The following is a 144179-nucleotide window of genomic DNA, read 5'->3' as shown; positions in this document are numbered from 1 at the left end:
ATAATTGCCCATGTAGTCTTTAAATGCCATTTCTCTGTAAGCTCCCCAGCAACTGTGAAAATATTTGTGCTGAATAGATATCTTCCCTCTGATCCCTTTCCCTTGGTGATTGTGTGACACTAAGGAACACCCCATAGCTGGGAGCAGTGACCATTAGACATCCTGCCTGGAAGGTTCAGTAATTCATCCCTACTGCACATATGATACACAAACATGTATGTACACACATATTTAAAGATTACAGAATTCTTGACATAATGAATTATCAGCTGTATTCTGAGCAATTATGACTTGGACAATGATGCCTTTTCTGTAGAAGTTTAAAATGGGAGTCAAGGATATAGTATTTATGGGGGCCAGTTAAAGAGAGTTGGTATTTACCTTCATAGTTGGAAATGATGTTGGTGCCCAAATTCCATAATCTTTTTGAAAGTTCTGAGGAGACAGAAATGTAAAATCAGTTATGTAGCAATGGTACTCTTTCTTTTTTATTATTTTTTATATTAGTTATTAGACTGTGAATAATCTATTATTTTTCTTTTTATGGGGTTTCTGCATCTTTTTTTTTTTTTTTTTCCCTATAAATGTATTCTTTTGGAACACAAACGGGAAAGTGTTGATTTTATTAAAATAAAATTACATACCTGTATTTATACTGAGGGGAAATTATATCAGAAACAGGTTATTATACTGGCTGGTCAGTCAGACCTCTATGGTCCATAAGTATTTGTGATGGCTCACAGCAGCCCTGAGAAAGGAGGTCACTTTGTACCAGTGATCATTAGGGAGGATTTGAAACACAGGCTACTAAGTACATTTTTCTCACCTGCCCTGCTGGTGTGGACACTGCAGTTGGGTCAAATTAAAATTCAGTTGCTTTGGAGACGGAGAGACTGAAATGTTGTTATCCACACAGGGAACAGAAAGGACCAAGGAGCTATACGTCATATGCCCCGAACAGTCCAAGCTATCTTCCATCTGGCTAATGGAAGTGAGACAGGAAAGGACAAGGAAAGGTGTTTCTCTTTAGAAAGAAAAGGTGAATACAGTGAGCATCTTCCAAAGAAGCACGGGATTTGAAGAAGGCTTTAGTGTGGCAGTGGCAGAGGATTACTGCAGCCTTAATGAAGGTAGTGACTGGAGGCAGCCGCACCTGCACAAGTTTGTGCTGTGAGACACCAGTTAAAAATAAATTTACTATCTTCTCTATATTATTGCTAGAGATCATTAAAAATATTCTAGCAATTACTTCAGTCTAAAATCTGGAAAGGATTTTTTAAATTACCTTTATTATCTGTAGTGTCAGGCTGTCCATTAAATTTCTTCTTACTATGTTATTAATTAATTTTATAATTACTGTCATTACCACATCCCATTTTCATGTAAAAAAAAAAAAAAAAAAAAAAAGAATCATAAAACCTTGTCTTTTATACCATTTAAATGGGGAATTAATACTCACAAGACTGTTTTTCTATTTCCTGGGAAAATATTTACTTTTGTTATCTGTTTTTCTCAAAAAAAAGTTCCTTGGCCGTTCACCAAGAAATGATGTCAGTAAGGTGCAACACCAAGGAGAGTGTTATTGCCAGCAACCTTCTCCCACTGCAGCAGCTAAAAACTGTGCTCCTTCCCAGCAACCCCTCTTAGCCATTACTATTAGCTAAGATTGCTACGTGCACTAAACTAAAATGTTCATTGTATTTTTCAATGCAAGCATTTCTTTCCTGGTCCTGTGTGGTTGCCAACCTGTCTGCTCTCCCAGGCACTATGGGACTCTGACAATTTCTAATGATGACAAAGTAATTCAGTACTGTCTGTGTTTATTCTTCCAGGAATAAGCTGCTCTAGCAGAAGCATATTTCCAATGTGTGTGACCTTTGCTCTCCTTAATAATTCTTTCTGACAAAATGAAGAGACTGCGGCATTTCTTAATGGGAGCTCTATTAACTGTTGTATCTTTCTGATTATTAAGGAATTGAAAAAAAAAAATCGTATTTATTTAAACCAGCCTTAAATGCATTCCTTACATAAAGCTGCCAAGCAAATCAGAGAAGCCCAACGAGTCTAATCCATTTAAGAGGCAATATCTAAAAGCTGGAGCTGATTTCACGTGGAGTTGTGGGTGTGAGCTTCTCTTGGCAGAGGCACAATCACTAGTACAAGGCTGATACCTCTAGAAGTATTGGCTTCAATCTGTAGGACCACCATGCCTACACAAGAAGGGGAAAAAATTTCTTAACATTATGTTTGTATTTCTGAACCTCCAGGGCAGAGCAGTTCATTATTGATGTAGAATAGAATAGCCCCAGGACAGTTCTGCCTTGCTATGGTCTTCTAGAAGTTAAGAGCATCCAAGAACAACTGAAGAACCAAGTATTAACTAATATTAATTTCACGATAAAGCTGAATGAAAATGTAGACCAAAAATGTTACACTACTGAGTGGTACATGTTAGCAAATAATGACTTTTTAAGAAAGACCACCCATCCCTTATTAAGACACACACTGGTTAGGCTTTCACATGTCCACCTTTGCCACAGTAGGACAAGAATGCAGATGCTGTCACCACTGCTTAGGGCAGCTTCCCTGATCTGCAGAGTGGAGGTTCAGTCCCATTCCCCAGAGGCTTCTGTCATCATCCTAAAAGGTTTTGTTTTAAATGTCTATACTAAAAACTGAAATACAGAAAAAATATATTATTTTTCTTATTTCTACATTTTCTAATTCAGTGAGTGTGTCCTTCCACTATTTTTAATGGAGCATAGGCTGAAAGGGCTCTCATCTGTTTGTTCACCCAAGCAGCAGCATTCATTCTTTGGGCATGAATACAGCCTCGTGCAATAAAGCAAGGTAATTCTTTTGCTCTGCATCAAAGAGGACGTTCATATGTATTCAGATTCATATTTATTTATTTATTCAGGAAAATGACTGGTAGAATTAACTGACATGATCAAATGAAGATCTGGAGCTTGCAAAGCAGTCCTTAGCTAAGAAGAGCCCACATTTATGTTTAAACTGCAGGTTATAAATGCTTCTTCAAGCAATATTTTTTAAAAAGTGCTACTGAAAATATTGACCTGAGCACATTTCTGACTTTTAGGGAAGCCTTGGCTGAGAGCCCAAAATGCCTGCCTGTTTCCTTAAAACATTATGAAAAGACTTCAATGTGAAAAGCAGCTTTAATTTTGAAGGCGGATGTATTGAGTTGTGAGCAGAACTTCCTCGTGTAGATTTATCACTAATTACTATCCAAGTATTAGGTTATGGAACAAAAAAAGTGGGGAAAAAACATACAAACCCTGTTTAAAGAAACATGGGTTAATAGTAAAAATAATGTCTACGCTTTGGTTACACAAGCAAGTTATTTTAATTGTTGCTATTGGAAGAGAAGCATCAGCATACTACATCTTAAATCATCTAGAAAAATGTATTCCTTGGCTTTTTTCATTGAATGAAATGTTTTACAAAACAGAGAAAATGGTTCTACTTCCTTATATGTTTTTAGTATGTCTTCAGGGCTTTGCTATTTATTTTGCAAGGTCACAATAACTGTGTGTAATTCATTTCACTGCATATTTGAGATATGGGCCAGCAGCTATCAATTAAAGTGACTGATTGAGTAAAGTGCATAGTACTTTTGCCTGTTGTAGGCTACAGTCATTGGTATTTCAAAACCATTTCCTTTTACATCAGTTCTCTGCTTGGCTAGTTTGCCTAAGTTTAGCTTTAGAGGTGGTGGACTTGGAACGAATTCAAAAATGTTAAAACAAGTTAATGTTAAAAATGTTAAAAAGTAACAGTTGAGTAAGAATTATTATAGAACAAATAATGAAAACAACTAAAAACTAAAATTTCACACTGTGATTTTCTCTAATTGCCAACTAGCATGGGCTAAGAGGATTTCTCAGCGATCTCAGTGATCTCCAGGCTCTTAATATCTGATTATTGTCTTGATGGCTGCACATTGAAAAATGGGTTTAGTTCTTTGGCCAAGTTGTGTGTACACTGGAGAACTACTGAGCTGATTTTTAATGGAGGAAGACAGAGAAGATCATGTAGTCTTCATGCTGCAAGTTTTGTACATTCTGTCTTGCTGTGATTGCCATCACAGATTTATTCAGATTGCTACCCTGTTACATTTTCCCAACCAAAGCTGCATGCTGGTTACTCTGTTTGGGTTCATTAGCTCAGAATTATAACTAACAGAGGATAAGGAGTTGGTCTGGAGACACTGACTTGTTTGGGCTTTTCCAGAAAAGCAGTCTCAGCACAATTTTGTACTGCACATTTGGCAGATGTGGTCATTGCCTACACTGTAGCAAGTTCCCCTTTCACATCCTCTGATGCAGATGGTATGAATCATCCTTAGAAGACCCGTTTCCGTGTCTCTTCCCCGTCTCTGCCAGCAGCCTCCCCCACTCCTTATAGTATCTTTCAAGGTCATAAAATTCTGTGGAGTATGTATATGTGTTTAGATGTATAGGGAATGCATCGTGGTCATGTGTTAATGCTACCATCCTGTGTTTTGACTGGGATAACAGCAGCTAGAGCCAACAGGTGTGTTAAGCTGGTCCTGGACTTGATGTCCTAAGAGATGTTGCCTATATTAATGACCAATCGTTGAGTTGCTGCAGATTGTTAAACCTTAGGGACCATATGTCCTTTTCATGCTGATAGCACTGGATTGTATATCACACTCAAACTAGCTATTTGAGGTAGCATTGTCCTGATCACAGATGCAATAGGTCTGTTCCAGAGTCACAGCCTCCTTGTATGCATCTGTTCAGACACTTTATTTTGATGCATGTGCCTTTGAATAGGTGAAACAATAGACCACATTTGAAGTATATACATATATATTTCTGTGTGTGTGTGTGTGTGATAAAATAGATTTACATTTTAGCTACACCAGGCTGTAGTCAATACCTGGCGACTCCTTTTCTGCCACTGTAGTGGGGAACCAGCAAAGGGACTAAGCTGGATGAACTGAGAAGCTATACTGGTGTAGATCCATTAGCTTCTTAAATAACAGCCTCACACCAGTCCTGCCTTCTCCTGAGAAATTCAGCCCAGCGAGGATGTTTGAAAAGTGCATCCAGTGTAAATCTAATTTTGGAACTTCTGTGGTTTAACCTCTGCTAGCCAGTGTAATAACTAACTGTGCTATCATTTATGCTGAACACTTAATTAAAAGCAATTTCATTATTTACTCGAACGGTTTGGACCATGAAGGAGGTGATGTGCCAGCATTCCTGCAGTTCAAGCTGCTTGGAAGCTGCTGGCCCCATCTTCCAGTTCCACAAAGCAGACTGATCAGCAAGGTGGTAGAGGAAAATCCCCTCATCTGGCTTGTGAAGTTCATGGGTAAAAGATTGCCAAACATCCTGAATATGTAAAGGAACAGAAGAGATGGCAGGAAACATCAAGGAACAGCCAGATGCTGCAAATTCCATATTTTGGTGTGAGTATAATACACAAAGAAAGAAGCCAACTGACAGGAATAGAGAGATGGAAGGGAGATGAAAGGGAGCCAACAAAAAGTACAGGGCAATAAAACCATACCAAAAGCAGGACTAGCTTGTTCCAAAAGATAAACAGTCTGCTCAAAAGCAGAGCTACAAAAATGCCAGAAGGTATAGAAAGTATCTGTGTGTAGCTAGAGGTATTAATCCCTGCATCATAGAGTCAAAAGGGATTTTGAAGTCTGCATCAGTTTTGTATAGAGCCTTGTAGAATCTGCTCAGTACATGGCTAAATAAGTATTCACATGTCATTAAAAAATAATTTTACTCTCTTTGATAGTCTCTGCCCTGTATTGCTATATGAATGTAGAACAGCTGACACTGTGATCTTTTGGAAGAGTGTTTCTTTGACAGTTCCTAATGGCATGTGTGTTGTGCATTTAGATATTTTCATGATTCAAAAACATTTTCGCTATGACGTTGGATTTATAGATTGGCAGATAAGTACATAGCAAAATAAGTTTTAAAAAAAAAGAACATCCAGAATAACCTGCAGACTTTAAAATAATGCAACTTATCAAACAAAAATATTTATTTTAAATGTGTCACAAGAGAAAGCTGCTGAGAAATTATTTTTCAAATTTTGTTCTTCTATTAACTCAGAGAACTGAATTTCTCTGGAAAATCTGTACACCTTTCACATGGTTTTCTGGAATGTGGGTCTACTCTTTATTTTCAAAAAAAAAAAAAAAAAAGTACTAATAACGTTGAGCTCTCACAGCTTATTTCAATGAGAGATAGGAATACCCTGCACCTCTGAAACTCAAGATAAAGCTGATGACAACACTATTAGCACCTGTGGGAAGCAATAGCTATGGCTTTGCAGACCAAATCAATTAGTGGTGAGGACCTAACACTGTGGTCTACACATCTCAGGGGTCTTAAAATTAACTTCAGCCTAGTCCCATAGGCTGAGTGCTGATTAGCTCACATGCTAGAGCATGTGAGGTGTCCTCCTGGAGCTGCATGCTGTGTTATCTGTCTGTAAAAGGAACCGAAGCTGGGCACTGCAAGACCAGTGAACACGGAGAACCAGCACATGGTAGGTGATGGGTTCAGAAAACCTGCTTCAAAAGCACAGTTTTTCTCAACTGACATATTCTTGGAGATGCAATTAATATTGACGACAAGTTGTCTTGAAGGTAAAACTGAGATTGTCAAACTTTTCAGAACTTGAAATGAGCTTGCCTTGGACCTTCCGGTTTGTGTTTAGATGTGGCAGCCTGGCCTCTAATCTTCACTCCTCAATCTCTTGTGTCCCAGCAGCTCCAGCAAGAATTGATACTCAGTACCTTGCAAAACCTGTCGCTGTGCTTGGGGAGAAGATGATGCAGTACTGTAATACCCTTAACATTTCATAAATGGTTACAGCAGACTGTGCTAGGGAATCGGCATATGTTTATAATGCTTTTCCTTAGTATAACATTTAAACTGAGAGTTGCTACAGAAAACACTGCAGGACTGGTGATTGTGCAGTATTCTGGTGAATTTGTGTAGAGGGATCAAACGAGGGAAAGATATCCATGTTTTGCTATAAACTGCGCTTGCTGAGCAGAACAACGTTCCAGAGACACAGCAGCAAAGGCTGCATTCTTCCCCTCACTAGAAGCACCATTAGTGTGGGATTAGAGCAAGGGAAAATCTACACAATCAGTCGAATATTCCCATATAAAGCCAAAAAAAATAGTCTTTTTACAACAGAGGAAGATTTCCTGACAAGCATGATTCTGTCATCTCGAACTAGTTTTATGTGATAAGATTCATGCCATAGAGATGAAAAAGAGTGATAAAAGCAGTTGCTCACTAAGACAGCCAGTAGTGGAATTGTGAACCAAGGCAGAGAATGACTTCTGCCATCGCCCTCACTGCTCCCTGTGGCCTTCAGTCAAGCATGGCCCAGCCAGGCCAGAGTATCTGCAAGAGACGTCGGTAAGAACCAGACCCAGGCAAGCTGAGAAACTTTGTGGGTTACAGCGTAGTGTTGGCCGTCTTAGCACGTAAGTGTTCTTTGTTGGCCTGGGAACGGTAAATCACTACTCAGCTCCACATTTGTTCCTCAGCACTTTCCAAGGCTAGCCTGAAGCCTATCAGCAGTTTCCAGAAAGCCTCCTAAATGAGGCCTAGCCTCTGCCCCAGCTGAGGCAAACACAAGCTGGAGTTCTTCTAAGAACAGCAGAGGTGTTCGAACAGCAACGCAGAGGAGACTTGCAAACAATAAAACCCCTGTGCCAAGGCGCTGCAGTCTCTGATCTGTAGCAGTTCCTCTTTGCAGCAAGACTCACAGAAGAGCAGCTTTTGGTCCATGTAGACTTGCAGTCCTATATAGTTTTGTTCCCTGGTTGCACCTAGAAATAATGCGCAAGGTGAAAAGTACCCCTGCTGTGGTGTAACCTCCATAACCCAACAATTGATAAGCTAACAATGAACAGAAAAACAGAGAAATAAATTGTGTAGCTAAACACCTTCCTTACACAAGCAGCTGGGTAAAGGATCAACTTCCCAAATCTGCAATGGATCCTGCATTTTACATGGGTTAATTGGGAAGAGGCTTGCTGGCACACATGCCATGCCATACACTGGCTACATGTGGACACCCAAGCTATTAAAGGGAATTTTCAAGCAGAAAAATCAACCACTTCAAGCTGTTGGGGCTGGTTACATTTTGAGTACATGCTGCTTTAAAATGTGAACTGTACAAGAGAGATTTATTGTCAGAGGAAACTCAGACTCCACATTTCTTTCATTAAGTAACTTATTTTGTCATTAGTTGTAGCTAACAAAACAAGTGAGCATCAAGTTAAGTGACTTCTGAGCCAAAAAATTGCACTTTGGTACTTTTTCTCTTTTTTTTTCTTTCCTTTTTTTTTTTTTTTTTTTTTTTTAAAGTCTGGAAACATCCAGTGAAAAACAACTATTTGTCAGTCCAGCATCTTCTGAAGAAGACCACTTTCCTGAGTATGCCAAATCGTCTAACACAGTGAGGGTCTGTTGCATCCTAAAAGAACAGAATGTCTTGTTCATTTATATACAGTAAACACGTGTTTCATCCAAACGCAATTGTGAAATAGTTTTGAAATCCTTCTTTCATTGCAGTTTTGAGACTGCTGGCTAGCAAGAGTCCCAGAAGGTTGTATTGTCTCTTGTTTACATGGGAGGATCAAATTTAAAAAAAAAAAAAAAAAAAAAAAAAGTTCCAGAAAGATCATTTTTCTTTTTTTTCCTGAGCACTTTATTTCTGTTGAAGTACCATTTCTAAGATTAAGCCTCAGACACCTTCTGGATCCGCCCAATATAATCTCATGCTTTGAAGGAAGACAGCTAGTTTGGCATGCATACTGATAGTCTGTCTTTATCACCACAGTCTAGATAAAATTTAGAAGCTGGAAACAGTTCTGTCTAGCAGTCATAATTCTGTCTGCATTTATCTGGCACCATGTTCCCTTGCTCTTTCTTTTGATTCATTCTGCATTTTCTTCTCCAAATATTTTCTTTGACTGAATACCTATAGTATGAATGCCTGGCATGCTGAGTAATTCTAATTCTGGTCACTCATGGGAGTAGGTGTTGAGGCTGTCCAATACTTTTCAGAATCAAGTCCAAAAGACAGAACTGGTACAGATTGTAAAACCATCATAGCAACAGCAATCCAATCCTCTATGAAAAGCTGTCTTGAAGAAAACTCCCTGCTAAAATATATGTATGGCAGGGAGAAAGGTTCAACGTTTTCCTTGGACAGATACTGCAGAGCAGTCCAGATAAAGCAAGACCAAAAGGGAAAAAAATAATAACAATATCAGAGCTGAATGGACTCGGTATTAAGCTTTTACTTTGAAACCAGAGTTTCATTTTGAAATAGCTATAAGTGTAACAAGCTTGGTGGTCTCTCCTTGGTCCCTGGTGGTTAGGGGAATCCACAGCACAAAACCACCACACGGCATCTGACACAATTGGCAGTCATGGTGTAAGAGAGGCCCCGGACCGATCCTTCACAGCTGCAGTGCATCTTCACTGTGACAGAACAGCAAAGAAAGATGTGTGCTCTGATCAAACGGACTTTGTGTGTGGAAAACCAGCTCAGTCCACACCAAGTAAATGCAATGGCTAACCCAACGTCAGTTCAAACAGCTCTCACAGTCTCTATCATTACCATTCCTCAATGAACTGCCTTGGTGAGTGTCTGTATGTTTTCAGAAATTCCATAATAACCTATGGAGAGTGATAAATACAGCAAATGTACTGGCCTCTCACAGGAACTGCTCAGGCGGAGGCTGAGTCTCATGCACCCTTCAAACAGTATTACAACATGAGTAGAGCTAAACTGGGACGGAGGCAGGAAAGGACAACAGCAAAAGTAGATGCAGCCAGGAGCTGCATTCTTCATCTTCACGACTGATACTTTGCATTTTTTGTAATGGGTTTCACTGGAGAGCTTAAAGAGATCTGTTAATGAATTACTTGAGTCACAAAATGTCCTTGTGGCATAGAAGGATTAAATTGATCTACAAGTGAGTAAACTTAGAGGCTGGGAGAAAGCCCAGGAGCCAGCCAAATGTGCAGCCCATCAGGGAGCAGTGGGGGAACCAGGAGGTGTGGGATAGCTCCCAGCCCACAATGCCCACTGCAGGGCACACACACTGCCGGGCCACCAGTAGAAGGCTTCCCTCTTCCTTTCCACACCTCTTCTTCTCACCTGTTCCCCTCAGGTCATGTGAAGTTCCAGCTTTTTGTTTTGATTAGTTGTAAAACAGAATAAGTTAAGCTTACTACCATTGGGTGTAGTGAAAGTAGCACAAAACCTTAAGTTATCCGTCAATGGCCCCTTAAATATGTGGATGGTATGGGAGAAAATCTAACCCAGTCTAGCTCAATGGCCACACCAAAGAGTTATCAAAGTCAGCAATCATCAAAATCTAATAGTGGAATACTGGTTATCAGGAAAAATAAACACCATTTTATGATTTGCCTTTATCACAAGAATATGTCTTATAAAGTAGGCACCAAACATCATTTGTTTCTACTTAAATTGTACTCTGTGTGCTTCCTTTTTCTGAATAAAATGTCCATTAAATATTTATGGAATTGTATGAGTCAGAGGAAGCTTACACAGGATTCATGTGCAGTGTGCAGTAAAGCACTATTGTTTTAAAGTCACCAGCTTGGGAAGGCTATCAGCCCTTTAAGAATGACCTGCAAAGCCACAAAGAAAAAAAAAAAAAAAGAAAAAAAAATTTAGCCATGACTTGCCCTCTGTAACTGCTCAGAGTAATTGCACAACTGAAGTTTTTTATTCTATGAGCAACCAGGAACCACAGAAATGTTGGTGAAAGCAATAGCTTAATGCTACTCAATTATGTTGTATGCATAGTCATTGAAGGATCAGTTCTGAAAATTTTTCTAATCATTCAAGGCAACTGGGAGCCAAGGAACTGGGAGCCAAGGGAATGAAAAAGAAACAGACAGATTTTTTCAGCACTTAATCTGAATGCGCAGGTCCTCACAGTAGAAGAGCAATTTAAACATCTGTTACTCTGTGCTACAGTTTCCATCTTAAGAAATCAGCATCATAAATTTCTTCAGGAATGGAGTCTGTGTTGTCACTCAGTAGTTGGTTCAAGCTGTAGATAATCAGTCTAAATCAGTGCTGTAAGCATCACTTAGTTCTAATTCAGATAGAAATAATGCAGCTCAAGTATAATTTGATTTACAGCTGACAGTCACCTTGGAAAGTGCTTTCTAGAAGATGGCATTTCAGAAAGTCCTTGAGGGAGTACTGGGGATAAACATATGCTGAGAGTATTGCAAGGGAATTCCTAGTGGTAAGAGGTAGTAAGGTCAAAGCAAAAAATGGTGGGGTTTTGTTGGTTGGTTGTTTTTTGGGTTGTTTGTTTTGTTTAGTTTTGTAGAAAGACTCTCAATTCAGAGGCTGCACATGGAGAAACCAGTATGACATGACCATGTAGTAACTTCCTAGCAGTTTAGTTGCATGAATCTGACCCTATTACTAAGAAAAATGTAGTTTTAAGACAATGGCTACTATTTACATCTTCTCCATAGTCAAGAAGCCAAGTGGCCAGAGGGACAGCTGCTTCACTGTCACCCCTCTGGAGTCTGATGAAGCTGCTGTCTGCATACTTTTTTTTTTTTAAGTCTGTGTTAAATATCCAGCTTCACTTGAAATGACCTTTCACAGATGACCTTAAGGTCCTAAATTTGAAAAGATTACCAAAGGGGAAAAAAAAAAAAAAAACACAAACAAAAAAAAAACTGATAATTGTTTAAAATCTCTCTTGCTTTATCTTTCAGACAATACCCCTGTGCTAACATTGTTTATCTGCTCTGCTGAACCACGGACTCACCAGCAATGCGGCAATTCAGCAGCAAGTCATTTCTGCCTTCCTTAAAGGTGTTTTTTTTTTGAGCTTAGCAGGACAGAAACAGAGCCTCATTCTACTTCAGGAGCAGACCAGAAAAGGGCACATACATCAGATGCAGGCTCGTTTTGACTGACACCATTAACATTGTGCAGATCTAGGCAGTTTGTCTCCCCTGTTGGGAGTATTACAGATGTACCACTGGCTGATTTCTAACAGCTACTTTAGCTTAGCTCTCTGGTTAATTGTAGCACATGATCAAAACATGGGGGGGAGGGGGAAGGAGGTAAAACTAAATCAAGAGCACACCACAATGTGACAGCAAACCTTGGACATACCTTACCTTCTCAGTACCATGTGGGAATACCTTAACTATGAAGGGTATCTGACACAAGTTTTGTATGTTGAAGCCAGAGATGGGTGACCTAGGAGGTATTGAAATGAAGGATGCATTATATCGATTCTGATTGCTCATGTCTACCCAACAAAATCTCTGCTTATGCCTTAATTTTAACACTTTTAATTTCTGATCATATGCAAAAGAAAGTACTGAGCAGGCAGTCCTTGCAAGTCCCATTCTATAGAGCTATCCCAGCTGGGAACCAGCATTACCATGCCCACATTCACCCGAGCCCAAATCTCCCCAAGTGACCCCTGGGACAAACTTACACTATCCTGTTATATATAGAAATGTTAATTCCTTCCCTTTTAAGCTTATTTATTTATGTATTTATTTTTAAATAACCAACCAGCCTGTCCAGTCCCCATGGGGATGTAACTCAGGGGCAGTTACATCTCACCACTGAATAGTTTTTTGGGTGCTGGAACCAGGGGGACAGCAGCCAGGATGGGGGCTGTGATTGCTCCATGTGCTCTGCCTCGGGTCATGGGAGGTGATCAAGGAGCAGAGGGAAGGAGGCGGGCTTTGGCTTGATCTAGTATCTTGGTATCTTGCCTGTGTTAGAGAATCAATCAAAACTCATATAAAGGAGCTGAGGAGATGGAGGATTGTGTTTCTTGATTCTTGATGCTTGTGTTTCTTGGGTTCAATACCTACAAATACTCTGTTTGTTGATTTGTTATAGAAGCCTCCAAATTCTCAAGCTGTTTAAGGTTTTGCATGTTTTCCTCTTACTCATGTTGCCTTTTCTGTCTGATGTTCTGTTTTTCAGTATTTCTGTTACAGTGTTCCAGACATCGCCCAGAAATTGTAGTGTCTCACTCAGGAGTTATGTAAGAGTTGCACTAGATATTCCTGATATTTCCCACTGTTTACAAAGCAGACTTGGTTTCTCTTAATGTTTTCCAGTATACAACTGTCAGTTTACAAATGAGCACTGGCTGAGTCATTCGCGCCAAGCCATCTTCGTTCCACTCATTGTTTCCTTGTCCCAAATAACAGGGAGCACATGGCAAGAACAACAAATAATACCAGAAAGGGTGGATAATCTCCTCTTGTAGAAGGGTGTTGTTTCGACTTGATGTAAAAGGTTATGAGGGTTTTGCAATGCTAATGATGAATCTTCTAATTTAGAAGTGTTGATGCTGGATTTTTTTTTTCTTTTTGCTGTTTATTTTTCTTGAAATTTCCAATGCTTTATTACTAGGGGTTAAATCTTTCACCACGGTAAACTAACATGGGCTTCCCTAACTTTATACTGAATTACACGTGCTGAGGCTCTGTATCTGCAGCTTTGTAATTCAAAGGGGTGCCAGCACTTAGCAGAGTTTAAAACTGGCAAAAAGCTATTTTGGTTTTGCTTCCTGCTTCCTAAACTCAAAGTGTGATAAAGCCTACTCACACATTAGAACATTATTTTTCTAAATCTTATGGTTGTAGTTGGATAAGCAGGCAATCAATATGACTGGATATTGAGCAGTGAAGTCCCATCACTGCAGCATCAATGTTGATAGCAAGCACGGTAACCCATAAGGGTTAGTAGAACTCTGGACTTTATAAACATTTTTATATGAGACTCATAAGGCTTGAAAAATCTGTGTGAGCTCCTCATCAGTGCTCGATGAAAACCCTCCATGCAAAACACATCCTATATCAGCAGGAAAGGTTTTGAAACATAGCAGTATTACCCCTCCCATGGCCTCTGGTACTATCCAGAGGCTCCTGGATGGATGTGAGCCCCATGTCCATCCATAACATCTCACAGGGCTGATGGGAGGCTGCTCAGTGAGACACAAAGCCATGTTTTGCAGCAGCAGGGGCAGGGAGTGCAGGAAGAGCAGCTGGGAGGAACGAGGTGAGGGGCTGAGAAGGGGCTGCCAGTGGGTGGGGGCTGCTGGGCAGGTGGATGTGGCTGCGGTCACCCCGGGTGAGGATGACTCCCACAGGGTTACATCCCTCAGCACATCCCTTGCCAGTCCTGGCACAGCCCTTTTATAATGCATGTGCTTGGAAAAGGGGCCAGGTGACACACAGGGGAAGAAATGCAGGTTATGTGGAGTATTCACTTTGTGTCAGTATTTCCTAGCACATGCTATAAAGGCAAGTGGATCTGTTTCTCACATATCACAGCTCTCCCTCTAAAAGTTTGAAGTGATGAACAATAATATTCTTATGTAATGCTTTCACAGGCTGTGAAAGAAGCTTCAGTCCAAAAAGTCAGCGTGTTAATCTGCTTTCAGGGAGCTCTCCTCTCAATTCTTGTGCATCTCTAATAGGCATGGTGATGATGCAGTACCAAAAACACTACTCTGCCCTTTTGGTGATGGATGTTAACAGTCATAAATAATCACTGAGTCCATGATAAGTAAGAGAAGCTTATTCCTTTGCAGTCCCAATAATGTGTCACACCATGATCCATCACTGTGTCTCATGAAAATGAATTGGTCTTTTATCTTTTCATTCCTGCACATTAACAGCCATTTGCATTTTCCTATGATGAATTTTATAAAATGTTCAGTGACAGATTCTTTACAGAAATGGCTTCAGATTTTCCAAGGCACAATGGAGGAGGACAGATGTCACACAGAGGGCTTCACTCGCTCTGTGATGCCTTCTGGCTTGCAGAGAACTGAAAATGTTTTTATTCTAAAGGCTCTGCTTTGAAAGGGCCGTTTCACCTCCTGAGTTACTAGTGAAATAACTACGCTTATGCCAAATTGAGACACACTAAAAAGTGACAGGGAACAGCTGTGTTTGACATTATGGCTTCCACTTACAAAAGGGTTTCCTTCTCAATGCTTAGGAATTTGCATGGAATAAACAAAGTTGTGATTTCGCATGTTTGAGAGCTCCAACATCCTTGTCTGATACACATTTTCTCACAGTCTGCTCAGAGCCTGCACCTAGATCCTAGATAGTAATGTATATAGCAATTCATGTTATTCTCTCAATATTTGTTTCTAAGTTGTGGCCAAACACTTGAACATAAATGAAAACAGTCCAGGCTCACTGAACATTCACTCCACCTGACTGCTCTGTTTAGTTAGCATTTGGTTTTGTTTTGGTTCATTTCAAGAACCTTTGGATGACTTAATATGTGTTTTATTATTATTATTATTATTATTATTATTATTATTATTATTATTATTATTATTATTATTTAATCAGAAGAAATAAAACAGCTCCAGATTAGATTTGCACAAATGTAACAGTATTAATGAAGTGTTTCCTTCTACCGTGACAAAAGTGAGCTCGGCGTCAAGCTCAGCACTTTCCAAGTCATACAAAACTGCCGTAGGGAGGGAAAGGAACCTGCACTCCGAGCCCTGTGCCATTAACAGTATTGCATTAGGAGCCCTTTGCATAACCAAATAGTGCTTTGGGTCACTTCAGTGTCATATTCAGTTGACTAACTTCACTTTTCCTTACACACACACTTCATTCTCTTCTCTTTTGTATCTAAGCAGGACTGTTAAATGGAACATTTTATCACAGAAATGATTTGCAAAAGACCTTTAGTGTTTTGTTATCTATTTTACATATCCCTCACCTCATTACTGACCATTTTTATGCTGCTTCAAATTATTTCCCCTCACACGTGTCCAGAACTTCCTATGAACTTTTGGTTTCTGAGCCCATCAGTGACACACTCGACTGAAACACCCTGGACACTTCCATCCCATAGAATCAGCCTTAGTGTGCTGCACACAGTTTCTGGAAGGTGATAAAATTGCATTACATAATCTTTTCTCACAATTCATGTTGTAATTTTCTTTGAGGTCCAGCCTTCACTCCAGCACTGCCACCTTGTAACAATCCATTTTTCCATTATTCCCAAACAGAAGCAATAGCAACGTTTGAGTGTAGTGTTAGGTAATATATCAGGCAATGAAAAATTGGGCCTGTGTCAATCACTTCTGTCTCAGTGTTAGCAGTATGTCTACACTTTCATGGCTTCACCTAACACCAGATTGTTTGTACTGAGATATGGTCAGAGTGTCTGTTAGAGATCCACTAGGACTTCAGCTGAAATGATGGTAGCTCTGCCCTGCTCTCAGGTATTTTGGCCTCCACAGTTGTGGAAGCCAGCCAGGAGAAAAGGGCAGCCAAGATACCTTAGCTGTGTCATGGGTAGCTCTGATACAGGATCAGAAGAGGAGGCAGGAATTGCTTTCATGTTTTCTGACCTGCATTCCAGCTGTTGGGTGTTGTCGATGGAAGGAAGACACAGACACACAATATGAGTGAACAAAGAACTTCAACTTTAATGGATAGCTCAGTCGCCTTTTATCTAGTTCGAACATAATCAACTCATACATATTGCAAAAACTAAGCTCAGGATTGGCTAACATTTCCCGCTCTTTTCAGGTAGTTCCTCCTTCTTTTAGCCACCGTCCCACCTTAGGGACTTTCCCAATCGCTCAAGGGCATCGTGTCCTTGAGCCTGATTGGCTCTCAGCCAGCTGCGTACGTGCCCAAACTCATGTGAGTTGAGTACAGTACTTCACTAGCCCATTGCCTCCTAACTGCCCAACATCCACATGTCCTATTTCACTTAACCATTCCTCCACAGTTGGGAAGATGGGAGTAGTGAGCCAGCATTGGGTACCAGTTCCTTAGGAGCAGTCAGGATCTCTAATTCACTTGGATTAAATGGGGGCTTGGATTATGTGACTGTCGTGCAGCGATTACTTGCTGCAGTTTATCATCCATAACTGAATTTGTGATTTCATGTTGAATGGCTTTCAACTTACTTTTCTCCTTAACACTTATGAACTCATTCACTGATGATTACCAGTGTTTCCTGTCTCCTTGCTAGCTTTGGAGAAGATGAAGTAGTTCAGTCTAATGAAGCAGAGACTTTTAGCTGGAAAAATTATGCTACTCTTTTTGCATTGGGTTACTCTTCCCTTTAACTGCTTTCTTAAAGATGGTCTGTAGAGTGAGAAGCGTTAACCCCAGATCTGGCAGAGAAGGCAGCACATACAACCTATGTCTTTGTTAGAAAAAACCTCATTGAAGATTAGAAATCAAAGCTGAACATCTAGTCAGCCTAGTGGGCAGACCCCACCTCTACGCTATTCAGTGTATTGAGCCCATGTGGAGTGCTCTATTTGATATATAAAAAATGGAAGCCTTTTTCAAGTTCTGAACCTGGTCTGTAAATCTGCAGCTGAGCATCTCTCTTTTACAAATGGGGGAAATTTTGCCTGAAAGTTGTTGGATTCGCTTCATAATCAAGTTGTTTTCATTTAAGATATCTTTGTGTGTTGAAAACCTTGTCCCAAAGTTATTTCATTGTGTTCTCCCTGGTCAAATGCTATTCACAATAGAACGGATGTCATGACCCAGTAATCCTATTTAATGAAATTCAGTGTCTTTTGACTAGTTAGCAAAGGGAGGTACCATTCAAACAATTATCAGACCTTAGCATTCAACTTGTGACTAATATCAAATCAGAAATGACTCTTGCTGTTCTCCTTCTGTTCACCTTGAGTGAACGTTAAATTAATTAATAGCTCTAGACATCATCAAAGTCCTGAGAATCTGCACACACACTGTAATAGAAGCAAAAAAACATTTCTGATGGGTACATTTAATTCACCTCATAAAGCATTCTGCTAATTTCCTTATCTCTTGAACTATTTCAGGCTGATAGTGTTGCACATTGTTAGAAAAGTCTCCAAGCATTTTCGGACAGGGAAGATTATTAACCTCTGTGCACTGACAGCAGAACAAAATGGGTACTTCAACGCAGCCTGCCTTAAACACACTGAAAAGTCAAAAGAAAAGGCATCCTGCACTTCCCTTTCTCAAGGATCATCTACAGCTTCTGTGTGTTTCCAAACAGCTGCAACATTTGTCCAAGGAAGATCCAGTAATCTGTTTAGTGTCTGCATATTTGTCTGAAGAGTGTTTAACAGCCTTTTGAGATGATCAGCACTTTTTAAAAGTAGTTTGCTATGGGCTGAGTCCATTTCCATGTCTGACACTGCAGAGACTTCAAACACACCTTTAGTGTATTTTAAACATAAATAAACAGTGAGCATATATACAGATATTCATGAATACCCTGAAATCTGTTATCACCACTGTGATAAAAGGCCAGAGATGCTTCTCAGTAGTGGCTGGAGGAAAAGGAGAGGAAAAGAGTACTTAGTGCTAACCTGACTTTTCACTGAAATAAGCAATAAAGCTTCTTTGAGTTTCAATGCACAGAGGTCACAGGTTAGCAATCTTGAAAATTTTCTTCCCTGAAGTCTATAAATATCTGGAAATGCCACTGAACTGTTCTTTGCTGGCTTATGATGCCGTATAACTGCCTTTTGTGTTTACATGGAGAATTTCAGTACAAACTTCATGGCTGTTTGCTTCTTCACAGCTGAGACCCTCTGAGGAGAAGCCAACCATCTGTGTAGCTGGTGCTCCCTGACAAAGCTGAACATGATCCACTGCTCCTGGTGTCACACACAGTCCGGATCACACCCCTTGCACAAGCGTGGGGGAGAGGCTGAGAAAGCCAAGTGACAGCAGAGGTGAACCAGAGGGCTGAGGGAAGGGCAGACCTTCATTTACAGTGTGGGGCTGGAGTGGCACACCTGTGACACGTGGCTCTGCAAAATTCCTGGGGGTTTCGGGATACACCAAGGTGAAGCAGAAAGCCTCATAGCAAATATGGATTCTTAGCTTCCTGGAATTACTTGTTTGTGTTTTTTTTTGTTGTTGTTGTTGTTTTTCTTTTTTTTGTTTGTTTGTTTTTATTTTTTTCTAGAATGCCCAACCGAAATACCATGAGAAGCGATGACGTGTGAAACCGCAAAAGGTAGCTGCAACGGCTGAGCTCTGTGGTTATTAATTGTGGGGGTAAGAGCAGGGAAGAAAAATCTCAGTGCAGTGAAATGTTATTTTAAAGGCTAAATAAATCCAAATGTGAATGAACTAAACATTTAAAGGAGGCCTTCAGACAAATTAGTGCCTTGTGCCCTATGGGTTATGTAAATGCCATCTAGATTTTACAACTGTAACCGACTTTACCATTTCGTGCTACTGCATGAATAGAGCACATGTTGAAATTGATGAAATAATGGTTTGTGTACATAAGTAAACCACCCTGGAACAACTAAAACTTGCAATTAATGAAGATATTAAAGGCAGACATGACAACATTCAAAACAAACCAATAAATAATTTATATTTTTAATTACTATAGTTATTTATAATTATAGTTATTTATGGTTATCAAGTATTAGTAATGGTTTGCTACAAGCTCCAAACCACTTACTATTAAGCCAGTCTGTATCTCTGTTTTAACTGCTTTAAGCAAAGGCAGCCCCACAGGCAGAGGAAAGTATCTCAACTATGTGACCAGCTGGCAAACATTTTTTTCCTTCTTTTGAGGAGAAAAGTAGAACATCATTAATTAAAAATATTTAAAATACCATTCAGCATTTGTTTGGGTCGGTTGTTATAACAGCATAGTGTGGCTGGTGAATCTCTGGAGTAAATAAACAGTTTGCTTCTGTAGAGATGCATTTCTGCACTGCTCTTCTCCTCTTCCTACTCTCTGGACTGCACTGACAGATGTAATCAGGTATTTAATTGTGTTCTTTCAAAAGTGAACAGAAAGGGTATTCAACAATCAGTGAAGACAATTTCAAAGGAAAATACTTACTTTCTTGTGAAGAAAATGATTGTCTCTCTTTGGGACTGTGTTATTAAGAATAAATGGCTGTAAACGTGGGTTGCAGATGATTTACGTTATATCCTGGGATTTTGGGGATGAGTCATATTACTGTACCAGACAATGGACAAATAAAAAAATCTGCTTCTGTTATTAGGAGAAAAAAAATATATAGTGGAATAAAAGCATTCTTCGGTACACTGATAAAAGCAAATGCATATTCAAAAGAATTGTAGAAATGTGTGTTTATATCACTAAAACACAAAAAGCTTTCATGTCTAGGACTTTCATATTTATGTAGCAACTATATAATGTATGTATCCATTATGTTTCCATTTTACATATATTTATACGTACTTAAAAATGTATATTTTGAAAAACTAAGTCCTAACATATCGTCTGGAATATCTGCTATCTCTGGATCTCTTCTGGACAGAAAGAAGGCAAACCCTAGAAATCCACTCACTTTGGATCTGGCTTCTGACAGTCCTTGATGAATAACAGGTAACAGTGTCATTTTTAAGAGGCCTTCAGCAGAGATAAAAACTTGTGCATGAACTGCCATGTTTCTGTGCTATATCAGAGAATGTAAGAGACAGGTTTGGGCTGAAAATAATGACCCCCTTGCCATGTGCTGATATCAAGGAATATTAAGTACCTTCTTCCAGCTCACTGAGCCCTCACAGATTTAAGGCAGAACAGCATTGCTGTCTACAGCAGGGTAATGCACAGGACAGCCTGTTGCTGGAGGAAGTCTAAGAGAAAGCCAGGCTGAGGAAAAATGCTGAGCTACATTCAACACAATATCATTGCTCATTTCTCTGCTCATTAAAACAGATTTTAGGAAAGGAAAGTAAACTTAAGTCCACACTGTGTGAAGTATATATTTGAGAAGAAGTTGAAACAGGTGAGTATTTATTAGAAAGTGCAGCAGTTGAGGGAGTAGCATTATCTAGCCTGAGACAATTCTCGGCTGGCGTGGCCAAAGCAAGCAGCCACACACACATATACATACACAAAAAAAAAGAAAAAAAAAAAAAAAAGAATTGCATTTTGAATAGGAAATTGGAGGGGGGGAAAAAAAAAAGATTGCTTTGTAAATGGGGTCCTTCTTAGCGTGATACTACTTGAGTGAGTTTTCAGAATGAGTCTGAAAAGTGCCATGCCATTAGAAGTGATATAGATTTATGGTCAATCGACAACCATACTTTGCTCAGGATAAAGAAAAACAGTGTAGAACTGTACTGCATCATCCACCAGGCTGTTTAAACTCCTTTTACTGAAGGAAGCCCATCATAATGTTACTGAATGCTTTTTCAATGTTCTGTAATTAGTTTCCAGAAATAAATTAGCTAACAGTGGATGAATCACAGGCTTTTTTCTGCACACTCCAGTGTGATAAACCCTCAGAGATACTTGAACCTGGAAAAGTCACAATTCAGTGCAGTTACAGCCTTGCCAGCCCTGTACAACTTTCTCATAATCAGGTCCTGGCTTCCATTCCTTCTTCATGCTGTCTCCAAAGAAATCCACTCCCCTTGGCACGATACCTTGTCTTGCTTTTTTAGGCGTGACGTGGAAGTATAGCAGGGTGCACAGCTGAACTCTGCTTTCACCTCCCTTTGAAGTTAAAAGAATGGCAGAATGTACATGTTAGAGTATTTCTCTTATTTCATTCCCCAGAACAGTGCTTCCTGGGAGCTTTCCAAAACCAATCAGTTCCTACTTTGGAATTCAGGACAGTAGCTGGACACAAGCCAGTTCTTCTATTAAATATCAACAGCATCACCACCTGAAGCTACCATGAACAGGACAGAACCAAACGGAAAATGCCACTAACTCATCTATGGATTTTTGCCCTGCACTACTTTTGGCTGGCTGCAGTAATCACATAATCATCCATTCAAAACAGGATTGGCAAGAAAGAAACACCAAGTAAAATGCAGCTAGGAGTAGAGAGGAATGCAAAGTTCCAAGTGACTGTCCTCCTTTTGAGGTTTGTTGCTGGTTTTCTATTTTACTCCTGAAATAACTTTACTGTTGCTTTGAAACCTCTGATGCTGTTACAGCTGAGGTATTAATCAGCAGTTTACTTGTTAATGTCCTGGTTTGGGCCAACAGCGGAAACACTGGCTGGCTTGTTTCATACAAAGGTTCTAAAGAAAGCGCTCTGGGCTGGTGAGCACAGAGCACTTTATTTTGCTTTTGGAGAGCAGTGAAGATTTCCTTTTGATGTACAACTGTTTCCATCACAGATTTGATACAGTGCCTCCAGCATACAAAACTGCATCCATGATTATGGAAATAAAGGCATAGGATGGGAATAAGGCTCCTGCAACACATTTGAATGAGTTAATTACAATCCTTCCACCACCATCATTGTCCAGTAGCAAAACCCTGCATTTGCTGTTTAACTGGACACAGATTTAGGGCAATAAATATTGAGTTGTCATAGGAGATTCTGCATGATCTGCAGAAAATAGTTTTATTCTTTCCTTCTCTTTTCTTCACACCACCTACAGTAAAGAAGTAATGGAACAATTACTTTCATTACTCTACTGTTTTGTCACATCTTGCAAAACAAAGCAAAGCGAATGAAGATCTCACGCTAGAGCACATTTCCTGCTGCCTTTCGTCAATGCTATCAGACGTTGCCCTCCACACACTGCTCACCACCATTTCTCAGGGTGAAGAACCCCAGCCTTTCCATCCAAAGCTGGTGCTTCATATATATACTCTAAGGACTTAAGACATTCAGCTGTTTCTCCTCCCTGCTGCCAGAGGAGAGGCAGGGACTGCCTGCACAGCACAGCCCTCGCCAGTTCCCAAGGGTCTTCACAAGACCTCTATAACAGCAGCCACTTCCAAAATGAGAGCAAGCAGTTGTTTGCAGAAGCAGGGGCTTCACACCAGAAAGACTTGTCGTAAAAAAACGCCTGATGTCTGACAGCCAGGCAGAGCTTTCCGAGCCTGCACCCCACAGTGTGCAGCCAGCCTTCTCTGGAGAAAGCACAGGGCTGCCTGGGGGACATCGGAGCCTGCTGAGAGCTGCTGGCGTGCCTAGGATATTTCTGAGACAGACCAGTGGCTAGGGAAAAAACTGCCTGCTGTAGTGTTTTGCTGAATTTTCTGCTTCTCATGTTAGGAAGTATCTGAGACTATGGGGTCTCCATCCAGACAAACATTAGGAGCAAAATACCCAGACATAGCTGACAAAAGTCAAGCCCAAGCATTTAAACAGGAGCACCTCCTAAAGCACCAGTGGCTGCCCTTACGCTACTGCAGCTGCATGTTCAGAAATCAGACATTTCAGACATAGGTGATGAACAAAGGGCTCAAAAAGGGTCACTGGGGAAGGGAGACAGGCCGAGAGATCTCTGAAGGCACTCACATGTCAAAGTTAAAGACGGAAAAATGCTACTCATCCAGGACACATGAGTCTTGGAATAACTCAGACTTATTATCTTACTTTTACAGTGTCTGCAGATGTTATTCTGACTACATGGTTTTGTTTTGTTGTTGTTGTTTTGTCTTTAAGAAATCAGATCACATCTTCTGTAAGAATTTAAATTGTCTATGTGCCTAATTTGTATTTTTTTGTATGTGTTTTGCTGTGAAAAATGGATTACGCATTCAAGACTCACCGGAGTGGCTGCAGAGTTTAATGAAGGCACAACTGATATGCTGGCTGCAAATGCCAGCTGGTTTCCACACTAAAAGATGAGCTGAGATGAAAAAAATACTTTTCCTGAGCTCATACCTATCTTGAAGTGGTTGCGAAAAGGCAGCTCCAACATGGTCTTAGGAAAGTGGGCAGATGAGTATCAAAGACATTCTCCTGTTCTGATTAATGCCTGTTAGTAAAGGACAATTAAAAATATGAAATATAACCTAAATAATATTTGCACACAAAAATTATTTCAGACTTGTGGACAGACAGTGGGATGAAATAGGCTTTGTATGCGGATGTCACGAAGGTACAACAGAAATGCCGTGAAAGGTGGGTGACCCTGATGGTAAGTAGGTCATTCATTGAATGGGATTAAAAACTGAACTGGAGTCAAAGATAAAATAGGGAAAAAATGGGCAAGAGAGGGCAGAAATCCAACAGGAGCAAACCGTTGATCCATTATGTATCACTGACAGCAGTGGAGGAGCTGCTAAACTCCTAACCTGGGGTTTAATGGTTCCTATTTATCACACAAGACACAGGTGGTCTGAGCGAGGAAGAGGTGCATTAATAATTCTGACGACGTTCAAGAGAGCACACAATTGCTGAAAGTTTGCAAAGAAAGCCCCTGAAAAGGCAATATGCAGGGATGGGGGCTGTGACTACACACCCACCCTCATCCAGCTCCTGGGGATGCTCAGGTCCTGGCTGGAGGCAGAGCAGGACTGGGAGCCCCAGGCACAGCCTTGGGGTGCAAGGACCCCCGGCTGGCACCCTCACGCTGCTCTGGCCTTTGTGGGGCAGCTAACCCAAGAGGAAGAAGAAAACTGCGTGCTTGCATCCTGTCCTCGAACATTTACCATCCCCCTCTAGGTCATTTCAGCCCCAAATGTCAAACTAATTAGGGAAAAACAAAATCTGATTTGAATCCCCAAGCTGAGATGGCAGCCTCATCAAATGTCTGGTGATTCTTTTTCTGTCAGTAATTTGTTTTATTTTTTGTTCTTGTTTTTCCTCTCTTTGGTTTGAGCTGTCTTCAGGAGGGAAAACAAGCCCTCTCTGAGGATGTTTCTGAGGTGTTACCTTTAATGGGCCAGTATTCACATTTGTGTGTTTGTTTACATTAAAAGGAACCTGATCTTGTTAAAAAAGCTAATTTATGCTGGCGATAAAATCCTAACTAAACCCCTTAACTCTTTGGATATTTTCCTAACTAAACCTCTTAACTCTTTGGATATTTATCTACCATTGTGTTGAATTCAGTATGTAATTTCTGCAGTGTGCCGCCAGTGATGTATCCAGGTTGTAATCTCTGCAGGAAAAGCTTCTGTATGCTATCACTGACGATAGTGAAGGCCATCAGAAAATAACAGATAATCTTACTAATAATGCCAGCACCAGTTTCTTGATTGTACCATGATCCATTCCTAGGAAATTCTTAGGTAACTACATGTAACTTTTTTTTTTTTTTTTTCTTTTTCACTTACGTAGAAATACTCATCCTGCAGGCTCTAATCCAGTTAAATGTTTTGGTGGTGGTGGTGGTGGTTTTTTCCCACTCATGGAGGCATCCAAAGAATAAGACAGTCTATCCAGGAATGTATGTACATTATAAGCACTGCACATTCACGTCTTTGTTCCTAACTTTTTCAGAAAGATGTTTTTGAGTAAGAATTTAAGGCAGCAAAAATCTAATTTACACACATAGCTAAGCTGCAGAAATAATGGCCGTGTAGTCAGCTATGCAACATGACAGTTTCCTGTCTCACAAAATTCATCCATCTCACCTGCTGTAAATCCCCATCTCTCAAAAACATTCCTGACTTGGTGTCACTGATCTGTTGTATACAAAGGCTCACTGTCTGCCTTCATGGCCCATCAAATGTGAAGGTACCTTACCTGTACAACTGAAAAGAAAACATACAAACAAACAAACAAACACAGCACCATACCAATGCTGCGTAATCCTGCTCTAGGAGGTTCCTCAATGGGACGGGTGTGAAATGACCATGGAACTGGAGGCTATTGGCATCGAGAGCATTCAGCTAAATGAATAAAATCATCATTTCTCATTAAGTCAGCAGTATTTGCAATAAATAATACTGATAGAGAACAAAATGTCAGGGATTTGCTACATTTTGCTATATTTTCTATGCAATGTTTGAAAAAAAAATTGTTTCAATTCAATAATGGTTCACTGAGGAACGTATTGGATATGTTGATCTGTGTGACAATAGATTGAGCTGCAGTCATCTGATTCTTTGTGCACATTTCAGCAGTGCATCAGCAGCTGAAGGATATATGGAATTTGTAGGTGACTGCCTTGGTACCAGCAGTAATGTGGGATATATTGTCTGCTGTTTTTCATTAAGCCACACATATTTGAACAATAGAAAGTAACTGAAGACAATTAGTGCAATAAAATACATAAAGGGATATTAAAATAGTTTTGAGGCAGAACGGCAGTATGTCAGTGTTAGTGAGAAGACTGCTAGGAAAACAGAGCAAATATAATTAAGCATCACTTTGCTGTCAAGAGTTCAAGTTCAGCTAGCAGAAGGAATTGTTATGACAAATTGTGATGAGGGCACATTTGGGAATGGTGCTGGAAAACAGGACCTAGCGCCAATTACAGTCTGTGCCATGAGGTAATGTCAGACATCACTGCAGCTTCTTGTGGTGGTCTCCAAAACATTCTAGCAAAATGCCCTCTGTGAGCCCCTCAGCATTGTTCAGCATCAGTGCAGGCTAGCAAGTGGGGCCTCTGTCTGTCCAAGCACCTCAAAATATTTTAAAAATCTGTCTTCCCCTTGTCTTGGAAGAAAACTCTCCATCAAATAATTTTTGGATACACACATAAAACGCGCATTACATCTTTCCAGTCGTGACCTTGCTTTTATCATGAGAAAATGAGTTATGTGAACCCTGACCCATCAGTTGTTTTAATCATGCCCTCTGTTTTCCACATTATCATCTATAAGGGATCAGGTTCCTAGGATACCATACATATATTCATTTAATCATTAAACTATCACAGAAAACCTAATGCTGGCTGTGCTGTGCAGCCACAATACTGGGTGTGGAATGACATTAAAAGACATACAGGGGCATAACCGCATGCTGTTCCATTTACAGCAGTTAGAGTCATTGAGCTTTATAGGTAAAGATAAAACAGAACTGTTCATAAATGATCCTGCTAAATCAGGTAATGAGCAGCAGAGTCAAAGTGAAGCGTCTATTTCCCAAAGTCAGCTGAAGTCCCACAGGTGGGCACCACAGGCACTGATACCAGCAGCAGGCAGGGCTTGTCACCCCTGAGATGCCCCTTCATGTCTGCCAGGGGCTCTTCAACTGCATAGGTACATCTGGGGCTTTTGTCTCACATCTGTCCCTGCACTGGCAGAATGATTTTGCAAGGTTTGGAAGCCTCCATGTAACCTTATCCACAAAATGGGCTACCAGCTTCCTCAAATTTGTATATTGTACCCCTTGATATTTAGGAGTAGTCAACTGGAGACACTTTTGTTAAGCAGAGAGTTTGACATGCCCAGTACCACACAGCTCATTGACAAATCCCTACGTGGTAGTACAAAACCATGGGTTATGCTTGGAAAACATTAATCCAAAGAGAAAAGACACACCACTGAGCGCCACAGGAGTACAGCAATCCTGTCTGCCTGTTCTCACACCCTGCCTCTCGGCTGTCCCAGCTCTGTGGCTGCAGCTGAGGAAGAGCAGGCTGAGGCAGCTGCAAAGCTTCAGCACACACACAAGTTGCCAGTGCTCCTGTCCCCTTCTGTTTAATTACAGGATGCATAGTTGCTTGGTGAGAAAGTGGGTTGTTAATCTAGCTACTTTTGCAGAAGAATGAGTACAGTTTTCCAACAAACATTTTAACATCCACATTTTTTTAGCCACCACATGACCACTACTCAGGCATGAGTCTCAGAAATATTATTTCACTAATGTTTAAGAGCAAAGCCAGAGGGACCACAGACACTGTGTTTTTCAGGAGTGCACACAGCATAAGGAAACACGCAGCTGTGATGCAGAAGACAACTCCACTGTGCTTCTGGGCAGGGCTGAAGGATGCAGGGGCTCTGCCGAGTTATACATAACAGTTGTTGCCACTAGATCTACTTCAGGTAAGCCCCAGGGGAGATCAAGAGCCAGCACACCAGAGAGAGTGCTAACCAAAGGCTAATTCCTACCCTGAAATGCTTTCAGCTTATATGGTGGAAGCAGGCAGCACATCCTGAAGCATTGCTGTCCTTGGCAGTCGGTGCAGAACTGCAACAAAGGAGAGATGATGGTGACCTCTTCTTTGCAACATGGGAAGGCCGAACTGGGACTCATGGGAGAGAAATTCTATGACAAAGCTGAAAGTCACACCTGCACCTCTGAAGTCTCACCCTGCAGACTGAAGCAGCCAACCTCACTGTTGGATTTCCACAAGCAAGGGAAGCCACAGCCCCATGGTAGGACAGCTGATGGTTTTGATGCTCACACTTCTTCATTTATTTTCAAAAACTGAAATTGCCATCAGGAAGAAATTAGCATTGAGAAGAGAAAAAGGATCGTGTGCCCTCCATCACCTTCTAGAACCTGAATAAAACTTTTTTTTTCCTTTTTAAACTACCCTGTCATTAGTGTTCCCTGTAGACTTACTGCTAAATGTTTATTAAATTCAGTGATCAGGACCTGATCCTTAAACCAGACACAAACATCCCATTTATTTATACAAGACCTTGAATAACATTAGCCAAATTCCATGTTTTCTGATATAATTCAGCTGACTTAGTAGAAGTCACCCTTTATAGCAACATCAATGAGAGGAGAGCCAGGTTCAACACTTATTTTCCATCCACACCAGAAGTTAACTCACAGCTTTATTCCCTAAATCTGCTGAAAGCGTTGTTGATGGCAGTACATGAACAAAGGCTCCTTCACTTGCTGTGTTGTGTATGTTGTTGTTGTTAAACAAACATGCCCATGTTAACTTCAGCCTCATGGTAAACACAAGAAAAACATTCATCCTGGGATCTGGAATATCAGGCAGATACTCGTTAAAAAAAAGGACGTGTTTTAACCATAAATAAATAAATAAATAATAACAACAGTAATAATAATTAATAATAATTAAAAAAAAAAAAAAAGACAAAAAAAAAAACAACAAAACAAAACAAAAAAAAAAAAAAAAAACCACTCCAAAACCAACAAGAAAAAAACAAACAGCACTGGAAACCCGGGGTAGATAAATACCCACGACTATAAACCTTAAAAAAAGAAAATACACTTAATATGTCCTGCCTGGTATGTCTTGAGTCATGGATAAGAGGATTTAACATTCTTTTTACTCTATCCACTTTTAATAGGAAAATCCAGGTGCAGATGTGGGCTTGATTCCAGTGCCAAGCTGCCTGCTCTGTTTAATAAAGAGTTTAATGCAATTTAATCCGAAGAAGCAAAGAGCCCTAAGACACCAGCACTAGAGTCAGAATCCTAATTAATTTTCTGTTGGTCACAGTTGTCACAGAGATTCCCCTGCTTGTGCTTCTGCTAATATGGTTTAAAAAAAAAAAATCCAATAAACTCTGTTTGCACTCAGTCGCAACTCCTAGGGAAATGATTAATATTTATATAAGAAAATAGAATATTACCAACCAGAATTATTCAGTTATCTCCCCTTCCCCTTGCTCCATCCCTCCCCATGAGATTTTCCTGTCATTAGTGATGGGATAAGCATAAATGCATGGAAATACCTCTGACAGAGCCTGCCTTGCCTGATTTTGGTGCTTTGGAAAGGGAAGCAGAAGCAGCTCTTTTCCCCTCTGCCAGCAAGGCTGCGGGGAGGCAGGCATGGGAGCCTCTCCACCATACAAAGAGGAATGATTTCTGGCCTGCGAAGATGACCAGGTCCTTTGATTTTAGTGGGCTTGTGACACCATTTTGCAGGAAGCAATTGGTGTGCCCTCAGCCAGGGGAAGGCATTGACAGAAAAGCCATTAATTACTGTACCTTCAACCCCCTGCAACCACTGTGCATTTGTACAGACAAATGTACACCATAAAGAACTTCCTGCTCAAAAGGCAGGCTTACAGAGACCCAAACAATGCATCCAAATTCAATACACTCAATGCAAATGAAGAAACAAACACCCAAATTTTTTGACCTGTAGCCATAGTATTCCTTTTGTAATACGATGACACCATATTGGGTTGCTTTATTTCCTCCTGATTCAAAAGCCAAATGGTATTTGCTGAAAATCAATTTATTTTTTTTTTTTCTGAACTTAATAAAATTTCCTTCTGACTATAGAAATAAAGTTTTTCTTCTGAGATGAAATAATAAACATTTGAAAATTTAAGCAAACTGAGCCCTGTTGAGATGCTTTGAGGTTAATATAGATTGCGCTTTTTCTTTTTTCCCCACAAATCACAGGTTGTAATAAATGTACAGCATGTTATATGAGGGATTTGTCATTAAGCAGCCTGGGATAAATACAACACATCCAGTGTCTGCTTGTTCACTGGAAACAGTTTCATTGCATTGCTTGGTCTCACCTTCATCGTTTTCACCTCCATTTAAAGCTACCTGAAGCAAAGTGAGTTCCAATGAGAACACAAGCACTGATCAAGTACATCTGTTCCTGTCCAGGGGAAATGGATTTTATAGCATTCCAGACCATGCACAAAGCACGAGGAAGACAGCATATGTAATGGATATTGTAGGAGCTGGAGAAAGAACCTACAGCAGTGGTGGTCCTGCTGCCCATGCCTGTGGCTCTTCTGTGCCACAGGGCTGTGGAGGCTCAGCAATGATCTGCATTTGGAAACTTTCAGCTCTTGACTTTGCTCCATCCTCTGCCCTCTGACTTCCCAGAAAGCAGAAAGCTTCCCAGAAAACAGAAAGCTCCTGCACAGGCCGAGGGACTATTACTAGTGCCTCCTGTCCTGAGGAATTTGGCAAGAAAATTAAGAGTATTGCAACCTGTTTTCAAAAGAAGCCGTTTTCCATGTGAAGGAAGAACCTCTAACCAAGCACAAAACCAATACTATTCCAACTGGGTTCCACTACAGCAGCAAGGGAGGGTATCAAAATTTTCTCTTTCCTCACTTTTCTGTTGTTATCTATGTATAGTAAATTACACAGTTAATAATAATAATAATAATAATGATAATAATAATTAATAATAATAATAATAATAATAATAATAATAATAATAATAATAATAATAATAATAATAAAATTCACAAATGTTGCTGGTATTTTATTTGAATAATGCACGTGATGACCAGCGTTTGGAGTGCTACAGGTCCCATACAGGAAACTAATTTATTCTTCAGATTATTTGAAGGACAGTGGCATTGTTCACCAGACAGCATGCCTGCAGGTGATCTCTGTGGAGACACGAGTCCTCTCGGCCCGGAGCTCACAACCACCTGCACGGGTCTGTGGCGACACACCATCATTACCCATGGGCAAGGAGTGAGGCCGGAGCAGCGGGCCTGGCTGGGCCTCCTCGTGCAGCCTGCAGCATGGGCTGTGGCCAAGGCGGGGAACGAGGAGCCTCCAATACCACTTTTCTCCTCCTCTTTGCAGGCTGAATAATAAATGTTGCTAAGGAAGTCCCGTGACTGGGAAAAAGTTTCTCACGGCTCCTGCTTTCGCCATCATCACTTGGGATATTTAATCTTGCAGCAGCACATGAGGGCTGGTTGGTGCCACAGGGGCCAGCACCATCCCCACCAGTGGCAGCTCCAGCTCCGAAATGTGATGAGCAGGGTGAGACAAGCCCATCACAACAGAAAGCTGAAGGCAAAAAAGGCCAAGCTCTCATAGTGCTAAGCTGTTTCCAGGTTGCAGTTCCTGCATATACTGATTTTTCTCAGCAGGAAACAGAATTTTCCCCATATTTCCACTGTAGCGAAAAAGTGACTCTCTCTCTTCATCAGCGATAATGTACATGTCAGAGTTGAAAAAGTCAGGTCAATAGTTATTAGCTTCTTGAAACATTATGTCTTGAAATATAAGGGCTTTGGTTTCAGTACACATACACAGGCTGCCACTGGGGAATGCCGGAGATCAGACTGGGCCCTCCAGGCCTGGCCCACCGCAGGAAATGCTGAAAAATGGGGTGAGGGAAGGGCTGCAGTCTCTGGGGCGAGATGTGGTCCCTGTGTTTTTTCAGGACAGAATATAGTGCATTCTTACAAAATTATTTGGAACAATTTTGTCTCTGTCCCAGAAACTTGCTTTCACTCATTCACTTGTAGCCCAATCATCCCTTCATCACATTTACCATTAAGACTTGTATAAAGGGTGCTGCAGGAAGCTAAAAGAAAGGAAAAATAAATAACATGCAAAGGGTTAGAAAAAAAAAAAATGATATTGTTTCTTTGCTACAGAGAAGCCATACTAGTGCTTCCTACCAAGAACAGCTTACAGGCTTATCACGGGTCAGAGATGGTTTCATCGACATGTTGCTGCTCCCTCTGCCATGCTCTGACCTTGGGCAGGTAATTTATCTGGTCGGTGCACCAGTTTTCCCTTATGCTGAATGGGGGAATTGAATTTTACCTTATAGGGGCATGCTGCGAAGCTGCAGAGTTTTAAGGCTGACAGGAGCAGACCTAATAAAAGGAGAAGGTACAGGGCCCTCAGGCAGACAGCTCTGGGTGCGTGTCGCTGGTCTCTGCCCTCACAATGCATTTTATAAACACAAGCAGAAGGCATTCAGAAAAGAGAAAGTCTTAGTAAAAATTAAACGTGAGATTAGCTACTATTCAAAGTCATAAAATTAATTTTAAGAGTTCTAAATTATGAGAGCTTTCAAATTGACATGCTGCACAATTAGCTCAAACAGAGCAGAAATAAAAAAAACATTTATAGCCAGCTCCCTCCTGCTTCCAGTTGGCAGCCACAGTCACTGTGATGATTGTCCAAGCTTCAGCACGCTCCGCTCGGGAGCCTTGCAGCACCTCAGCAGGTCCCTGCGGGATTGTACCCACAATGTGGCCATGCCACTGTGCCACCATGCCACGTGCCACCATGCCACTCTGCCATCAAGCCACTGTGCCACCAGCACTCCCCTGCCCCAGCAGCAGCAGCCCCTGCCTTGTGCCCTGGCTTCCCCCAGTCCACCCACATCCTCCAAGTGGATTTTTTGGGAGGGAGGTGAAGTGGTGATTAGGGGTTTCAGTTGGTTGGGTGGGTGTTTTTACTATTAAAGGGTAAAAATGGATAAATATTACAATCTTTTTCTCTCTGTTGTTTTTTTCTATAAACACTAATTCACAAAATCTGGACTTCTGGCATCCCAGAGGGGTGAAGCACGTGGCCTGATGAGGGGGAGAGCAGCAAAGGGAGGCTGCAGGCTGCCAAACAGCATGCAGAGCAGGTACTGAGCCTGCCACTTTCACACTGTAGTTCACATGGCGCAGGCCCTCGAGGGGTTGCTGGTCGTGGCCATTGTGGCTGTGCAGAATCACCAGCCCCTGCTGCTTTCCACTCTCCTGGTCATCCTGCTCCTCTGGGATCGCTGGTGACCAAATGGTCTCTCTGAAACTCCATGTCCCAGACATTTATTTGTGGCAGTTCCTTGAGCAGCTTTGCTTGCCAGATACTCTTTGTGTCAGTTAGGCCTTTGGCTGCCTGATATGCTGGAAAATTCACATTTTTCTACTCCTTTTCTATTGCTTTTGAGTTGTATTTATTCAAGATGAAAGCCAGATGTTATATTAATGAGAACTGCCTTTCCTAAAGGGAAACATTCATCAGTGCAGAAGCAGACGTTGTAGCTTTGCTGTGAATTACTTAAATTCCTCCTTTTTTCTTTTGAACAGGAAATCCAAGAAGATGTATCTGAAAGCAATAGTATTGTGTCTGCAGAATAAAAGCCAATTGCCCTAATCCCTTTAAAAGCTGCTAATAGGGATTTAAATGTACCGAAGTTTAAATATGTTTAAATTTGAAGGCAAGACAAATATGAACCTAAAATGTATTGGGGAGGAGGGGGAGGAGAGGAAAAAAAAAAAAAAAAAGAATGAAAAAAAAAAAAAAAGGAATGCTTGGATATTTTACATAGCAAATACATTTCAGATACAACAGAGATTACTATTATCAACCCAGATGTCTTTGTCTTTTCTTTTTTTTTTTTTTTTTTATTTTATTCCTGGTGTCCATTGATTTTCCTACCGAGCCTCTCCTCCTAAAGGCAGGACCATGGCACATGGACTCTAAATGCCTTGTTACTTCATGCTGAAAGAAAACCATTCTACAAAATGGCTCCTCCAGTGTTTCTATGGCCAGGCATGCAGGGCGGGATGGTGCAGGGTGGTTCAGCACTGTATTGTCCATATGAAGCGGGGCTCACCCCGTCAGGACCCCAACTGGGTCTGGCAGCTGTGGATGCACTGCCCACAGCCTGGTCTGTAGCTTCCTCGTGGCAGCCAGCGGTGAGAAGCATCCCTTCAGGAGGGTAACTGCCTTAAGCACAGACCAGAATGCCCAAGCTTCTCCCACACCCAGGTTAACACCTTAGAAATATCCTTCCAAGTATAAATTGTAACCCTTAATATTAAATAAGTAAGGTATATATCAAAGATCGGTAATATCACATGTTCTTAAAAATGATCATAATCATAATAACTCCCCAGGCTTTGAAAAAAAATTGTTGTAGATCTAATGCAATTCTCTGTTTGTACAGAATTTTATATCCTTATTATTAAATATTTCCATTATGCTATTGCTGGAATATTTTAAGAAGTAATATAATCTGTTGTAATATAAAGAAGAGTAACAGCATAGCTATTTTGCAAAATACGTTCCAGCTGAATGAGCTAATTAGCTTTTAATAATGAGACTCAGCCAATGGATTTACAAAGCAAGCTACTGAGGCTTAATGATTTCAAAAGCTATCACATTTACAAGTTAATGTACCGTAAATTATTTATGAGCATCTTATAAATAAGTGCAATAAGTTATTTCCAAGAGCAGTGTTGCCTTAAAATAAGGTTCTTCTGAAAAGTGCCCACAGAAATAGAGCTTTGTGTGATCCCATATTTACTGTCTCTGATGCTATTTTCAGATGCAATTTTATAAGTTTGGAAGCAGAAGATCATTTACCAGCCCAGATTTCCTTCAGTCCACATCTCTGCTAAGCCCTGACAATCCCCAGGGTCTGGGAGAAAGCAGAGGCATCCAAGGCACTCAGTGTGATGCTTAACATTTCTGATTTCCTCTTCTAATGGCATGTAGCTTAGGCTACTGAAGCCAGAGAAGCCTCCTCTCTACAAGCAGCAATGTTATCTTTGGCAAAGCAGCCCTTCATGGCATGCAGAAACGAAACAAAAGCCATCTACAGCAGCATGCTGACAACTCATGCCGTGAAAACCCTTACCCTTGCACCTTCCCAAGCCTTCGTCAACACAGAAATTACTTCCAGGGAAGCTTCCCAACACTGAGTTTGGTGGATTAACACCAGGGTGCCAGCAATGGTCTTCCCTGGCCCCTTCTTTCAGGGGCAGGTTCTGGTTTGCCCAGCAGGCTGAACCACCCTCACCTGGACACAAGGCACCCGTGAAAAACCCGTACGTTATAAGAACTGAATGAAGTCCTTCTGACCAATGCAGCGTCCTTCTCTCCCTGGTACAACAGCAGAGTTTTGCTAATAAAAGGCAAATCAAGCTTAGAAAATGTTGCCATTTGGAGTCAGAGATGGCTCAATGAAACACCACAGGTAATGGAGATGTTTGAACCTGAAGGGAGAATACTACTTTAGAGGAAAGGCTCTTGTAAGGGCAGGAGAGAGGAAGGGCTGTCTGTTTTTTAAGGTCCTTATATTTCTAGATAGCTTTGCTGCCATTGCCATGCTAGTCCTGGGTCAAGGGATTGCAACTAACAACAGAAAGCAGACACTGACTGCAGATGTTGGGGCTAGGGCTTTTGTTTGTATCTCCTGTGGATGCTTTTCTTCAGAATAGTTTTATTGGTGCATCATGAAATCACTTTAATTTGTGAGAATATTTGAATGTCACATCTTCTATGATAGCATCACCTCTGTCAAATGTATCTTTTTATGCAAAAAGAAATGTTGCAGCACAGATTTTTTACTTTATATACAGCATGTGAGCCTGCTGATTCCAACTGAAAGCCAGCAAATAAACATCAAGAGACAGCCAGATAAGGAAAGACAGGAATGCTTTCCTTATTTAATTGGCTGTCTGAGCCGCGTCTTATCATGTTCCTGATGTTGTTCTTGTTATTTGTTGTCTTAAGGATGATATTTTCTCCACTTTGTTATTTCTGTTACCGATGTTGTATCTTAGATAACTAAAACCCATCAGTTCCTGTAGAAGTGAAGCCTTTCAGAAGAAGCACACCACCCCCCCATGCCCCTTTCCATTCAGCTATCATTATTTAGGTTTGTTTTCATTTCTCTGGGTTTGCTGGGGTTTTGTGGTTACAGCAAGAACTCTTCAGGCCTCACGAAGAACTATGTGGTCCTCCTCGTATTTCTGATTTGAATAATTAGATAGAAATGGTATTTTTAAATAGAGGAAACAGTTGATTTCACAATTGCTCATTGAGAGACAGATAGTGTTGTATTTTCTCTTGAAAAAGTAACTTGGCAAGATGCATTTACATCATCAGAAATAGGATCGGGGGGAAACACTTGAACCATGTTCACTTGTTGCACAGAGACGTTGCTGAGTACAAATTTGAATCAGCAAAGGTTCATTAGATTCATTAATCCCAATCTTAAGAATGACAACAGCTCCCTTACACAACAAAAGGTGACAAGCTTGAATCAGTGGATGTCCACCCAAACACGTGCCACTTACAGTAGAGCTTTCTTCCTTGGGGGCAGCTCAGGAACACGCAGTGACTCCCCAGGAGACACCAATTATCACCAGCGGGCTCTTCTGCCTCCCGTGTCAGTTCAAGCTGCTTTGCAGTGCTGCTTTCCCAGCCGTGTGTGCCAACCACTGCAGGCTGTGACTAGTGGTAGGCAGATACATAGGCAGGAGTGCCCATGTGTGCATGACTTACATGAGCACCAGCACATACCCCACACACCATATTGCAACAGTCCAACATATCTCCCCACAGGGAAAGGCAATAAGAGCAAATGTCACCCCACTATTAATAAGGAAATTAACTTTATGTTTTTAAAAGTGGCCAAAAAGGCCTTTGTGAGGTGAATCCACCACTTGGGCATCTTCCTGTGCTGACCTCAAGGTTTCTTAGCCACAAAGTTAGTCTTGTTTAGCAGCAATAGCAGGCAATGCAGAAGGGTCAGTTAGGCTGCGGGAGGCTAGGAAGGGTGCCAGCATTCACATACTTCTGTACATTTGCTTTAGAGGTTAATAATGATAATAATAATAATAATCAGTACATTAAAAATTCAAAGCATAAAAAATATTCAATGAATTCAATGCATACAGTGCATCCAAAAGCCATTGTGGATATTTAGTGTTTCATGGTTGTTGTATCTCCTATCAGCTGGGCACCCACATGTGCTGGATAGTGAAACTCTGGTGCTAAAAACAATCTGGGGTGGTTACTTACAAGGTTCATATAAATCATATATTCATAAACAACATAAAGGTCCTTGAGGAAAAACAAACAAACAAACAAACAAACAAAAAAACCATAAATTAGAGGTTTAGAGATCAGAATTTAACATATTTAGTGTACAAGAAGTTGGAGGGGGGGGGAAGGGCATTTTTATAGATTTTATTGAGCTCTGTTTTTCTTCCTCGTTTAATTTCTCAAACATTTTTAAACTCTTAAAGTTTACCAAGCATTTCCATCAAGCCTCATCCAGGCAATGAGTCCATGAGTTTTCAGTCAAGCGAAGAATGACAGAGCAATGTCAGCAAGGCATTCAGCTAACAGGAACCAGGTGGTGCTTGACACAATATCTCCAAGCCATGCGTCATCCTGTTGCATTCTTGATCCCCAGCATGACTTCCTGGGAGCAGTGCCAAGGCCAGGCAAATCATTATTTACAATTAATGACATGATGAAGATTGTATACTCTTGAATTTCTCTTCTTGTTGTTTCTTTTGAACTCATCTTTGTCTTCTTTGGGTTTTGACTGTACTCTCTCTTGAACAAGGATCATATTTTCAGTGTTTGGAAAAAGGCCAGAGTCTCCACAGACCAGCCTTCACGCCCACTCTCACCAGAAGAATGAGTGTTGGCTTGCAGACATCTGAAATGGTGCTTCTCCCCAGGGAGCAGTTTGTTCTTCCCTAGCTGTCACCCACCATAAGGCCCCTCGTTCCCTCCTACAGCATGAGCCGACTCCTAGCTGCCTTTCTGCTCTTGCTGAGTTGTCGCATTCCCATCCAAACTAAACTCTCAGCAGTTCCTAGTGCCTTCTCCTCACTCCAGGAACAGCCCTACCAAGCAGAGCCTAAGTCTATCTCCCACCTGCCTCCCAGACCTTTTCTCCTGCCTTCCTCAGTCACCATTGCAGCCAGCATGGTCGCCTCTGACAGCCAGACCTGGGACCTGAGCAGGATCTCCATCTCCCTGCTCCAGGTTCAGGACGCAGTTTGATCGTACAGATTCTTGCTTAAAAATATCTGTAAAATGTAATTTTCTTACACATCCAGCCACAAAAATCCTCAGCAGCAACATGTCCCATTGAATACAGACTTGACTCACAAATTCCATCCTGTTGCTCGTTTCCTTTCAGATAACGTTCCCATGGACCACCCACCCACCCACAAACGCAGAGGTTCTCCTTGTCAGAGCCGCCTGTCCCTCACAGCTTCATTGCTTGCTGATTCCCAGCTCCAGGCAGACAGGATGCAGGTTCACAGATGGACACCTCAGTGCTTTTTTCCATTAGTGCCTCCAGGTTGGTTTAACTTCTTATAACAGATATTTTAAAGCAGCCTTTTGGGCAGAAAGGCTGCTTGGCTACCTGCACTGTTATCCATCCCAAAACATCAACAGAGAAATCAGAGAAATCAGACAATCAGACTCTTTTCCTGGAAGTGGAGAAATTAGCTTTACTATAAGGAAAAAAAAAAAAAAAAAGGAAAGAAAAGATGAGAGTCTCTTGCAGGAGCACAGTTTAAGGAACATGCAGAGCAAGTGCACGTGCTTGAGTATAATTTCCCTCTTGTGTCTGATTTAAGATGGGTGGTGGCTGTGCATTTACCCTGTAACAAGCATTACTTGGAAAACATTTTCCTCCTTTTCCATCTTTCTAAAGGTCTTCAGCAGGTTTTTTTTGCCATTTTTCTCAGAGGTTTGTAATTTTTTTATTTTTTTACCTCCTCCATTTGCAGTATATTAAATCTCTCAGTAGTTGCTTATCCACTAGGAATTGGAGATGATTATCACTTTGCAGCTTTTATTTTTTTATTCTGATATAATTTACTGCCGAGATTTTATCAATAGGAGTGCAAGGTGGCAGCCTGAGCACCCTGGCTGTAACTGAGGGGGATTTGTGGCTCTCCCTGTCAGTTCCTCAGCCATCCACCTGCGACACCAGAGCACCCAGACCTGCATGAAGAATGCCGCCCAGCCCTCATTTGGGGCTGGCAGCTGCAAACCACGAGGCACCTGCTCTGCCACCCCATCCCCTCCTGCCCCATGCTCCTGCCCAAAGTCCCTCATCAGCTGTGTCCACACAGCGTCACCGTCACAAGCTCCAAACCCCAATTCCCACAGCTTTATGGAGCCCCGAGCAGCCACTAGCCACACCACAGGCAGCGCTTCCACAACCCTCTGCCAAATTTTTTTGAATAAATTCAGAATCCAGATGAAGACAAACATGAAAACTGGAAGCAAGTATAAAATTCTGCCTGTTTGTGTTTTGAAGACAATTCCTGCTTGTCGAAGTGCCTGGTTTCTGGGCTTCTCAGGTCACTAGCTGCTTGCTTGGTTGCGTAGCAACTTTTGTCTCTGCCCGCAGGCACCGAAGGCCACATGTTGCATGAAATAATTGAAGGGTTTCTTGCTTCAGAAGGACCGAAATCCAAGCTGTCCGTTTTGCACTTTGTTCCCTGCACTGTTCTCTGATCCCAACCTCCCACCTGGACAAAAAGGGATATTTTTAGCACTGAAATCACAGGTCTATAATTTGTTTCCCCCCCCTTCACAGGACACAGTATGATCCTTCCTGCCCCTGGAAATCTCCTGCTACAGACCCAGAGGGGAACCAGGTTCCACGCTGGCAAAGCTTCTGAACGGGCAGCGGAAACCCAGGAGCATGAGGGGCACCCTTGGGCACTGACACAGTTTTTGTTGATTGGGTTGGATTCAGGAGGAAAGCAGTTGTATTTCAGTGCACGGCCGAAGCGTGGTGAGCCCTCAGGATGTCCCACTGGTGTGGATACTTTGTCCGTAAAATTGGTAATGGTAGGCAATCCCCCCAGGTTCTCCTCAGCTGCCCTAAGCATGGCCATCTTGTCGGAGCAGCCCAGCTTCCTATAGAAAAACTACAAGGATACCACTTTAAGAATAAAACATTTTAAAGGATCTTTAGGGCAAAATTCTCCAGATGCACAAAACAGCAAATGACTGCCTTTGATAGAAGTATGCAGTGCAAAGCTCTGGCCCTTCAGGTGTCTCTAAGAGCTCACATCAGGCACAGTCAATCCTCGGGGCTCTGTATGAGGTCAGCTGCAAGTCCACCTTCCCGTGCTGTGGACATGAGCAGCAAACAAAACCCCAGAGGTTGAGGGAAAGCTTCGCAGCAGATTGGCCAAAGTGCCCACTATTTACCTTGCTGAAAATAAGCTGAAATCCCAGATTAAAACACCTAGGAACTTCAGAAGATGAGTCCGTCCACGCTGGATCTCATCTGAAATGTTCAATGAAGAAAAGACCAAGTGCAAGAGCTCAAATCTTTCTTCCTAGTCTCTTTTTAGCTACACCAATAAGCTACACATTTTTAAGACTGTTTTTATTAGTTCTACCCTAATTTTGCTGCTTTTTTAACATAGAAGTGGTGTAAAAACCTTATAAAAACACAATGCTCAAGAACTGGTGCTTAAAAACTGATTGCTCACTGTTTTTCTTTATTGATGACAGAGCAGAAAAAAGCACAGAGAGCATTACCAAACTAAATTGCTGGTTGTAAATATGTCTACTTACACTGAGTGAAAGTGCAAAGGACTCTTCGATTTTTATAGTAAAAAAAAAATATAATCACTAATTCTTTATCTTCTTTGCATTGAATTCTAAAGTGAGTATAATAATTTTTAACAAGAACATTTTATCATAATGAATTGAGATACATATTGCTAAGAAATATACTGAGATTTTTATACAGGTAGATAAGTATTTTTCAGCAGTAGAAGAGTGACGATTATTCAACACTGATTCTGCAGCTGGGACAGGTGCCTGGCTGGTGGCCAAACACCCTGTGACAACCTCCCCCTCTTGCTGCTAGCACAGGAGTTTATCTCCTTGTCAGTGCCCTCAGCTCCTAATGTAAAGCACCTGCTGGGAAGAGAAAAGAATGTAACAGAAAGAGCCAATACAGAGCCAACAGACTTTGCCAATACAGAACCGCTTTTGGTGCCCGCATTTGATGTCCCAGGTTTCCTTCTCCTGCATCACAGTTCACTGGCTTTGAGGGCTCATTGGTGTTGCTTGAAAAATAAGCGGCTGCAGTACAGCAGCAGAAATCTGACAGTCAACACAGTTGGTGCCAATGAGTGGTATGCATGGATTATTTATTAAGAAAAGAAATAAGGGAAGGGAAAGGGAAAGGGAAAGGGAAAGGGAAAGGGAAAGGGAAAGGGAAAGGGAAGGAGAGAGTAACACGTGTATTTGGACAGCAAAACTGGATTAAGGTAGGTAACATTAAGCATATGACTATTTACTGCCCAGCCTAGGAATGGGGAAGAGCCATATGCCATCACACACCTTCCAAGCATCTCTCCGGCCTTGCTTGGCTCCCAGACTGAGTGCTGTGGCTGGAAAGCAAAGGCCAGGAAAGGAGGACGGCCTGGGGCTAGCACAGGGAGAGGGCCCGGGACCGTCCAGCTGGGACCAGGGAGAGGGCTGCTCACCTAAGCTGGGGGCTCAGCACCCAGAGCTCAGGCTCCTGCCTCTGAGCCCCTCCCTGGGTCTCTCACGCTCATGCTTCAAAGAGAATTACGTCTTTCAGTATTTTGCTTATTTTGAATTCTTTCTTTTCCGCTCTGCAGTACTATGAGCAATTGCCATCTGCTTTCAGGCTTCCTTCAGTTTAGCACGTAATTCAAGGCTTTATTGGCCAACGGTTAGCAACACCCAGGTCATCTCTTTTTAGCTGGGGATGGGGGCAGGGGCTTCCTCCCCTGTTTCTCCCTGCCTTTGAAAAGGGAAAAGCTGTGTGATGTCAGGCTGATTGCCTCCTCCCTTGGAAAAAGCCAGGGGCTGAGTGGACACACGAAAGGGCAATTGCTGTCTTGGCCTTTTCTGCTACCTCAAACATCACCAAAAACAAAACAAAACAAAACAAAACAAAATCAAGGGAAAAAATGTACTCTCAGGCTCCACAATCCCATAAACATGTGCTCAGCCCTAAAAAGGTTAAAGTGGAGGAGGGAAAGGGCACAGGTTGATGACCTGCCTGCTGACAGTGCTGACCTCCACCTGGAGCAGCTGGGCTGTGCCTGCACCTCCAGCACCAGCACCCCCAGGCAGGAATGTGGTCAGCCTGCAGGTAGTTTTCCAGCTCTTCTCATCTATCTTTGTAAATGACAGCCAGAGACCAAGGAATATATTTGTGTAGCCTATCAGTAATATGCAATTTTTATGTTTGTGGGTGAAGATAAATATTTGTGCTAATTAGTAAGTATTGATTTTAGAGGGAATTAGGTAACTAAACATTTTTTTAAATCATCCTTCGGCTGCAGGGTGTAGCAATCCCATGTGCAGAATATTTAGCAGTGCAAAAATGGCCGGTTCCTGATCACCCTGAGGACACAGAGGCGATTAAAATTATCTCAGAAACAGTTTGTTTTGTTAAAAGCCAACACGCTCCATAAGATTCATTCCACCCACATCCTTCCCAGCTGTCAAACACCCCTCGAGCACACACAGACACCCGCTGTGGGCAGGAGGCTGGCTGGAGTGTCTTGGGAGCTCGGCATTTAGATGAAGCAGTTGTAAAATTCTCCGGTCATCTTTCCAGCTTTAATATGCATGCATATGATGCATACATATATCTTTCCTCTCCCTCTAGAGTATGGAAGCTCTCGGTGCCCAAATGCATCATGCAGAGCAACCCACCATCCTCAGGTGCCCCTGGGCTGCCCATGGGCTCCGGGGATGCATTTCCTCCACACACTGTGCATGACTTCAGCAGCTACGTGCCATCTGAGAGGGATTTCTATCAGCTAGGAGGTTTCACTCCTGTTGTGAATTTGCCTCAAATCCTCATGTTACTTCACACAAATGCCAGCGTGCTCTGGTGTCAGAGATGTGCTGCAGCCTCTGCTGGCCAGAGCAGCTGTGCCCAGCCAAGGGGAGATGGCGATGGGGAAGCGCCGAGGCTAAGGAAAGACTCCCCACCTTTGGCTCTGCACCTGGGACAAAACTGCCACCAAGCAACTTGTGCTGCCCAACGTGCACAAGTGAGCAACGCCTCTGCACACACAGCCCCTCTGAGGAAGAAAAGGGGCTGTTACTCTGAGAAAACACCATGTACTTTGCCTACCGGGCTCACCCCAGACAGGCATGACCTTCCCCTGGCAGAGGAGCAGCGGTGCCGAGCTCTGGGCAGCGAGCTGAGCCCCGTGGCCATGGCCACATCCATCCAGAGCCCACAGAAACCCCACGGGGAGCAGCACGGAGCCAGCACGGGTCTTTGCTTACCAAGCACAGGTGTGGTGGCTGGGCAGAGCATCACCCTCCTGCAGCCGAGGGCAGCGAGCACGGCGGGGAGCTCAGAGGCCTTCCTGCACATGCCTGGTCCCCACTCAGCACACGACCACTCCTCACAAACTGAGCACAGAGTGGGGCACATAACTTGCCTCTTAGTTTCCCCTTTAATGAATGCAGCAGTATTGGCACTGTTACGTTTCCCTTTGGCCAAAGAACCACGGGATGGGGAAATGATAAACCCTCCATCTGCTCAGACCTGTAGATTTGCTTTTCTTGTTCAGGCATTTTTGTTTTATTTTGAATTCTACTCCAAAATACATAAACTTGGGCCAAAGGATTTGGAAGTTAATTTATTGACCTTGAGCTGGATTTGGTCCTGGGAACTGATCACAGCAACTCCTCCTGCCTCGTACGTGTAAAAAGCCCTTGCTCCTGTCATCTCTACAGGGGCAAGGCACAGGCCTGCTCTTTTTAGGTCTTCCATTTTTAGGCCTTCCATTTCCTACCAAACAGCGTATCAGCGACCCCAGACCACACAAGGCCAGGAATGCTTGGATTTGGAGGGACATCAAGAGCCAGCATGTAAACCACAGGGGCATCTCCGCAGTTGCTCTCAGAAGGCAGAGACGAACACCAGGGCGAGCTGTGGGGAGAGGCAGGGCTCTGCGCTGGGCCAGCCCATATGTACCTCTGGTTTCTGCCTGTTCAGGGGAAGGGTGCCTAGTTATAGCATTATGCTTCGAATACTTCAGGGAAAAAAAAAAGAAAAAAAGAAAAAAAAAAAACTAACCCAAATAGTTTTCAAGCCTCTTGCTTCAACAGAACGTGAGAATCATTCCTGAAATACGTTATGCTGAAGGCTGCCCGACACACAACTCTGTTCGGACAGTGAAAGGAAAGAGCTCTGATTTTTACAGCACTAACATACATAAATAAATAAATAAATAAATAAACAGAGTCTATTGAAAGCTGTGGGAGACCAGCACTTCTGAAAAATGGTTGCTTTATTGTAGCTAGGATTACTACATTAATGCACAGCCCCGAGGCCTGCATTTTGGCAGCCTGTAAATGAAGCCAGTGCGCTCCCAGCCCTCCCACCCAGCAGCAATGCTCCACACCAGTCCGGGGGCCGCGTGCTGGGCTGGTGGTGTGGTGCCTAGCACAACCTGGGCAAAAAGGCCATGTGGTTTTCAAACAGCTCCTCCTTAGTAAGCCTACAGCTTGATCATCCTGCAGGCAGGTAGCAGGAGGAGTGTCTCCCACCCACCCAAGAGGTACAAGCACCCATCAGTGCCTGCCAGGCTCTGTTTTACTGCTCAGACAGCAGCCGGTGCCTCCGTGAGCACCACCACTTGCTATGCCGGCATTCCCCAAAGCATGATTTTAGGGTTAAATGCTAGCAGCCAAATCCTGCCACTCGGAAACGTCTGGCAGCAGCAAAATGGCAACATGCTGCTCAGCTTTCAATAAATGAATATCAGTGCAATCCAACTTCTCTGAGAATATAAGGGTTTGGTAATTCCACATTCAGCTTTTGCTTCTTTCAGTTGCACTAGGTTAGACTGTACAATTGAATTACAAGATGTTGATTACTATTTGATAAAATATTTATCAAAGAAAGGCAGTGAAACAGCAGAGCTTCAGCAGCATTTTCCTTGAAAAGCCTTGAAAACAAAGAAAAGCAAACCAGAATTATTAATTAACAATAACAGAGCTCTCAGGAGAATAGAAGCCAGACTTTTTCTGAAATTCTATTTGTTCTGTATCCTATAAACTCAAATTTTAAGAGGAATATTTTTACAGCAAGCTTAAAGTGAATTGCGGTTTACATTTACAAGGCATAAAAAGTAATAACTTTTTTTTTTTTTTTACAAGCATCTTTGAATGCTTTGCATCACAAGAATTTTTATATCATCTCATTGTAGAAATTGAAACAATTAAGTGTGATGGGGCCACATCTGCGCACTTACCTTCGCACCCACCACTCCAACCCCACGCTTCGAGCCAGGCACGGGGACTGCTGCGGGCACAGAGCTGGCACCAGCCAAGCAAACAGTGCAGTTCTCCAAGGGTGGGACCTTGGTTTCCAGCAGCGTGGGTGGTATGAAGGAGTGCAGAGGCAGGGCAGGGAGGCAGTGTAAACTGTCGGGATGTGCCACAGCTTTTGGGATGGCAGGTAACAGCTTATGGGCAGGACACAAGCTGTACTAATATAAATGAAAATAATTGTGTCTTTAGGTTCCCCATGAGGCTGCTGTTACTAAGATCTGTTGGTAACTGGGCCTGATACCAACATCGTACCCAGCTGGCAGAGAATGAAAGGTCAGCAGTTGAACAAATCGAGGAGATTTGCAGCCAAGAAGGCTGGGAGGTCTGCATTTGAAACAGGAAAATGAACTGGTCGCACTAGTGCTTGCTGAGCGTCTTCAGTAAAGCCAAAACTTTATGGAAAAGGCCTGAAGATCAATCTCTGTTCTTATCATTCTTCCCTACAGCAGCACCATTCCTGTAAGAGGGCATGGGGTTATCTGTTGATTGCTGTTTGTTTAGTCAGTGCTGTATGAGGACCTAGCAGCTCCCACCTGGAAGCACAATAAATCCACCCGTTACTTTGTCCAACCGTGCTGCTGCTTCACTTCCATAAGATCTTGTTTGTTTCTAAGAGCAGTGAGCTATTTCTTGCAAGTTCCGATGAAATGTATTCACTGAAGTTAAAAACTGAAGTACCAGAGTTTCAGAACAACGTGTTAATATCCCATTGCAGTAAGTGTTGTTTGTTTTGTGTTTGTTTGCTTTTTAATGAACATTTCTGAAGGAACAGTGCCTTTTGATTACCTAATCCTCTGAAACGAAACGTAGTCACCCAGAGCTGGCCGGGTTGAGCTGTGATGGACAGGGAAAAACAGGCAAAAAGGAGGCCAAGGGAAAGATCCCCACATAAGTAACTGTGTTAGTACTGTGCAACTTGGTGCAAGTCCTAATAAAATATAATCAAAGACAGCTTTATAGAGGTGAAGTAATATCAGTGTACAACACATATTATACGAAGTCACCAGGTGTTTTAATGGTAACAGGCCACAACCTCTCCTGACATTGCTTCCAGGAATGATACTTATAAATTGGCCCTGTTCTGTCTCCAGGAAGAGGTGAGAAGGGAAGACGTGCTGGGATGTGCCTGCTATGCTACCTCTGCTGCTTTGCAGAAGGGAGAGCAGAAAGGCAACAGGCACTGCAGTGGTTCTGCTTCCCTTCTGCAACAAAACCCAGCCATTTCTAGCATTTCAACTCTGCTTTTTGGAGCAATAATTTAAAAGCTCATCATTTTTTCTACTAATTTTAAAATATTGCTTCACCAAAACAGTAGTCTCCATTCATCAGTCCCTGTTTGCACAAGTGTCTCTGGACTCTTTCAGTGTGTTTATTTTCTTCCCAAACAGAATATAATTCTGTTTTCATCATTAATTATACAGCCCCATGTTTTGTTTTCCTTTTTCTGGCCTGCATAAAGTTTTCCACATTTTTTGCTGTCTTCCTGGTAGTCCCTGTAATCTCAGGAGAGGTTTCTCCCTAATTATTTTCAGTGTATGGACATTGATACCCTTCCTGCAAACTCTGATTTGAATTACTCCTGCTTCTGCCCCTCATGTTAAGCGACAGAAGTCAGATACTTGGGAGTCATCCCAAGCACAATTTGTCCAGTTCCAGCTCTGATTATAAACAAGCAACCTGAATCCCTTTCAACACTGTCCCAGATGCACACAAATGAGAGGAATGTTTAACCACGGGCAGAACCAAAGGCATGCTGGATCTGCCTTGCTTCAAGCTCAGGGCCACACAAAACTTACCCAAGATTACGCTGATGCCTAGGATGGCAGCTGAAACAGTTTGCCATAAAGTTCACTGAGACAAGCCATGCTACTGCAAGCTGTGTCCCTCTGAATTACTTGAACTGATATTTGCCAGTAATAATTTAAGTCCACACTCTAAGTGCCCCAACACCGAACACCTGCCAAATGGGAGCAGCAGCGTTCTGCTCCCCAGCCTCAGCAGCCCTGGGTGTGCTCAGTGAGCAACGCCTGCACTGCAACGGCTGCGTTGCGTTGGCCTTGGTTTTCTTCTTTCCTAGTTCGATGTTTAGCTTAACAGGTCATAAATAGAGGGATCAGACAGAGAGAAGTTTACGTTGTTTGAAACTTCACCCTGCTATATCTTAACTTGGGTTGCATTGAGTGCTTCCTAAATGCATATTAAGTTTATATAAGGCAGGCAAGTGCTGCAAGTGCTCTAACTCTCATATAGGGCCCCATGAAACAGAGCGCAAGGCCAGCCGTCCTCCTGCAGCTGCTCCTCATTGAAAACATAAACTAAAGCCTGAAGATCTCCCTTGAGAAGCTGATTTTGTCAGCTATAATCAATAGATGCCATTTGTAAGTACACCCTGCCCTGCAAATGTCTGCTTGTGCCAGGTCCTGCTCTGCCGATGCAGCTTTTATGTAACTGGCAGTGGGGCTTCGGGGCCAGGGACACACATGGGGATGTGGGGACACGCAGAGGGACACAGCTGTGCCTGCAGCCAGCACAGCCCCACCACTGTGCCAGGCTGGAGGTTGAACCAGGAGGCTCTCAAGGAGTAGGGATGACCAGGGCCTGAGAGCTGAGCCCCTGCTGGATCTCCTGCCCTGTAACTGAGGACAAATCGTTGCTCTGTGGTTCATGAAGGAAATAAACTCTAAGGGAAAAAGTGATTCATGGCAGAAACATCTTCAGGTGGCTCACCATTAGCCTTGTAAGCTCTGTGGCTGTGGGCAGACAGTCACTTGGAGCCAGGGGATGCGATGCAAGCCCCCCAGCCACGGCTTGAGGCCAGGGCTGGCTACCACTGCCGGCGGGACGCATCCTGCACCGCGCCGCAGCTCCTCCAGACACTGCCGGCCAGGGCTGGCGGACAGAGTACGTGTCCAGCCAGCGCTGGTGTCTGTTCCAGGACTGCAAAAGGTACACGTTTGTTTCAGTAACAGCGATCTTGGCAGGCGAGGGAGGCAGCTCCAGCAGGCTTTTTTATACGTACATATTTGGGACTCCCACTGAGAGTTATTAGTTATTAAAAAGCGATCAAATGAGGCTGGTTTTGGAGTACATTTGTTAGCCATATGATATCAATTAAGCCCCAGTCTCCTGCCTGCAAGGAATTGACATTACCTCATACATGCACAGAATTAAATTCCTCCTCTCCCTCTGCCACCCTTTGAAGCTGGTAATGCCAAATATCTCCTGCATTCCAGCGGAAAGTGTTGCAGTTATTCTGAATATGCGGATGCCTTCAATTCGTAATTAATAAAACTACATAGCAAATGCTTTTGCTAGAAGAGGCAGCATCAGTGAGGAGTCACTTTTCCGTGCAGCACCGAGCACCCTGTGCATGCACTGAGCAAGTGAGGCTGGCCAGCAGAGCAGCTGCCCCTCGAGCTGCAGGACGATGCCTGTTAATTACTGTGGAAAGTGGGCATTTTCTTTACTCACAAGGACTGAGTAAAGGCCAGCCTTCCTTTCCACAATGAAGGCCATCACTTTGCAAGCCCTAACTCCGAGAATGCTCGCTCTCACGTGGTGGTGTTCCTCTAACTGATTTGGGACAAATAGCACCCATTTAGACTGCAGCTCAGACCTGTGTGCTTGATTAACAGGTACAGCCTGGAGATGTTTCTCTGAGGCTTCATGTCAGGACTTTCCCTTCTGGCACATCTGTGGCTGTCAAAACTGTCCACCAGCCCCATACGCACTCAGCACCCAATCCTGCAAAGCAATACCAGAATCTACATAGAATATTCTGTATACAAAAGATGTGCTTAACTGAATGCCCTATTTCCTTTTCAAGGCAATATTATTTCCTCAAAGATATTTTTATTTTATTTTTTTAATCAAGTTTATTCATTTAATGCCAATACTCTAACTGAAGACTAAAACAGGGAACATTAGATAAGCTGGCAGAGGTTTAGTATCTATAGGGCTTTTCAAAGTATGTATATTCAACTGTTTCATCAGAGTGCAAACTCACAAACAGTTGCCAAATCAATTAATATATCCCAGATTAACAACCCTCTTGCCAATTAGTGAAAAAATATCCATTGTCAACTACAACTGATGAAAACATTTTTTCATCATTATGCCAAGCATACTGATAATTTTTATGAGTGAGAAGGCTACCACTTGCTATAAAGCACTCCAGTTCAAAACATGGATATTGAAGGTTATGAAAAGCAGTTTTAAAAGCAGGCTTGTTAAGAACAACAAAGCACTGTGGAACATTTTTGTAGTTATGTAAAAAAGCTGTATTCTGCACATAAACCTGTACATCTGACATGTCCTTTCATGAAGTTTTATACATATTTTTAAATGTATTTATATATAAATATATATACATATATATAAACAGGAGACCTGTAAAAAGGAAATAAAAATCAGTGGTGATGTGCTATTTTTTTTTTTAGTTTGGAACAGACACAAACACGACATCAAATATTTGGATTCATAAATAACAGCAGAAAAGGAAAGAATGGGGTTAGCTTTATCCCTTCTCACTGTATCAGGGCAAGGAATTGTGCATGGGAGAGCAAACAGATTTTCAACAGCTTTAATGATTTACTACTGATAAAAAAAAAGTTGCACAGCATGTGCACAACCTATTAACTCATTGCCACATGTTGTCATTGCATTCAATTGCTTAATGGGGTTCACATACAGATTAGACATTTCCATTAAAAATGAGAATATCAGATGGTTGGATGAGGTAAATAGGTTTACAAAGATGTAAACACACATATTTCAGGGCAGACTCCTGAGACTGGGGAAAAAATTCTTCCAGTGGGCAGGTTCTAGCATTGCAGGGACAGCATCTGAAGCCAAGCACAAGCCATTATCAAAGGCCTGATAATGCACAAAACGGAGAACTGCTCTGCCTGCTATGATAATTCCTGGGTTACAGGAGAGACTCGTATTACATTTTACCGTGTCTTCTTACATTTATGTCTGAGAAAAAAAATAGTATTTGCTATGCTTGAAGTACACACAAGAATTTTGGCTTCCTACCCACATAAATGTAAAATTGCCTGGGGTTTTCCACTGGCACTATCCTGCCCATGCACAGTGCCTCTGAGCTGCTTCCAGACAAGAATTCCTGATGTTCTGGAGTGAGCTGACGGTGAAGCAGAGCCCACTGAGCCTCGATGCTGTGCTTAACCGATAAACAATTTAGCAAATCGCTACCACTACCTCAACATTTCTAAAGGCACTAGTCTGTAGCCAAGCTTTATTGTTATTACATCATCTTTTAATAACCTCCAAAATACAATGCCTCCAAGCCCACCTATTCACATGCTTTCAGTGGGCCCCCATGGGCTATCAACCCCAGTGCTAAAAGTCACAGGTAGCACTAATCAAATGCCACTTTTCTTCTGACCTTTCTCTTTTGATACTGGCACAGTCATCAGCCTGTCCAAAGGAATTCAGGGAAAGAAACAGGGACAGGGAGATGCAATGAGCCTTTAACCCAGTCCATCCCCAGTCCCACCAGCACATCCGACAGCAACTTCAGCCAGGCCATCTCCTCTCCACCATCTCCTTCCTCTCGGCCACTGGCAGCACCCAACCTGCCCCCAGCAAGTGGCGGGACGGAGGCTTGCTGACTGCTGCCTGTCCAGGGAGCACAGTGTTGGTGGGACAAGGGATGCCAGCTGGATACCACTTTGCCTTTGGCTGTTGGAATGCTGCTGGAATGTGCCCAGGCACTAGGTTCACCACCTGAGGAAGCACCAAGCAAACTAAGGGTGGGAAGCAGAGAGAGAGGAGGGGAAGTAATATTTGGTTTTGCACATTTTTTAAAAGGAGAATCACCAGTGTTGGCAAGGAAAAGTACCTGATTTGAGGTTTTCAGGAGAGCAATTATATTTTTAAATCTTGCACGAAGCTTGCCCATTCACCCACTGGACCTAATCCAATACCAGCTGAAGTCACTTGCCAACGGCTTGCGCTCAGGCTTTGATGTAAGTCAATACTTTACATAAAAACTCACAGTGCAAAATTACCCAATAGATCTATTTGTAATGAGTACCTTTCTGCATAAAATGTTGAGCAAATAAGCACTTATATTTTTAGGAGCATTTTAAATGTTTACTATAAAATTTTATTATGTATTAAACTTAATTACCCAAATTAAATTCTCTGTTATTGTACCTGTGCATGCTGTTTTATTTTTTTGCTTCACTAATACCAGATGGCATAGCCATTCAATTTTATTTTGAAAATTTGATTGAATTTATTCAGTTACTTTGTGTAGGTGCTGAATTAACTGAGGACCTGGGTAACCTTTATTATTACAGATAGAGACTGTACAGGCTATGTACTGCCAATCATGGTTGGCAACATGCACTGGGACTTTTTTTTTTTTTTTTTTGAAAAAAGGCTGCAGCAATCAAACAAATGGCACTGAAAAGTACTGTCTGCTAGGACCTAACATTGAATCAAAAGCAGATTTCCATTTTGGAGCCAAATCTTTCTTGAAACCAGGTTTTCAGAGATGAAAACATTACATCACCTTGAAGGGAAAGGAAGGATACAGTAAGAATTTTTCAGGCAATAAGACTCACAGTTTGCCAAGTGTATGACTGCTGACAATTAGTTTTAGTTATGCATTTATGGAACATCATCTACATTTTTATATCAAGCGTAACAACTCCCTCCCCCCATGCTCTGAGCCTCCACATGTTAAACTGCTGAAATAGGATGTTACGCCTGTATTCTTACTGCTTTGATTTGAAAACTGAGTTCCTTATGTCTCTAAATGTTGTAACAGGCATCTATTTTCTGGTAAGCCTAATGATGAACTCTGCTAGCCATGCAAACAATACAAACACGATTCAGTGCAGAGATGCCCTTTTCAGGGACCACTTTATTTATTCTTTGTATTAGCAAGGAGCTGAAAAATCCAGGCATGAAATCATGTTTTCCAGCTATGCGTTTTGTTATATTTATGGTCTCTTTGGTAAAATCAAAGGAATGCACTTCTGTCTAATGGGGCATAGTTTGAATGGCACAGTAACCATCATACCATAAAATTTGGAGTTGGGCGCCTTGATTACAAAAGCATGTCCTCACTCGAGCCTGTGCACAGTGCAGCTGTTTAAATCACTGAAAGTTTAAAATTGGAGTCACTTGAGAACTAAAATTGCATGTGATGGCAAAATGGTAGAAAATATTAAGTCTAGGCTGCCAATTTCAGAGCAATTTCTTGAAGTCTGAGAGCTTATGGATAAAATTATGGGATGTAGAACATGCAGTATTCATTAAACTTATTTTCTGTTGCTTGCATCATGAGATTTCATATCTTGGCACTTCACTGTGGGACTCCTTGAAGTTAGAAACAGGTATGAACAAACAAGAAGGGGGTAGCGACGCTCCAAAGAATGAAGCTTATTACCTCTGCTGCTTTTCTCCTCAGATATGCTCCCTGCTACCCCAGGCTGCCAGAATCAGGCCCCTGGTGTCCCAGCCACAACAAGCCCTGACATCTTAAGTTTCCAGGGGGGAGCTCTAATAACCCTGTGGAAATACTTGTTTTCCAGGAAGCTGGAGAATTGCGTTGCCAAGCTGGTCACTGCTGCAATTTCCAATGAAGAGATTTTGACTGCCATCAGTTACCTCCCATGCAGGGGAGGTTACGCAGAGCAAAAACTTACACAGAATCAGTCCTTCATCATTCCTCAAAGCAACACACACAGCTTCCACAGGAGACGCAGGCACCATTACATCTGTTATTATCTGTTTCTTCTACTTTTTCCTCTGCTATTCAACACTCATCCCTGTTGCCAGCAAAATTTCAGTACATTCAATAGCATCCAAAATCCTATGATAGCAGCAGGACACCTGCAACAGCACAAGGAGGAGGAGCTGGGCTTGCAGGGCTGATGTCTTTCCTCACAACCTCAGAACTGCTTAATTAGGAAATGAGGGGAAAGCCATTGTAGAACTGAAGCATTGTGGGGAAATAGAGGTACACCACTCTTTCCTTTTAGATGTTAAATGGCCTTTTGAGCTGTAGTATTTTTTTCTACATTTTCTACAGCTATTGTTTTTCTAACTTTTATTAAATCTCAGTTTACCAGCTTGGAGCCCTTTGATTTCCACCTGCAAGAAATATACTAAGGTCTTGCATTGTCTGACATCACTTAATCTACAAGATTAGAGTTAATTCTCTGTTTTACCTAATTAATTCCACTGGACTGATCAAACTTATTTTTCTCTTCAGTGAAGATGCATTCAGCTGCTCATCTAAAGCGTGCAAATTATCTCATAGCCTAGCTATGCTGCTGACACGGGGTCATGAAAAATGTGCCAACAAAACTGAATCCCCAGTGCTCCAGCAGACAACAACGAACCTCGTATTTCACTATAACTTGGCAATTAAGTTGGAAGAAATGCCTCGGGAGAGGAGCCATTCTCTAGGATGTCAAGCAGAACGAACCGCTGCTGATGAATTAGCTGAGACCCACTGCAGTGCTCAAGCAAAATATAAACCATGCTCAAACTCTTTGTTCTTACCATTTCTAATAGCATAAATTAGGATTTCTGTAAGAAAGGCACAGGGAACCTGGTGACCTGCTGTACTGGAGTGTGCTGGCCTAAGAAAGCTCAGCACAACTGAGCATCAGCTCATCCTGCAAGCAGAGGAAGCATTGTATGTAGCTCCTGTGTGGCCCTTGCAGTGCTGGAGGAGCAGAGAGGTGCCAGCCAGGCAAACAAAACGACAGGAATAGAAATGAGCCAACCTGACACGCATCCCCCAGCTATTGCAATACACCACTCTACAAACGCCTGTGTGAGATGGGCGCTAAATACCTCTGCCCAAGGCACCCCACTGTGCACACCAGGAGAAAGGCCCACCATGAGGTGCTGCGAGGCAGCAGTGCGCCATCGTGGGGAGTTATTGGTCAGGTGTTTATTTATTTATTTTCTGTAAGGATTTTTGCTCCTTCTCACACCCTGAAATCACCAGGCACAGGAGGAAGACCAACAGCGGTGAGTGAAGCAGAGCAAATTGCTGCAGACAGCCACAGCAAGGGATGTCAGCCCAACCCAACCTAACCCTAATGCTGGGCACCCCAGCCTGCGGCTTGGCCAAGCTCAGAGCACCCCACAACCAGTGATGCCAGCCCCAGGTCCCAGCCCCATGCCCTTCCCTGCGAGCCACCCACCACATACACCAGCTGGGCCTGTGGCCCTGTCACATCCTGACATCCATACTTCTAGTCAGCTGAGGCCTTACAGTTCACCCTGCTGTGAGCACATCAGCTGAGACCTCTAATGAGTCAATTAGAGACTGCTGGGCAATTACTGTTGGTCACCCTTCTGCAAACAGCAGGAAGGAGGCTCTGGCCTTTCCCCCTCAGCTCTGCACAGACTAATATGTTACCACATAAACACTGCCACAGCACTGGTAGGAAAAGATGTATTTTTCTGACATTACACAAATGCCACCTGGGCATGCTACCTGCAGAAGACACTGTGGCGGTCCAGGGAGCAGAGCAAAGTTCACTGGAAGTGACAGTGACCTCCTGGGGATGTTGAGGATGGGCAAATGGGACGGCCATGGCAGAAAAGCAGGGACCGCATGGCTCCTCGTGTGGTAGGCCCGACTCCAGCTCCTCACAGCCATTCCGTCACTGTTCAATAGCAAAAGTGATTAGAAACAGGGAAAGGAGACACAAATGCCTTTTCTTTGTGTGGTCAGAGCAGACTTGAGAAAAAAGCACACAAAAAAAATCACTGGAAACCCTGGTAAGAATTGGGTGCAAACTCTTTAGTAGTGTCCAGGTGAGCATGAAGCAGCGTTTGTTTGTTAGTCTCGGGCACCACCATGATGTAGCACAGTTTCAGATTTCACCTGTTTCTGCATTTGGATAGGCCTGACATCTTTTATGGATATAAAATTATCCCACTGGTGACTATGTCATCATTTAACCTTGTTTTTCCTTTCTAGAGGAGTTTCCTTTGAAGTTCCTCTGCATATTTCATCATTCTCCTGGGATCTGGAATATCTGCTGTTACTTGAAACCACCAGGTCTGGAATCTATTAAAGATGAGACTGAGCCAGGGAGCAGCAGCATGCACACTCAGAAGAAAGGCCACAAGAATTTAACCCAATTGCACAAGAAAACCTTGATTAATTATATCCTCAGTAATTACGTCAAAAACTATTTCTACTCTCTCTAAACTAGAGGTAAGTAATTAGACATAGCAATAACTTATTTTTTTTTCCACGTGCATATGACTGATACCAACTTTCCCAGAATTAAATCTGTAAAGTGATGCCAGCAATACACTCCTGTCTGTCGTTCTCAGAAAATCTATGCTGCTCACAAAGAAGGAAAAAATAAAATCATCCACATTATGCATTATTCATAGGATTATAATGTTTCCTCTCTTTCTGACAGCAATGTGATTTACAGGAAAATAACAGAGAATGTAATGCAGAATGCAATTCAAAGCATAATAGACAACTTTAATCTAGTAATAACTTCCCCATTCCCACTCTTGCGATGGTGAAAGTTGGAATAGAAATGAGGCACTCCTGTCTGCATAGTAATATTCCCCCTTGTGAAGGCATGGCTGGATTTGGGGTCATGATATGCACAATAATTAAAAAACACTTATTTTCCATGAGAGCTGGGCTGCTTTAGGGGCATTTTTCATTAGGTGTTCTCACCTTGCCCATATAAGTGCACCAAGTCCTTGTGTTAATACATGAGCACTTTCCTCCTGGTGCAAAAACATCAACAGCCTTTTCACACGTGTCTTCCACCAAAGACATTAAAAAAAATAATTACAAAAAAATATCAAAACAAGCACCCCCCAGGGGTGTCCATCTAGCAATAACTGGAAATCATGCCTATGCCTACATGACCTGCTGCCACAAGGATTTGTAATGCTTTCTCAGCTGTAGCTTACAAATACTCCTCCTTTGGTGGGGTAAGTCAGGTTTGTAACTGAAATCATCCAGTTGATGGAAAACGAAAACAGGCAGAGACAGTGCTGCTGAGGAGCCCCGGAGCCCCAGGCCCAGGACACATCCTGCAGCTTGCAGCTTTGATCCTGCTTGCAGCACATGGTCACCACATGCACCAGGTCTGTGCTGCCAGCATATTTCAAAATTCTTTTCAGAGAAGGCACTGCAGAAGACAGGATAGCATCTCTCCAAACATGAAAGCTCTTTCAATAAATAATTGTTTCTGCTTTAAAAGCTCCAATCAAAATTAATTACAGTCCTAACTGAAGAAACCATTTTTACGGCACTTTCAATGAACTACTGACATACAAGAGATGTTTTCCCAAACTTGAAGCTTAGTGTTTACAACTCAGCAGTACAAATCCAGCCTGACCTACCTTCCTTCCAGCCTCTTTCAGCTCCCAGAGAGCTCTGTGCCAGCCCAGCCTCTGGGGCGTGCTCTGCTGCAAGCATGTGCCCTGGCACAGGTGCATGAGCAACAAAGGACCAAGCTAGAAAACACCGGGTATTTCTGTAGAGCCGTGCTATGGGGAGTCCATGTGGCTGCAGTGGGACAGACAGCAGCCTCCACAGCAGGTCCAGCCAGGCCCCTGCTGAGGGGGGTGATACCTGGCCTGCCCCCAGCCTGGCCCCAGGGCAGCACAGAGGAAAGTAATGTCCTGGAGATAAAAGACCCTTGCACCCACTGTTGGGGCAATGGGTAAGAGATGCCAACTATGATAAATTGCACAGTGAAAGGAAGGAAACCCTCTGCTTGACTTTAACAGAAGAGGAACCTTTAAAAACACCCTCTATCTGTTTAAAATTACATTAGAAAAAAAAAGTTATAATGAATGTCCCTATATTCCAGAAAGGATGTATTCTCTTGGCAGACTTAACACTCTAGTCAACAGGATAACAACCATACATTTTAGCTATCACTTCCCAATTACACACAAATTAATAATTCAAGAAATCTCGATTCAGAGCTCCACTGCCACAGGGAAAAACAAGTCCAATCATACATCATTCTTACAGCAGCTAATTGGGCATGGAATGGGCCAGCTCTGGTGGTAAATGGTAAATAATGCATATAGTATATCAAATGTTGCATGTAGATAGACAAGTTAATTTGCTTCCCACTAGAGAAAAAGGCCTTTAAGAAGTCATCCATCTACCTGACCACTATTATGCAGGACTCTGTTCACAAATGCACCTCCCATTACACGTATTGATCATGCACAAAATACTTAACAAGCATCAACTTTCAAGATGTGTGTGTGGACACATGTACATACACATACATATATGTATACAGACACAGAGGACCTAGTGACACTGCATATTGACGTTGAGGTCTAATGACCAAAATGCTCTCTGCTTTTTTTTGCATTCTTAATAAGACACTTAGATATCTGACCCTTCTCTACGCTCCCCTACACGCAGAAAAGGGAAAGAAATCCCTTAGGCATTCTCCTGGCTGATGCCAAAGGAACTCGTCAACCCACAATGGGATACAGTGAGATCCAAAACTGTGCTCTTTGTAGTTGAAAAGAAAAGTCTTTGGCCAACTGGAAGTGACTTCTGATGGAAATTTTATGATTTTTCCTTCCAGCAGATTAATTTAAGGAAAAGTTTAACTTGATGTTTCGTTCTGGTATCTACTGGCAACGGACATTCAGTGATAGCTGATACTCTCACTATTTTGGAGTCGAAGCTTTTCTCCTTCATGCAAATGGCATCACACATTTGGTGTTGATAATGAAGAGGGATTTGGCCTGAATGCAAAATGATCTAAGGATCCAAACTCATGATACTGATTATTTTTCAAATCTTAAGTTTTCTAAGATAAACTGGAGTTCACATTCCCTCATGTTCCCCTGCATGTCTGAAGCCTTAGAAAACAGCAGGTTCATGTTTCGAGCGGTCTGATTTTCTAATCACAAGAACTAGAATTTTCTCCTTTACCTTTCATTTTTATTCTCCCATGATCCAGAGCCTCCAAATGCTGAGGAATACTACAGACCTCACAACATCAAATACTGCAGGAATTCCCTGAGCTGCAGCCCAGCAGCACAAGGCCTGCATACGCGGCAGGCAGTGCGCCCTGTGCAGCAGTCCCTCCAGGGCCCTAACCAGCACCCAGGAACACATTTCCAAACCCACACATGTACCTAGCAAACAGGCAGGCCCTGAGCTCCCAAAAGCACTGATTTCCCAAAAGCTACGAAGCAGGACAGTTCACAGCCACCACCAAGTGACCCCTTGTGGTTTCTGTACCCCCATCACTGAGCATGCACAGCGCTGCTGCTAACACCAACCTGTGACACACAGCAAACATCACCACAGGCAAAACAGGTTGAAATAGTTCCTGGATTCCTCCTGAGCTGGGTGCCACCATGTGAGCCCTCCCCAAAACCAGATCATCTGATCCAGCCCTCCCTCTGCAGGCCAGGCAGGAGATCCGAGCAACATTTACGCCACCCGCTCAGCAATGCTGCAGCAGGTCCCCTGCAGCCAGCTGAGAGGTGAGGACAGGCTTGGCCTACAGAAAGGTCCCAAACCTGGGCCAAGTGCAGCACCAACATGTGTGCCACGTTAGTGAGCCGGGTGGCAAGGACCCAGCAGGGTGCACAGCAGGGGACTCAGTGTGAGGAGCGCTGGTGTCTCCCACCTGCCCCTCTGCCACGCTTGAGCAGCCCTTGGTGCAGGGTTGAGACTCACAGTCAAAGCTCTCCCTTCAGCAGGGACATCTGGCTGAGGCAGGGGAACACAGGCTTCCACACGCTGGTTCACAGCAGCTCTGGTGGCAGAACATTCAAACAAGTACAGAAACTAAAACACGATTACGTCTCTGAAAAAAAAAAAAAATAATTTCTGAGAAGCTGAAGGAAGTTTTGCCTCATTTTGCCTTTGGTCAAACTGATAAATACATGTGACAGGCCTCAGTTTTTTTATTTTGACCAACACATAGCCCATACATGACTGTGGATGGGAGACATTGTTCCCCTTCAGCACAACTCATCTAAACTGGCCAGATGTCTATGTGGGGGGAGATCTCTACCACCTCCTGCAATGCAGAAATTATAAACCATATCCAACAGAGCAAAGGCAAAAATAAAATAAAATAAAATAAAATAAAATAAAATAAAATAAAATAAAATAAAATAAAATAAAATAAAATAAAACAAAACAAAACAAAACAAAACTTCAGCACCTCAATAGCAACAATTTACCTCAAATATTTAAAAGAAGATAATTTAAAGTTATTGAAGGCAATTCTCATGGAGACTGATGTAATGCTAAATGGAATTAAATGAACATTTTCATTCCAATAAAGCAACTGAACACAGAACCCACACACATGAAACAAAACCACAGAGTTTGCATTGGAAAGACAGCTTAAAACTCCCAAGCTTTAACTCAAACTTTTTTTTTTCTTTTTTTTTTTTTTTATTAAAGTATGAATGCATTTACGCTGGAGAATAGTTTACATACATTGTAAAGCAACAAGAGTATTTCCAAGAGGTGTGGGCCCTCCTCAATATGTCTCCATGCTCAATCTACATGCTTTAACACTGAACTTGCACATACACGCTGACATACAAACATATATACCCACAAAACACAGACACAGAGCTAGCTGCTTCAATCAGCTTTCTTTTAAGGCTTCTGTAAGGTGCCCTAGTGCCCCTAACATTACCATAATTACAAACAAAATTGTATAAAGGAGCAGCATTACTAGCAAACTATTGATCTGCTCTTGGCCTTAAAAAATATCAAGTGAAACAAGTTTTTCCTTTTATTTGAGTTTTATTAAACATTTGCATTTAAGAAAGGCATGACTCTTTATATCTCTGCACAAGGAAAGGTATGAGAATCTTAACATGGGCTTCTCAACCAGAACAAACGTTCAGACCTGACTCCTACGGGGCCGTTTCCTTTGATCTTTACAGTAATGCAGCCCTGGCTTCCCAGCCAGGCAGAGCCAGCTCCATCAAACCAAGCCCAACAGCCCGGTGGCACGGAGACTGGTGACACGGAGTCGAGGTTACCGTATTCATACCGCTTCAGACCTGAGGTTGGTGAGGAGTCACAGTTCAAACACTGACAGACCCAAGTGTCCCTCAACTCTTACCAGTGGGCCGCCCTCCGACAGAGCAAACAAGAGCTTGAACGTGAGCAGAAAGAGGTGCTGGTTCACTGCACTCCTAGCCACCATGGGGGTTCGACCCACCCGTTTTTGGTATCCTGCAGTCTGTAGTCTGAAACTGCACCTACTGGTGCCAGGTAAAAGATGTGACAGCAGGTATATTAAGAAAATAGGTACAATGAATAAAATAAAGGATAGCATATGATATAATGTGTACATACAAGGATTGTTTTTCATTTTTTAATCTGTGAAATGTGAATTAACAGTAGAATGCCAGGCCATTAGTCTAAAAGGCTATGTACGGCTTTCTCAGCCTACGTATGGTCAAAGGATTTTTGTGATGCATCTTGGAGAAAGATTCTTCAGGAACCATTAGGGCTCTGTAGGTCTACTTGCTCTTGTGCATCAGCATCAGCCCCCCAGCAAGGAATGCCAGAGGAGCAACTAATAAAATTCCCTGACCAGTCTCGTAAGACAAACAGGAATGAATCTACTTTGCAGTATGCACCTGAACTACAGAGACAAGAAAGGGACAGCGATGGGTGGGTGAGAGATTTGGCGGGAAAGAGAGGGAAGCTTTTTTCTCATGTTTACAACAGCAGCAGATTTCAATGTAACATAATTACTTTAATGATGCATATCTTTAGATACCAAATTGCTCTTTTGATTTAAAAAGCTGGTCAGCCAAGTGTTTGGCAGTCTTTTCATTCCCCAATTTCAATTGTTGCTTATTTATCTATCAGCTCGCATTCCCTAGGCCATTTCTGCCTTTGCTGAACCATGAATGAGTTCAGTCAGCCATCGTCAGATTCAAATTCATGAGACACTTCCTCTGATGAGCTATTCCTGTGGATCCGGCCATCACTTTTCATGCTGTGAAAAGTCTTCTTAAAGGCCTCCATCATAGCATGAGCCAGCTTCTTGGCCTCCAGCTTGCTCTCACACTCTACAGCATGGCAGTCCATCTGGTAGGACAAGTCATCATTGATCTCCCTATAGACCCAAGCAAAGATATTTGGGCTGATGTTGTGGTCAGCAGTGCAGTAGGCTATACGTGCTACCTGAAAGGTATCCATATGGACTGTTGCCTCGCCTTTGAGGTCCAGATGATGCAGCCAGACTTGGAAAGGGCGAATTTCCAGAAGGGCATTAGCTGGGTAAATATCCTCCCTGGCGAGCGTGTGCTTCTTCCATAATTCAATGACTGGTTTCTCTGTGCAGCCTGACAAAAATTGCATCCCTGTTGTGGAAACCTTACCCAAATACGTAACCTGCAAAATAGAGGAAAGATACGTGAAACACAGACACTAGACTCCAGTGTTGCTTTCTGCCATGCCAGGAAATTTTCCTATATCTGGAAAATACAAGCCATCAAGCAATCCCCTCACCCAAACTTCCCTATTTCCCCACCACTACTACAGGGGGAAAAAAAAAAAAAAAAAAAAAAAGAGAGAGAGAGAGAGAGAGACTGGTTTCCAAGTATTTCTTTCTTCAAACATTGTTTTCACCACTCAAACCCAAATGAATGTAAAAAATGTTCAGTCTCCAAATTTCAAGGGATTGCACTCTTTTCAGCTCACCTGGAAAAGTCAGGTTGAAAACCCATGCCTGTATCTCTAAGCTCATGATAGCAAGTCTAAGTGCCAGTGAAGCATGTCCCAGGTAGCTGGGATGCCACCCAGCCACCATCTTTATTTATTTATTTAACTATATTTAGATTATTATTAACAGTTGAGATATGATACAAATACTAAGGAAACAGATATTCTTAGTTTGATAACACAAGGCCGCAGAGGGGTCAGAAGACCATGATTACAGCAGAGGATTTTCAACTGTTTAAAAGTTTTGGGTTTTGTTTTCTAAAACAGTCCTGTCTTTCCAGCACTTCTGCTGTTCCTACTTCGGTATTAAGCCAGGAATAGCTCAAAACTATTCAATACTGCCTTCAAAAAGTGCTGAGCTACAGGGCTGAGACATTTCTTACATTGATTTAAGAAAATAAGCTGTTAAACAAAATCTAGTAATAAATCTAGCTTAGTTTAATCAAATCATCTCTTTTCCTTTCTGTCTCGCTATTTTGAGCGTATATCCTGTTATCGAATCTGCACAGGAAAGCAATAAGTCTTTTGTGCTCTTACCGTATTTTGTTCACTAAAAATCAAATTCACTGAGTAGTCCCTATCAAAATTCCATATTAAGTGCGTGCAGAAACATTCCCTTAAATCTGTACAGCTGCTAAAGAGGCATTCTTCCATTTACAGCTGAATGGAAAACTATTTAATCTGGGAAAAGAGATTTTCTCTAGAAAAGATAGAGTAACACTACATAAATACAATTATGCAGATAATTCTATTTATTGCTGTTGTCAGAATGCTGCATTTAAAAACAAGTATATGAAAGCAAAATGACTTCTAATTTGTCTCTTGCAGCAGTTACTGTTTGAGACAGAATCTGGTGCCTCCCACTTCATGTTTTATAACCTCATGTGTATTTTACTCAAGGCATTTGGAGAAAAAGTAATTACATGCACTTTCCAAACTAATTTCTTCAAAATGCTGTATTAAATACACAGTATCAGCTATTTTTATTTTTGATACGCTTTAAAAAAATGCAAAGAAAAAATACAGGATCACCATGTTTAAAAACATCAAAAATCCACAAGGAATACAGATTTTGTATTCCGTGCAAACAAAATTTTCCACAAGGAAAATATTTTGCTGCTAGTTTCATAGGTTTTCTTAAGCTCAGAGACTTAAATTAAGCCATAATTAAGGAATAAGCTTACAAAACATTATTGGAAGTCTATGTGGCTTAATCATGCTTGCCAAAAAAGCAATTTCATAGCACTGAAATTTCAAAATAAGAAGTCTTATTCTTTGTCTATAAATATTCATGCTTTGCACTGGGAATATTTTAAATCTTATAAGGCTTTATAATTTTTGGAACAGTGGGAACCACACCAGCTAGAACAGTTAACAAGGCAAGACCTACCAGAGCTTTGTTTTGTTTTATTTTATTAGCGATGAGAGATGAGTTCCCTAAAGTACTGTAGAACAGCATAAAAGAAAACCTCAGAGCTTATAATGCCAACTGAACACATATAAAAAGCACATAAAAGACCAAAGAGGAATGTGGCTGCAACATACTGTGGGGTAGTTCAACACACATTTGCAGTCACACTACTTTGAAAAGATCAAGATCAGTGAGCAACTTTGCATGTTCACAACTATTCAGTGTACCCTGCGAAGGTTCGCTCAGTACCGCTTCATATTTACAAGCCAGCTTAGCAAAAGACGAACGCAGACTGTAAATTAATTGTGCATATGGGGTCAGATTCAAAGCCCACTGCAGTCGGAGAAGTCCTTCACTGACTTCAAGGAGATTTGCACAAAGCCCCTAAACCCTGAGGAAAAGAGAATTAGCATCTTGCTCATGCACTCCATCACTGCCCAAACACTGCGTTTGATCCCCAGCCACCAGAGAGATCATGCCACAGCTGCAACATTTGTGCCCCAGCCGCTGCTCAGAGAAGACCAGTATCACATGGAGCAAGCAGAGAAGAGTGCCCAGCCCAAGTCCACAGTGCCTGCAGGGCATGGCTGCACTGCGGGCTCCCCTGCGGGACGGCTCCCAGGTGATGCGCAGGGCACCTCAGCAGCTGAGGCTGTCCCAGGGGAGCACACGCTGAGTTCACTTTCTCTCTGTTCGTTTCATGGGCTGCCTAGGTCTTGGATTAAAAAATAATAAATCCCATAATGATGTTACTAGATGAAGAAAATAGGTGAATTGCTCTGAAAGTGGCCAAGGCAAAGTAGCTAGTAAGAAGGATGGGATGGGATGATGGCTTGTTTACCAAAATGGGACTTAATGGTCTGATTTACTGTCCCAGTTGTGTCACACTATAACAGCATAGCAACCTTTGGAAAGTTGCTTCCTTAAACACTACTTTGGATCATCATTATATACATTCGTTTTCATTTGAGGATGCATTCATAAATATTTATAAGATGCTTAGACAATACAACAAGGAGTCCACAGAAGAGAGAAAAAAATAAAACCTTTGAGTCTCTTCTGTACTGTGACTTGCACAGAAACCTCAACGACTAGTAATGTTTTAGGTTTTGTTTAAAAAATAAATAAATAAATCATTTTTTCCCAGTCGAGATGCAAGCATTGCACAAGAACAGCATTACCAAAGCTCTTAGTTAAGATCAATATTCAACATTTCATCACTTAATTCCTGTTCTGTATCTAGCAGGGGACAACGCAGAGGGACTGGCGAGACACGCTGAGTATTTGGCAAAAAGAAATTAAAAAAACAAACGCACAAAAAAAAACAAAGAGGAACTCTCTTTTCAGAACAACAATTTCTTCATGATTAAATATCATTCAAATATTATGTGTTACACACTAATCTACTTGGAGCTGGCCAATTTAGTAACTCAGATATTAACATCTGCATAATTGCAGGGATGGTACCAATATGAATTAAAACCGACAAGTGATGGATTTACGGGGCAGCTCTCCCTGACTCTCAGTTACAAGGTTATTCCACAAGCAATGCTCCCAGCACTTTGGCTCCAAGCACATTGTGTCTCCCAGCACACAAACACCTTTTAAAGGAAACATCTTATTTAAACACTCAGAAATCGCTGACCACAAACATTATTGGAGGAAAGCTATCACAGCATAACCGTTTTCCTTTCCAATTTCTACATTCACCAACTGAAGATCAAAGAACAGATTATTCCGTCCATTATCAGATGGAGAATAAAATTATTTTGAGGCACAAATTCCCACTGGTTGTCTCTTCCATTAAAATCAATGGTGTCTCATCATTATAAAGGCAACAGGGAGTACAAAAAAAGAGAAAAGAATTTCATCTTTAATAATTGTAAGAGCCAGAAGTGAGGGCACAGAAAGACAAATTATTATTACTTGTGCATATGTAAAACACACTGAAGAAGTATCTGAAAAGCAGCATCAACTGTATAGCTTTATTAACTTGGGGACAAGGACTGGCCATAGTCACACTTCAGGCTTAAAGCAGCACCTGTGATTATACAGCACTGAACACCAGCAATTGTTCACTAAATAATGCTTTTTCTTTCTCAGAAACACTGGATGGAAGTCAATGGAAGACGCCCAGGAAGACAATCGATTTGTGACAGCACGACACATCCTTATGGAAGTATCATCCTACATGCGCTGAGGTCAACAGCCACATTCCCCCTCTCCAGCCTCAGTGCAACATGGAATAGCCTCAGGTTGTTTGGCATGTGTAAATTATGATCAAGCTGTTGCAGCACTTATTTGATTTGGACACTGTATATTAAGTTTAAAAAAAAAAAAAAAAAGGAATGGAAAAGCCAGTTCATTGCCACTGCGTTAACCTTAAGGAACACAGGCATCTCCTATTGCATCTTCTTCCAAGACAGGAATGTATTTCTTTATGGTTTTTGAAGCACTTTGGTTTGTATGTTCCATTTTTCCAATGAATTCCCAAAAGATCCAACTCACAACAATGTCCTGTGTATGGCTAAAGTTATCTGTATTCTTTCCATCCTCTCTGTGGCAAACTGGCATTTTCCATCTGATTCTTTTCTCACTGGCAAGCTGCTGCCACCCAAAATGACACCAAATACTTGTGGTTTCAGCACTTCTGAGCTTGCAAACATTCAAACTTTTCGCAAAAGCCAAGATGCTCTGAAGAGCTCCTTATTTTGCTCTAGAGACTTGCCAACACCAATGTCAGTATCCAACAAAACTGTCCTCAACGGAAAAACACTGTACCTTGGCCTTGCATGACATACCTACAGCTATCTGACACTTAGGTGCTTCATGTCAACACACACAAGATTAATCAATGTCATTTTCATGCACTCTGCCAGACATACAAAACCACCTGAGTATTTTGACACTGTTGTTTTAAATCCCTTCAGTCCAGTAAGGTATAGTGAAAATATGTTTTAATTACTAGGCTCAAAAGCTTACAAACTCTTAAAAGACAAGAGCTGACAGAAACCTTCCCTCTAGCACAGCCCAGTTTGTCAGATGTAATATGGGGGTTTCACTTTCCATACATAACTCCTTTCTTTATAGTTGAGCACATATCATTGACCTTTAGCTCATCTGAGCAAAGAACAGCTCAGCTCCTGCATGTGCCAAGCACAGCCTCATGACCCAGCCCTGCAGTGTCCTTTGCTGCTGACCACTCACTGGGCACAAAGGCTCCATCATTACTGGTATGGACTACAAGTCCATACTGCCCCTAAATCATGAGCCTCAACTGGGTTCCTGAAGTCAGGATATCCAATTTATTTTTCTCTTTCTGTTCCCCATTCCCAGTCTGTCAAATAATACTGCTCCAGGAAAGCAGATCCAAGCTGTAAAGAGGTGTAATTATCGCATTATGCGGGGCAGATGCTCTCTTGGCACAGGAACCTGGCACAGGAACACGTACGCACACAGGACTCCTGCCTCCCTTGCTATTCAAGGATATGAACAAAGGGCCATATGGAAAATGAACTACTCAGTTATTTCTTTAATATATTTATTTCTTCCATGCAAGACAATGAGGGTCTTTGTCAACAAAATTAACTAATAAAAAAGGTTAACAAAGAAAATAAAAAAAAAAAAAAAAGAAACAAAGCACTATACTTGAGCCAGTGGCTCTGCATATTTGCAGTCACCGAAGTCCAGGCCCTGATATAAAATATGGTATTTGTCACCCAAACAGCACCACCACAAAGTGTAAGAACAGCAGAACAGAAGAAGGTCAAAGCTCCTGCATGGCTGGTCCCAAAGAGGCAATTCAGGGCAGTAGCTGGCCATGGGAGAGGAAGGGGAAAGCCAGCAGGATGCCAGAACTACTCTGTAGGAATTGGAGTCTTATGTACATCTTAGCACTGGTGAGTGTCTTCCCTCTGCTGTATGGCTCTCTTCAGCTTTCTTAATATCATCACTGGATGCTTGGATATCTCTGGATTCTCTGTATTCCTCCCTAGTTATCTGTCCTTGCTTCCACTCCCTGAATTAGATATGGTGCTGTTGGATCCCAAGCATCACCTCTTTTTGCTTCAGAGACAAATAACTACATAAATAAAAAGGGCTCGTATCACCACAGCCACTGCCACCTGCACACCTCCCTGTCATGCAGCATGCCACCCTGCCATCCCTGAGCACACAACAGCCTAGCAGGACCATCTGGGAAACCTGCCAGCACCGCAGGGCATGGGGGCACAGTGCAGCAGTCAGAAAGGCAGCCAGGACACAGGTATTGCTGCAATGGGAACTCACACAACTTCCCTGGCTCCCCAGCCAGGAAGTCCCAGGGTTCACTCACTAGGGTTTGCATGGCTCTGAGCCCTGAAGTGGGATTTTTCATCCCCGGCAGAGCTGGGATGCAAGCAGGCCTGCAGCAGGCTTCCTGGTACGTTTATTTCACTAAAAGCAGATCCAGCTGCAGTGCCACATACAGCACTCCTTGCTCACAGCCAGCCCCACGCAGGCCCCCCTGCCAGCCGGCTGCCCGCGGCCCAGCCCGGCCCTCCTCGCCTGCAGGCCAGCGGCGCTGGGAGGCAGAGCCAAGGAGCACTTCTGGCGCTGGAGGAAAAACAAAAATATCCCAGACATTCCACTGGGTCACTAAGCAAATATTGTGAATTGCGTTCAAGCAACGCTTGCTCAAGACCCAACAAACTAACTCGGTCAAGAAGAGAGAAAAAAGGCCACACAGTTTCCCTCCGCTCGTCAGGGCTGCTTTGCCCACACTGAGGCCATCCAGCCAAAGCCTTTGCAGCACAAACACGGGGGCTTTGTGGGAACTGCTGGGCTCCTCTGCACACAGAAATACTCAGTGAGGGCAGTAATGCGGCTTGCAGAAGTATGTAAAGAAGTGTTTTATTTTGGAGAAGCAATTCAGAGGGAGAACACTCTGAGCCGGGCAACTGTCTAATGGAAAATAACCGTCGAGTCTGAAGGCTGCCCTCCGGTTTAGGAGGGAGGGGAAAAAACACCCCTCGTTAACATCTGATTCATGCCGAGGAACCGACGCACAGCTGCAGAAAAAGCAGGGAGCATCAGCAGGCATGGGGCTGGTGGCCAGGCCTCCCGCTGATGGCACTTTGGGAGGGCAGCAGGGGACACTGAGCTCCGCCGGGGCTGAGCACAGCCCTCCCTCCTGCCTAGCCAGCTGCCACGGCATGGGGCGAGGGGGAAACGCTGATGTTTGGCAAGTTTAATATTTGGTAAATAAATGTGCTGGAAAAGAAAAGATTTACTCTTTACAGCTTAATTGGTAGACACTGAGAGGAATAAAAGCAAGCAAGAAAAAGCCCACTGGTTCCACAAGCCAAACAGCCAGTACAGGATAAATAAGGCAGCAAGCGGAGCTCTCGTTTGGAAACACAACCCTGAGAAATGCAGCGGTCTGAGCTTTTCACCTTGTATTACATCAGGCTGCTGCTCAACAAGCTTCTTTATAAACCACCCAGGGTATTAAACTACTGTCCTCAGTTAGACCTAAGAGCAACTTGCATCCAGCAACCAGGAGGCTCCGTCTTACTAGCAAAGCCCAGTTAACCAAGCCCAAAGTCAACCTCAGGCAGCGCCAGCTTTTCATCCCTCACAGCACCGCTCCGCACAGCCTCCCATTAACAACAAAGGGATATTCTTTTGCATTTAATTTTTCACTGGACAAGAAACTCTTTCTGTGGTTTGGCTTGCGGGGATGAGTCTGAAAAGAAATCAAGTGGAACTGGCAAACTGAAATTAGCTTGTACTCAGAGACACTTGGGTCCTGATGTGAGTGAAGATTTACGCTGCGCTATTTAAAACCCAGGGAATCACATTAGTTCTAACAGCGATTAAAAAAGGTTGCAGAGCAAGACATAACTGAATGAACAAAGATCATACGCAACCTCAGCAGGGCTGCTGGACACCCTACTGTACAAGCTGATGATTACTTATATTCCTAAATATTTTCTTTATCTTGCTATTTAGAGCATTTTCGTCTTCTGTCTCATTTCCTTGCCTCAAATAATTTCCTTTCTCTATGCCCAGTAACCATTGGGTTGAAATGCTTTCCTGGATACCCCTAAGTCATTTCTTGCTGTCTTTCAGGAGGCTTCCCAAGGTGAGAAGAGGAGATGGGGAGGCAGCCAGGGAAGTTAGAAGAAAACCAGCTCATACTCCAGTTACTACTTGTAATTATTTAACACTTCCCTTCAGACGAAATCCCCTCAAAACATCTCCTCTACCATCTCAAAACCTTCACTTTGAGAAGATCCTTCTGCCAGGAGAAAGTGGCGTAAGTGTGTATGAGCATGATCTCCCCCCAAACAGACATCTATCTTTACTTTCATGCTCAAATTACATTATTTTTTTCCTACACATTCTTTATGACATTTACATCAGGTTGAAACTGAGCATGGAAATCTGATTAAGTAACTCATCATGCTCAAGAAAGCTTTTCGGCCCCAGGTTCCTCACAGCTGCTGTCTCATAACAGACAGAGGAAAGGAGCACATGGGTGGAGGGGGGGAATGGGCTGGTTGCGTTTATTTTGTTCCCCTTCCTTTCCAACCCACAGAAAGCTCATTTTGGCACCAGTCCTACAAAAACTTCTCCAATTGTACTTAATGGAGCATGCAAAGGGCGAGTGCAGGCGGCTGTATAACATGGGCCACTGTTTCCACCGAGACGTGTACTTTATATACTCTCCAGCACTTTGGACACTGACGTACTCCCAGAAAGCCATGCAGAGTGCATGTTTTTCAGGATCTTTTATGGTTAAGAGATTTGTCCCAAGGGTTCCTCTCTTTGAGCATTCCCCATGAGATCCTTGTATTTCCCTTTAGTTCTTCCTTTCAAAAGAAGATGCCAAGTAATAAAAATGAACAAAGCCTGTGTTACTAAGATATTGAGTTCTGGAGACCAAATATCTCAACTCCACTTGCTTCCTGGCACAGCTTGACAACACCTGAAATTAAGAGCCAAAGGCAAAGAATCCAACATCAGTGATGGTTGAAGATGACTATAAATTATTTTTGTATTTCAAGAAACAAGAAACATTAGGCCTACATTACATGAGGAACAGGGATAAAAACTTAAAAAGCAGTAAACTAAACCATTACAGCTCTTCCCCCCACTGAGTGCTGCAAGAGCAGTAAAATTAAAAAAAAAAAAAAAAAAAAAATCAGTAATTACGAAACAAACCACAAAGACACGAGAGAGTCCCAGAAATGGCAGCACTTATTCCTTCCGCTATCCTCCACATACTGCAAATGAAATGCATTCCCTGAAGAGAAAGGCAGACCACAGAAATATCACCCCCCATATAAATGTAACTATACCCGCATCTGCAAAGTCTCCTATTAAGGTACTCAATCATTAGTTTTACATCTCCTTCATGCATCACTATGTGAAATGAGTTGCATGACTTAGCAAAACCCTTAGAGATTTTTTTCCAGCTCTCACAATTTATAGCATATCCATGAAAAGTCTTATTCCAAGGCTGCAGAAGATATACTCTGCCTACAACTGGGCTGCAACTCCTACACTGTAGCAAAGAGAAACAGACCTTGCATATTTCATCACAGTAAAAGGCACTAAATACATTATTAAAAAGAAAACATAGTTGAACTCTTTTTATTGCTAAATAAGTCCTTAGATAAAAATATGAATGATCAATCAGATATAGGTTTGTTTAATCAAATTGTAGATTGGGGGCATAGCAAACCAGGCTCTGTACAGGCAGCAAGAATTCATCGCTGCCTCTAAGGTTCATGACACCATTTTACCATTCAACCAGAAGTTTCCCACTCAACCACACAACAGTATGTTAGCAGACTAAACAAAAGATTTTTAAAAAACAAGCACATCCCATAGAGTATCTATAAGGCTAGAACATGATAATGCCATACAGATACCAACTCATTGCAAAAGCCATGGTTTACAGTGCCTCCAAAGTCCTGTTTTCACAATGGATTTAGTGTTGGCCTGTGCCTTCAACACAGTCAGTTTTCATTTGGCTAGGATGGGTAATCTTATTCCAGCCAGCAGAGAAATAGCCAAAAGTGATTCTCAGCCCCACATGAGCACCCAGAGAACTGGGCACTGATGCAGGGTACCTGGGCGCTGAAGAGGTTCATCTCCTCCAGGCAACATGACATCTTTTACAGCCACTTGAAACAGGAGCCTCCCTTCCATCTGGCTAATTTAATCCCAACATCACCTGTATGCTTCCTCCAGAAAAGCTGTGTTACCCCCAGCCCACTCTCTTGGCATATATTTCAGCTCTAAGGCCATGTAAACCTACACAGCAGCCAGAAAGCACTGCCCAGACCTGCCTGGAGCAAAAACCAAGAAGTGGAGACTTCTCTGGTACCCATTTCAGCCAAGATGAAAGGAAGATGAAGCCATGGTTTGGAGAGGCTAGAAGGCAGCACTCCAAAGTGGAAGACTCTCTGAAGGAGAGAAGGGGAGCAGGGCAAAGGTCCTTTTCTCTGGGGGCAGCTTTAGTTATCACTGCTGCAATTTAGATATCCGTTATAGCAGCTTTCCCACAGAGTAATTCGGAAGGCTGCAGGTCAGACCAATCACTATTCACACCAGTTGTACAGCAAAGTCCTAAGAGCTCCCTTCATTCCCACAGTTCATCTCTCTGGTATTACAGAGGTCACTGCTTTTACAAAGGGCAGAAAACTCATTTTCATGGTTTCCACTGGCCCTGAAGTTGACTTTGCAAAGATTTAGTGACAAAATCTATAGTAAATAACTTTGCTGCTGCTCATTTTGACAGAATACAACCTGGTGCAAATTTTAGGGATCTAAAGAAAAAAAGAACTACTTCTGATGAAAATGAATAAGGCATTCACTGTTTTTCTTGACACTTACTGTCCTCACACAACAACAAATACCTGGCGTTAAAAATACAATAATCAATATCATTATATAGGGGTCCATCTTCCAGTTCTTAGCCAAACAAAACTGCTATCTTGATTTTAAAAAAGAAGAATGCTCTAATTTGTATTTGCAGAGGATCTCTGTATTTGTATGAAGAGTAAAAAAGAAGGGATATAAAGATACAGTGCCAAAACACAATGGTTAGGGTCAATACTGATTCAGAACGAACACTGAGCATCACACTCATCTGTTCTCTACAGCCCACATTGCTTTAGGAGAAGTTAAGGTAAAAGAAATACAGCAGCAGCTCCACTCATTCCCATTTTTAATCTTCCTCTTGGCAGCCTGGCAGTCGCTGGGACTACGCACCAAAGCTGTGGGCAAGCAGGGAGCCCAGCAGGTGCTCTGCCACTGAAGCTCAGGCACCTTCACTCCAGTTGCTGCTTGGCCTAAGCAAGGATGAGAGGATGAGCACTGGATAAAGCAACACTACTCTCTGAAATCACTCTTGAGCATGACAACAAAAGACAAATTCCTAAAGCAACGAGTGTTACAGGCTGTCTGTGGTGCTGTCTCTAAGCAAAATGCATCCCTCCTGTGAAGCACAGGCAATTCTGCAGCATGGTATTCTGTAATGGTAATTCTGCAATGATGTCTCACCACCCAAAAGTGAATTAACATTGCTAGCTATGACCGCAATATTTATCCTGTAAAAATCTCTGAAGTCTGATGATTGTTTTCCAGATAAACAATTAATTCAATGCTTTCCATCAACAAGGTGTTTTACAGCTCCCTAATAAATGCTTAATGTCAGCAGTTTATCTTCAACATACACTGACAATTTTCCATATATTTTTTGAAAATATTTAATAGAATAGACATATCTTTTTAAGAGCTTAATTGTTCTTCACCATATCGAACTAAGAGTCCAACCAGTACATAATGCATAATGCTTTCCGTGGTATCAGACAGATGGGGAAGAACAAAGCAGCAGGGCCTGAACTGACAAAGCAATGGCCAAGATTGGAATAAACAGCCCACAGGGGAAGGTTTTTCTTCCCCACACAGCAGGAACCAAATTTTTCAAGGCACTTCAATAAAGCCCATGGGGTTTGAGTGCTCTCTGCTTGTTTTGAGATACTGACAGAGAGATTTTCAACAAAGCAGACAGCAACATGTGTCAAATGCGCTAAGAGAAACTGACCCTTCTTTCAGTATCCAGAAATACAGATAGAAATTTGGCAAGAGAGATGGGAGTTTGAATTAGAAATATGAGGATTACTCATCTTCTAAAATTTTGTAGCTTTCCCCACCTAAGCTTAAGTGAGCAAAGTCAAAGCATCCCAGCTCTCAAGGAGCCTGATGCAATTCTGTTACGATACACAAGTGTACTTCCAGCCACAGGCTTGTAGCCGTCAATACATCTCTCCTAACAGTCTGTTTTCCTACCAAAGCTGTTATTACTTTGGTTAAATTATTTTAAATAGAAAAAAACATATATTTTAGTTTTAATTATGCACAAACTTATGAGAGACAGCATGATAGACAGAAAACAGCATTTTGGGCAACACTGAATTTACTGTATGCTGAACATCTAGATATTTACAGTAAAAGCACACACTATACTACTTGTCCCCTATCATCTGTCTCTATCTTTCTACTCCTGTCCTCTGCTGCCTCTTCAAAACAAGCCAACATCTCTTGGGCTGAAATCAGGTAGAAGATTCTTTAATGACAGAGCAAAGCCAAGAACAGCATTAAAGTTCAAACCACGTATGCAAAAATCAGATCTGAACAGGCCAACCTGGCTGTTCTTGTGGGGGGATATTATTTTAAAGAAAATTCGTGCTTCTACAAGAAACTCACACACACACAAAAATACAAATAATTTTAAAGAAAAGAGAGAGAAGAAAAAGTGTTTATCACTGCAGGCAAGGGCAGCCAGCACATGATGCTTCTTTGGAGGATCTTGTTTACCTTTCTTTCCCAAGGAGAAAAAGCTGAGATACAAGTTAGTCCCTACCTGAAAAACCAAGACACACAGCAGACAGTATAGATTCTAATTTGTCTTCTTGTTTTGTCATTAGTGAGATAAGATTTTAATTAAAGAACATGGACACAAAACAACTGCATTTCCCTTCTCACAAAAATACTAAAGAGAGATTATAAAAATCTCTGTGTTTAAAACGTGTCCACGGCAAGAACAACACAGTCCTGCCATGGCAGTGTACAGGCAGCAAGATAAAGCAGTGTGCACCACTGAACTGGGACGTGGCCCTTTGGTGGATGAACTCATTAACAGCAAGAAGTGGCATTAATGCACCATATTGTAATGCCTGTCACAGCCTTAGGTATCTCAAACCCAAGAAATTGCTTAGCTTAGCAGAGCAACAACTTCCTATGTGCATACACAAAGTGACACTACACTATTCTAACAGGATATGATAAACATGCACATACTACAAAGTAATTCCATTGAATTATTTATAACACCTTTATCTCAAAAAAGCATTTAGCAAGCTATATCATCTAAATATAAAGAGCAGCTGCTTAATGTCCCAGAATACACCAGCTCCAGAGTTTAGAAGAGGAGATGATGAATAGTGTTACCAAGAGAAACTGCAAGGGCAGTTTATGAGGGAGCAGTGTAATTAACCAAATGGAAATTTGGCTCTAGCAGCCATGCTCAGAGTACTACTCTTGCAAAAAAAAAAAAAAAAGAGACACAAAGGTTTCAAGTGATTGCCGTGCTCAGGATACTGTGTCTCTCATTCCCAGTACAGCATCATTAGGAGCAGTGCCTGCTAACAACGTATGGCAGTGCTGCCTTGACACCAGTACGTCTGCTGCTCTCCCACTCACTTTGCAGAGCAGGTCTTGGCTGTTATAATCACCCAGGAGTTAGCAAATGCAAAGGAGAGGTAGCCATGAAGCAAGGTAACTTCGCTGCTTTCTTGCATCTGACTTCTTTCCTCCTTTCCACTCGCTCTACTTCCTTCCTGTCCAGGAAAGCAGGGCTGGCAGTGGGCAAGTGCCACAACAGCACTGCTGCACAGGCTGCCTGAGGGAAATGGGTGTGAGCTGCATTTGCTCAGGACAGAGTCAAGACACAGAGTGGGGAAGCCATGAAAACCACAGCAAGTGAGATTAGTGGAGATGTGGAACAGGGTAAGAGGCATGACAGGACCCTGAAAAAGCTCTTGCTGAAGATGCTGCTGTTCCCAAGATGGACAGCAAACCTGAGGACACATGATAGTGTGTGGAAGTCCCTGAATGATCCATAAGAATACATCTAGGCTTCTTATAGCACCTCAAACGGAGATAATCTGATCATAAATCGATGATTAGAATGAACGTTGAATGGTTTACCCAGACATTTTTAATTTAAGATATTGGGAAGAAATTCTAGAAGGTGAACAGAAGAAATTCCATGAAGTGGTCCAAAGGAAGTACATCTCACGGGTGGGTCATTGCTGTGGAGGATACCAGCCAGAAAAGGCTAATAAAAACAGAGAAGCTGTGAGATCCCAGCAGAACTGCCACCTGTGCTCTCCTGGAGGTGGTCCAAGAGGATGACGGCACAGTACCACACGCCAAAGTGAAATCTACTCTCTATTATATAAGGCTGCTGTACTTGGGAAAAAATACATAACTAGCATGATTAGGTTTAGCAAGCGAGAACTTAGGGCAAAAATCATTTTGGCTACTACTTACAGATTGGGTTTGGACTTGTGTTACAAACCACCTGGAAAAAATCAGGAAACCAAACATTTCTCTTTGGTGTGCAGCAAACTGTTCTAGAAAGCTTCTTTTTAAAAGGCAAATGGCCTTTTCATTTTGCACTTTAGGCAAAGGAGACAATGTCCTTCACACTTTCCAGCTAACAATCAGACTTACACAATGCAAAATCAGGTATAAACAAAATCTTGTATTGAAACTAATTAAATTGAAGATGCAATGGCAAAAGACAAATTTCATCTTGCTTGTATTCTTCCCCAATCCCAGCAACCACGCTTCTACATGTAGACATTTATTTTTGAGATGGAAAAAAAGTAAACACACACAATGCAGATTGCACACAAAACAACAGAACAGAAAGTTGTATCCAAGAGTTTCCTACACGTGTGGAAAAGGACATAAAGCTCAGGACTTGTCAGCTGGCATAATCATTATCTTAGGCCTTGAAGAATTCGCTAAGATTCAACAGCAGAGGAACACAAATCCTTCCACACAGATGGATAAAGCCATACACAGCATGTATGGCTTTATAACGCTCAGGGAAGACTGAGTTAGGCTAAGTGTACAGTCACTCTCCTTGATCACTCTATAACCTGCTACTGAGCACACACTCTTCTAATCCAAGTTTCTTCTGCTTCTTATAAAGCCCTCAGCAGATGATGCTCACATGAAGAAAATCCTAACTACACCTGAAGGACATCATCACATACACAGCACTGCTGGAAAAAACAAAGAAGAGCTATTGCTGATCTTTTTTCCAACAGATATCAGCTTGAAGTTGCTAAGAAATTATTGTGTGTGTGTTTATATATGTGTGTGTGTGTGTGTGTGTCACGGAATGGGTTGTATTGGAAGGGAACTTAAAGACCACCTAGCTCCAACACCCCTGCCATGGCAGCGACACCTTCCATTAGAACAAGTTGCCCAAAGCCCCATTCAACTTGGGCTCTTTTTTTCTTATTATTAGTAAAAAGATACACTGGTGTCCAACTCTTTGATAGCAAAGCAACAGACATCAGGAACTCACCAAGGTCATGGCGCAAAAATTACCTAAAATTAATTAAATTACCTAAAAAATTTATTTCCAGTCCTCAGTATCAGCCCACGTAGATTTATTTTACGTTTTGGCAGCACAGAGCACAGCAGTGCTCTTCAGAGTTCCCACTCTCCTCACAGCAACTTCATGAAGAAGAGCAACAGCAGAAATAAAATGTGATTTTGACATTCCTGAACAAGAAAATGCAAAAGAGCTGGTTGGGATACCTGGACAGGGAGAAAACTGAGGGCAGAACCGGGGCCCTAGTAACAGTCACAGTCAATCCTGCAAGCTAACACCACCGAGGAAAAACAAATGCTCCTCTCCTTGGCAACAGCATTATTCATACTTTTCCCAAAACTTTATGAGTCCTATGATATGGCCTTGTTTGATCTGTCATAACCAAGATAAACTGGCCACTAAAACAGTGTGAAGCAACTGCAAAGTCCTGGCTCTGGTTCATAGCACGAATACCACGTTGTCAGACAGATGACTGTCTACAGTACTTCTGCTGCCCTTGAGTTAGTCCAGGCCATCGCCTAAGAGGAAGGTTGCCTGGGCTTTGACCTGCTCTTCACAGGGTCACCAGCATTTGTGAAGTGAAAGAAACAAATACAACCTTAACTTCCAGCAGAGAAAGCAGAAACATGGTGGCCAGCCCAGCCTCTTGTGCCATGACATCTGTCATTTGGCACAATCCCCTTGTTTTTAATGTCTTTTGGTGTCTGTTCCTGCACCTCTTCTTCAGTTGCACATTCCATGGCTACTTGCATTAAAGGGTTTGAACTGATACACAGATCCAGAAACCTCACAGAGATCTGACAAGAAAATACAGAAGATTTCCTATACTGTTTTTCGGTGTGGAAATCTGTACATACAACTAGCTGCCTGATACATCAGGTTTAGGGAGCTGGGGTTGTTCAACCTGGAGAAGAGGAGGCTCAGGAGCGGCCTTATCGCTCTCTGTAAGTACCGTAAAGGAGGCTGTAGTGAGGTGGGGTTGGTCTGTTCTCCCACGTGCCTGGCGACAGGAGAAGGGGGAACGGGCTAAAGTTGTGCCAGGGGAGGTTTAGGTTGGATATTAGGAAGAACTTCTTTACTGAGAGGGTTGTTAGACATTGGAATGGGCTGCCCAGGGAAGTGGTGGAGTCACCATCCCTGGAGGTCTTTAAAAGATGTTTAGATGTTGAACTTAGTGATATGGTTTAGTGGAGGACTGGTTAGCGTTAGAGGTTGGACTCGGTGATCTTGGAGGTCTCTTCCAACCTAGACAATTCTGTGATTCTGTGGTTCAGTAGTACATCAGTGTCACGTAGGTAATGTGGGACTACTGAAGCTTCTCATAACAGATGAGAGTGAAGCCGTGGTGCCATATGGTGAATTAGAACCAGGAGCCAAGATAAATAACTCTGCTTGTCCCTAACATAGCCAAGGCACCATTGTAACAGCTGTGTTGCCCCAAAACTAAAACAGAAAAGGATCAAAAGCCCATTCTGCTGGCTTACAACGTCTTCTGGCATGATCAAAGCTATCAGGAAGGAAATCGTGTGGTCATACATAGATGACACATTTGCTTGGATGAGTCAGATTAGCAAGTAGAGTGCAGAAAAGATATTGTGCAAGGTATGCGTGATCTCTTTAGGCTGACAGAGGAGGAGAAGAATCCCAAAAGGACATAGTATACTAAAATGGAGCCACTGACAAAGCCTGGAAATCCCAGAAGATCAGATAAAGAGCTTCTCATCACCATAGCATCAGCACAGCTGTAGCACGAGCATAACCTCCTTCTCTGTTTCTAAACATACCCTGCAAAGCATTCCTACCAAAATGGGCTGTCTGCTGGGGAGGATGGCACAGGTGGGGAGTGCTGCCCTGGGCAAAGGTAGTGGGAATTCAGCCCGATCACCCACACCCTCTCTAGCACCCTGTGCTGCGGCATCTTCACCCAAAGCACATTGGAATAAGAGTGGCCCTGCACCCAACTGGTCTCCCCGGCAGTGAGCACGGTGATCGGGGTACTCACCTTGAGAGCAAGAGACAGGGTTCATACGTTGGTGCCCCACCTCTCAGCTCCAGCCGGCAGAGCTCCGCTCCAGCTGGCCACACCAGAGCAGCACCCACTCTTTCAGTGGTGCTGCGGGGCTCTGAGCACCGCCAGCAGGTCAGGGCTGAGCAGTCAGACCTTCTTACTTTTTCATTTTTTCCGTTTTTAAACAAATTCTAAGTGAGTGGTCAAGGTATGTACATCCTCAGCATTTTATGGCCATCGTATGCTAAATGCTAAAACTTTAGTATATGCTAAAACGTAGATGTTTACTTCTGTTGTGTAACTATCCAACATTACCAATGGAAACCTGTATGATAAAGAATAGTAGTACACCGGGTTATATGAATGCAGTACGAAATGTTTGGATTAACTTCCTAAACACCTCTTCAAGGTTCAAGAACGGAAAGTCATGAGACAAACATTTGCCTAAGGCAGGTCACTGCTACTTGGGAGGAAAATAGAAAAAGTGTTCTACTTACTTGTTAAGATAAAAATGAAGAATAACTTCCCATTTTAGGCCTTTAAAGGATAAACTATTTCTGTTACACTGCTATTAAACCTGTTTATAGTTCTACGACCATGAAAAAGGAACATCACACTTCCATAATGATTGCAATTATCAGTCATTAAGGATGCCACTCATAATGCAGTACAAATGCTGTACAAAAATATTATAACTTTGGCCAATAATGTTTAATTTTATCTCAATTAAGCAAAAGCCTAGAAAGTAGCCTTCTTTGAAAGTTGAATACAAACCAGAAAACATACAAAGATTTTGTCCTTGATGCATCTGCATACTGATCTCTAGAGCACTTAATGTCACAAAAAGACATCCCACATTGGTACCCATATTCAATGCACAGGCATTTGTGAGATTAAGTTATATAATTTGAAAAAAAAGATTTCTGAAAATATCATGTTTGATTGGCATTTGCAGTTAAAAGCTAAAAGGCAGCATTTTAAAATTCTGAAATTTCAATCCTGGTCTGATATGACCTCCCACCACAGGATGCTAACATTTAAAGGGCTGTTTGGAGAATGCTGGATATCATCTGTGCCCAGTGTAAATCAGAAAGACACACAGATGTCAGTGAAGCTACAATCATTCACCCCAGCCAGGGCTATGTGATTACCACCAGGTACAATCTGAAGCAAGGAACCAACCTGCAGTGGATAGGACCAACTTTTCCCTCTTTTGTGAAAACAGTCATTAAACTTAACAGTGCTATGTGACAGATTGACTCGAGGGAGAATGACAATTATTTCTTATCTGATGAGATATCCTATCTTCATTAGGAACTAGAGCTCTACCAGGTGCATTTATTCTGAAATACTGCTGAAGTTCTCTTTCGACAGCTGCCTTCACAGTTACACATGTACACCAGTAGACTGGAGTTACCCATTAATCTCACAAAAGAGAATTAGATTGATGTCACACAGTCTGAATAGTAATTATACTATAAGCTAGAAACTGCTCACTGTAATAAAAGCAGTTATAAACAATTCTAGATCCACAAAGTATGACGGATGACTTGTTATGGCACTGAATAATGTTTTAAATATTGCATTGCCTTAATTCCAGCAAACCCTAAATTGGAATATGGTCATGTAACTCAAATTCGATTCACACCAGAGCTTTGCTTGACCTATAGTATCTTAATTTAAAGCTATGGATTATAGCTAGTTGCTCACAATTAACTTTGCCAAGGAGGTCAATTAAATGTGATGCTTCGTCTGATTTTTTTTCTTGATAAAAAAAAAAAATAAATGGGCAAGCTACAGGAAGGTTTGGTTCTGTAAGCACAACGCAACCTCAAAGTGTCAAAACAAAACTTGGAAGCAACACTAAGGCTGGATGAAAAAACAAGCACTGCCCAAAGAGCAACAGGTTGTATCTAGCAACAGATGCAGCAGCTTGAACATCTGCCTCCAACATCAACACCATGGCACCTTCCAGGAAACAAACGTTCTAGCAAACCAAACAAAGACCATTTTCAATGGGTATTTTGAAACTTTGATCCACCTTCAGCAAGCAAGTTTTTGTTTTCTTTTTCCCCCCTCATAATTACTCCTACTATATTTCTGGAGGGCAATGTTTGGAAAGATGATGGCTCATTTTTGTTGCTGCCTAACAGCTAATCAAGTTTGATGTTTATATTGTACTGGGATAAAGAAATGTCAAACCGGATACTTTAGTATATTTCTGAAGGCAGTAATTTAACCTTCAGCATTTCCATTTGATTCAATGCTGTCTACAGACTTGTGACTAGTTGTATTTTAGATCCTTGCAACCTGGTTACAGATATATGCCCTTCCCCTGTTAGATTGCTGGGTCTGGAGTGCCACTCGGTGGCCGAATACAGCACTCCTGTGGTAGCAGACATCTATCTAAAGCCAGCTGAGTGGATATGCAACCCACCAAAGTAGTCTTGTTGAATCTACAGTTTGGGACACTCTGGATTTGGAAATAATCATTCTGCAGTTGCTTATATGACAGCCTAACGCAACATAAAAACATTCCTCTTCCTCATACGAACTCCGTCCATGGGATATTGGTGACGGCCAACACTTCCTTGGTGAACCAACTCTAGAAGCTGAATTTCTCACCTCAGGTTAAAAAGGAGCTCCATAGCTGTAATAAACTGTAACAAGCACATCCTCTTGTGCACCAAGCACAGAGATTGACCTGTAATACACCTTCACCAGGGGCTAACTTGGGACCTGGTAGCTCTGAGGGGCTTGTATTTATTTCTTTATCTCAACCTAAAAAACCAGTTCATTCACAGAAGCTGACACAGCTATTGCAAACAGGGAAGGAATCAGAAGCTAAGATGGAACATGCCACCAGCAGCTTGAAAAGCTGGGAACATCTCCTTATGGCACCACTTGTGCACTGCCATCATGGAAGAAAAAGTTAGCATTTATTTGCTTGCAGTACCTCATAAGTGCAAACCAGAGCTGACCTTGCATCACTCTGATGCAGCCAGTCTCAAGGGCAAAGCACTCCCTGTACCATCAGAAAACCTCAACTTCCTCTTACTCAGCTGTCTCTGAGAAACTGAGATGCAACAGGGATTTCTGTATTCCTACTCGCTTCTTCACAGAACAGCAGCCACCAGCAGCCCATGAATGTTCAGCACAGGTACCATGGGGCAGGCAGATGGTAAAGAAAAATATGGAGAAAATTAGTTTACACATGACCTACATCTTTGAGAGACCTTAAGAGAATAGAAAAACCTCAAGTAATACTAAAAAATTTGAGAACTTCCTTCCTAACAACCATGTGAGTTAGCTGCACTGTTCCTTTTTCCCCTCAGGTAGTAGGATATATGTGAATGAGAGCAGACATGAGTATCCTGGATGAAAAACCTTAACTACAGAAATAAGATTATATCAAACAATGTCAAACATCCATTATTAATCATATTTTTATTATGAACTTTCCAAATTGCTGGCCAGCCTCCCAGAACATTTTTACCTCTTGTTTTCTCTCCAGGGTAAATGGCTCACAGTAACATTTAATAAATCTAATCAGAGTGCACTTTTACGATAAATATTATCTGAATAAATCCTAATCAGATCAAATTAGCTGAATATTCGGCCTTCTTCAATAACTCACCCGCATCAGTTTGAAGAGATGAAACAATACTACCTTATAATAACTTGGTATCAGATCATGAACAACTGTCAAATACAACGCAAGGCAGGGAACAATTCATTCTTAATTCAAAAAGACATTAACTCATCCTACATCACTCCACACTAGGAAACAAGACTCCTGCCCTGACATGATTAATCCAGGGGCACCAGTCTAAAGGAACAAGAAACTGCCTGCAAAGCCAGAAGATGCTGCATGGGAGACCTGGACCCATGCAGAAAAACCTCAGAGGCTCAGGACACTCTCAAGGTCATGTTTATCCTGCTCACCTCAGCTGCAGCCTGGGATGCTGGAAGCATTTATGGTGATACAAGGTAAAGTCACTATAGCTGTGGCAGCACAAATTTATCTCTGGAACAACAACAACAAAAAGATAGAAGAAAGAGAAAAAGGAACAAGATAACACATTTTTATCCCTAACAAATCTGGGAGCTCACTGTTCCCTACAAGTTCAGCACATGAGGAACCACAAAATGCTGCTCTGGAGTGCAGGAGGCTCTTGGTAGCACCACTTTCATAAAGCAGAAGTTAGAAATAAATGGTGACAGTGTACTGAAACCACATCTTTCCCCGAGAGAGAAGGTGCCAGCAGAGTCCTGAAAGATGTCAGCATTTGCAGCAAGTCAGCTACAAAGCCATCAACTGTTTGGTCCTCAAAGATATCAAAAGAAGTATATTCCAAATACCTTTATACCTTCCAAAATACCAAATACCTTCCAAATACCTGTGTCCTCATAAAAAAAAAAAAAAAAAAGGGTCTGATCAGTGAATTTCTGCAGGGAGCTGCATTCTATGTTATTCTGTGCTTGGGGAAATAAAAGAGCCCAACATGCTGAGAGCAGGCGAGCCGTACACCTAAGAGGTGACATGCCATTGTTGCATCTCAGGGTGGCTGAATTCTGCCTGGTTTTGTGCTGGATGAAGGCAGCGTTGGGCAGTGACCAGTGGCACCAGCACCATGTGCCACATGGAGCCCATTGCTGTGGGGCAGAAAGCTGTGCCCAGCCAGTGGAGTGTGCACAAAGCGGCAGCAAGCCCAGCTCGCCAGCTTCGTGTGCTCCTCGTCCTACCTTAGCCAAGTGCTTAAGCACAGGAACCTACCACATGCTCTTTGTATAATAGGAAACAGTTACTTTTGTGAGTGATTATAAACAGAAGGCTCTTGAAAGAGCTTACCCTCCAACAGGACCCCTTAAATATTTACATTTTGTGGGCTGATGTGTAGGAAGGGGTGTTTATTGCTGAGGCTGCTCTGACCACACTCGACAGGGAGCCTGCACGCAGCACGTGGCTGTGCAGCACCTCTCGCTGCAGGGCCTGAGCTCTGGATAACAGATTGCATGTTAGTTAGAGTCCAGCCTCTGCCTGCACTGTTCCTCAAGGTCACTTGCAAATAAGCCACCTGCATTTCTTCTTCTCAGGACGTGGCTCCAGCCACCACCTCAAATGCCCCTGAGTACCCCAAACAGGGGCTGGGGGCCGGATACAACTCTGCTCTCATGTGGCCTTCTCAACTCCACAGAAATTCTTTGCTGCAACAGATAGCTCTTACTTTTTTTCACTTTGGGTCATTATGTTTTTCTTGGTTTTGGTGTTTTCTGTTCTCTCTTTTTTTTATTTTTCTCTGTTTTGTTGGCTGGTTTTGGATTTTCCCTCTTGGAACTGAAGCTGGCTGTCAAGAAAAGCTGCTATTACAGCCCAATCTCATCTCAAAAACGTGATTAATACGTTGGTAAGTGAGAAACCAAAGATGAGTGAAAAATGGGGAAGGAATGAAATAGGGACTTTTGACTCACTTCTGTGACATGACTGAAGCTTCTACTAATTGTGAAACTGGAAAAAGCACATTCACCAGTTCATCTTTCAGCTTGCAATTTAGAGAGAAGCAGGCATTTACCAAAAGCAAACAAAACTCCTGAAAATTCACAATAGGTGGTTCCTGTTCTGAGACAGCTCCAGTTTATAATCTGCTTTCTTTATTGCTATTTAATGACTCATATCATGCTACTCTTTCCCCATTCCTAATGTCTGCTGCTGAAATCTCCTCTAGAGAGATAGTACTTGGATGCCTCAGCCTCAGGGAAAGTCAGAAAGAAAGATATCTTGAAAAATAAAAATAAAATAAAAAGGCACAGGAGTCATCATTTTCTTAGGCTGCATGGAAAAAGATAAAACTTCCATTGCCAAGATTAGCTCACTCGGTACAATATATGAGGAGATGGACAGATCTCTTTACATGGGATGATAGGCTGAATCTTTCCATCAGATATATATGCAGACATATATGAAATAGCTTCTTTGAAATTGGCTGAATTACTTTGGATTCACAGCCAGAAATCCAAGGTCTGAAATAAGCTTACTCTGTGACTTGGCAGCTGGAAAATCCAGCCGCCTGTCAAAGAGAAGGTGCATCTTCCCGTGGGATAAAGCCAAGAGCTGGAGCTAGAAAAAACAAAACCAGATGCTATCACAGCATTAAGCCCTATTGCTTATTAACTGATTTCACGTGTGATAAGCTGTTAAACTACATCTGTAACTGTCACGAGTTAGTCCTATCCCTACTTAATCATTGCAGGTTAGTTGATTCACGATGGCTTAATACAAGCCAAACTAATTATTGCACAAAGTTGCTATGAAGTGCAGCTCTTTACTTCCATACATTCTCTAAGGAACACGCAGCAGTCCTAAGAAAGTTTGGTATGGACTGGTTTATATCGTAGCAATTAGTACACTTGTCTCCTACTCTCCAACTCGAAGCAATAAATCTGTTTCCACAAATGTATTATCTCACTGCTGGCCAGCATCCCTGACAGCACAGGTAAGTGAAGATGTTTTATACAGTACATAAAATGGGAGATCAGAGATCTATCCTGCGGAAATCAATAAAACCCACATAATTTCACAGCTAGGCTTGCAGAGATTCCTCAGGGATTTTCCTGGAAAGTTATGGCTGAGAATTTAAAAACCAAAGATAATTGTAAAACCAACACTAGGGCATTTTCCAAGTGGGCAGATGACTGAATTTAGATCGTAACTTTGCTATGTCTCAATAAAACATACGTTACAGCCAAGTAACAGTAGAAACTCTTCTTGAAATAAGCCTGGCTCACCCTCTTTGACCAGCTCTGCTCAGCTTTTGACACCCAGCCAAGAAAGCTGCCACAAGCACGTCGCATCCTCCTGTCCTGTGCTGGGTGCCCTGCACTGCATGCCTTGCAGCACGGCGTTCCTGCACTGCCTGGGTGTCCACAAAACCCCCAGCAAGGTACAGACTGGGGACCCGCAAAGGATCACATCCCCGTGCTGCCCCTGCTATGTGCAGTGGGGCATGGGGGAATTTCCCAGGAGGCAAACAGCAGTAAAACTGGAAGGAGAGCTGCACGCCAGCACTTGCATGTCTAAAGAATTCTGCAGAAAGTGCTGGAAAATATTCCTCCTTGTGAGAGGGCAGAGGTGGCACCAAAATCCTTTGGTTCCCAGTGACAGCAACTATCTGCGGCCCATAGATAGTTGCCTTGCACAGGCATGGAAATCTGCACTGCCATGGGCTCTGGCTTAACCAGGGGGCTGCCAGCCTGTCCATTTGTAGGCCTGATGAGCTGCTGGAGAAAACGCAGCACAGAGCAAAGCCCCAGGCTCCCCCACCTCCACCGGGGCAGGGAAGAGCTGGGGATGAGTGGGCAGCCACGGACCATGGGCGCTGCAATCCTGATAGTCCCTTCACATCCACTCCCTATGCACTGCTGGAGGCAGGTTTGACACAGAAATGTTTTGAGATTAAGATTTTTCCTTTACTACCCACCACTTTGAAGTCTGGCCTGGTTGGACAGCAGTGACCTGCTTCCCACCACCGGCGTGACTCCCAGCCTGGGGCACAGAGGCAGACAGGGACAGAGAAGGCACAGCGCTGCCTCCTCCCATGCTGCCCAGCCCAAGCAGCCAGACAAAGCTCTGCCCACACGAAGCCTCCAAGATCATAAAAGGACTCCCCAGCTAAGCAAGAAAATAATTCATCCTTGCAGTTACCAGAAGGCCTCACAAATCTTCCAAACGCCCTTCAAATGGCACCGGATTTGCACTGATGGAAAGAGTAATTGATTTCACTCCGGCAAACGCAGAAAATCCAGGGATGTGTTAGACTGCAGTTAACACGGCAGAGGTGGGGTGCCCTCAGGAGCAACCCCTGTCCTCTCTGGCCCCAGGGGCAAAACCATCAATGCTTGCTGCTAAGCTGCTGGGGAAGAGCTCCTCCAAGCACAGGTCTTTCATCACAGATGCCCACTTGATAACCATCAGTCCCTAATGTAAATAGCAGATTTGCATTTCAATTGATAAACATCACTTAGTGTGCATCAAAAGGACCTCTACTGGTAGAAGGGATTAGAAAACGGAGGGTTTACTCAAGAATGCTTTGAAACATTTCCCTGATAAATTTCACATCCCAAATCTCCATCATTCACTTACTTCCATCTCCGTAAACAACACTGTTTCATCCACCAGCTTTGGCAAACTCAGGTAACGTAAGCAGTAACTCTCCTTAGGTGGAGAACCCAGGCCCAGCATTAAACAGTGTTTTGCCAGTTTTGTAATATAATTAAAAACAAGCAAAACATTTGTTTTTGCCATGACTTTGATGTAAAACGCATTTAAATGAAGAAGTTCAGGCTGAGTTTGGTCTAAAATTAAAAACCCCACTTGGGATACAACCACATAGCAAAGCAAATTCAATGAGCTTTGCAGAAATCATTACAGCAATCCAAGGGGGAATAAATAAATAAATAAATAAATTGTTAACTTGCTGTGAGAATGGCTAAATTACAAAGACAACAACGAAACATTACAGTCAAAACACATAATGATGAGAGAATTTAGGATTTTTCCTTGAGGCTGCCGCAGTGCAGGCCCCCAGTGGGTTTATGCACAGAATTTCTGTTGTCTTCAGCAGGAGCCCTTTGTATGGCAGAGTCCCTAACTAAAGTATTACCCTGTCAAGGGCAGCCCTTTAATCAAAAATAATAAATCATTTTATGTACTAATCCTAAAGTGCAAGGACATTTTCTTAACAGATTTGACACTATGTTAATTTGGAGGGGAAAAGGTGGAGGGAGACGAAACAAACCCAGAATAGACTTTGTGATGGAAAACAGAAAGGGCTCCATAAAAGGGTTATTTCACCATTGAAACAGGTTTAAAATGTTTATATACAAGTTCACGTATGCAAATATTCCTTTGGATAGCCCAGTAACATCATTCCAGTGCCTTGGGATGAAGCAAGACTACCATTTCATCCACAGCCATACTTAAGCCACATCTTTAAAAAATAAAAAGAAAGGGGGAAAAAAATAAAGGCTTCTCAATGTGGTTGCAGTCAGGTAGCTACCATGACCCAAACTTCATGTTACAGAACACAGAGAACTTACGGCTCCTGTTTGCAACTTGCACTGCCCAGCAGCCAGAACATGGCAGGGGAAATAGAAAAATCCAGCAAATACAATACCCTAAAAGAAGATATTCTGCAGGTTTGTAGCACTGTACATTCATGCAGCTCACAAATACAACTCCTTCTTGGTATCTGATGGCCATTTATCCTGTGAAGCAAAAATCCTCAGCAAGCAAAGCTGGCAGACAAGCACAAGGATGGGCATGGATGTACTGTCACAAAGGACAGCCACTTCTGCCACCAGCCCTCCCCATGCCCACAGCACTGTGGACATGCGCCTGGCCTTGGACATACAGGGGAATAGCATGGAAAGAGCGAGCACACATGCAACACAGAGCCAGATGTAAAAATAGTTAGCTATATTTTTTCTAAAAACAGACTCACTGTAACAACAATCTGTTCTATTTTTAGCACTGTTAAAAACAATAGAAAACAAGATAAAGCAAGTTAGAAAGAAATCATGGAAAGTTTAGTATCTAGAAATAGCAGTGCAATTCTCTGCCAGAGTTTGATTCAGTTACTGCCCTGGAATGACTCCAGGTTTACACCAGCCTGTCAGACTAGAATTTGCCACCTTATATGTGAAATCCTTCTCTGAGTCAGTGCAAAGGAACCCCACAAAAAGCCTGAAGAACTCAGAGAATCTCTGTACAACAACAGCATCACGAAGGGGAGTCCAAGAATCCCAAGCAAAAATATTTTGCTTTGTCCAAGTATTCACATGTGGAAAAAAAAAGTGCCTCCGAAGTAACTGCAGCTCGCACAACATCAGCCTCCAGAAGCGCTGAAATTACCTCTCCACCTGAAACAGAAGTCTTTGCAGCTGCTGCCATACCCTGCTCTGGTCAGCTGGAAATCTGTGTGCTGTGCTCCCTCCTGCTGCCCCCAAACCTGGAGAGAAGGAAGCTGACAGAGACATGCTCTGATGGCCACGACCTTTCTATTTGCTTTTGGCTTTTACAAGGCCAGTATACCAAACCATAGACTTTCTGAAAAACAAAACTGCATGTCAGGAACAAAAAACTCCTATTCCTGCAAACGATTGCTTCCAGTCTGTGGCATGGAGACTGCCTCCTACTTAGTGAGCAGCTCCATGAAGCTAGCTATATCTTGATCAGCGTTTGCTGCCCAGACGATACTTTTCACTGACGATACTTTTCACTCCCCACCACGTGCTGGGAAGGAACGTGTCAGTGCACTGCTTGTGCTCCCATCTCAGCAAAGCCCAAGCAGCAGCAGGCTTGGGCCATGGCCTCACCTCTTTAAGCTGCGCCACAGCAGGATGCTCTCAGCCCTGGTATCGCAGGGCTGCATTTCTACAGCTCATGGGTGCTCTCTCCTACAAATGTGGAAGGCCATGGTGTTTCCCTCACTTCCCTCACACCCAGTGATGTCTCAACCTGAAAGCAGCACAATGCAGAGGAGACAAGCCCCAAGGGAGAGGGCCAAGCAACATCTTTGGTGGACTAGCAGTTGCTTTAATCCCCTATGCAGTGTGTAAGAGTATGGCAAGCAACCCAAACCCAGCAGGCATCTCAGGTACAAAGGGCACACTCTGCTCTTGTTCAGCTCAGCCCAGCCCTTCCTGCCTCATCCCAGCCCATTCCCACAAAAACCGACTCAGAAAAATTGAAGCCGCGTGACAGCACGGGTGACCTTGCTGACCACCTCTTGTTACGCTGATGGTGGAAGGTGTCACAATTCAGCACACCCAGATGACAGCAAATCAAGAAACACTGCACAAAAGAAAAGCAAAGGACATTTTCTCCAACAAGACAGGTGTGTGTAATAACAGCAATAACAAGAGCAGCCTGTGTACAAGCACTCCAGGTTAACAGAGTTATCTGTGAACTCCTTCCTGTTGCTATTCATATTTCTGTAAAATGGGAACACAAAATTATCCTGGAGGAACAAAATTATCCCCAAATGATGACATCCTGTCGGTCGTCACGTAGCTGCACAGCCCCTCCCCTCCGTGTGAGCATTCAAGAACTTCTCTCATCCTATTTTGCACCATGTCTAATGCACACGCACGATGGGCTCATAGTTATGTGGAAAGAATTGTTTTTTTTAGGCACAGTCTCCTGACTTGCTCCTATGACATCCTACATGTTCTAGAGTTTCCCTTGTTCTTTCCCCCTTCGGATCACCATCACCACCCTGCTCTCTACTGCACTGCATTCAGCTAAGGGAAGGGAAGAGGGTAGAGGAGGAGGAGGAGGAAAAGGGCCTGGTTTTGGCTCCAGTGCCCCCTTCCCAGAGCAAAGAGTCCAAAGACTGTGTGCTGTCTTCCTGCTGCAACATGTGCTGTGTAGTTGATGCTGCAGAAGTCCCAGGGAAACAGGAAAAACAGCAGTAACACGCATCATTAAAATCCCCGCATCTTTCCACATCAGATATCCCCACCTGTACAAACAGCATCTGGGGTCTCATGTTAGGAAGTTTCAGTTCAGATTATTATCTGAATGGTTAGGAGCAGAAAAGGTGTTTTCAGCTGGATGACTCACTTTAAACTCCCGTAACTGTTCCTGATGCAACATACTCAAATGAACAAACACACCGACATCCTTGGCTCACAAGCCTTGCAGAGAAAGCAGTTGCTGAAGTCTGTGGCCCACACTCCTGAAGGACCTCCTTCCCTTGCCTACCTCCCATTGACCTCCTGAAGCTGTGCTACCAAACCTGTGCCCGCACACATGAAGCCAACCTTTGCTAGGCCCTCAGTCACACACAGCCTTAGGACAGGGCAGACCAGCGTAACTAAGGCGCTTGTAGCTGATTCGTAACTGGATGCTGATGTGAGCCAAAGATGTTATGCTTCGGGTCAATCCCGGACAGATGCTTTCTCCCAGGCACAATAAAGGGGCAACCGCAGTGCTGAGCACGGCCCCACAGCGTCCTGCTCGACGTGCAGAGCCAGTCCCCTCCTGCCCCTGCTCAGCTGGCTTTGGTGACAGGGGCTGGGGACAAAACCACGAGGACCATTTGTAAATGTACTTGTTCATTCGTGGTCAGCCTATCTTTATGTCTGTCATCTGCACAGAATTATTGCTGCTTTCAAATTTGAAACTTGGTACATTTTTATTTCAAGATGACTTTACAAGTCTTTATATGTGATATTCATTTCAACAGCACTCTGATATTGCACAACAGTCATATGATCCAGCGTGTGTGTTTTATGAGACAGACATGACACATGAAAATTAAAAACAGGTTCTTTGTCTGGAATACAGAGAGGAACCGCAGGGGGAAAAAAAAAAAAAAAAAAAAAAACAAAAAACAATGAGAGCACACGTCCAAAGATCAGGGTGGAGGAAAAAAGGGGAGGAAAAAACAGGATGAGACAGCAGAGTCATTTCATCCTGCCCAGAGTGAAAACAGCTCCCATCAGTAGAGAAGACAATTCATTTGCATAAATTTACTGCAGAATGCAATTGAGCTATGCTGCTGCATTTCAGGACTGGCACTGGCAATGAGGATAGCTGTGCCCATGGTCCACTCATTTATTAATAATTTGCAATATTCCCTTCTATGAGAACAATTTTTTTTAATTACCCTTGCACTTCAAAATTATTTCCAGTAGTTATTACATCCAATGAAAAATACAGACAATTGGGTTTTACACACACAGGATTATTTTTTAACCTGTGATTTAAACACTGGGCAGGAATACTAGGGTCAGCATTAACCTGTCAGCTGTCCTGCTTAACCAGGAGAATTCACAGGTATTTCAGATATCTCAGCCTGATCTGCACAGACCTCTCAGACTCATCCCCAGCCTGCAAGACTGAACCATTTGCAAGACCAGCAGCAGGTGCAGTCATTTTGGTGTGCTTCACTCAGAGTATACCTGTATCGCCATGCCTGTATGAAGCATTACACAGGGCACAGCGTGGGCAGAGCAGGACACCTCCACCTGAGAAACGGATTGCTGCAGCTGTAAGCTACGAGCTTTTGCAGAGGTGACAGGTGGGAAATCACTTTTACATTGTTTGGCCTTATGCTACTGGCTGAGACAAAGAGGGTCTCTTTTAGCCAAGCGTACTTCCCTAGTTAAAGGGTTATAAAATTAGTTAATTTTACAGAGTTAGGTAACTTAGCAGGTGTTGTATTCACAGCTACGTGAGCATGAACAAAAAGACCCAAGGTAATCAAATCTCATGCTTGAAGGGTAAGAGGATCCATATGATGATCACCAGCTGAGATCAGGCACAAACTACTACATCCCACACCCTTTTAAACACTGAGCAATTGGCCAGGTGCAAGCAATGTTTGTTTGTTTACTTTTCAGTTTCTATTTCTTCAAGGCATCCACTGCTGGAGGGCAAATACAGAACAAGATGATGACGCATTTGTTTCACCCCACACAGACAGAGTCAGGAAAACACACAGCTACCTCAGCACATACAGACAGAGGGGAGGCAAGCCTGGACTAGCCAAAATACTTGTACTTCTGCATGGGACTCAAACACATGCCGTAGGATTACCGCAAAGTAAAAACATTCCTCTAGCCATGTGAATGATCCTTCGCTTTCGTTGCTTCTCTCATTGGTAATATCCCAGGGGGTGACAGCAACATTCTTTAGGTAAACATGTGATGTATGGAGATAGACTGTTTCTCAAATGAGTTCACCTCTGTGGGGTTTTGGAGCAGACAATTTTAAATGAATACCATCACATCCATATGCATGTTATGACAGCCAGCCTTTAAAAAAAAAAATATGTATTTTTAAACATAGATGTTGATTTTACAGGGAACTCAATGCCAAGAAGCAAATGAGTATAAAAATACATAACAAAAGAACAACATTTCCCTATAATGGAAAAAACAATACATTGGAAACAAAATCCTAAGTCATTTTTATAACTTCTGTTCCGTAGACTACTCAGGAGACACAATATGCAGGATAGACAGCAAAGGGCCTTGCACGCATACACAGCTACGCCAACTGCAGTAGCAAATGAGCATTTCTACCAGTAAATGACTTCTACTGTGCCTGCTGGGCTTCTTTGCATATGCAAAAATCAGAAAATAAGGAGGCACCAAGAGAATTACATGGCCACTGTGAATTTTCAAATTGTCTTTCACTACTTCTCTTCTTAATTTTAATAAGAACATATTTCTTGAAGTATCTGCATATCTACCAAGTACCAACTTCAGCGCATGCTTAGCAAGGGTATGCTATTTAATGGATAGAAAAAGCAAGAAAACAGTAGACATAAAATGCAACAGTACCCTTCAGACAAATCTATCTACTAGCAGTATCAAAGGAAGATTCATCATGAACTTCAAAACAGGAATAAGAATTGTATCTAAAACTATAATGAAAAAACAGCTTCCAGACAGTGAGAGAGCAGGGGAGCTGCCTGTACGAACAGGATCTACTATATCAGTAAATTGACTTAATTGAACCTACATTCATTGACACTCGAGATCAACATTAAACTGCTTGCTTCATACTCTCCACTGATGCTAGCACAGAATATCACAGAACATCACAGAAAGACACAGCCTGTTTTTTTTTTTTTTTTCATCCCAGAAGAGCAATCAATCTCTATTCAATCTACAGAAAATGACAGAGAAAAAAAGGCAATAACCAATTTTCTTCATGGCTCTCTGCAAAGAGGAACAAAAGGGCCCCAAGATACTATTATTTCTGTGGGCTTCAAAAGAGAAAAGGAAGATGATCCTTATAATGTTCATAATTTATTTTCTTTGTTTTTGAAAAACAAAATAAATTGGAAAATCGTTTGCTTAAACTAATCTTTTGGAGATTTTTTTAAAGGACTTTCACAGTCATAAATGTGAAACTACCATCTCCAGCCAACGCTACTTATCTGAGACAAAACCATATTGTATCTGCTTCTGTCATTCCACCCCACCCCCCATGTTGAAGTAAATCAGGTAAATCAATTTTGATTTATAGAAACCATGAGGATTTAGTCATGATAGCAAAGCCAGAGTGCATTGCTATATACCCAGCATAACCACAGTCCTAGTTTTTCTGCATGACCTCCATAAAATAATTCAGAGATATACAGCATTTTAAGGCCAACGTCTGTATCCTCAGTGCAAAATCTGAAATCTAAATTGAAGGTGACTCTGACTCTCAGACCCATTGCCTGCCTGAATCTTTTCATTAGGTGTGCAAGGCAGCTGGGCCCAGGAACAAGCCAGGGAACAGGGTATTATTCACACCTTGTAAGGGAACCAGGACAAAAGGAGTCAATACTATCTTATCCTTCTGTTATGTTTAGAAGAGGGAGAGAATGAAACTGTGGATTAAGTTAATAGCAACATATATACTATTTGTGAGGAATGCATGGTGTTTCTTTGGTTCATTTTCTACTAAAGAGCCCCAAATTTTACACTTGGGAACAGCAGCCTGAGCCATGGCTTTTTGAGACACTGAATACGCACCTTAAATACCTGAGACGTGTGTTGATTATGTCAAGCTGTTCCAGATATGAAAAGCTTGTGGCTTGCTTCGTGCTATACAGATATGGCCATAATCATTTATATCATCTGGGCACTCAGAAGAAGAAATACAAAACAGATTTCACTTCATTGAATATGAATAGTATATCTCCTATGTAACAAAATATTTAGGGTTATTTTGTGTGTGTGTGTGTTTTGTTGTTTTGTTTTTTTGTTTGTTTTGTTTTTTAAACACTCCTCTCACCTTGGAGGAACTTAAAAGAGTGCTTTATGTTACAGTGCTGGAATATCAGTTAATTTCACAAGTTTAGTGTAGTTGATGTGGAATTATACTGTTATAAAATTAATGAAATATACTTCCAAATATACAACATTATTAAAAATATCTTCGTAACTGTATAATCAGGCAGCACTTGCCCTCTTTCACCATCACCTGACACCTTAACGTGTTTCATGTTATTCTGCCATCAGCTTTGGGAGAATTAATTGGAAAGATAGCCCTGAGAGCTGAACTAACACACCAGCTTAACCAAACCCCAGTGTAAAATCACAAGGCTTTTCTAGCTCATTTACAGTGATGAACCTCATTTTACCATCAGTCATACCACCTGTCAGCTGGAAATAAAGAAATGCCATTCATATCTTGAGGCAACAGTCAAGCACAACTGCAGGATGATCTGTATATATACTGTCTGATTTCAATGGGAGCACTAGGCAATAGGGAACTAGGTAGCTTTTTCTGTGAATGCCCTTCGCCCTTATGACAACCCTCAAAAAAAAAAAAAAAAAAAAAAGGTAGAACTTATTTCTCATACTAGAATCCTTGTAAGAATAGACCCTGTACTTAAGGGTGACATTTCAGACACCTCCCTCACAACTAAAGCCTGCAGTCTCTCCCACTTCCTCCCCCTTGCACGTGTGACAGGGACAGAAAACACAAAGACCATAAAGTCACAAAGCAAGGTACTGAGCTTTCATCCAAGGATTACGTCATGCCACTCAGTAACTACCAAGTTTGCCACATATTTGGGTGTTTTGACTGCACTTTCTTGGCCCAAAAAGACAACATGGAAATTAGACTGCAGACCTTTTTAAGTGGGTGCAAACTTCAGAGAAAGCAATGTAGGACATTTGCTCATTTCACACACAGGAACGAATTTGGCATGCCTGCATTTTTGCATTGTCATGCACTCAGAAGACAAAAGCATTTATTAAAAAAAAAAAAAAAAAAAAAAAAAAAAAACAGTTTGTTTGTTTTTTTTTTCCTTGAGAAGAGGGCAAGGCTTTCTTTCATGTACTGGGAAATGTCACTCTGCATATGAAATTATCCAAGTATATCAAGAATGCACTTGAAGTTGAAAAGTCAATTAATGTACATATTACTTACTTTTTTATAGCTGTCCTTCATGTAACAAAACTTATTTCTATCCCATACACTCTTTAAAGGCATTGCTTCATGAAAGATGTTCTAAAACATACCACATAATTGCTGCTGTAATTTCTATGTTGAATTTATGCTGTATTTTATTTTCTGAATGAAAGCAGTGCTGCCTTGCAAAGACAAATAGGACAGGATGGAACTGAACTACCTTTGGTTCTCTGTGCAGGTACAGATTAGCCACTTGACCTCCCTGATCTCTACTCTGCCTGTGTGTATAATGGTGCAACTCTGCACAGCATTGTTATGAGAAGTAATTAACTGACACTAAAAGGCTTTGAGACATGCTCAGTAAAAATTATTTCTATAAAAGTGCATATGCATAAAGTGCTAATTGATGCCAGCTGGCCTTTCATCCTGGACAGTAAAAACAGCTTTTTACCACACACATTTTGTTTTGTGGGCACCAGCAGCATGCTTTTCATTTTTAGTGCCTGGGTTTTGCCTTAAAATACACCAACCATTTGATTTTCAGGAATACTGCTATTTGGAGAATAATGCAGCAATGTATTTCAAAGATTACCTTTAATTCTGCACAGGCAAGAAGTAACACCCTTCAAACCAAGAAATGAATCCTATTTGCAATGTACAGTCTTAGATTTGGGACTTTGCATCTTGAAGGGTCTGGAGTATCCTCTTAATTTCCTGTATGAACCAGACAACCAAGTTACAATAGCCCTTGAAACAAAGCTGCTGTTCCTGGACTGGCCTTACATGACATGGCATATCTTACTTTGATAAGTAATTATTTTTCTTTTGATTTTCCCTCTATGCTGTAAAAAACACTGTTTTCTGGAGCCCCTCCCCTGCTGCAAAAGCTTGGATGTGCTCCACCTGCTTATGTTTGCTGATAGAAGCCAGAGGAATTTTTTACTTCATCTGTTTCACAGATGCTCAGACTCTTTTCTCAAGACATGTCACACAAAAATGTCTCCAAAATAATTAGCAGGATTTCAGTCGGCTTGATTGTGATGGCTGCACGTAAGGTAAAGCTCAGACAGCTCTTAAGAAATGGCAACTCTGAAATGAGCGTCTGGGACCTTAGCAGCATTCATTTAAATCTTCCCGTGCGACACATTTATAGTTTTCCATGTAGTCAAAAGGGCAAAAGGGTTGGTATGCAGAAAGCTGCTACAATGTGAGAAACATCGTGCACTTCTGTAACCTCTTGCACTCATGCTGACATAAAAGTAATTGATAACGGAAAGCAATGATGGAATCTAAGTGACAGAGGGGAGAAAATTACAGATGTTTGCAATCAAAATCTCTATGTCTCACTCCAAAGTAAAATTCACCATTTATTGAGGAGCATACTGGAATAAAAACAATCTTATGAAATGTATTGCAAAGTAACATTTTAATTTTTAATTGGAAGATGCGCTTCCCTTGGCCGTTTGCCTCGTAGTACAACTGTCAAGTGGGGCTCTTGACCATCCGTCATGAGCCTGCCCCTGCCTTGCTGCTCTTCACCCAGCCCCAGTGTGCCACTAGCCTTGCCATGGCCCATCAAATAATGACTCCATTGCAAAATGAGGGCGCACTGACAAATGTAAAGAGACAGCAAGAGTGCCTCACAATTGTTCACAAGGCTCCTGCTACAAAGTCTAGAGGCTAAATTACTTCTCTCCTCTGGTTTCACAATAGACTTTCACAATATGAGTCCTCAGGTTTCACAATGTAGGACTCATAAGCTGAAAGTCTTTTGCCTGAAATGATAGGAATTTAATTCCCATTGCATAATCTCTGGATAAGAGTACTTCAGACGGCTACGAGTCACTGACAGCCAATTTCGCCTTACAGTGATATGCAAGCCCCCTCCAAAAAGGTCAGCAAGATGGCCCTACGGGAAGGGTGGGCTACTGCGAACTGCCCGCCACACCAGGACACCTTGAGCACTCTCCTTTGGTACTTTCTTGGGGGGACAGCAAGGCTTTTTTTACTGTTGACTTATTTAACTTCTCATGAACACAAAAACTACTGGAAAGATGAGAAAAACATCTGAATTAAGTTTCAGAACTTAACTGGGAGGCAAGAAACATCAAGACAGGCTCCAAGGAGCTTTCTCTTGTTAGCTCGGGCATTGCTATTTTTCAGCCACTGCACAGAGACAGTCATTCTGTGGCAAGGCCTGGGTGCTGCAGGCCCACACAGCTCCTTCCCCTGCAGCACCATGGCCTTAATATCTGAGAGGCTGCAACACAGCCCCACCATAGCCATGAAGCAGGCTGAGGCCATCTCTGATCTGCAGGCCTGATGGGCTCAGGCAGGCCCACAGCTGCCAGATGGCCTGGAGCAGCTCCATCCTGGCCAGGCAGCCTAGGGAGGCATGCAGGACTACCAAATCTGGGTCCCTTTGCTCACCTCCTACTTCATTTATTTATTTAAAGCCAAGCTCAGTCACCAGTAATGCCTACCACACTCACAACCTGGAAAGCTGACACAACTTCAGCTGCTGGGCAAGACAAGGCCACAGAAATGCCAACACATTTCCTTTGTGAGCTTTTATTTAGTGTGTGTATATGTAAAGATATATATTTATCTTTGAAGACCACATTGGCTACTTATGTAAATGTGCACAAGCGCATTCAGTTGTGCAACACATCAGGTGTCAGATATTTATTAGATAGATAACAGATATTCCAACTTGGGAATGCAGAGTCACAATCTGTTTGGCCTTGTATAAAGACTTTCAAACATAACTCCGGGCAAAGCCGTGGGGTAAAAACACACCTCCCTTTTAATCACTACAAGATGCTTCATGTGATAAAAAGCATTTCAAGACTCATTTAATCATTTAATATTTTTAATACCTAAGCCTAATAACAAATGACAAACAGCACTGGTTCACATATCCTGTACTCAATTACTCTGATTTCATTAACAGACTACTTTCAATCATCAGGAATCCCAAGCCACATGTCAAACCAGAAGCACAAGTTTTCAGATTACATAATTTAGCATAGCAGCCAAGTCAAAGGAAGTAAACCAATTAATACCATGGCAAAAACAACCCCAAAACTGCATCTTGTGGCAATTCCCACAGTGATTCTGGGCAGTGTGATTACAAATAGCTGAGAAAGGTAAATTATGTTACTGTGCTATATTGAAAGCATGTGTCAGATGAATCAGTGCACAGGAATTTCCCAGCCTATAGATAATTCAGTCAATGAAGCAGCTTCCATAAAGAGCTAGAGCCAGCTTTTCTGTCCATCCTGTCCCAGAGAATACCCAGAGTCACCTTCAGGATCATTCTCAAAATAATAATGAGACAGATATTATCTTACCTTATTTCATTTTTTTTTTTCCTTATCTCCTCTCCCAGTTTCATACTCAACTCCACCAGTCTTTACGTTGATCATTCTCTCACCTTAGATTAATTTAAATCTTTGTTTGACTTGAAGCTTGCTTTTTTCCCTCCTGTTTTCTCTCTCCTACCAAAAAAATAAATTGTCGGCGGGGAGGGGGAGCACCAGAAAAAAACACACACACACAAGTAGAAGACCCTGAGGATGAAAAAAATCCAACCAAATAACTACTCATTGACAAACAGTTCAATTAATTTTATAAAGTAGCAAACATTTTCACAGAAGCACAGAATGTTAGGGATTGGAAGGGACCTTGAAAGATCAGCTAGTCCAGTCTCCCAAATTTTCAACTTATTCTCCTTCCAAAATTTGCTCACTTTAATAAAAGTAGTTTCCTTCTATTTGAAATGTTTGCATATGGGCCCTTATTAAATAAGAAGTCATCCACATCCCAAGTTTGTTATTAATTATCAAGTGCAGGTCACTGCCATGCCATTTAAATCTTGAGAGCGTTTAAATCAGAAGACTATATCGTCATCATGGCTTTACAGATGAAAAAAAGAGCGTACTGAATTAAGACCATCTTCCAGCTGATTAACTCATTAATTTCCTCCCAGCATGCTATGCTCTGGCAACCAGGAAACAATCCTGATATCTAACAGGCATGTGAACATGAGCTCCTGAAAAGGAGTAGATTGCACTCTCACTGGCTATAAGACAGTATTCAGTTCTATCAAGGTTCTACCAATTCAACCTTGTAATTTTTTTGCTGACTTCCACAGATAAAACTTGATAAACTTAATTCTAAATTGACATTGTCATGAAATTCAGCATCTTATTTCAATGACAGTATGTATCATTCAACACGATCGTGCTGTGATTAAAGGCAAATACCAGAGATTCTTGGATTGGTAGTACAAGGGAAGTTCATACCAACAAGTACTTACAGATTTTTCCAAACCAGGATGTCTAATGAAGAAAGGAGACAGATCGATTTTAAAGGAAAAAAAAAAAATCATAACTCTGTTGCACTTGTTATTCCTATACAAGCGAGAATTTTATAGAAGAAATCTTACTGAATTACCACAAGCCTGAAGTCTAATATTCACAGCAGACTGCAATAAAGGTAGGTCAGCAATAGAGCAAAAGTCTTAAAATTGCCCAGAAGTACGCTGTAAAAATAGTTACTGTTATAAACATTTAATTAAATATGCAAATCTTTCATGAAACAAACAAACAAACAGAACTACTCATACATTGTCATACATCCCCAAGAATGGAAAAATTTCCTTCCTCTTTCAAGCTAATATATTTATACTTTGTTCTGCATTGCAAGCTATATTGCAATAGTACAAGCAATTACTATTGGGACCAACAAAAAAACAGAAGTGGCACACGTAGGATGTTCTCTTCTCCAATTATATATATTTTTGATTGCAACATTAATCTACAGTCCCACAGTCTGTGCATCATAAACGAGGCCAGTGGAGGAATGGATCTGTAATTCAATCCAATTTCAGCCTCTTTTTTTCTTTATTTGGCAATCTCATTTGCTTCAGTGGGAAGCTTTGGGCACCCAGGATCAGCCCTGAAATAAGAACTGATGGCTTTGGGTATAGTACAGCTGTAAACAGAGATTACATATTCCTTAGAAGGGTCATGTTGGCTCAAACCAGTGTGAACATGAGTGCTCAGTGCCAAATGCAAATTCTGCAGTATTCTAATGGAAATCAAAGAAACAATATCCATGGCTGCAGGGGAAGAGCTACACAGAATACCTCCACAGAATAAGCACTAAGCACACATGTCTTTGTTGCAAAAAAAGCACTGCCTAAAAAGATCTGCCAACAGCACTCCCAGCCCGTTCCCTGTTCCCTCCCGCTGCAACGATACAAGGGAGCAACAGCCACTGAACCAGAAGTTCTTGGGTTTTGTAAGAGCACAGCATCACATGCTATGAGGAAGGGTGCCTTCTCCCAGACGCCAGCTCACAGCAGGGCCCTGTAGGCTCTGAGCACCGCTGAGAAGCAGCAGCCACTGCAGCGGTGCCGCTCAAGTCACAGCTCCACATCCCACTGAAACTGCCGAACCACCACAGAAACATTGCTCAAGGACACCCTGGAACAAAACAATCGTCAGTGACTGCAGCATCTGTTCGGCGTAACCACTATAATAAATTTCAATCTCATTTTAATTTTTAGATGTCAAAAGCTATTACGTCTTAGAGATTTGAACCTTAATTATTATGGAAGCAATTAGCTCCTATGACCAGAAGGCCTTGCCTGAGCAATTGTGATGAGCACAGTGTTTCCTACAGCACAAGAAATAAACATACTAACAAAACTGCAGCTATCTAGGACCTTTCCATTGCCCCACGCTTCGCATGGGTGTCTTGGCTTTGTGCCAGGCTGCACAAGGCAGAATTTTCTCCTTTAAGGGCACACACCGTATGATATTATACAGGCAGGTAATTGAAGATTACATCCTAACATAGGAAATTTCGAATGTATTAAGTTTAAATACTTCCATCAGCAGATAGATTAAATTGTTTTAAGATATCTAAATAATCTTTGAGAGAACACTCCTCTGGTATGCTACCTCCTATGATGACAGCCATGGTTACACAACAGCTCTGAGTACCTTGAAGACTGGGATTTCTAGAACTGACAAAACACACATTTGGGTTCCAGGATAGAGAAGTATTCACTGGAGTATTGTGCACTGAAGAAATTGCATTAATACAAATTACTTTTTATTACCTTGTTTCAATCCATTACTACTTAACAGAATTATGCATTTTAATTTTCACCATCTTTTGTAGTGTTCCTGTGACACATTTTATCTGCAGTACTGTGTCCCCATCAAGCCTTCCCCTAGCACCAGTGAGCTGATCTGACCTCTGCAAACAGGGCTGCTGGCTGGGAACGGCAGCTGAACATCATGGGACAACAGAGCTATTTTAGAAAGTGTTTTAGGATCTTTCTGGGTGATAAATCCTACAGAAATACAAGTTACACACTGCAAAGCTGCTGCTGAGCATTCACCAGCACACAGTTCCTGGTCTCCTTGCTACCACACAGGTTTTCCATCTGCGTTTACAAGCAAAGGTGAAATTCAGGAATGGCTGGTGCTCATTCTCAGCCAAGTCACAGGAAGTACTATCAATTTCTATATATCTGTATTTTATACAGTGTTCTCTCCCTCCACACCTAATTGAAACATAAACTGTTTAGTGCCTTGTTTTGCATTAAGGGGTTGAATTTAGACTACTTCTGCTGATAAATATCATTTGCTAACAAAATTAAGGGCTAATGACTTCCAATTCAAGCTTTTGTTAAATCAAACTCAACATCAAAGCACTCAAGGCATAGGACATACTCGATTCCAGCCAAAGGGACTTTTGTTTATGTTACCAATACTTTCCCCAGGCTGCATATCATGCATTATTTCCATTTTCCATTTGCTGCACCTGCCTCCAGGAGAGAACTAGGGGTGTGAAATGAAATATGATGTACAAGGTGGTTGTGCAAGCCATATACTACATGTACCAATGGGAGGAGTAAAGCATAATGTACTAATGGATGCTGTGACTTTATTTCCCTGTGTTTTTCAAGTTTTTTTTTTATTGTTTAGAGGACATTTTCTGCAGCCTGCTGCCCGTGAAAGTAGACTTGGACACACATATCCGAGCAAAGTCTGGCTTACCGGAATGAGAGTGCTGTCACTGTGGTGTGACATTTCTGCTCCTATTTCTTCAGAGCAGTGCTGTCTGGAGGCTGCTCCCCACGCAAAGCCAGGGAACCTGGGCTTTGCTCCCAGGAGGGGCTGAGGAGACCCCCAGCATCCTAACTGTCAGGATTGCTGGGTAACCCAGACCTGAGCATCATCTGCATGGTCCATAGCAATTGGAAGCCTTTCTACCCAGCCCAAGGCGCTGGGGACAACAAAATCCTCTCATCTTCTCCAGAGTGCGCATGACCATGTTCATTAAACTCTCTCCGAAACCCAGTTCACTTCCTAACTTCACTCACAATATGCCGAGCAAAAGCCCTGAGTTCCCTTCTTCTTGAAGGAAATCACAAGGGAACCAGAGGGAGCAAGACCTGCATCCAGGGCACCTCAAGTCCTGCACTGATGTAGGGCAGGTCCCAGAAATCCTCCTGTTCTCTCAAGGTCAATTTCTTACTCATTTTGTGGAATTCCCTGAAATGGTTTTAACAGGCACATTCAACAGCAAAATCCAAAAATAAACAGAAATAGGGAACACTGTTTTCCTTTAATTAACCTGCACACATTCAGAGCAAAGTTACTCCACCATACGTAGAAAACAGCCATATACTTTTTCCTCTAAAGGTGATTAAATCAGAAACACAGAGCTGACTGTGAAATACAAGACCATTTTCAGATGGGATATAAGAAGTTCCCGAATAACAAGATGCCCTTTACTTGAACCATGACTGGAAAAATGTCAGTGGTGCAAATGATATGGAAAAAAAAAAAATACCACCAGCATATCTGACAGGACATAACTTATACTGCTCTCAGAATACAGAATATGTTAGTCTTACAATGCCACTTTGCCAGTAAGCAAATAAAATTACACCCAAATACACCCAACACAGCAAAACTGAACATTGCAGAAGGTCCTATTGAAAGCAGGCTCAGTTTAAGATTTAATAAATATTTTGGCCAATTTATATTCTCCGCCTAGGACTCCTGGACTTCAGGAAATGAAGCATTATGACATTTTAACAACATTCTCCACTTCCATCTACCCTTCATATTTCTATTAGCTCTTCTGCACTCATTTAAAGCATCAATCCTCACTGATGTAAATGGGCTTTCCGTGCATGAAATAAATAAAATATGCAAGAGTGTTGAGCTTCAGGGAGGATCTGAGAGCAGCCAGTGCCAGCCATCACGGAGCATGTGCTGTGTGAAGATTGCTGCCATCCTGCAGGGCACCCCATCATGCTCCCAATGGAGCAAAAGCCCCTGTTAACTTCGTAGGTGCAGGAGAGGACCCAGCCATTTGGTCATGCATTGATAAAGAAAGGACCACATTCAACTTTGTTTTTAATATTAGAGCAGGACTTGGCCAAATTGTTGTGAAGCACTCTAGGATGCAGCCATGTGAAAGGCTTCTGCAAGTACTTTACTCTTCCCTAACTTCAGTATTGATTTTTTTGTTTGTTTGTTTGTTTGTTTTTTTGTTTGTTTGTTTGTTTTTTCCATTTCTGCAACACCGCATTAAGAAAAAGTAAATAAAATACTTCACCTTCATAGAAAACTTACTTGTTGGGGCATTAATGTATTTGATGAACTCCACTTTTGCAAAACGCATCATTAAAGACTCTTTATCTCTCATCAACGAGTACTGTATCTAAAGATACTGAACCTATTAACGTCTGCCCCATGCAAGAGTTCACATGCATCCTGTTACCTCATTTGATGAGGGGCAGAAGTGCAAAAACAAGATAGACTAATAGAAAAATGCTCTCTTCATAGTACAAAATATGCAGTGCTTAAGGATAATAACAGAAGGCCTCTAATGAACCAAGGCAAAATAAGCTATGTGCCTCATGTTCACATTAAATATGGTAGAAAAGAGTACACTCGGGAGTGATGGTATGGTTTAGCTTGTTTCACTTGTTTAATCTGTATCTTTATTAAGGTTAATGGCCATCTTAATGTTACAGGCTTACAAAATGGTAACGAAGACCAGCCAGCTAGCTGGACTTATATTTACAGCTGGGTAAAGCTGCACTCAAGGCAATAATTCCTGACCATGCGATAGCTGCAAATAGAACCATTTTTATTAATCTTTATTAGGATAAACTTAGGTGGTTTTAAGAGTATGTGCAGCTTCCAGCCAGCTATGATTTGACTAGTCAAAACAGCAATAAATGTTTAAGAGGAGTAAGGTATTTAAATCCTCAATGGAAATTTAAATAAAACACTAGATCATTAGCCATCTATTTGTATCTTCTGGATTTCCCCATCTCAGGAAGTCTTCAGGCACATTTTCAACCTTTTTGAGCCAATATGTTGGTATGAACAATAAGGAACACCTTGGTTTATGGGTATGGAAATGAGACAATGTTTGTGTTAATTTTGACTGATTCATTATCAAGGTAAAAACCACAACCTACACTCACTAACAGCACAGCAGAGGGGAGCCATCCACCTACTCTTTGACTGGTCAGAGCAAAAATTTGGGGTTTGGAAAGCAATGAAGAGGAAAAGGCACAAGGCTGGGGTTGCCACCTGGGAGGATGCTTCAACAATTGGGGGTGTTTTCCAAATGCTGAGGAGGCACCAGGCCCAGGAGATGGGGAGCACACTGGGATGGACCAGCTGGCTCCTGAAATTGAGAGCAGTGATGCATGGCTGTGCTGATTAGGACAGGACACAGGACAGAAATGCTGGACAAAATGGCTTAAGAAATTGATCTAAAGGAAAAAAAAAAAAAAAAAGTATTTAAGTTTTAAAACCGCACGACTAATAAAAGCAGCAACAGCATTAATAAATTTGCTCTAGAGGCATTTAGGGTAGAGTAGAACTGGGTTATTTTACAAGTATATGGTAAGAGACAACCCTGCTGCAAGGCCTTTGCAATCAAAATTAACAAGGCAGAAAATCAAAAATAAGCAACAATATCTGAGCAGACATTGTTCCTAAATGACTCTCTCACACAAAGAATCGGAGTCAGGCCTAGCAGGGCAATTTTAAGACAATGTTTTATTTATTTAAATAAGTATTCCAATGAAAAACATCCTATTTCTATGGAACATAGTCCGATCACTATCAGTATCACTTTCTATTCATCCCGCAAACTCATTATGAGCTTTCACCTCACAGACTACACGCCACTCTCTGCTACTCCGGTGTAAATGCCGTTGCTCATACCATTTGGGGGCAGTTTCACATGCAGAGATTTATTAGTAGTGTCCATATTGTCTGTAAAGGTGGCAGTTACTTCTGGGACAAGAACAGAAATGGGCAGAGAGACAAAAGGGAGCAAAATGGGCTGGAGTACAGCAGCCGGAACACAGAGATGCTGCGTGGTGCTAGCTGCTGGCCCCACAGCTGCACCAGGGCCACAGTCCCTCCCTCCTGCACACACATGGGATAAAACCCACTGCAGTCATGAGCAAGCTTAGCAGCAAGCTTAGCATGGGAACGTTTTCCTTTCCTTTTTTTTTTTTTTTCCCCCTTGTAAGCAAAATGATTAAGCTATACAAAAAGACCGAATTCCAGTTATTGGTATTAATCCTTAGCTTGATTTTTTTTTTAAACTCTCTATCAATATGTACAAGATTTGATTTTAAAACACCAGTATTGCTGTAATGCAATGTATGCAAATTGACTAAATCTTGTTTAGCAATCTTAAACTAAGATATACCACCACAGAAATTTCAACATCATACACAAAGCCTGAATAAATAACCTTAACAACTGTATGCAATAAGACAAGCAAGCAATGTGTATTGTGCCTGTAAACACCACATCCTGAATATATGTTTTGCCATTTAATAAAAGCATTCTCTTAAGAATGTAATTATTTGCACTGTTTATGTTTCTCTCATCACAGCCTCCCATGCTGCTGAGAAAAGCTTATCCACTGGTGGGAACTGAAGGAGTAAGATCACATTATCCAGGTGGATTACAGTTAGCTACTGATTATTCAGCACTGACTTCACTTTGAAGAGCCTTCCAATATATATATATATAAAAAAAAAAAAAAAAAAAAAAAAAGCTAAACCTTAAACCTATGACACCACTTGAAAAATCGGAGTCACCATTTTTAACCTCTGTCCTTTTGCATTAATACAGCGGTGCCTGGAAAAGCTATAGCAATAGAGAGGGAGTCATTCAGGCAGTTCCCTTCACACCAGCACCATAGCTGAAAGGGACAGAAATCATGAAGCATTAGGATCAGCATAAGCCAATGAGGACATTAAGGAAGAATAAAACACACAGAACTTAAACGAAATCTGTTAAGTCACAGAGAAAGCACACATTTCTGAGCAGACAGAGACTTATTTTCTGGAGGTGTTCCAGATTTTCAGTCTCCATCTGGCAGTAGTTAGTGCTGTGATAAGGCAAGAAGAAGTTTCCAGCTACAACACAAGAGCGCATTTGACATGTAAGACCTACAAGTCACACAAACACAGTTAAATCAAAAGCCTTAGGATCTGAACAAGGACAGACACATTTTTGAATGCATCTAAATGGCACTCATGCCTGTATACACAAACATGCTCAATTTAAGTAACAGCAAATTAGGAGCCCATGATTGGAAAATGTGGTCCAGCTGGGCAGAACAGAAGATTTGTTCTTACTATTTTGTGTCCTTCTGAAGCACAAGGTGGTTTAGCTTAAGCTGAGACTTGCTATTTACAGGTTTACAGTAAGCCAGTTGGGATTTTTCATTCTTCAGGCCAGCTACCACCAATGATGCTTGGTGCACCAGCACTCAAACCCCACATCCATTGTAGGGAAGAAGCAGGCAGCACATGGGGACTCAGCCAGGGCTGGGATTCCTCCAGAGCCCAAGACCTGCCTCCCACCTAACATACACTGTGACTCAAACAAAAGCAAAGGACCTCCTTCACAAGGGTCTGAATGCTTCATTGAGCCCAGAAACCCTGCTGAGTGGGACTGTGACGGTGCAACCCCAGGGTGTGGGTCTGTCACTCCCCATTTGGGAACACGGCTGGTGTGGAATGGAGGTGAAGGAGGGCAAGAAGATGCCCCCTGGGAACTGCAGCCTTCGAGTCAACTGCTGCCTTAGTGAGCAACCAGCATCACAAGCCCTGAAACATGTGAGCATACAGCCCTGTGCTGCAAATCAGTGCAAACAGTATCTGCTCTCTCCTGTTTGGTGAAATCATGCCAAGGCTGGCAGGGTGGGAATGGCAACAGTGCAGCCAGCCCAGGCAGGCAGGTGTGGATGTGCAGTGATTGGAGGAATGAGTCTGAAGCCTTCTGCTGTGAGTAAAAAATATATTTCAGGAAACACAATGGCAGTGAAGTTGCATCAGATCTGGAACTGTGGAGAAATGGGAAGTATTTTTTTTAATTTATTTAATTTTCTAGGTTTTGTGGGGGTTCTGCCTGAATTAGTTAAAGCAAGACATTTCTCTGCTGTTCTTAAAGCCATCACATTCAATTACAGAATGAGATTGGATCTCAGCAGAGAAGTTTTGTTTCTTTGGGATTCAGCAGCTAATGCTGAAAGAAAGAAAAAGAGAAGCTTGTCTTGTGATGAAAGGACAAGAAAAAGAGCAATCACATAAGAAAACCAATGCCCAGACCTCTGAACAGCAAAGCAATTGCATGTGTCAAGTTCCCATAACGTGATGGTGCCAGCTGAGGCTTATGTTAAAACAGTGCAATAAAATGAGATGTCTGAAGCCTCTGTCAGAAGAATGATGCTATCTCATTAATGGGATTACACAGAAAAATTGGAGGAATTTCAGTCAAGAGGAGTAAAACAATTAAGGATCAAAAGGGTATGACTCATGCAAGAAAGTAAAAACTGGGTACTTCGCTCTAGCCTGAAAAGCTTATGTCTCCAAACCGCAGAGCCTCAGTGGTACCAGCAACACTGCAGCATCTCCCCCACTTATGCCTGGAGTAACAGTGATGCATCAGACCCCATAGAGCGAAAACTCATGTTATAAAATATTGGCTTTGTTATGGCAACACTATTATCGCTTCACTCAGCAAGAAACTAATAATCAGAGGGGAAAGAGGAGAGAAAGGCTAATTACCTAGAAATAGCTGGAGGATGTAAGCTCCCTTAGAGAAGAATATATTTAGTCAGGGGGAAAAAAATTTAAAAGATTGTGACTAGAGAGAGTGGGTAAAATTGGAGCACTTTAGTTAACAACTACAGAGGATTTCTTAGCCATAGGAACAACACAGATGTAGAATCATCTTCCCGGTCAAAGTACTGGAACTCACAATTGTTGAATTGATAAACGGAGGTTGGCATGTCCCCAAAACCATCCCTGTAATGCTCTGGCATTGACAGGAGGTCAGTGGCTACTGACTGGCTACTGGAGGAAGGGGAGAAAGCAAAACTGGTACAGGGAGGAAAAGGGGAACATTGTGGCAGCAGATGTTCCCTAGTCACCACTACTATGATATATTGCATGAAAAATAAATGAATAAATAAAAAAGACCTCTAAATATAGAATGAGATTTTCCTCACTGAGTGGTTCAACATCTCTCTGCAATCTCTGCAATCCGTCTTTTCAGTTCAAGGACTATAGGTTAAATAAAAAGGCTCATTTAAATTCTGCACACATTCACAGAGGTAAACTGATTTCAGAAAGCGTTATTATGTTTGAACTCTCTCTCACTAGGGGTGAAAACCAGATACTTTGTGAAACGTTTTTATGATAGCTAATATTCTCTAAAAATTCATTAGGTGTCAACATAAAGGACAAAAGACATCAGCACGGAAGAGCAGATGCTACGTGCTACCATACAAAGCATATTAGGGTTACTTGCTCTGTGCTCCACCACATCAGCATAGGGCAGCGCTGCTTCAATACCCGGCAGTGGTCTTGTTTCTCAGCTATCGTGGCAGGCAGACAGTCAAACAAAAATAACACTTCCCCACAAGGAACTTTGCTGAGGAAGTGCCAGACCTGGAGGTGTCAGAGCACAGCCCTTTATGACACACTCACAGCCCACGCCATGTGCATAGTATGCTACAAAAAGCAGGGGATTTCACCAGGAAGCAACTTATTTCAACCCCATTGCAGTCCCATCAGATCCTTCAACAAGACAACTGCTCAGGAGGAGTGTCTGTGTATGTGTGCACACATACACACAGAACAGAGCGTTATGACAGTTACTTGCACTTTGGACCTTACCTGGCACTTGCAGCATCAGAGAATTGCTCCTCTACATCTGATGCTTTACAGAGGCTCAAACCCAGTTCTCTCTGTTTTTGGAGACCCTTAAGGCTATGTGGGTTCTCCACATGACCACCACCTGAGGCAGGCAAAGTGGACTTGGCTGCTGAGCCCCGCAAAGGGCAGTACAGGCCAAACTTTGACCTGGCTCAGGCTGCCTGTGTGTGACGTGAGGCGAGCTCTGCCATGACACTAGACAGCTCCAACACAAGGTACACACAGAGTAGATTTGTTTGCTTTATTATATGGTTTCTTTCCACAGAAGAATGCACTTGGAGTTCTTAAGCCATTAAACTTTAAAGCAGCAGAGCTTTTTCCGAAGCTGCTTTGATGTAAGTAGGCAAATTCATGTTCTTTCTTAACCAAATGATGATCTAACTGCTCCCCAACTTTTTTTTCTTTTTTTTTTTTTTTTATAACCAACCTTGAATTTTAATCTGCAACCCTATTTCAGTAGTTTTATACCTCTGATAGTACAGCTTGCTAAACACAAATACGCAGCACTTGGCTCTTTATCTCCCATCTCAGCACTAGCACTTACAGAAAGCAACTGCTGTGTTTACAGCAAGAAATGTTTCTGGGAGGCTGTCAAGAATTTTCTATTTGTGTTGAGCCACACACCTCAACCACATTTATCACTGAAGCCCAGATTTTTTTCAGAAACCCCCTAATGACATTTTTGATTTAGAAACCTTATGGTAATAGTAGTAGTTAATGGGGTTTCCAGAATTACCACGTTGGTTACTTTGGGCTCTTTAGATTCCTCTTACGTATATGGGACAATTCCACAGTGGTCTCATTCCTTAAGTTTTTGCTTGCAAGTACCTTGCATCCAGTGTGAGTCCGGGTCTTCATGAGGGGTGTTGTGGTACACAGCTCAATGGCTTCTGGTTCATGGAAGATCACTGTCGGGAGAGGTTCCTTCCGAAGAGTTAGGACATTCAGCTTGGTCTTTAACATGGTCTGAAAGTGCTGAACAGAGAAACAAAAGCAATTACATTGCATTCTGGTGCAGAAAAATGAGAGATAATAGTTGGACCTGTCTGCATGTTGTGCTTGCTATTCAATGCCTTGGAAGTTTCCATGGGGGGAGTGAATCACAGAATCACAGAATTTCTAGGTTGGAAGAGACCTCGAAGAAGCTTTATAACTTAATAAAGTGAATGTCTCTTACTATAATTAGCAGTTTGGAGACTGTTTTTAATTCAAAGGATATACACACACAAAATGAGATGATTTAGCCATTTTGAGCAAAGAAAATATTTCCAAATTTGCCAAATTAATACGAAAATCTACATATGTCCCAAAAAGGGTCTATATTCAACCTCTAATCACTCCCAGGCACATTACAAAAACTGCTCTTAGACCCAGTTCCACTACTAATGACAATATGGAGGAAAGAACAGGTGATCAAAGACCATTCAAAAAACTACTGTTTCAACCTTTCTTGTTTTCTATCATCTGTACTTAAATGTCATCCCATTGAGGCTAGAAGAAGTTACCATTCCTGCCAAGCTGAATGCCTCATCAGTTTGCCTTTAGCCTATGAATTTTAAATCATCCTGCTTTGTAAGCAGTTGTCTCCAATGTCTCCCGTAGTCTCCAACGTAAATACCACTACAAGTACATAACAAATGGATGTCATTAAAAACTTGCCACTTGCTACAACAAACAATAAAATTTCCCAGACTTGGAAGAAGAACTAGCCAAGTGAACATTAACACTGTTGAATTAAAAATTTCTCAGTAATTGCTTAAGTGAAGAAAGTCAATCCATGAAAAGTTTCTAAATCAATTTTGGAGAATCAGAAGATTTAAAGATTTTTTTCAATGTTTAGATATTTCTTTGAACTGACCTTGATTTGAGAAACTAAATATTTTTGCTTGCTAAAATGTATTTAAAGGGTAAACTATACAGATACAAAACAAATTAATGTCATATTCCAACTAGAAATATACTACAGTTCTGTCTGAAGAAATATGCATTTGTTAAAGCTTCATAACTTGACTCTTATAAATCAGCAGCTATTATACGTATGTGCAATATCTCCTTTTTTATTTTTTACTCTTTAGGTTTTTGTTTTGTTTTGTTTTTGTTTTTGCTTTTTTATCAAAACCAAACAGTATGCTCTGACTTTTGATGGGAGATTCTTAATTTGTTTTGCAACCACTCGTTTCCTCTGCCTCCCCTTAACCTCTGTAAGGCAGAGGAACAGTACGGGGTCTGGTCTGCAGAAAAAGAGTCGCTAAGTGATTTCCCAGAACCATACATGAAGGCTCTATCAGAGCTAGAAATTTAAATTGGGTCCTTGCTTTTCAGTTCTGTGCTTTAGGTGAGGAGAGTGCTTATTAAATATTTTATTTATACACAAGGGATGAATCCAACCATTTGGATTTTACAATGTTTTCATACAGATTTTTGTGGATTCAAGTTTTCCATTGAAAATTCATGAGAGTTTCTTGGAAATTAACCTCCTATGTAATTCATAAATACTTTATCATTAGCTAACTGAAAGCCTGTTAAAACAATATACCTCTGAAACAATTTAATCCTTACCTCATCAGTGTCTGTATCGAATAATTGTTACGATCCTAGATCTACAGCTTTTTCAACACTCTTGTAAGCATATTCAGGGCACAAACACTAACCGCCTGTGACAATAATACTTGCTTTCCTACCTCATGCATGAAGTTACAGCCTGTTACAATAATACTTCAGAGCCTCTGTGCAGTTTATGCAAGCGTTCAAGTTTCCATTCCAGTGAAAAAATGTACTCATACTATTTTTCATCTGGCTCATATTACGTGTTATCCCATTCACTCTCCCAAACACATCTCCAGAAAAAAAAAAAAAAAAAAAAGAGAGAGAGAACTCTGTTTAAGATGATTATACATTGAAGAATTGAAGAATATTCTTTGCTTTGACACATGTTTCTGAAGATAACAGTGCTCTTTGCCAGCCAGAATTACTGAACTCATGGAGAGAACCTATTCCATTTCACCTTTCAGTTCCGATTAGCAGCCTTTTGTTTGGAGTTTCCTAGGCTTCTCTGGCAAAGCTGTTAGCAGAGGCCAGACAATAGCTTGCCAGCCCCGAGGAGCATAAAGCCAGCTCAGTCTGAGATCCTGGGTTTGATGGAGCACTGCTGATTACCAACCACAGCACTGGGCCTACTGGGCCCGCTGGGCCCATCAAGTAACTGCTATCTCCTACAACTGCCATAGCTTGTACTGCTCTTGTATACAGGCTCTAGATTGGCTAACTTGCTGCAAAAATTGTATTTCTGGAGGAAATATGTAGAAAGGAGACCATGCTGGAGGCTGGTTGTGAGGGCTGGGATGACCCCAGCCTGGGACCGACCCTCAGGAGCACCACAGCACTTCTCCCTCCCAGCACGCTGGAATAGCTGCATTTGCATTGATGAGCTGTTTACAGAGGTTCTTAAATAAAGAACACTGCTTCCATTAGATATTCAACAGATGAAAAACCTCCATTTGGCTCCAGAGCATTGAGCTGGTTCTTTGGTATTGTGCCTCTCCTCTGCTAGCATCTCTATCAACTTCAGTGGGACTACCAACAACATTGTAGAGGGCAAAATTTGACCAAAATGAGGAAAGATATGACAATAAACTACTTTTTTTTTTTTTTTTTTTTTTTTTTTTTCATGTTTTAACAGCCACATATACAGTCTTAAACAAGGAAAAGCCTACTCTCCGCCTTACAAAGAGAATTCAATACTTGCATGAGCAGCAAGTTGGAGTGGTTGAATGCCAAAAACACTAGAGCACAATTGGCAGCAGATAGATAACTGGTTGCCAGAGAAATGCAGGACCGACTAGGGGTGGACACAGAAATATCCTTTTGCTTTGGACTCTGTGGCTGGTGCAGACAATGCTGTACTCCCTGTGTACAGGTCATACTTTGGTTGCCATAAGAAAATCAAGACTCTGCCAGCAAGACATCACGCAGTGAGACCCCAAATAAGCAAGTTATTTAAACACGTGCCTAACTTTCACTATGTGAGCAGTCCCAGTAAAGCACACGTGGGTAGTCAATGGTTTTATTCATGTGCTTTAAGCCAAGAACAGGATAAAGTGCTTCGCTGAATCCATTTCTTAGTTTCCACTCCAAACTGGCATCTCCTCCGGAAACTGTTGGCAAATGCTGACATATAACAGTAGCCAATGTATTTTTTGAGTAAAAAGCGTTAGCTCTCCACTGCTGTGAACCCAAAATATTTCTTTAAAGTGCTTTAAGTTCACAACGTTCTTGAAAAGCATGACTTTGGCAATTCAGTAAATAAAGGTTCAGAGAACATTATAGCATTCACATTTTATGTGCCAGAACCGCTAGCTTCACTTGGTAGCTCTTAAACTGAACATCAAAAGAAGAGATTCTTAACTGGCACGAATATAGCAGCTCGCAACTGCACATCATTCATCCTTTATCCATTTAGATGGTGCTACTGATACAGACTTTATGTTCGAAAGAAATGTGAGGAGCAACGCAGCAATAAGAAATTGGCAGCAAGTTTTGAAATTCTTTGAGCAAACAAAATAGCTGAATTGCCAAAGAAATGATCAGAGCTGTAATTAGCATTGTATTTTTCCTACTTGCTGAACATAAAACCATTCAGTGTGAAATTTAAGTAAAGACCCTACTAATATTGAAAATTTATCTTAATATAAAACCATGGTTTTGCTTATTCAGCTATTCAAGTTCCATCATTTTGTTTTGCTTAGTTACCAATACCAATGGCATTGTCTCCCCCTATAGAAGAAAATGGGACAGTGTACAACTGGTAGCCCAAACTCTTAGCAGGCCATGATTGTCACTACAAAGGTACGAAAGATTCTTTCCTCCTTGGTAAGTGCTCTGTATTGCAGTGAAAATTTCATTATCAATAACTCACCTAGCTACATGTTAATTCAACATAAGAATCAAGTACTTCTGAATAGTTTCAATATATTTTATCAACTCAACATTCATGTTTTAGCTCTAGAATAACTATTTTACAACATTCAATTTGCAAATTTTAGGTTACTATGCATTTAGTCCAAGTTTAATTTCTGTTGCTGTTAAAAAAATTAGCAGCGTTTTGGTTTAATTTGTCAGCAAAAATATGGCCTTTTCCACAACCCAGGCCAAATGGCTTGGAGAAAACTCTGATACTATACAATTAAATGTGTCTTTGAGGAGAAAAGTAGGCACTGACAGTCTGTAATAATAATGCTTAATGCCTCTGCACAGCTCTTCATTTTTAGGTCATAACTAAACAGATGCTGTTGTTTACAATATTGAGTACTCACTAGCCAAGACTGGGCTAGGAGATCCTTTTATTTTCTATCAGGCGACGGAAATAAACTCAAATTCAATAAATACAAGTAAGAAAGTATTATATGTTGCATGTGCATATATATATATATTTTGTGACTCATATATATGTATATATGAGTCACAAAAAATGGGACCATAACTCATTGTAATCTGTAATGCAGCAAAAATGGACTCAGTTTACAGGCTATATGGGTTGTGACGCTGTGAGTGTAACAAAGTTTTCAGGCCCATAGCCCTCAGCCCCCATTATCTCCTAACATCAGTGTTATAACCAACATTCAGCTGCATCAGCTCATCTGGAAATGTGATACTTCATATCTTCTGCCAAATTTTGCCAAAGACACACGTTGAATGAACAGTATTGCAAACCCCAAACTGGTAGGGTGTTAACGTGTTAAAAGCCTCTGAAATAGGGATATGCCAAAATGAGAAGCAAAACTCAACCTTCTACAGCACCTATAAGAAAACTGCCAGATGAAATCCACATTAGAGCAATAGCAAAAGATCAGTCACTGGGAAGAGTCAAAAATAACCTCAGAGATGTACTACTGTGTGCAAGCACTTCCTCTATCATTGAAATTAATTTAGTTCTGGCTTGAAACCCAAACTGTTCAACAGCATCTCACAGCAACAGCAGCCTATGAGAACAAGGGCAAAACCAAATGCAATGAACTGCAAAAGAATTTTGGTAAGTCCAAATGTTCTTTTTCCTTTCCCTCAGCGGAATTTGGCTACTGAAGTCCACATCCAGTCCATATGTACAACAGACTCCACTATCTTACTCATAGATAAAGGAGATGAAAACACAATCGTCCTTCAGCAGTACACTTATCCCATCACTGATGGAAGCAGAGCTGTGACCCAAGGAACGCCCCACCTCAAGATCTATATTTTCGGCAAGAAAAGAAGAATTCAGATACAGTTCATATGAAAACTTACCCTTTTTAAGTCTTTGTTTTATTTAAAGCAAATGCAATCCAGTACAGATAAATGTCAAATCTGATCCATCTCTTGTTAAACAAATACTGGTAATACACTTTAAATACATCTTTCCTCTTCCCCATGTTAAACTTCACTGTGCAGTATTTATTTATCCTGTACTAGCAGTTCATATAAACATTGTACTGAACACTACAATAAAACCCTCCACAAAGGGGATGGAAGCGCTTATCAAAGTCAGAAATCATCCCATCAGCAGCCTGCTCTATAGCACAGCACTGATCGGCATGCACAAATCCAAGATCCTGTCACAGGTCTTTATACTCAGGCAGATATGGCCTGAATAATCTGCTTGAAACTGATCTAAATCCAGAAATTTGGTTATTTCCAGTGTATCCCCTCTAGCATCTTAAGAGAGCTGGATTTTGCCAGCCTATCAAACCAAATCCATCCAATGCCTTTCAGATAACAAACGCTATTTAGGTTAAAGAGCAGATAATTATGTCTGAATTCACATCTCAATGGCAGAGGAGCAGCAGTGGGCACGAGGATATGATGGATTCACCTTCAGGGACCCTGGGACTCAGTTTGGAAGCTCAGGAGCTCAGGCAGCCCATGGTGTGACTCTGCATGCCCACACCGAGGGATGGCATCTCCCAGCGGTCCAGGGGCAAAGCACCTGGCAAACATCATGTCACAAAGAGACCTTCACACCCCGTGTGGTCACACAACAGAAACTGAAAGACTACAAGCCACCACGTCCCTGCTTGTGTCCCTTGGTCCTATCACCCCCCACCAAGCAGCCTGGAGGAGAGACGGGGCAGCAGGGAGTACTTTGGCACAGAAAAGAGTAATCTGCAGCTGCTGGGTGTGCCCCAACCTGTGTGACAGGACACCAAGCAGAAGACAGCATCAAAGCAAGCAAGGCATGAGACTGGAGAGAGGGAAGTGGCAGGAGAGCAGGAGCCAGCATCATGCAGACGCTGCTGCCTGCTGCCAGGCACAAAGACTTCTCCAGGGCCTCTCCCGTATTCGGTGAGCACAACAAGGAGGGCAAGGTTAAAGGTCAGATGGAGGAACCCGTAATATACAGGAAAAATGGGTAGGTGAAGTGAAGAGGGACATAGGTCTGTAGAGAGAAAAGCAGGATGGGGATACAAGCCCAGGTGCAGGGCATGGTACAGAAGAAGCCAAATTCAGCTAAGTGTTAAAAATCCTTTCAGCAAAGATGCTGCTGCATGCAAGTGCTGAGAGTTATTCCACCCCACTGCAATACCAGCTTCTTGGGAAATATTCTGCTTCCTGCTGTGATAAAACAAAGCCCTTAAAAATCCACAACTATGAAGATTCCATTAAAAATAAAAAAAAAAATTGCACTGCCTATCTATACCCCCTGATCACCCAGCTGCATGTGTGACGATGCTCACATTGCCTTGTTTTCTTACAAGTTTAAAGAACTTCTGTTTCCTCACAATTTAATTCATGTGAAACGTTTTGTTCTCAGACCCTGTGTACTTTGAGTTTGCTCTGGCTGGGTTCCTCCATCCTGTTGCCAAGCTTATGCGATTCCAATCAGCAGGATTGCTGCCCAAACAAAACACAGTCCCAGATACAAACACCCTCCGAACTGCAGGGAACTTCAGAGCCAGATGAGAATTTCATGACTGATCCTCTAACATCTCTCTACACTCAGCCAAACTAAACCCCCCGACCTCAGCAAATCTGAATACCTAGGATATTCAGCGACCATGCTCCCCGTTTAGCTGTAAACGCTAAAAAACTTAAGTCCCAGTATAGAGATCCACACCGGAGTAATAGAGTCAGTATCTCAGAACACCAGTAAGCAGGAAAATAAAATTAGAAATCCTTAAAGTGTCAGTGAAGGAAGTAAAATAAACCATAGTACTACAATAGCTTTTTTGATATATAATTTTTATTTATTTATTTATTTATTTATTAACATTACAGTAACATTAACATTCCCAGTCCATTATTTCAGTGGAAATTAGGCATGTGGACTGAAGGTGTACAACTAACTACATCTAGTTGGATTTGGGCTCTGACAGTTTATTGTTTTACTGATAAGTGTAAAATAGGTTTTGCAATGTGTTGCTATGCTCAGAAGTCAAAGAAAACCAGCCTGGGAAACATGGCCCCCATGCACAGAACTAAAGGAAATTAAAGTCATCCTCTTTATCTGCTGTTCATCTTCTCATCACCAGAGCAGCAGTACCTCTCCAAGAGCACTGTGACCACATGCAAGCCTTGATTTTTAACTAGATTACATTTCCAAAAGTACCAGTATGCCAGAATTTCTCCATGCAAACCCAAGTATTTATCAGCCCCTGTACTTTTCAGCCCAAATGGGAACCAGAGCACAGGCCCAGGAGAAGACTAAAGGTGTTTTTTGTTGGTTTGTTGTTCTTTTTTTTTTTTTTTTTTTTTTTTTTTTTTTAGGTAAGAAAGGGAAACGAAAGAGTGGATAGAATTAAATAGGAACTGATAAGAAAGGAAAGAACAAAATAGGACATGCAGCGGCATAGATATGTCAAGTTCATTCACTTTGATTTTGAGCTTGACCCCTTAGCTGCTTTCCAACATACTTTTCCCCTAACATGTGTTTCCAGGAGAGGTATTATTTGGTATAGCTGGCCCAATATTAAAACAATGGAAACCTGCAGCACGAAGGTGGTTGTTGCTTTTTCAATTTGCTCTTGGAGGCTTTCCAATAATTTCTGTGTCAGAGGATGCTTTAAAACATTCTTTCTCCTCACTCTGAGCCTGGCAGAGCGAGATCATCTTGTACAATACTTGCCAGACAGCCACTGCGTTCCCCAATACAGGTCTTTCAAAAACAACAACAACAAAAAAGCATTTCAGTCACTTTCACTCATCTCCTTCGCTTTTTGCAATAAATCGATGACTTGTTAGGCAGTTCTGTAGTTCACTCATCTCCCTCTTGCCTTTCTGGGACTTGCTTCCTGAGACAGGGCTAAGGACCGGATGACAGAGGTGTCTGCTCCAAACAGGGAATTTGCTCTGATTTATTTGTTAGGTACATGCATGTTTGCTAACACTGTGCAGAAAAAAAGTGTCCAAATTCTTGCCAAAATTATTGGATAAATATGAACCAAATTAACTTTTGTAACAGGTCTATTAATTCTTGTATTTACGGCTATGAGATAGTGATACAATCCTAATGACATAATACAATGGTAATCCACTCCTTTCTCTAAAGCTGTCCATTTTATCACTGACTCCTGGTTACTCTTTGATTCTGTTTTAAAGAAATGGCTTTTGTGGGTCTGACACAGTCCCCAGACTAAAGCCTGGCATTCCCAAAGGTCTCAGAATAGGGGTCCTCCTGCTTCCCAGGGATGTAAGCCATCTCCAGGTGAACAGACCTGCTCCTTCAGCAAGTCACCCTCCTTTTTGGAAAGCCTCTATCATGTGTATCCCCCCAGCCTTGCAGAAGACAAAGGAAGAAGCTTGAAGGCTTTAGCCTCCCCTCTCTCCACACATCCCCATGAGTGCCATCAGGACATGCTCCAGGGCATACCCAGAGGAACCACGTCTGGCCAGCACTGCTGTCCCATCACACACATACACGTCCTCTCTGGCCAGCCCTACACTCACAGGCCTTTCATCTCCTCTGCACTATTAATCCTTCTCACTACCATCAGCAAATTATTCATCAGGGAGGCCCTCTAGAAGGATTCACGGCGATACAAACCTTTGGGGCTGAAGATCCAGAATACAGATAAAACTCGGGTCCCACTGCAGTGCAAATGCATAACCCCTGTCCCCAGGAGATTTCACACAGGAGGTCTTCTCACTTCTTAAAGCCATGAATAAGAGCACACCAGAGAGCCTATGTCAGGAGTAAGGGAGTCTACAGAAAATGATCAAAAATACCCTTCCACAAAGTGTCTCATTAATTCAGCAAAGCTTTAGAGTTGGATAATTGACAGCATTTGCACCAAGAAACCTTTACAAAAGGAAATCAAACCAACTCATTTACATTCCTGTTTCTCCTGCAGCTACCTTACTGGTTGAGTTAAGCCAAAACAGACAGATGCAACATTACTCTGCTTTTTGCAGCACAAAATCATTCAAGTGAAGTGGCTGAGAGCGGCACTCCCCCTGCCTGGTGCCGACCCATGGCAGCCACAGGCAGGACAGCCCTCTCACAGCCACGGGCTCCGGATGGAAAGGCTGGATCTGCATGGTGTTTTCAAGGTTTTCCAGAAGTAATTAATGTTTGCTGATGTTTCCACTTTTCTGATTTTCAAAGGCCAAGTCCTTAGTGCTTGATGAGAAGGGAGATTAAGTTCCCGAGTCTCCCAATTTAAGCACCCAAATCCAGAGATACTCAGAAACTCCAGCTTCCCTGTAAAACCTCAGTTTCTTCTTTAATTGCCAAAGTTCAGGTATTTTTGCAGAAGCCTAACTAAACCCTCTGCTTAGTATTAAGTTTCAAAATGCTAGTGATTATACTTATATACATGTCTACAGTTCTTAGAACAACAACAAAAAAACATAAAAATAAAACTACAGAAAAGAAATAAAATATGCACCAAGAGATTCAACCAAAAGCCCTTATCCCCCCAAGGCATGGTTAATATACTATCTGCAAATACATATGGGACCAATTAAACAGAGCTAACTCCTCACAAAGGCACTGCAGCGTCACTCTGGAGGAATCCACAATTGATTAAACAAACTCCAGTAATTCCATTCTGGAAACACGTACTCATTCACAGCTAAATCCCAGACTTTAGGAATCCCCTATGCCATGCAAAAACTATCCCTGCTTCCACAGAAATACAGGGCAAAACAGATACAAAGTGCAACAGGACCTGCACCAGACCCCTTTTTGCTTCTGCTTTACATGTGCTACTATGTTTACCTACACCTAGCGTTACTCCTGCTTTGTACAGCAGTAGCTAGACCTTGCTATTTCAGACCTGTAATTCAGCATCACCAATGCAATGAAGCACATTGACTGATGGAAATATTTAATTGTTTAATATTTAGCTGCATTAAATGTAAGAGTGCAAAACTATCCCAAGTGTTCCCTTCCAGCAAGACTGGCATAATTTAAGACCTCAGGCCTGCATAAGGGCCGTCGTTCAACCTCTTACATTGGGAAGACAGATTCCTCTTTTTCTGGGAAGTATACTCTCACTTTTGCCCAGTCTGCTCCAAGTTTTGACTGACACAGCAATGACTGGCAAGTTTTCCATGCAGAAAACATCTGCAAAATAAACAACCCTGCACATCAGCAGACAAGCAGAATAGGAAAATCATTCTTCTCAGCACATCCCCGTCTTTTCTCACCCCACCCCTACAACTGATGGTTACCTTAAACACGATCCTTTCTCAGCTACCTTACAACTAGAATTTTATTTTGTATCCAAAAAAAAGCCAGTGAACTTTGAGAGTGTGGGTTCACCTTCAAGCAGTGAAGTTGCAGGAGACACGGGAACGTAATTGGGCAAGGTTCATTTTCCTTTTTAAATGTTTCCTGGTGCAAACCCTGCCAATTATCACAAACAAAACTTTAACGCAATTCAGGCTTGTGGGAAATGAAATAATACAGAACATCAACAACCAAGGAAAAGGGCCTGGGCTTTTAAACCTCTGAGCTTGCCTAGATGCAGATTTAACATATGCTCCTGTAATGTAAGGCGATGGAAGTATTCCGAATGCCCAAGACACTTCCAGTCTCCAATGTACATGTGTTGGGCAGCTAGTTAAACAGATGTGAAAGAACCAGGAAAATTAAAATAAATGAACTGCCTGCCCAGCATTTCCCTACTGCCTTCTTCCTTTGCCCCATTCAATTTAACTTACAGGCATTACTGATGCAGTTATTCCAGCATCCCTCAAAATGCACAGCGCTGTAATTCTACGGGAGATGTTAACAAGGTGGCTTTTATCAAACACAGTGCATCTGAAATCTAAATTATTTACCCTGAAAGAGAAGGGAGGGAAAGAATTTAGGTGCCTCTGATAAAATATTGAAGTTTTGAATCTTGTGAGTACCAATTAGTTATTCCTCTGGGGAAAAAAAAAAAAAAAAAAAAAAAAAAAAAAAAGACATTTATTTTAATCAAAAAAGACATGTATTTGGCTGAAAAAAGCAAACTCTGATGTAAAATGTTTGAGCAGCTTTACATACTCAGTCCTCTATAATTATAACAAGGTTGCTAAAAATTCCATTTTCACAAACACCACTACCACAAATAAATAATTGCCAAAATAAATCCAGTAGATTGCCACGCAGAAATGTGTCTTCTACAGCTTAACTTGTGATAATGTTTTTTATAGCATGTCTCTCTGCTCAGATTTGCAGCTTTTATTTGCATTCTGACCACAAAGCCCAAGGGTTATCAATCACAGAATCCACTTTTTCTTGTATTTGCAATTCTTCATGCTGCAGCCCTACTTTTGAACTGTGCTTATCTAAGCTATTTCCATGTATAATGGACATACAGCTCCTTCAAAAAAAATCTCTGGGCCAAACTGATAAGCGATGTCAATGACGGCAATCTGGAGAAAAGAAAAATATATATAAAGCTGATTCTGGCCATTTACTGATATGACAGTAATCAGGTAGGCAGCAGATACGATGCAGATGGATGCACGCATACGGGGATTCAATGTGAACCTTCACATTGCTTCTGTGTGAGTCAGCCCCAGTTCTGCCATGGGAGAAGAATCCACATGGGGCTTTTGAAGGGACTCCAGAAAGTCTCCCGTCCTCTGCCACAAACATTTCTAGGAAGAGTAACTGCCTAGCTCATAGCATCTGCTACAGCTGCCTACTGTTGGAAAGGGAAGATCATTTGTGCAGCACTTGAAGCAAACACCAGCTAGTATCATGAGGTCCAACTCCTCTGACCGAGTGCCATCAGCAGAAGAGAACCTCAACGCAGAGCTTGTCAGATAAGCTGTACGGCACACAGAGAATAACGCAACAGCTATGCAGGACCTCACCACCATGCACTGCCAGCTGATTTTTCATTGCAACTGCCGGGATCCCCAAGACTGTCCACTACAAAGCTTTCTCTGCCTACATGCTGTTCAAGAACATGCAGCACTCAGTGCCCCAGACAGGCACAGAATAAGGTTTTGCCTTCAGTCTGCACTTGGGAAAGTCAGCAGAAGGTCAGAGCCCAGTGCTTGAGATGGATATTTCTCTTCCTGAGGGCTGATCCCAAGCTAGATGTCTGAGGATTGTCTTCGTGCATTCCGAGTTTTACCTTTATTTAAAAGAAAGTCTGTGAGAGTGTTGGTGCTGTTGGAAAGTTACTTGGGAGACCACCACAACTAAAGCATTGTCATTCCAAATAAATAAATAAACAAATACATCTGTGTCAGTTCAGTCCAGAAGCAAATCTTGAAACAGAAAAACCCAGAAGTGGAAAGTCTGGGTGAGCTGTTAGTCACAGTCACGGACTTTGAGGGGGCACTTGAACTCCACATCACTCAATCACCACCAGTTCCCCTCCAATATACTGACCTTTAACCCAACTACATTATCTTGAGGCTTAGGAGAATTCCGGAGTGGAAGGTATCCTTGTTTGATTTTTATTTTATTTCAGAACCCAGGTTCTCTATCTAGAACAGATTTTCAGATGACATTAGAAAAGCCTCAGAAATAACATCAGTAAAGATTTGCATGCACAGCTATTTGCACAAGGCAAATCTACAGTTTTACAAGACAATCAGATAGATAAACATCTGTCTGCTCCATTCTGAGCAGCTGATGAGTGCAGGGGACCTTTGATCATTCGACAAAGCCTGTTCCCTCCTGGGTGCAATCCAGCAACCACCATAACAGAAATGTTTCAAGTTTTGTTTTTCAACATCTTTAAGTGCTGGTTGGGTATCATAAGCATCTCAGTGTCATCCACGCTACAAAGGGCACAACAGGGAAAATCAGAGGTTGAAGAGCTACATCATCTCCCCACAGAAACACGAACACAAACTAAAAGTTTTCTGTTCAAGGCAGGCGAGCATATGCAGTGCTTATCCATAAGGAATGGCAACAGCTTTCGACTGTTTCATGATGAAAAAGCTAAACAACAAGTACATCTGCTGAAACGCTGATTTTTAAAAATAATTATTTGTAGAAATAAAGATTAGGTACCATCTGATGACCATGGTATTCCATGCAGTGCTCCATCCCTTGTATAAATAGGGAACCAGCTTCAACCCGCACATGAAACCAGGCTGTGGCTGTAATCTATTTTCCCTGTAGCATCTGTGGAAAAGTGATTAGTTCCAACTCCTGCCCTATGACATGAGCATTTCCACTTTCATGTTTTATCACCACTGCAGTTAGAAATTAACTGGCTCTGGTGACTACCACTGATATTCCCAAGCCAACAGAACAAAGATGTTCCTGAAGCAGATTTGGGATTGCCTTTTCCGCTTACACAGTAGACAAATCACAAATGCAGTTTACTGTTATGCTGCCAGTATTTAATAGTGTTTAATGGTGCGGTATGGGTCTGAGCGAGGGCAGGGCACAAGCATCCCTATGGAGAACAATTAGTGCATCGGCTCCACCACAGCCTCTCTCCGTGCCCTCCTCCCTTCCTGTGCACTGCTGTACTGGAGAACGGGAGCAAAATGAAGCTTGCAGGCTGAATATTTGCTGAATTACCAGTTCAGACCAGACAATTCCATCAGCAGCTCCGGCCGCCTGCCCCAGGCCCTGTAAAGCACTCCTGGGTGTCACTGCCTGTACTGGGTTAGGCTGCAGCCAGCCTGGCTGCCCACCACGGCTGCTTCATCATCCTCAGCTGTCACGGAGGAGGGTATCTCCCATTTATTCGGATGTGTGTACGCACACACAGCAGAAGGAGCGAGCAATGCTCAGCTCATTTTCCTCCAGCCCATTCGGTTTGGAAGAGATCCTTCTCCATTTCAGTGCCTGATGTGTTCTGGCCTCAGCCGCTTTTCCATTTGGCACGCAATCAAACCTTATTTAGAGGAAACCCAATTCTTCTATAAAAGTTGCATCTCAATAAATTGTGTCTTACCTCTCTTCCCTACCCATGTTCTAAGGGGGAGAGGACTGCAGTTCTCCCAAAGCCGTTCCCATTTGAACATTGCTTTCCATGTCCACCTTTCAACTCTCAAAACTGCAGTCAGTATGAGAAAAGGCACAGCAAAGAAGTGAAGCTGTCTTCCCGTATTATAGTCACGTAATAATCATAAGCAATTTCTCAGAGAAGTCCTCCAGGCACAGTTTTAATGTTAAAGCAATTCTTGCTCCATTTTAACCATCCAGTGATACAGAGCTGATAGCCCAGCTCATTAAAAAGTACAAGACGCCGTTTCAAGAAATGCCATAATTTCTTGGGCAGAGTTTAGACACGCTCCACAGAGCAGCCCGGCTGTTCAACCCCAGCACTCAAGCCCCTAGGCTTTGGGCTCAGGTGCCCATAATTTCACTGGGAAATTCAGGTGGTTCTTCTGCTAAACCAGGTGCTACACGCAAGTGAGACACTGCAAACCCACTGTACATTACCCATCTCCAGCAACTCTGCAAACATCACACTGCTCTGCTTAAGGCCTTTTTTTTTTTTTTTTTTTTTTTGAGGAAGAAGGAAAAAAAAACAGCTATTTTTAAAATAAAGCCTACTAGAAGGAGATTAACTATCCTTAAAAAATACTTGACAGCCTCTTTGCATGTTATTGAGTGGCCCATACATATGGCAGATGAGTGCAGTAGAAGATGATAATGCATAATGATAAATAAACACTTCTGTTTAAAATCCATAAGCCTACTTATGACTAGCTTGAGACATACAAGTATCTACAGCTTACTCAGTTCAAGAATCCTCTGCTTTCAAAATGTCCATTCAGCAGCCCTGCCAGATATTGTTTCACAATACTACAGGCTCACTTATTCATAAACAAATCATTAACATTCTTGACATAAATCCATAGTGTACAACAAATCCCAGCTATGATAATGTTTTACTACATTTGCTGTGCCCATCATGAATGGGAGTTCTGTGTTCACCAAAAAAAAAAAAAAAAAAAAAAAAAAAAAAAAAGAAATCAACAAATAAAAGGCAAATTATTCACTGCGAGAAAACCGCCAGGGTGAAATGCCTATGCACAAATTACAAACTAATTATGAATTCCATATAGTAAGAAACCTTGTGTTCAGTTAGTGAACCTGGATGTCACAATTTACGCAAGAAATCTTCCTGCTAGGACTCTAATAACTAAAACCCTGATAGTTAAATATGGAATGGCAGACTTTTAGAGTTTTCTCAGCTGCAAGGAAAACCTTTTACACGTTCCCATTCCTCCAAACACAGGCACAAAAACCATCTGAAAAGATCCATCCGAATCCCTCCAGCATTCACACATTGCTATGGGTTTATTTACAGCTCTGTACCAGAGGTTTTCAGCCAAGTCCTGAAATGATCATGGGCCATTTTTATATGCATACATCAAAGCTTAAATTAGACTAATTAAAATGAATGGAATAGCTTAGGGAACTCGTCAGGACTAGGCTGCTTCTTCTCGCGGAACAGCCTCTGCGTAGATGGCAGCACAGAGCAATGCTTTCAGTCGGGGCTTCCCCAGCAAGAGCCTACACATGGTCCAAAACCACAGCCACCACAGCAGCATCCCCATGGGGCGAGAGGGGCAGGGGTCCGAGGGATGGGATTTCCCGAGCAAGGCCGGTCTGCAGCACCTCCAGGGACCAGCCAAGTGGTCTGTCACCAGCAAAACCTCAGCGAGCATGGAGTTAAATCCTCCACCATGTCCCCCAGTTCGCTAACGCCTTCCGCACCTTATTTAAAGAATTAAACGTCTTCCTTAATGGCCATGTTTAAATAATTAGGAAAGATACTGGGAGATGGTTAAACTTTCCATTGATGCTCTTGGCAGATGAAAAGTACACTCCGAAGAACTGGATTTCTCTGTGGATTGATAAACAAAACGCAGACTGCTTTCTGTGTCGGCTGCCAGCTCAGCCCAATAAATAAAAGATGTTTTCAATTCCGGAAGAGATACATGTGCACCGAATGATTTAATATTTAGCAAATGCTATCCCGCAGGAAGTTAGGCTTCACTTAGTGCTCAGAGCACAGCCCTTTCGGCACAGGCGGCTGCTTACTCGCAGTAAGTAAAAATATGCGCATGGCTGAAATGAGAGCTTTGTTATTTCTATAAAAGCATGCAAGTATTTACTGTTACACTGCAGCACTTACTAGGAGCATGGCCCCTCTTGTTATTATTTTGATTGACATGGTTTTTCCATTTCCAGCTCGGTTTAGCTCCAGTTTTGTGATAAGGTAACGGCAGGGCACTCACGTGTTGATACCCAGGGCACGGCTAGCTCGCAGTCTTCAGGCCTGAGCTGCTGGGAGACAGTCTGCAGCTCAGGAGAGCAAATTTACAGGATATATTTACGGGTTTCGCTCTGTCTGTACCCAGCCTTCAAAGCCATTTCAAACCTACTTTTGCCAAAAACCGACCAAGGTTATCTAGCCTAGCTTTTGGTACCACAGAGGTGACTAACCTTAATGGCTCTTCAACCCCACATCTCTTGAAGTTGTAACACATCTGTTAGTACAGAAACAGTCAGGAATGAAAGAGTGCAAGCAATGAATAAAATTAAGAAACTCGTTTGCCTCCAGGTTTCTGAGCATCCCAGAATCACCAGTTTAGACTTTGCTTGCAACACTAACAGACACACACACACACACACAAAAAAAAAAAAAAAAAAAAAAAAAAAAAAAACCCACATAATTTAAGGAATTTAAGGCGGAAAATTACACACAATCACATCCACGGAAATGAGGCTCCAGAGAAGTCCCCAGCTACGAGGGTCAGGTTGAAGCAATACACGACTTGAAAGAAGGCAAGCAGCTCCGCCAGGGACCAGCAGGGAGGGTGGACAAGGACTGAGGCATTTGCAGCATGACAGCACTGCAGAGTGGCAGCAGAACAGACAGGCTGCGTGAAGCAAAGCCCAGCCCCTCTGTTCAAAACCTGAGTGCACCTGAGGACATGTGTGTTTGCTGCCTTCCATTTCCTATTTTCTGGAAAAAGCGATATTGCAAATCCCAACTTTCCTCTGCTGACTGGAGACAGCACAAAAAACCTGCACTGTGCAAACCCACAGCCACACATCTCCTAGCACTCCTGCCAGCTGTTCACTAACCCAGCTCAGAAACTAAAAGAAACAACACTTTAGCTTCACAAAGCAAAAGGCAAAAGCAATACCTGTCTGCTCTGGCTGGGCTCACCTCACCCATTTATCTCCTTCAGTACACCAGTGTTAAATCTTGCACTGATCTAGTTCTCAAAAAAAAACAAACAAAAACACGAACTACCAAAAGCCAGCCAGCCAAGCCACAAGCCTCAGGCCCCTGCTCCAGCAGCAAGGCTGTCTGCATTTTACCAGCGATCTCAGCCAGGAGCAGAGCCAAGCCTGAATCTTCAGATTACCCTTTGCAAAATCTCAGGACTGGTGCTACCAAAAGAAAAGAAAAGATCAAGCAGGTTGACTCCGATTGTTATTTCTGTACCTATGTTTATTAACTCTGGATACATAAAAGAGAGGAAAGCTTAAGCAGTGCTAGAAAAACACACATTGATGTTAACCACAATGGCAAACTAAAAGTATGCACTGAACCTTTCCTTCAGCCAGGAAATACTTTCAAGCTGTTTCTTTTACAGCTAGTCACTGGGTAGGAAATGCTTTTTAGACAGAAAAATATTTTCTTTTCCAGAAGACTCCATAAAATCCCTGTGCAGAGTGCATTCGGATGAGAATTAGTTACTTGTTTACTGCAGTAGTTCAATACACAGCTAGACCCAAACCGACTAAACAACTTATTTCCTCTGGTAAATTAAGAGTGGCCTCACTTAATGGTCAACACAAACAAAACAGTTTGATTTTAAGGAAAAGAAGAGGCCAAGCACTGGCAACACATCTGCTGACTGTAAAAAGCTGAATGGCAACATCAGAGTGCAAAGGAGGATCTCCTTCATGTACCTTTCCTTTTTTTCTACATGAAGATATTCCAGAATAAAATGTTACCAAATGCAATGAAATTGAGATGTTCTAATATATGAAAATAATGTCCTAAGCCCTGAGCTATTAATTCTGAAGTGCTGTGGGCTGTAGCTTATCATTATCATCTAGAAGCGAGGAATGGTTGTAACAGCCAATTTCATTTCTCCCCAGTGACTGAATCATGTGCTAGCTAAATCATTTATTAATGTCAAAGGCTGACATTTTTCAATTAAGATAATGAGATTCTGGAGGCTCTGGCCATCTGAACCCTGTTTGTGCACACTCGTTTGGCAATTAAAAAGAAAAAAAGGAAGCAGTCTGATAAACTGATTTTACTTAAAGTGAGTACTAAATACTAACAATTTAGCATTAATCCTAACACATATCTACAGCTACGTTCTGGGAATAAATATTTATACTTGTAACCACATAGTGTTAAGGGTTAACATGAGGTTAACGAGATATTAATCAAAACATAGACATTAGAAATTGGAACTGCCTGAAGTCATCTTGCCCCCCATTGCAGCTCCTCTAGTGAGGACCAAGCCTTTGTCCATCCAGCACCTCAGCAGACAGACAAACAGCATTTCAACATTGCATGAAAGTTAAATCAAATCAGGTCATAGAAATAACATGGTACCAGACAAGCTGGTCCAGATGTTACCAAGATCTGCCCAGACTCCACGTGCTCAGTTTATTTTATTTTGTTTCCAATCAGTTTCCAAGATATGATGATGAACTAATTAAAAAAAAAAAAAAGTGTTCTCTTTTGAATTCCAGGTGTACAAAGCAGAACAGCATTAACCATTCGCTAGAGCAAGCCCTGGGTCTGCACATGGGATCAGGTAACACACCCAGGACCAGCCAGCATATCACAGCACGGCATTCGCAATACACACTTCGTGCCACAACACTGTCAGCTCCCACACACATCCATCAGGGTGGGCAAGAACTGGTGGCACACAGTGACGCAGAGCTCACAGCTTCTCCTTTCAGACACGAGTCCATCCCCAAATTCTCCTCTGAAGCCCACAGGAGTTTTTCCAAGCCCAATTCCCCACGTGCCATGCACTGTCCGGCCAGCCCCTGCTCAGCTGGAGGCCCACTGGACTTCAGCATCCCCATACACCACTGACAGGAGGGATGAGGTGGGCCAAAGGCTGTGATACCAACGGCCAAGCATCGCCAATCACCCAGGCAAAGCGAGCTGCCTCAAAGAGTCGCCAGAGCTGCTCCACACCAGGGCACCACCACTGCGCAGCGTAAAGGCTCCAGCGCGCAGCTGCCCCTTGGCGCTGCCAGCACTGGCACCGCAATGACCTTTCAGCAGGAAAAACTGATTATGCTGAGGAGGTGATGACATGCTTAAAAGCCATTCCTCCATCCCCAGGGAAGGATAACAGACGGCCAAGCTGTGCGGTGTCACTGCTCCCATTGTAGTCCCCAGCGAGGTGCCTGCAGCCCCGTTCCCTCCCCAGTGTGCCAATCCCATGGGTAAGATTCAAGCTGGCACTTAAAGGAAGCCCTCACCTGCTCCGCTAGCTGGATAGCACTGACAAAAGAATTCATATCTATAACACAGCTATACTGCTGCCTGCTGATGCCTGCTAACTGGGGTGCTACAAAGATGCCAAGCTATTTTTCTGGAAACTATTATGCAGCCATAACCACTCCGCTGCCTATAGCTCTGGAGCACACTTGCAGTGATTAACAATGATCAGCTTCGTTATCTGGCTCTTCAAACTCCCAGCTCCCCTTCACTATCTGTATGGGAAGTCACATATAACGCTGTAAGGCCTTGGACATTTTTGAAAGCAGATGTTTCAGTCTGATTTTGTTCAGGTATATGTTGAGTTATAAAACTCAGGAGGCCAGATCTAAAAATTTCCCAGAAAGCATTTTAAAATAAAAAATAAATAAATTAATTAAATTTTAAAAGCACTAGATAGCTTTTGGAATAATAAAGAAGAATATGACATCACTTTCCTATTGTGCTACATATGGATTTGAGAATAAGAAAATGTTGGAAATTATGTTTTTCCCAGGATAAGACAGACTGCTCTCTAATTTCAACTCTGTAAGGACAGCTGCTGGGTAAGAAACATTTTTCGTTGCTCCTGATAAATGCTGGGGAAAAAAAAAATGGAGTAGGCATTTTAAACCCTTTGAAGAAACAAACATTAAATTTTTTTGCGAAAACATGAAAATAAGAAAAGGAATCAGAGAGACTGTATTCACAAACAAGAAATACGCTTTTCAACCAAAATCTCGAAAACATCTGTTGAAGCCAGGCCACAGCCCACGGACAGCTGGAGGCTGCAGCAGGGGGTGGCCGTGGGCACTGCAGGGCCGCAGGTCGGTGGCCAAGAGCCTGGGATGCTCCCAGCCTATGCCTGGGGACCCAGCATGGCACCCATGGGCCCCCTTCACACATTCTTTACCCTCACAAAGGGAAAGAGCCGTGTGACCACCAGGTTTATTAATGCTTCCCTAAATATTTTGCAAAGTGCTTTTCTCCTCCACCCCAAAGCAAGCGGGCTCCCAGCTCGCAGCGTGACACAGCCATTCCGGTTGGATACGTAACAGCCCCTTGTCCAAACAGCGAGGGCTCAGTCAAGAATGACCTCAGTAACAACACGTTCCAAACAGAGTAACACAGAAACGTTCAGTCTGGCTCGCTTAGACATTAAATCTTTTCACAGTCACATATATCTGCTTAAAAATAAAGGAAAAAAAAAATCAGGTAAAATTCGGACACTCCCAAATACACATGAGGTTTCTTCAGAGCAAAAGAAACCCTGGGCAGCTCCACTGACATTAGCAATAGCACTTAGATTAATACCAACTTACCAAGATCAGAATTTGGACCAAAAGAGATCTGCATATAGATAGATGGGAGCAAAGTTTATCCCCACGTGAACAAAGTGACATCTATTTAGACATTAATGGTGTCTGAAATGTCTGAAATTCTCTAGTTTGATATAACATCAGTGATTTAAATGCCAAACCACATTCACTTCATTTATCTTGGAAAGCTTCACATACACGGAAGAAAACCCTCAAAGCATAACACAGAAACTGAAGGTCAGCCTGTTGCTTTCAGAGAAGGCATAGTAAACTGCAGAACAAACCAGTTACGGACATTTCCACAGTTAATGCTGCTCACCGCACATGGATATTTTTCTAATGTCATGTAAGCAGCCACAAATAACTCCTGCTGTTGAGAAACAAAAATCCTAAATTGAAAAGACAACATAACAGCCCTCTGAAAATCATTTAACAATATTTGTGTTTCTCGTAGCCAGTCAGAACCAAGTCATGCCAGTGCAAGGTTTTGGCAGACAGGGCTCTGCGCTGTGACAGCCACAGCCCCCTCCGTTCCCCAGTTGCTGACAGCTCCCCACCAAGGGGACATCCTGCTGCCCCCACATCCAACAGCTCCACATCTCTATAAGGCACTTCACATTAGTCCAAAGCCTCTCTTGTTGATGTTTTGCTGACAAACATCCCTAGATACGTTCACCTACCCACACCCCACTGCCCCACTCCAACCTGCTGCAGCCCTGTCCTGGGCTCACAAAACCAGAGGAAGCCTGTCCGGCCATGGGGTGAAATCCCTCAGCTGCAGCAGTGGGATGGCTCTTTCCAGGAGAAGAGCTTTCTAACTCATTTCAGCTGTTGCTTGCAACTCACGACCTCTTCAGATATGACTCTCCTTAGTCAGATGAGCTCCACTGCTTGTGCCCAAAACTTGTCAGCATCTCAGTCATAAGAAGGATGTGGGAGAGTGACTTCAGGGAAGAAACAATTAAACAGTGACTAATTAAAACTTTAGTGAATACTGTCCTGAAGTGCCAGGGCTTCTCCTTGCCCTTGATTATGAAAGTAAGTTGTCTCAGTCCAAGGCTTGCTCTGTCCCCCAGGAAGGCTGACCTTCACCTCTCCAGACCCTGCAGTGAGCCCAGTATTTCTGATGGGGTTGTCTCCTGCACCAGGCTGCCCAGTCACCACTGGACAGATACCAGGAAATGGCTCAAACTCTGTCCTTGGCAGTAGATGAGGAAAATAAAAACCCCACGCCTCTGTCCTGGGGTTACTCCTTGGAAGTGTGCATCCCATGACCAAGCCAGAAGCTGTAGGACTCCGTAAGTGAGGCACAGGGAGCCATGTGTGACCTCAGAGCTACCAGAAAGAACAAACTGAAGGCTGCCATGATGATCTGCAGTAAAAGGCAACAGCTGGACCACCTTGGCCCCTGCAACCTTTAGAGATGTGCAAATCCTCCTTCTGCATGAACTCTTGATTTTAAAGGTACAAGATTAAAACGTGTAACATTTTTGAAAGGCAACATCCCAGCACCAAGCTTCTGGGCTCTTTAGTGACTCTAAACACAAAATCAAGCAAAACGCCCACTTTCTAGCTGGTCTGCTCCTGTGATTTTTCCAGTGAGTTTTACAGGGATTAAATTCTCTCCTTCCTAGGTTCACACTTACCTTCTTCCTCCACCCTGCCCAGTCTACATCAGCCAAACAGCAGAGAGACACATATTTTGGTGACTGCAGACACGATCCTCTGCCAGCCATGGAATAAACACGTTTCTCCTTACAAAGTGATGGTGCTGCAAGGAAACAGTTGGATGCTGACATCCAGAAGAAACTCAAGGTACCAGCCAGAAGAAGCAGTGGCAGTGAGAGTGCAGGCTGAACACAAGACATGGCTGCACTTCAGGGAACACTGTTGGTGGGTTTGGTGCTCGCTTTGCAGCTCCTTTTTGCAGGAAACACCAAAGCTGTGTTCACTGTCAAGGTTTGCTCAAACACACAGTTTTTCAACAAAGGCTCAATGGCCCCTTTCAGCCAAACTGTTGAGAAGACCACTGTGAAATTTTCAGAATATCCTTCCTTCTGATTCTAACCCAAACAACAAAGCCCAGCTGTGAAAACTGAAGCCTGCACAGATCCACACTGCACAGCCTCCTCCTGGAAAGCACTGGGACAAGATTCAAGCCTCTACAATTTTTGTTGATTCAATGTTATAGTCAGGCACAGAATATTCCTGCGGACTATAAAAAACAAAAAACAAAACACTGAGGAAAAATAAAACACCTCACGTTAAAATTGATTTACTGTCATTCAACAGTGCTGGAACTGGCAACACGGAAAGCAACATGGACACTGTAGAGTATGCAAGCCTGGAAAGCATCACAGAAACAGCTCACTTTACACTCCACATGTACATCCAAGTGCTTCCGTGTTGGGGCTCACCTCTACCTTAAAATATCTACATATGAGAAATGTGCCAAATTGCCTGGTACCCCGCAGTAATACTGCCTGTGTCCCCTCACACACAACCCCATGAAAACTTCACTCAGCCCACCATACATTTTGAAAGCCCTAATTGCCAAGCACCACACCACCAAAATCTGTTCTCCAGGCCTTGCTTTGACTCCTCCCTGACAGCCTTCTGAAGGATGAAAGAAATTCTCTGCCGCCTTCTGCCAACATGCTGAGTGGGGATGCAGGGAGGAGGTTTGTGCAGGCCTCAACCCCCAGGCAGCTCAGGGAGCTATGGGCAGGGCTTCCAAAAAGAACTTTCCTGGTCAAAAACTGGGAAAAAAAAAAATCCAGATGGAAAAGCTAAAAATTGGAAAAAGATTCTATTTTTAAAAGTCTCAAATCGGGGAAAAAAAAAAAAAAAAAAAAGGAGAGAGAGATTAAAACCCTGTTTTTGAAGCCTTATGTTTTTGCTGTTTGTCTTGGTGTGCTCCAGCTCCGCACCAGAGTTGCAAGAACCAGCACACCCAGACACAACCCTCCTGGTGGCAGTCTTGTTTCCAGCAGAAGGCAACACTGGAAATTTGAGAAAAATGTCTCTTAACATAACACTAGAAACCAAATTCAGCATATTAATTTGGACTGGTCAGGTTTGATAAATAACAGTAGAATTTTTGTTTTTCTGTTTTTATCAGAGAGACTAGAGGGAGTGATTTTCCCCCCAAGGAAAACCCCTGTTTTCAGGTCAGTATCATCATCAGCTCAGAAAGCGAGCATTAATCCTGACAGCAGGAAAGCTCATCTCCAGCTACAGGAAAGCCACCAATAGAGTAAGATATGCTATGCAGAGCCTCGACCTGCAGCCACACAGAGAGGAAAGGTTGCATCTGCCCACACCTTTTGTCTCTCAGCACCACAGCCCACTCTCAGGAAGGAGTTCCACAGTGCGGAGAAATGTTTGTTTTAAATGAGGCCATACAAGCTTTCTGGATCCATGTAACAGCACGGTAGGTGGGATTGCTGCCCTGCCCTGAAGCCCAGACAGAAGGTCAGTACAGACCCCAGTGGAGCTTGGACTAGCTCCCATTGCAAGATCTTTAGGGCAGCTACTCCCCCGGTAGGACCAGACTTCTGAACACCACTTCTCTACAGGCGCTGAATGAGTGGTCATGTTTTCAGAAGAGCTCAGTCCACCAGGTAAAAAGGTCTCTGGAAAAGCCTGGCCCCAAATGGAGGCTCTGAATATTTGGAAACTTACTCCAGGGTCATTCTGAACGCTTGACACGAAACGTATGGAATATCCATCTCTGAAACCCAGAGGGAGCCTGGAGCGGGAAGAAAGAAGCGGCCACAAATCTGAGCTCCAGGACATTTAATTAACTTTCTATCTGTTCACAGTGTTCCTGGCAATTCCCATCAAATATATCTGGAGAAAATATTTTCACATGAGCAGACGTTTGAAAACCATCTGGAATGGCACAGATCCAGTGCCATGAAGGGGCACAGCACAAGATTGCCAGTGACTTTGGTGCCACGGCTCTGAGATACCTGCGCTCACAGCTCAGGTCAGTCCTCAGGAAGCCCATCAGGGATCCGGGTCACACACAGGGCTGTTAAGGCTGCCTGGAAGCAGGGTCAGCCATTAACCAGCAAGAGCGGAGTGGGACAGCCAAAGAAGGCCTGGGGCCTATCCCAGACCTCACTTGAGGCCCTTGGCATGGGGGTGAAGGAGGCCTGTGAGGGAACAAAGGCAGCAAACAGTGGGAATGGCAAAATTTTTAAGCTTCTGAATTTGCACTGGGACTGTTGTCAACAATAATTGGTTCATCAGGAAAGGAGCTACCATTTAAACACAGCCAGTGAAAACAGGCATGGAGATTCTTCAAAACAACCAACACTTAGAAGCCGATGCTGAACTGCTAAAATAGGGGTCACTGTAACAAAATCAACTTAATCCCTCTGAGACTGTACAATTTTGCTGGAGTGCTATCATTAAAATAGATATCAAGTATCAGAATAACACAACTTTAAAAAAAAAAAAAAAAAAAAAAAAGATTCCCCCAAAGACTTTATGCATCAAGATTTGTATTTGCTACTCCGCATTTTCATAAAAGGTCACATTAGGTCTTTTCACAGACACTTTACCCACACAATCACCCACATTTAAAATCTTTGCTCAAAAATTTTTATGCACTTAATCAAGAAGAGCCCAGCAGACTAATGCTGCTGTCATCTGCAACTTTCCAGCTATTATTTGAAGTGCAAGTAAGTTCAATTATTATACATGAAAGCATTGCAGAAAAGAAAGCAAGTATCAAACATCGCTTGAAGGGACTTTTCAGTTCCACATCCACAAGCACCCAGGCCAGGCTCTCATCCTGCTTGTGCAGCACGCCGGATGGCAAGCAGAACCACCACCACCCCAACCCAGGCACAAAGCCCCTGCAGCCAGAGGCTCTGCTGCCCAGCTGAAGGCCTGCCCGCTGCACACACGACCACCCATAGAAGGTGATGGCAATGCTGCTATGGACTGTACTACTGGCTGCCATCAGGGAACAAAAAAAAAAAACAAAACAAAACAAAAAAAAAAGCAGGCAGGTAAAATCCTGAACTATTTAGACTGAATGCTTTGGGCTTTGACCGACTTTCCTCAAGGAAATCATTGCTTATTTTTTTTAATTATTTATTTTTATTTTTCTTGGTCATCAAACAGGCTGTCAGCTTCATAAACTGAAACTGGTAGTACACTATAAACGAACCCCTAAGATCACTTCCCAGAGGGCTTTCCACAAAACAAGTCACTGATTTTGATTTTCTTTCAGTCATAGAATGCTTCCCAAAATTAGCATTTTTCCAGAGCCATTCATTTTCTACAAAGAATAAATAACGTAAAAAAAGGCTCTGCCCAGGCTAAGTGGTGCCAGATGAGCTTGGTGCAATTCACTGAGTTTTGTTTGAAAGATCTCTGACTGCTGCAAAGTCGTAGTAGCAAACTGGCATAAAAACTTTGATGCCTTGAAAAATATCCTGTAGCTATATAATGCCAAAACACTGTGCTGTGAGATGTCCCGGACGTTTGCATCCACATGACTTCAGCTTAAATTTCAAATACTTTTCACTTTTTCCTTCTGACATAATATTTAATAAAACCAGAGTTCAGTAGTAGTATCACTCCCGCTATACATGTCTTGCAGCAGTTTCTGTCTAGACAGCTGTTTGTATGCTTTACACTTGCAATCTGTTTGTGTTGGTTTTAAGGAGGAGTTATTCCATATGCTGTTAAAAATTTGAAGAACACTGCTTCAACTGACTGCACAGCGCATTTTCAGTAGACGTGCATCGGAACACCACAAATATAATATCAAGATGAGAAGCTGATTTGAAAGCACCGGCAGCACCACATTACATCTCACAGATACAAACGTTGCCATAAAACCAGTGGCAGAGACACACACATCATGACCCAATTACCTTGAAGCCATCACATGTGCCACTTTGCTCAAAGCTGGTTTTTCTTCAGGGAACAGTTTCCATATTGCTGACACAGGAAAGGTGTTTGATGTTTACCCTAGGTGGTAGGGGATATTTTCTGAATACTGGAAAGCCCTGTGCAGCGTACTGCACGGGTGTGGGGACTCTGCCTGCTTTCCAGTAGCGTGGGGCAGAAATCAAGGGACTGATTAGCCAGAGGCGACCACTTGCCCAAGAAATAACATCCAAAAGGCAGAGATGCAACATGGAATGACGGCAGCAGGCACCACCACTTCTCAAAGGCCACCAGTGGTACCACGCACAGGACAAAAGCAAGAGCTATTTCCACAATGAGAGCTCGGCACAGCTCTGCACAGGGACGCTCGAGGTTACAGCACCGCCGCATCCCCTACTCCTGAAGGAAATGTATTTGGACACAGCGATCCTCTGCCCACACGTGCTAGGAGAAGCAGGAAGACTTATAAACAGGGCTTACGGACAGCCTGAACTCGGAAACTATGCACCCTCAGGGATTTATTATCTAGAAACAATGTCTGGCATCAAGCTTCCAGGAAAATTTAGGTTTCAAAGCAAATACCAGTCATCTCACAGACAGGCAAATGGAACTGCATTAAGACCTTGGTTGTTTTCAAAAACCACTTCAGAGCCCTCACGGGAGCAACACTGTGGCCAGCAGCTCTGAAATCCCAGCTGCGACCCTCACGTCCCAAACCAGACGCAGAGGGTACATTTGGAATTAATTTTAAATACGGATTTCAGAAGAGTTTTGGCTTTATTTCAACCAGTGCCATCACAGCAAACATCAAGCCAAAAATCAGGCAGCACTGCCTGTGACTACCAACAAACTCTGCCACAAATGGCGTGATCAGACCCATGCACAGAGGGCACAGGGCGCCCACAACTGGAGCCCAGTGATCACAACCAGCGGACCAGTGCTTATATATGTGCTGCACCTCCCAGCGAGGACTCCAACAGAGGCAGGGCACGCAGAAGTCCTCTGCTTTCACCAGCATTTAGTTGAACACAAACGAGAAGTGCTGCCGCAAAAATTAGAACAGAAAAAGTTTTCAAAAAAGACACAAAGATCATCCCTTTTACACTGAGCATGAAAAATGCTAATGCCTGTATTACCTGTAAAATCACAGCCTTCTTACATACCACACCAGAGTGGCTGGTCCCTATGGTATACTCAAGCAGTGTCCTAGCCCTGCAGTGTCCCACATAAGTAACAGTCCCACTGACTTTAGGGAAAATGCACGGGGCCGAGATATTGCTATAGGTAAAAGAATGGCGGAAGGGGAAGGGGAAGAAACAAAGAAGAAAAAGTGGTATTGCATTTTCAAGGAAATTCCAGAAACCTAGATATCTACGTTTCTCTTGCTTATTCTTCTACTCCATTTAATTCCATTGGGAACTACACTGGGAGTCTGCTGGGATTTTTGTACATGCACAGCCAAGGCCAAAAACTTCAGCACAAACTGTGAAACTTGACAGGACTGAGCACATTTGGAACAACAGCAGCTTTTACGTGAACAGCCAAAGAGCAGGAACATGCAGCCCTGTTGCACACCAGGTGCGACTAAGGAAAGGAGACCCACAAGCAATAGACAACCACTGCACCCTTCCCAGAAGGAGGCAGGTGTCTGCACGCTGCCACGAGTGTGCCCTTCTCAGCTAACCACACACCGCTGTCCTCAGCGAGGAGGGCAGGGCTGACCCAGGACAGCAGGCAGCCACTTCCAAAGTCGGCTCACAGTCTCTTACTAAACCAGGCCAAAAGAAATATGCAGAAAGATGAAAATATTTTCACTGCCGTTTTACTTAGCACAGAGCTACAGCACGGACTAATAACAGACCTGCACTTTGGCACAGCTGGAAACTGACGCAAGATGCATCTGAGTCACAATGACACCACATACAACTCACGAAAGCCCAGCTCCACGCTCTCTGCACCCATACATCAGCTTGAAGGAGAGCCTACAAAAGACAGAGCTGGAACCTGCCATATACATCCCCCAAACACTGCTGCATCTTGGCATGACTGGCACATAACTGCAGAACATGTCAACAGAGACCACAGGACATCATCGACTCTACCCAGTGCCCCAGTAGCCAAAGCCTCCCCTGCTGCAGCCCAAACCCCATGCCCAGCACCCTCCCACCCACGCCACGGGGAAACACCAGGGACGAGGTGGGGCCCCCCTCACGGTACCCTGGTGGCACCGAGATTTGTTTCACAGCAGCTGGGTGGCAGGAGACAGGGAGCCTGGGGACAAGGAGAAGGACACAGGACACCTGAAACTGGATTAAGATGTTGACGTGGAAAGAAGGGGAAAAAAACACGTATTTATTGCTTTGCACAGGCTCCCTGTGGGAGGGCCAGGCAGCGCTGCCAGCAGCTCTGGCCAGGCTGGTGATGCACAACGTGTGGTGGTTCTTGGAGACAAACACAGAGATCAGGCTACTTAGAAATGACCATGTCTCAATTTTATTTTTATTTTTTAATAAAGTTGGGAATATTAGATAATCTATTGTCAACGCAACTCTGGCTTGTGTGTGTACACCTTAGAATCCAACTTTTAATTAGGTGATTGCATCCCAGTGACTCAGAGCAGCCTTCCTCCTTGGTGGTGCTCACTGCACTCATTTTGCCTGTTGTTCACTATGTTTTTATTTAACCTCATGTGAACACAGAACTATTAATGGCTTCTTGAGTTTTTTTCAAAGCTCTCCTCTTCTCATTCCAGTAACTAGCACAAGTCAAAATGTCATTTAATTTGGGAGGTTTGGATCCCTCTGGCTTGTTTTTGACAGCACCTACAGCTCTTAATACGCTTCCCCAGCAATTCTCAGTAGCAAGAACCACAGTTACAGACTCAGCATCTTGGGAGACTCAGGATGCCCGGAGGCTCCAGCTAGAGGCAACCAACATTACATTGCACAAGATCAGTGACCACTGCTGAGTGGTTCGGGGCTCCTGGCTGCCTCCCACGAGCACAGCCTCCCCTACACCTCAATCCCACTGCAACAGGTAAGCGAGGTGCGCGTCCCCCCCTCAGGCAGCCCAGGTTCCCGGCAGCATGTGGTCTTCCCCATGCGCTCCAAGGGAGAGATGCCTGCATGGGCACGGGATGCGATAACTTCATCCCTGCGGGCTGTCACAGACTGCAGCGGGACGCACGCGCCCGAGGAAGCTGAGTAAGGTTACACTCACAACTTTCCTCTGCACAGCATAAGCACTTGATTCTAATTAGCCTTTCACGTGCTCCTAGGCAGCATCACCCACTTGTTACATTAGTATCTTAGCTTTAAACCGAAATCCAAGAACGGGACACATCCATACCACCCAGACCTGCACACCACTGCTAAGCTCAGCCTTCCCCTTCTCCTCCCCTCCCTCTGCTGCTCTTTGTGCCAAGTGCTGGGTGCAGCCTCAGGTCCTTCCCCCACAGCATCCCGGGGGCACATGCCCTGCCAGGGGCACGGTCCCACTGGAGTGCAGGTGGAAGAGGTGCCCCAGCCTCGGCACCGGGCCCAGGATCACCATAACACAGGTGGTCTCGCTGCTTGGCTTCGGTACCCACAGGTTTCTGGCTCATGCAGAGGAAACAAACAAATAATAATGCGTTTACATAATAATATTACATAAGGTTCATAATATTTACACCGTAAGAATTTACACAATAATATTTGTCCTGGAACCCACAAACTATTGTTCCAACCAACTACAAACCAAGCTCCTGGTCCTAGAGCAAAGCATGCCTATTGGAGAAAAATAACTGTTCCTGTTCCTGGCTGGGGGGATTCACGCTCAAAGATCTGCTCTGCGTGGCTTTAGTATCAACTCAACCCAAACCTCTGAATTTTCTGCTTGATGGTATCAAAGCAAACTCTCAATTTCAATTGCAAAAGCCACAAAAACCTTTAATTGGCAGCCAGCTAAGCCAGACCGCCGGTTCTTGCTTAAAATGCCCGCTCCTCTCTCAGCAGACACTTGCTCTGGAAACTAACGAAGTCGACACAGCGGAGCTACAAAGTGAGTTGGATTTCTTCTCGCCGCCTGCCTGTCTCAGATTTCACCCTGATTTTATTTACATGCAAATCTGCATAAAAGCATACATTAAAGAAAAAAAAAAAAACAAAAAAAAAAAACGCAGAGAAGCGGGGCCAGCACCCTGCCGAACGGGGCCGGAGCTCCCCGACCCTTCGGGACCCGCACCCTCGGCGGTGCCACCCGGCCCCGGGGCACCCCGCTCCCCCGGGACCCCGCTGCAGCCCCTCGGACCCGCAGCGGGCACCGGGCGCGGGGCAGCCCCGCCGCACCCCCCTGCCCCGTTCCCAGCCTCTCCGGGCCGGGGGCGAAGTTGCAGCCGAGAGTCCCGGGGATGCTCCGCCGGCCCCGCCGCCTACCTGCAGGCGCTCCGTGGCCGGCTGCCACATGGTGCCGCGGCGGCGGGAGGCGCTGCCGAGCGCGCTGGGTCCGGGCGGGCGCGCACAGCTCCGCTCGGCTCCGCTCCGCTCCCCGCTCCCCGCTCCCCTCCGCTCCGCTCCGCGCCCCGCTCCGCCCCGCTCCGCCCACGGCCCGCCCCCGGGCGGAGCGGCACCGGCAGCAGGAGCAGCAGCGGCGGCGGCAGGGGCACGGTGCAAGGGGTGGCCCCCGGTGGGTGCCCCCGGAGCGCGTTGCAGGGTCGCGGCCGGGCTGTGAGCGAGGCTTCCGTCAACGCGGACCTCGAAATTGCTTCTGGAAACGCGCCGCCGGCATGGCCCTTACCGGGGACGGGCTAGTGAAGGACATTCGAGGCTTGTAGCTTGGCTAACTGATGAAGCAGAGGGGCTGGGCCCATGCCCTCCCCCGGAGGGGAGCGACTCACCCCACGGGGTGCTGCCCTGCTCACCCACAAGCTGACAGGGTGGCCCCGTGTGTCCCCGTCACCCTCTCATTTCTTCCAGCTGATGCCAAGGAGGCATTTCCTAAAAGCCCCGCTCTTTCCCAAGCAAACTTTGATGCTGCCCCTCTCCTAACAGTGTATCTACCTGCCACCACTGCCTGTAGCAGCTGGGAGCACATACAAACCCTAACCCTAACCCTAACCCTAACCCTAACCCTAACCCTAACCCTAACCCTAACCCTAACCCTTCTGTCAGCAGCACCTCACAAAGCAGGTTTGGGATCCACAGCTAGTAGGAAGGGGCCAGCTGTATGGCAGGAGGTTCCTTCGTTCTTCGTTGACATGACTTTTGTACAAACCAAAACCACCGAGGGAAACCTCCGCACGTTCTGTGAAATGGGTGGCATGCTATTGCAACAGAAAAGCACAAACACTCACTTCATTCCCAAAAGTACGGGAAAGTGGAGAAAATGCCCACTGTACGCTTCAGCCTGTGTGTTACACGAGAGGAAGGCAGGAATATGCTTGTAGGTAGGGTGGGGCAGCTTGGCTGCAGGTTC

The 144179-nt window shown here is 42.6% G+C and overlaps 1 protein-coding gene across 2 annotated transcripts; it reads right to left on the bottom strand.

Moving 5' to 3' along the window:
* Nucleotides 1–61287: 61287 nt before the first annotated feature.
* Nucleotides 61288–143253, bottom strand: PID1 (phosphotyrosine interaction domain containing 1). 2 transcript variants are annotated; one of them, XM_032193752.1, is made up of 3 exons: nt 143141–143253; nt 111449–111595; nt 61288–61952 (listed from the first exon to the last, which is right to left on the bottom strand). In XM_032193752.1, exons 1-3 carry the CDS (start codon nt 143168–143170, stop codon nt 61476–61478), a joined length of 654 nt encoding a protein of 217 aa, XP_032049643.1. In that variant the 5' UTR covers nt 143171–143253; the 3' UTR covers nt 61288–61475. The 2 variants fall into 2 exon arrangements, with proteins under 2 accessions (XP_032049643.1, XP_032049644.1); XM_032193753.1 differs by lacking the exon at nt 143141–143253 and adding an exon at nt 125956–125998.
* Nucleotides 143254–144179: the final 926 nt, after the last annotated feature.

This window comes from Aythya fuligula, chromosome 9 (genome assembly GCF_009819795.1).
Source record: "Aythya fuligula isolate bAytFul2 chromosome 9, bAytFul2.pri, whole genome shotgun sequence".
In the NCBI taxonomy this organism is placed as follows: Eukaryota; Metazoa; Chordata; class Aves; order Anseriformes; family Anatidae; genus Aythya; species Aythya fuligula.
The sequence above is the reverse complement of the archived record's forward strand: the minus strand, read 5'-3'. Positions and strand labels throughout refer to the sequence as shown.

What these genes read in the sequence shown, in the direction of transcription:
- PID1 (XM_032193752.1), bottom strand. Translation starts at nt 143,170, where the DNA reads ATGTGGCAGCCGGCCACGGAGCGCCTGCAG. An exon ending in CGGCCACGGAGCGCCTGCAG is followed by an intron (nt 111,596 to 143,140) that starts GTAGGCGGCGGG and finishes TTCTCTGTTCAG; the next exon opens with CACTTTCAGACCATGTTAAA. An exon ending in GGACTCACACTGGATGCAAG is followed by an intron (nt 61,953 to 111,448) that starts GTACTTGCAAGC and finishes TCTATTTTGCAG; the next exon opens with GTTACGTATTTGGGTAAGGT.